Source organism: Temnothorax nylanderi, unplaced genomic scaffold (assembly GCF_030848795.1).
Source record: "Temnothorax nylanderi isolate EJ_2023f unplaced genomic scaffold, tnyl_v1.0 TNYL_tig0421_pilon, whole genome shotgun sequence".
Classification (NCBI taxonomy): domain Eukaryota; kingdom Metazoa; phylum Arthropoda; class Insecta; order Hymenoptera; family Formicidae; genus Temnothorax; species Temnothorax nylanderi.
The window spans coordinates 10,043-154,221 of record NW_027249483.1 but is presented as its reverse complement, the minus strand read 5'-3'; the positions used below and the strand labels follow the sequence as shown (position 1 = coordinate 154,221).

General features: G+C 36.4%; 9 protein-coding genes, 2 long non-coding RNA genes and 1 pseudogene across 15 annotated transcripts; 4 read left to right on the top strand and 8 right to left on the bottom strand.

The window, feature by feature from the left end:
• Positions 1-4,108: 4,108 nt before the first annotated feature.
• Positions 4,109-5,234, bottom strand: LOC139782524 (uncharacterized). Its single transcript, XR_011720911.1, has 2 exons — positions 5,147-5,234; positions 4,109-4,922 (listed from the first exon to the last, which is right to left on the bottom strand). It is a non-coding gene; the product is annotated as an uncharacterized lncRNA (long non-coding RNA).
• A 3,399-nt stretch (positions 5,235-8,633) lies between these two features.
• On the bottom strand, positions 8,634-13,750 carry LOC139782523 (uncharacterized). Its single transcript, XM_071721551.1, has 9 exons — positions 13,382-13,750; positions 12,674-12,793; positions 11,792-11,909; positions 11,409-11,670; positions 11,199-11,315; positions 11,016-11,106; positions 10,712-10,857; positions 8,964-9,096; positions 8,634-8,891 (listed from the first exon to the last, which is right to left on the bottom strand). The coding sequence occupies exons 1-9, from the start codon at positions 13,607-13,609 to the stop codon at positions 8,838-8,840; spliced, it is 1,269 nt and encodes a 422-aa protein (XP_071577652.1). The 5' UTR covers positions 13,610-13,750; the 3' UTR covers positions 8,634-8,837.
• An 18,581-nt stretch (positions 13,751-32,331) lies between these two features.
• LOC139782521 (uncharacterized) lies at positions 32,332-33,290 on the bottom strand. Its single transcript, XM_071721550.1, has 2 exons — positions 33,059-33,290; positions 32,332-32,723 (listed from the first exon to the last, which is right to left on the bottom strand). Exons 1-2 carry the CDS (start codon positions 33,288-33,290, stop codon positions 32,332-32,334), a joined length of 624 nt encoding a protein of 207 aa, XP_071577651.1.
• Positions 33,291-43,687: 10,397 nt separating this feature from the next.
• Positions 43,688-55,996, top strand: LOC139782534 (uncharacterized). Its single transcript, XR_011720913.1, has 3 exons — positions 43,688-45,105; positions 52,338-52,497; positions 52,568-55,996. It is a non-coding gene; the product is annotated as an uncharacterized lncRNA (long non-coding RNA).
• On the bottom strand, positions 46,350-47,409 carry LOC139782529 (uncharacterized). The gene has a single exon (XM_071721556.1). It carries the CDS (start codon positions 47,407-47,409, stop codon positions 46,384-46,386), a length of 1,026 nt encoding a protein of 341 aa, XP_071577657.1. The 3' UTR covers positions 46,350-46,383.
• Positions 47,213-49,466, bottom strand: LOC139782531 (uncharacterized). 3 transcript variants are annotated; one of them, XM_071721560.1, is made up of 6 exons: positions 49,328-49,466; positions 48,712-48,936; positions 48,208-48,241; positions 48,063-48,138; positions 47,678-47,916; positions 47,213-47,608 (listed from the first exon to the last, which is right to left on the bottom strand). In XM_071721560.1, exons 1-6 carry the CDS (start codon positions 49,373-49,375, stop codon positions 47,415-47,417), a joined length of 816 nt encoding a protein of 271 aa, XP_071577661.1. In that variant the 5' UTR covers positions 49,376-49,466; the 3' UTR covers positions 47,213-47,414. The 3 variants fall into 3 exon arrangements, with proteins under 3 accessions (XP_071577661.1, XP_071577660.1, XP_071577662.1); XM_071721559.1 differs by having other exon boundaries at positions 48,063-48,241; XM_071721561.1 differs by having other exon boundaries at positions 47,795-47,916; positions 48,063-48,241.
• Positions 55,997-66,732: 10,736 nt separating the features above from the next.
• Positions 66,733-82,872, top strand: LOC139782525 (fatty acid synthase-like). The gene is given in 22 exon segments (XM_071721552.1): positions 66,733-67,475; positions 67,561-67,716; positions 67,859-68,586; positions 68,987-69,237; positions 69,504-69,735; positions 70,172-70,590; positions 71,768-72,061; positions 72,331-72,538; positions 72,641-72,801; positions 73,143-73,460; positions 73,769-74,274; positions 74,510-74,814; positions 76,012-76,413; positions 76,907-77,931; positions 78,121-78,365; positions 78,571-79,267; positions 79,536-80,367; positions 80,721-81,199; positions 81,334-81,588; positions 81,685-81,927; positions 82,022-82,136; positions 82,139-82,872. Coding segments are annotated over 20 exon segments (7,191 nt in total). The 5' UTR covers positions 66,733-67,475; positions 67,561-67,716; positions 67,859-68,411; the 3' UTR covers positions 82,168-82,872.
• An 83-nt stretch (positions 82,873-82,955) lies between these two features.
• Positions 82,956-97,977, top strand: LOC139782520 (acyl-CoA synthetase short-chain family member 3, mitochondrial-like; annotated as a pseudogene).
• Positions 84,793-89,229, bottom strand: LOC139782533 (tubulin beta-1 chain-like). The gene is made up of 5 exons (XM_071721562.1): positions 88,604-89,229; positions 87,358-87,713; positions 86,897-87,270; positions 86,689-86,804; positions 84,793-85,669 (listed from the first exon to the last, which is right to left on the bottom strand). Exons 4-5 carry the CDS (start codon positions 86,784-86,786, stop codon positions 85,495-85,497), a joined length of 273 nt encoding a protein of 90 aa, XP_071577663.1. The 5' UTR covers positions 86,787-86,804; positions 86,897-87,270; positions 87,358-87,713; positions 88,604-89,229; the 3' UTR covers positions 84,793-85,494.
• Positions 97,978-98,510: 533 nt separating the features above from the next.
• On the bottom strand, positions 98,511-104,912 carry LOC139782530 (uncharacterized). 2 transcript variants are annotated; one of them, XM_071721557.1, is made up of 9 exons: positions 104,667-104,912; positions 104,234-104,305; positions 103,771-103,822; positions 100,860-101,080; positions 100,455-100,781; positions 100,097-100,314; positions 99,759-99,918; positions 99,553-99,667; positions 98,511-98,722 (listed from the first exon to the last, which is right to left on the bottom strand). In XM_071721557.1, the coding sequence occupies exons 4-9, from the start codon at positions 100,975-100,977 to the stop codon at positions 98,680-98,682; spliced, it is 981 nt and encodes a 326-aa protein (XP_071577658.1). In that variant the 5' UTR covers positions 100,978-101,080; positions 103,771-103,822; positions 104,234-104,305; positions 104,667-104,912; the 3' UTR covers positions 98,511-98,679. The 2 variants fall into 2 exon arrangements, with proteins under 2 accessions (XP_071577658.1, XP_071577659.1); XM_071721558.1 differs by lacking the exons at positions 103,771-103,822; positions 104,234-104,305.
• On the bottom strand, positions 101,583-103,760 carry LOC139782527 (uncharacterized). Its single transcript, XM_071721553.1, has one exon. It carries the CDS (start codon positions 103,743-103,745, stop codon positions 101,583-101,585), a length of 2,163 nt encoding a protein of 720 aa, XP_071577654.1. The 5' UTR covers positions 103,746-103,760.
• Positions 104,913-109,586: 4,674 nt separating the features above from the next.
• Positions 109,587-143,138, top strand: LOC139782528 (RISC-loading complex subunit TARBP2-like). 2 transcript variants are annotated; one of them, XM_071721555.1, is made up of 5 exons: positions 109,587-109,784; positions 110,532-110,696; positions 110,973-111,454; positions 141,221-141,668; positions 141,745-143,138. In XM_071721555.1, exons 4-5 carry the CDS (start codon positions 141,321-141,323, stop codon positions 142,423-142,425), a joined length of 1,029 nt encoding a protein of 342 aa, XP_071577656.1. In that variant the 5' UTR covers positions 109,587-109,784; positions 110,532-110,696; positions 110,973-111,454; positions 141,221-141,320; the 3' UTR covers positions 142,426-143,138. The 2 variants fall into 2 exon arrangements, with proteins under 2 accessions (XP_071577656.1, XP_071577655.1); XM_071721554.1 differs by having other exon boundaries at positions 110,532-110,747.
• Positions 143,139-144,179: the final 1,041 nt, after the last annotated feature.

Sequence of the window (144,179 nt, the reverse complement as noted above, 5' to 3'; positions counted from 1 at the left end):
TGTCGACACTTCTTAAAAGGAGAAATGGAAAAAGTAATAGGACAAAAAACAATAAAAGTAAGCAAAATGTAATGAATTGATAGTGAAAAATTAGGAAAAATTACTTGGAAGATCTTGAAGTGACAACCAATAGTTAAAAAGTCCTTGATTTTCAAGTTTACCGTCCCAAATTCATTTCTTCTTAGCCTCTGCGAAGGTCTTTAATACCTCAGAATCTTTATATTTTTCAAAAAATTCCAAATGCTTCTGTCGTTCTTCTTCCGAGGGCGTAAAATCATTAGTGGAGCTACTCATATTTTGTTTTGTTAATAACTTATCGTACTGTAAAGCATCTGCAGAAAATGGAAAAAGTCCACATGCTCGAAATCCATTAGCCATTATTTCGGGAATATTTAAAGTTCCTATGCTTCTCTCTAATAGTGGTCCAAAGTCTTCATTTCTTATACGTTTTTCATAATTTTCTGTGCGCCATTCTTGTACCATTCTCTTCCAAGCAGCTTTTAGTGGGCGGAAAAATGCTACGTCTAATGGTTGCAATAAATGGGTAGCATTTGGATATAATGCTACTATTGTATTGTATTGTATGCTTTATTTCATTTCCCCGCTGGGTTCGAAAGGCGTTTGTCAAAGGAACGATCCCAAACCTTTTACAATGTATCTCCATCTCACTTATACACATACATTACATAAACTGGCGTTTTTCAAGGACGTACCCAACCCTTTACAAACATACATCTTTCCTGACCCGACCTGACCATTACGGCCCTTTACACTCTTTTTCCTCCCTCCCCTCCTCGCCCTCTACTCTTTTCCCTTTCCTTCCTAGCTGTCCCCTTCCCCGCTCCCCCCATCCTATCTCATCCCTCATTCCTCCCTCTCCTCGCTCCGTCTCCACTCTCTGGCGTCATTCCGCTCCTTCCTCGCGTGACAGACCTCCTCTCTCCCCCCTCTGCCTAAATACCCCATACCTTCCTAACAGCTCCGCTCTCTCCTTATTCTCATCCTCCAACTCCACTATCAGCACCTCTCTCCCTCTCTCACTTCTTTCCCAGACCCTTCTAATTCTCGGCACTCTAGGTCCTCGCTGTAACTCATATTCATATCCCGGGAAAAAAAGATTATATATAATTATATATAATTATATATAAATATATATGATTATATATGAATTTTGTCTCTATATATAAAATTATATATGGGTCCATATATGATTATATATGGACATATATAATTCCAAATATAACTAGATATGAACAATAGATCATATATGCACTTATATATGGATCCATATAAGATTCATATGGAAGTATATATAACCCTATATGATTATTGAGACAGGATTTTTATTTCGACAAACCCTTTCACCCGACGCGGCTTGGGTCGGAGCCGTCGGGGCTCAAAATGCAATTAATTAATATGTTCAATATGTTGGGCGCCAGTTAGTTTTATGAGAACTAACAAACTCTGATTTATTCAATAAGATGGTTCGATTGGGTGACCCAGGAAACAGGAGATACCAAGAAGTGGAAATAATTGACGGAACTGAAGATTACTACTTACGTTTTGATAAGAATCAGTTTCCTTTATTGTTTTACCTGGCAATCACAACTCTCGGAGATCGACTCTCCGTGCGATCTTTTGACAACTTTCAACGGCGCTTTACAAAATTGACCCTCCGTGCGATCGCTTCTTGACAAATTGACGACGTCTTACAATACAATTTGACGACGTCTTAACAGGTTAGATTTAGACCTTCTCGCACGATGCTCACACAGAGAGTGCTCGATCGCGCTTTCGCCGGGAGCTTCCTGTGGTTCGGCCGGTTCGAGAGAGCGGGGAAAGTCGCCGCAAGGCCGACGCTCATTGGTCGCCGTACGATACATCGTTATCGATACAGCCGTCGAGGCCTGCTCGGCATTTCGGCTGTATGGAGCAATCCCATTGGGCCTGGCGCTAAGTTTAATTTTAATGCTAATTAAATATTATCTTATTCTAACGCGGATCCCGAGAGTTTAGACTGCGAGACGTTGAGTTCAGAATTTCCTGTTACATTATATAATATCATTATATATGTTCATATATAATTATATATAATCATATATGTATAATTATATATAATTATATATGATCATATAGAGACAAAATTCATATATAATCATATATATTTATGTATAATTATATATAATCTTTTTTTCCCGGGATATTCTCCTCTCTGCTACCCTTCCGTCTCTTCGCCTTCGTCTCCTTCTCCTGCCCCGCGGTGGCCGATCCACACCTCTCAGCTCACACCGCTCGACGCTCCGCTCAATCATTCACCTCTCAGCTCACACCGCTCGATGCTCCGCTCGATCATTCAATCGATCGAAGTCAGCTCGCTACTACCCTCACTTCTCACATCCGCCGTCTGTCGGTATATCACCTCACTCGCATGCCGACTCGATCGATCTTACGATCGATTTTCTACTTTCTTGCTAACCGGTACGCACTTCTCTATCGCTCGGTCCGCTCGATCATTCAATCGATCGATCGCGCCAACTCGCTACTACCCTCGCTTCTCACATCCGCCGTCCGTCGGTATATCCCCTCTCTCGCATGCCGGCTCGATCGATCTTACGATCGATTCCTCGTTCCCGCTAGCTCGAGTATCCGTTCCTTCTGCACTCAATTCCTCAACTCACTCTGTACCCCTCCTACCTTCCCCCTCGCCGCGTCCTCCTTCTAATTCCTCTCCGTTATCCTAACCTCATTTTCAACTCTCCTCTTCTCCCTCGATTTCTGGCCGCTTCACCTCGATTCTATTCTCACCCCCAATCCCACCGCCTCCTCTCAACCTCCTTCACACCCTCCGCCAATCCTGCACCTCCACCCTTTCACACAGCTCTGTTTTCGACCCTATTTCTACCTCTCCAAACTTTCCACCTGCTCCCCCGCCGAGGGCTAACGGGGGAATCCTCGATATAATGCTACTAATTCAATGCCATTTTCAGCACAAAACTGTGCTAATGGCATTGTTAAATGACCGTCAACATACAAAATAATAGGCATGGAAATCTTGTTACGTAAAAGCCAGGAATGAAATACATTAACAATATATTCATAAAATGTTTGAGCTGTCATCCACCCACTATCAGATTTTCCAATGGCCCAACCATCTGGCATACTTTGAGAGATACTGTACGGAATTCGCTCGTAAGGAAATACAACCATAGGAGGAGGCAATTGACCGTTAGCATTTACCATGAAAAGTACTGTCAAGCATTCTTTGTCACCATTTCGTGTAAAAGTGTAAACGGTTTTTGTACCTTTTTTTACTAAAACACGTTCTCCTTTTGGACTAAGAAAGAATGCTGATTCATCACAGTTAAAAACTCGAGATTTGTCAATATTAATAAGTCCAAGTTTATCTATATGTTGCTTCACTTCTGCAAACCATTCTCGTATTGCTGTCTCTGTTATGGATGCTCGACTATGAGTCAGATTTTGTGAAATTCTTGATGTAATTTCTGGATGTCGTTTTAGAAAAGATTCGTACCAATGACGTCCGGGCCGTCCATCTTTGAATGGTGTATCTCGTGCCAACTTTTTTATCAATAATTGCACGTTAGTAAGAAGTTGACTTTTCGTAACAGGAAAACCTCGCTGACTGCAATACATCATCCATTTCACAATTTCAGCTTCCTCATTATTAGTTAAAACTGGTGCTGGGCCCACATTTTTTCCAATCGGCAGTTTGCCAGTGTATTTATATAACAGTGTAGTTCTTGGTATACCATGGTGACCATACTGACATGTGTAATTGTTTTCCCAGAACGAACAATTGCAAGAGCTTTTTGAAGTTTATCATCTGAATACTTTTTCCTCAGTCTTTGAGTTGCCATATCTAACTGTAAATAAATAAGACGCTTAAATAAATTATATATATATATATATATATACATATATATATACACACACACACACAGAGAGAGAGAGAGAGAGAGAGAGAGAGAGAGAGAGAGAGAGAGAGAGAGAGAGAGAGAGAGAGAGAGAGAGAGAGAGAGAGAGAGAGGAGAGAGAGAGAGAGAGAGGAGAGAGAGAGAGAGAGAGAGAGAGAGAGAGAGAGAGAGAGAGAGAGAGAGAGAGAGAGAGAGAGAGATAGATTAAATTTATTATGCCCAAGAAAAACTATAGGGCAAATATTAACAATACAAAAAGAAAGCAAAATGTGCATGCTCTCTCTTACACAAATCGGTTAAGTGTAGAGCACAACCAGTAGCTTATTATAACAGTATACGCTGTAAAAGGACTAGAACTAACGCAACTTAAAAATAGGAACAACGTAAGTAGAATAAAACTAAAACTAATACTAAGAATAATAAGACGCTGCACAACTTACAAGCCGATAACAGGGAAAACGCCATCAAAAGCCCCGCACCAGCAATCGATATCATGCAACCTCACCCGCCAACAAATACGCCCTGAGAAGACTCTTGAAGGAGACAATTGAGGAAGCAGAGGTAATATTGCCTGGAAGAGAATGCCAAAAGTAAATAGATGAAAGATGAAAAGAGTTTCTATAGGTGGTAGTTCTATGGGAAGGAATATGAAAGGTTTGGGATGCATCAAGACGACGATCAGATCTCCTCAATAGCGGATCAAGCAAAGCGAAATTGTCACGCAGATACGAGGGAGAGTGCATGCGAAGAATGCGAAACATTTGACAGCCAAGAAAGTATAACCTCCTGTTTTCGACTGTAAGCCACCCCAATTGTCGCCTGAACGGAGCAATATGTTCGTCACGCTTGAGATCAAATATAAAGCGAATGCAACAATTCACAAGTCTCTGTAATATGGTGTTCAATTCTCCAGTCAAACCGTGATAGACTAGGCAGCAGTAGTCAATGTGCGGCATAATTAAAGCTAATACCAGCCTTATCCTTAACCTAGTGGACAAGGAGTTTTTGTTAAACTTAAGCTTGTACAAAGAATAATGCACTTTTTGAGAGACATGCAAGATATGTTTTTTCCAAGATAGGTTAGTCGTAAAAATTACGCCCAAATTCTTAGCTTCGTTAACAAAGGGTAAAGGCGTATGGTTTACAATAATAGAAGGTAGACAATGGAGGTCAATATCATTGACATAAGCCTGACTACCAAAAATAAGTACCTTTGATTTTGCAGGATTGAGCTTAAGACCATTCAACGTAGCATAATCAAAAATAGCATTCGCATCCCTTGAAATCAACTCAAGACCATGAAGAATGTCGGCGCGAGTACATTGTAGATATATTTGTACATCATCAGCGAATATCATATGATAAACAAAAGACAGGAATCCACCTATATCATTGATATAAAGAGCAAATAAAAGTGGGCCAAGTACAGAGCCCTGAGGGACACCAGTCGACGTGAAAAGCCGCTCAGAAAAGTTACCCTCATTATCGAACACAGCTTGAGAGCGGCCAGTCAGGTAAGAAAAAATCCACGCGAGAACCTCATCAGAAAAAACCGATTTCTTTCAGTTTGATAAGCAAACGAAGATGTGGGACCGTGTCAAACGCTTTACTAAAGTCGAACAGAATCATGATTGTAATGAGTCTTTTATCAATTCCCATTCTAATGTCATCACAGACACGTAAAAGAGCAGATTGCGTATTGAAACCGGAACGATACGCAGACTGTCTGGGATTAAGCAGGTTATGTTCATTCAAATAGTCAGTGATTTGTGAGGCCACCATGCGTTCAAGAATTTTTGACATTTCAGGAAGGTTAGCAATAGGTCGCGTATCAGACGGTGACAGTGGAGTGCGAATCTTTGAGAGTGGGCGAATCAACGTACGTTTCCATGATGAAGGAAATATGGAAGCTTCAAGTGAACGATTAAAAAGAGGAATGAGCCACTGAGAAATAACGGGCAAGCAATGCGAAGAACATAAAGCGGGATGCCATCATAGCCAGACGCGTAGGAGTGAAGAGGTCCATTAAAGATGAGCTTATAAACCGAGTCAAGCTGTATAGTAGAGAAAACAAATTCAGGACGTTGAGAAGTACAAGAAACTGAGGTGATGGCAGAGATAAAGTCGGCATATGTGCAAGGCAATAACGTACCAGACACAGAGAGAGAGAGAGAGAGAGAGAGAGAGAGAGAGAGAGAGAGAGAGAGAGAGAGAGAGAGAGAGAGAGAGAGAGAGAGAGAGAGAGAGGGAGAGAGAGGGAGAGAGAGGGAGAGAGGGAGAGAGGGAGAGAGGGAGAGAGGGAGAGAGGGAGAGAGGGAGAGAGGGAGAGAGGGAGAGAGGGAGAGAGGGAGAGAGGGAGAGAGGGAGAGAGGGAGAGAGGGAGAGAGGGAGAGAGGGAGAGAGGGAGAGAGGGAGAGAGGGAGAGAGGGAGAGAGGGAGAGAGGGGAGAGAGGGAGAGAGGGAGAGAGGGAGAGAGGGGAGAGAGGGAGGAGAGAGGGAGAGAGGGAGAGAGGGAGAGAGGGAGAGAGGGAGAGAGGGAGAGAGGGAGAGAGAGGAGAGAGGGAGAGAGGGAGAGAGGGAGAGAGGGAGAGAGGGAGAGAGGGAGAGAGGGAGAGAGGGAGAGAGGGAGAGAGGGAGAGAGGGAGAGAGGGAGAGAGGGAGAGAGGGAGAGAGGGAGAGAGGGAGAGAGGGAGAGAGGGAGAGAGGGAGAGAGGGAGAGAGGGAGAGAGGGAGAGGGAGAGAGGGAGAGAGGGAGAGAGGGAGAGAGGGAGAGAGGGAGAGAGGGAGAGAGGGAGAGAGAGAGAGAGGGAGAGAGAGAATATTATATATATATATATATATATATATATAATAGTATTTTTGAAGTACTGTATAGTACGGAGAGCATGTTATAGTTTTTTGAAAAACACGAGGATCATGCCTAAATCACCGGCATCACCAGGTAGTCACGCTTTAAGGAGCCTTCCCCTCTCGTGACTGTTCTCTTTCCAGAACAGTAATAGTTATTCGGATATCAAAAATTGGTACAGAATTATATGAGTGTCTCTATTACTGACTTAAACAAGTCAACTTGTAGGTTAAGAACTCATATTTATACTATTTTCTAAATTGTACAGAGGTAAATTATGATATTATGACTACTTTTTAACTTCATAATGAATAAGATTCTTAAACTATATGTTCTCTTTAGAAATATATACGTTTATATCATTTTATATCTATTTATTTCGAGGTTATCAGTAATAGAGACAAATACATATTCTAATACCGATTAATGACATATACGAATTAACTACGAAAATTTCAAACCTTGATATTTTTATGCTTAGAAATATTTTTAACTTTCTCTCGACTTCACAAAACAATTCACTTACTTCAAATTATTGAAAGCACAACTGTATACATCCAGCAAACAGACATCTCGAATCGGCTGTCACTTTCTAAGATGACGGAGATCAACTGCGTTCAGACTGTCGCCGTCAGAGTACGCTTGTAATTATGATGTTGTGGGCACTACTCTAATACTGTTCGTACTGGATGCGAGGTTGTAATCAGAGATTGCGTATATATTTTAATAAACTGTATTCTTACGAACTGCCTCGTGTATATCGAAGTGAAGACAAAAGAAAAACTGAACTGTATAGAATGAATATAAAACAAAGAAAAGACTTGTGTGTCGACACTAGCGTTACAGAGATTTTTTAACGTTTTTGGGGTTGGCTACATTGTCTGGTTCCTACAATGTTTTAACATTCCTTACGGCTTTTAATTTTATTCGAAATGTATTGTAACCAAATATAAATAAAATTTAGAGTCTGAATACATGTTTAGAATAAATATTAAATCCGTATTAGCTGATTTATTAACCCTTTTAGGTCACACTTCCCGAGAATCCCGTACCGGTCACACTGGGTGAAATACACCCCAGCGTGTTTGCACGTGTATAAAAAATTGTAGGTGACCTTAAAAAAAAAATATCCTGTTGTAGTTTAAGTCTTCCTTAAAAAAACTGTATAGGCTTGATTTGCAAAAAATTAATTTAACATATGTAAAAAAATTGTTGAAAAAAAAGTCGGAAAAGTGACTTTTCACAAAAACTAATGTAACTTTTTCAATTTTTAAGATATTTTAATTTTTCAAAAGGTTTTTTTATCCTCAGATGACGCACTTTTCACTGATTATTGCAGTTTATGCCGGCCGTTCCAAAAAGTATATTGATTTTGAGGTATGAAGGTGCGATTTTTTGCGGAAAAAAATGCCGAGAGAGAACTAACGGGCCGAAAAATATACCACCGACGGGGATCGATACTTGAAGGTCCCAACTACCTGTAGATGGCGGCACAAGGCCCATTTCCATTGGTTTACTGGGTCGTTTTCGAAGTCAAAAAAACGCTGGGGTGTATTTTACCCAGTGTGACCTAAAAGGGTTAAAAGGAAAACGAGTGCGATTGTCATAAATTGGGACACTGTCAATAATTGGGACATTTACCTTATTATTTTATAAATTAATAAAGTTTGTACATTGGCTTAATAACCAAATTTATACATAACCAATGTATCGAAATATCGAAGAAGGATTTTTCATTGACTCAATAAAGTTTTCCGTTATTATAATAAATCCATGGCAGATTTTTCAATGTACATATTTATTGTTACAATGAATTGTAGTAATAGTTTAATATTCAAATTATTCTTTTATAAACTCTAAATCATTATGATAATAAAATAACTCATTGGACCAATTTTAATAAATTTTTTATTACTACAATGAATGCTTTTATTGCATTCATGTACAGTTTTGGTTCAGTGTATGACATGTAAGTTGCACTAGTTTCCTCATTATTTTACTATTAGTTGATTACTAATATTACTACCACTACTATTAGTTGATTTGTTTTTTGGTCAATTCCGCACAGCATGAAGAACGGTAAAAAACGATAATGCAGTATTCAACAACTGTAATAAGACATGACTTTGCTATTTTTCTTTAAAATATATGTTTAGTTATTTTGAAAGGTTATATCATACCGTAGCAGCACCTTCTAATGATCCCACAAATAATCCAGCAATATTCATAGTGAACGCCTTGGTACCTCTTTGCAAGAGGAACAGTATCATATTTTGTATTTGCAACGGAGCTACGTACCACTGAACGTTGTACCTACATGATGATTAATTAATAATTGAGAAATATAAATAAAATCTGTGTCTGCAAACAGTTTTATTATACCTCTCTTAAGGGGATGCTGTAGTGGCAGTAATTACCGACATTTTTTTGAACACACTAAACTTTGAATTGGCTTTACGGAATTGAAAAAACTTTTTTACAGAATTAAAGCACGCACAAAAACGGAGTGCGCTGCAGTCGATTTTACATCAAAAACGAAAAAAAAATAGAAAAATTATAGTTTTGTTATCGATTTCTGCGGTCGACGCGTGACAACATTTGCTGCACATAAAAATTTAGACTTTGTACGTATAAAATAAGCATACAGCGCACTCGGGATTACAAAAAAGAACAATGTTGTGCTTTCAGAAATGAGCCTAGAAGCTTTAGTATAAGAGAAAAATTTGTCTGAAAATCTCATATGTATGTATGCGTGCGGAGTAGTATTGCGTGTAGCGAGAGATGGCGCAGCAATCGAACAAGGACAGATGTCATTTCGTTAGACAAAGACAGATATAGAGAAAACAGGATTAGAAATGTTGAAATTATCGACATCGAGGAAGTTCGGCCTTCACTCCAGCATCCCCTTAAACTACGAGTAGGGGAGACCGGGGCCTAACCGTCAGTTTTTTTTCGGTGCCGATTTTTAACAAGAAAATAAATAATTTTAGTTAAAAATGGTATACCACTGTAAAGAGTGAACCTTTAGCTACAAAATTTATATAGGAAATTTTTATCTATGTCGCTTTGTTTAACCGGTATAGAGCAAAAACGACAACGGTGGAAAAATTGAAATCTCATAAATGTCGGGGTTTAACCGTCACACTACATTTTCAATACATATACGTACATCTAATCCTGAAAAATGATAGGATACTTCTTAATAATTGTTTTTTAAGAGAAAAATATATAAATTTATTTAAAATTTTTATGCGAAACATTGTTAAAAAATAGTTACGAGGGTTCCTCTTTCCGCAGAAGTCACTCGCCCGACTTGTTTCACTCCTCAACGTCCGATGGCTCTATTCGGTGTCTGAACGGTTTTAATTCCCGTCTCATTCATATTCCATATGCAGTGAGCCTGGAAATGCCCGGAAATGCCTTCGAAATGCACCCGGACTGCTTACTGACGGATTAACCCCAAACACAAGTTTCAGGTTTGATTGCCCACGAAATATTAGACATCAACGATAATGAAAAAACTACACTGGATTCGTGTTCAGCATGCATTACTCTTTATAATCACGTACCTTGAGATTTGGAGAGCAAATATTATTGCAGATATTACAAAATTTCCACGCGCAGAAAATGTAACTTTCACCTTCCAAAAACACGTTTGCCCTCGTAAAAATCATAACACGGCAGGTAGCCTGCCGAAACTCCGTTGGTCACATGGGTACCATAAGCAGCGTTTACAATGTTAATAGCGAGTTCGCACAATATACAGGTTCCGAGATATTTGATTTGACGGTTCAACCCCGGCGACGGTTAGGCCCCGGTCTCCCCTATATTAAATGTATTTTTTATTACAGTGATCCATATAACGAATATGTCCATATTTGTTGTACGGATATATAATATAATTTTATCGCATAAAATAATCCCTTACACGGTGACAAAAACGTTATTATTATGATCCATAATTTCTTGCGCATAATAGTTGCCTACAAACATGTAAGTCAAGAGATACATCATAAATATTAATCGTAATGAAAGTTCTTCAATATCAAATTCAAAGGATGTCATCTGAAAAATCTAAAACATGGATATTGTAATAATTGTCATAAAAATTAAATTAATATTATAAAAAAAAAACACTTAATTAGAATTGTCTGAATGAAAATTTAGTAGTAACTAATCTTATTACTATTATTTATAAGTATATATCATAAAACAAAGGCTGCAGTATTTACCAGAAAACCATTAAGACTTTCACACATTACACCGGTTATTATCAAAAGGGCGAACATTATTTTAAATCTAGATATTGTCGAGTTAGAAAATCTTCAAATAAAAATATTATTATATGCGCGTATTTTATATACTAATTATTATATATATATATATATAATTCATATTGCTTATTAAATACCAACTTCATAGCTTTGCGATGCATATCCACAGCACAAATTAATCTCTTGTATATCAAATATTCGTTTTGCAAGCTGTTTTCTCGTAGAGTTTCGAGTGTCATTATACGTGCGATACGATAACTGCAAATGATTCTTTTGGCGTCATTAAATGGCCTTTCTATTTTTTCAATTTAATAGATTTTTTTATATTTGTTTTTATATTTATTCCCTTACCAGGTAATTCGAAACATTCCACATGCATGTTGTAAGTAAACTATGAACGTTGTTCCTGTCGCTAGCACTGCAATTGACCCAATAAAAAAGGCCGCATTTGTATGGAAAAATATCAAGTAGAAGTATCTTTTATCGACAAAGTATTCTGTCACAAGCAGCGGCGAAATACGTGCGCGAGTTTCATTTATAGACAGTAAGGTGTAAAAAACGCGCGACCAAATTGGGTATAAAATTAAAACAATTTCGTTAAATATAACAAGCACTGAAAAATGTTTAAGGATCAATTATTTCGATAAGAAGTTTATTATAAACTCGCCGCGCGTTTAGTTTTTTAAATACAATATTCCAAATCGTTCAAAGTAAATCTAAAGCAGTTGTCTTACCTGTAAACACAATCGTGTAACGTTTTGCATAGATAGCATACTGTTTTATGATATTGATTTCATTTTCGTCAGTTAACTCGTTATAAGTATGCTGCAGTTGCTCCAGCAAACACTTTATCTGTCAATATTGCATACTATTTCTCTTAATTATATTTAAAAAAATGTCTTGTTTGTATTCTATAAAAAGACCCATGTTTCGGAAATATTTCCGAAGAATTAATCTTTTTATATAATACAACTTGTTTCCGAAAAATAATACACATATGAATACAATATACATATAATATACCGCATGACACTCGAGAAATTATTGAAGCTGAATAGCTAATATTTATGTAATTAATCAACAAAATGAAATAAATTAAACATATTACACTGTAGAAGAATTTCATAATTATTATCTGCATATTATGTGAAAAGAATATCTGTTTATATACATGTAAAAATAAAATTTATAAAACAAATAAAAATTTGGTTAATTGCATAACTCAATAATGTAACATGTGTATTTAGGAAATATCGACATGGATACTTTCATGAAAGAAATATCTCCAGGATTTTTTAAAAGGACAGTTTCAGTTATTAATGTTTGATAGCATATGTAAATTTTTAAAGTTTTGAAGAACGCCTCAATTATTGTGTCAGTTCAGTAGCCATCTCGAACTGATTATTGAGTTATGCCATGGACTGAATTGTTGACCCTTTTTTATAATATTAATTTTTACAATTGTATATATGACTTTTCTTTTACACTACATGCTGGTACAAAAAACTGGTCTCTTTCTGTAGCGTTTAATTTATTTTCTGCTTTCTGCTTATCATAAAATGAAATCGATTTAGTTTCACAAACTTCCCAATTGTCATCCAGCATGTTTTACTTACGACTTCAACGTTAATACTAAATGAACTATAGTTAATTGCAAAGGCAATGTAAAATGATGCAGATGCAAGAACATTGATGAGGAGATCTGGAGTACATGGTGATGTCAGAAATGTTGCAAACTGCAAAGACATTTTTTTATATAATTTTGCACTGAAATTATTATTTTCTTATGCAACTAGAGAAAGGCTCTAAGTCTTTAATTGTTTTGCTATGTATCATAATTTGACATGAGAAATCTATTTAACTGCAATATATTAAGCGAAATTAGAAATTAACTTGGGTAATTCGGGTAATTCGGGTAGCAGGTACCCGAATCAATACGGGTACCCGCTACCCGAATTACCCGAATTACCCAAGTACTCGCGGAACCGGTCCAGATCCGTATACAACGGGTAACGGGCGAAGGGGCGGGTACCCGGGTACCCGGGTATTCCGAGCTTTACTAAAAATAATGTTATATTTTTTATCTTGTTACTAGACATTACAGGCGCGCGCTACGCGCGCGCTATTTAACTTTAATATTTCACTGTTAACCACACAACTGTCAAAATATGCCATGACAGCCGCTCATGAAGTAAGCGCAACAAGATAACCAATTCGCATCGCGGAAAAGCGACAACAATATTTCGATAGATTCGAGTATCGATGACATGCCCTTTTTAGAAGAGGATTAAGAGTGGATTATATAATTAAAATTATTAACATACCTGACCTAAGATAAAGGTCGCCAAAACACTAAAAAGCAATGTTAACTGGAGTTGAACAAGTTTAGACCGTTGATAAGGCCACAGACCAACTATGAGTAACAGAAACCGATTGAGGCTAATATGTAAAGAGTCGATACGGATCATTTCTCCACGAGCATGCAGATGTGTGTGACACCGGAGAGGCCAGCTTATTTTTTCGCTTATTTTTTCTTCTATTATCAGTTGCATATTGTATTACTCCATTTTTCTTCATACTCTAGCTCAAATTCTAACGTAAATTATCTAATTTAACGAAAATGTAACAAAATATTACCATGAGATCGGAACACGCGCAATTTAACAATTTTATCTGTAAATATGTCGGTGATTAAGCGACATAAGATAATAGAACAGATGTTTATTTCTCATAGGTATATACTTATGAATTCTCTGACAAAAGATCGCGCAGGCGTATTTGCCAGTTTTCAGTAGCGCATTTATTCATTCGTTTCGTAGTGTGTGAACTCGTAAGTTTCACTTCGATCCTTTAGAAAAGTGGCAGACGGTCAGCTTTACATTTCGATATATCAACTATTGACTTAATATTTGTTAAATTTAATATACCACTGTTACCAATAAAATATATTTTTCTATATATTATTATAAACATATAAACTATTGTCATTTACGTACTGTCATATTTTCTTAGCTTTAATAATCCTTAATTCGGTTTTATCTATTTAATCTATCAATTCTCTACTTCTTTCAAGATAGTAGGTAACACTACATCCTTATAATTATAATTATAATCTCTATATATTTTTTACAATATCTTTAATTAATGTATCTTGCCGTCAATGCCTCGTAGAATAAAGAACAGTGAAATATGATAGTGCGGTGCTCAACGACTGTAATAATAGGTAAACTTTTTTTTACTTTCCTGAAATATATTACATTTAACATATAAAATAATGCATATGTTTCTTTTACCGTAGCTGCACCTTCTATTGATCCGACAAACAATCCAGCAATATCTATATTAAACGCCTTGTTACTCCTTTGCAATAGGAATAGTATCATTTTCTGTATTTGCAATGGAGCCGCATACCATTGAATGTTATACCTGTAGAATAACGTGAATTGATGGTTAAAAGAAAATGAAAAAATTGAGAATAATTTTTAGTACATTATATTTGTTCTTTAATTAAATAACAATGTTTATTATCGCAATACTCCGACGGAGATGTGTGATCCACAGATATCTATATATATTACCTAGACCGCTAATACAGATTTTGCGAGTAAAGCTACAAAAGGGGAGGCAGTTGAAGGCAAGCTGAAGAGTAGGGGAAGAGTAGAGGAAGGGTGGCCATCTTTGAAAGGACTAGTTAAGCTTTCCATCAAAGCATTTAGACGACACACATCGACACAGTGTCAGACGCAGTGCTTTCCAATAACGACACGCCACAGCACGGTCGAACACAGCTGTAGAGCATAGTCGAACACACAACCTGGTTCATGGCTGCCAAATTTCGAATGGTGATGTAGAACTGTTTCATTTTATACATGTGGTATTGTACCATAATAATTCTAGCAATAAGTAGAATCGTTTTTTTCGTTACTTACTGGAATAAGAACTACAACGCATTCCATCAAGCACCTAGACACAGTGTTTGACCGTGTCACACAGTGCCGCTCTGTGTCTCCTAGATGGAAAGCTCCCAATATCACACGCATTACAAAAAATTTATATGTTCCTTTCAAAGATGGCGGATGACTTCAGTGCAACCTGTACTAAACTATAGCAATCTAGCAGTGTAGGTAATATTAGTCTCTGGTGTGATCTTGTTATCTGAATATCTTCAGTACACGGCGACATATACATCGTTATTATAATCCGTAATTTCTTGCGCCAAATAGTTGCACATTATCATATATATGAATTGGATGGCTATGAATAATACGGGTAACAACAGTTCCGCAATATCATATTCAACTGATACCACTTGAAAAACCTAAAACACAAGTGCATTCAAGATTAAGAAAAAATACGAAATTAATAGGATGAAACAAATTAACAATTAATTAAAACTATTTATGAAAACCTAATAGTAATTAGAGTAAAACTTAAGATTAAGGGCGACCTCACCGATTTCAATGACCTTGATATATGTTGTCAAGGTCATTACCCCGAGTGACCTTCAGAAGGTTTTAGCCATCGCTCGTTATTCGTTAAAAAGTTATTAACAAAAAAAGTTTGGAAAATATAGCAGTTATTTTGAGTATTGAAAAGCATAAACGACTAATATATATGTGAAAATAGTACATGTATATACAAAGGAAAGTCTTTTAAAGCAGTAAATGGAAATTTTAAAGCTGTGGAAAGCCCATGCATGTACTTTGAAGGCACACTATGTGTCGAGTTTAATAACAGTGGAGCCCCCCGCAGGGGGCGGAACCTACTGCCTCTACGCATACACTTTCCACGCGAAATGAGGTGCCACATGGGTTTACAACTTTCCACGCGTGGAAAGCCCACGCAAGTATTTTAAAGGCACACTATGTGTCTACCCACTCGGCATGTAATATTTCAGAAACATTTCTGCAAAATTCCATTTGAAATATTACACCTTTCATCAATATTTCAGAAATATTTCACGACCGTTTCTGCAACATTTCTGCAATGTTTCAATCTGCACAATTATTTCAAATGCAACTTTGCTGAAAGATTTCGGCAATATTTCTGAAATATTTCTGAAATATATCTACGAAATATTGCAGAAACACTTCAGAGATATTTCAAATACATTTTACACTGAGAAAAATGTTTTGTATTAGCAAACAAAATTTTGTTACTGACGCAAAAACTATTTGTTGATATGTGAAAAATGAAATATTTTGTTACCGGAACAAAAAAATATATATTAAGCCATGTGCGTATAGCCGCCGCGCATTTGTCCGAAGAAATCCACTCTCTCAGCCGGTCACCCATCCAAGTAGTATACCGGCGCCTTGTTGCTTGACATCGATGATCGAACAGGGTAGTGGTGATCCTCTGACTCTGGCGCTTCTTTCTTTCTTATACTTGCTTATTTTGGTGAGCATAAAGCTATCGCATAAAAATAAACAATACAGATATACGAATAAATCTTTTTTGCCAGTCAGCGTCGAATATTATTTTATATTAAATATTATTAAATATTATATTTTATATTAAAAATGCCATATGACAAAATTTGGAATATTAAAAAATTCTTAATTAAAGAGAAAAAATGCAATAAAATGCAATATTATATAATAATAAATTTAATTTTTTATAAGTTCTAAAGTCTGTCAGCAATTTTTCGAAAATATTACAAATACAATGTTGTATGTGAAACATTCAAAAATATAACGCGTGCAATGTAAACGTAATAATAGTTTTATCATGTATCAGAAATGTTTCTAAACCATTACATCTGCAATATTGTAGAAATTCACTGCCTGCAATTCAATTTTTCATTATCTACGCAATCTTTCAGAAATTTTTCAGAAATATTTTAAATGCAATGTTGCGTTTGATATGTTACAGAAATATTATTCGTGCAATGCAAACGTAATATTACTTTTATAATGTTTCAGAAATATTTCTGAAATATTGCATCTGCTCCATTTTTTTGCAATATTACAGAAACTTACAAATATTGTAAACAACTTTCTGAAAGATTTCAGAAATATTGTTAATGCAATATTATAAAAAACATGATGCAGGTACATTTCTGAAATATTTCAGATGCTAGTTACAAATGAAATGTTAACGAAATATTTCTGCACCATTTCCGAATATTTCAATATTTCAGCAACATAACATGCCGAGTGGGTAGTTTAATAATAGTGGGGCCTTCCGCAGGGGGGCGGAACCTACTGCCTCCACGCATACACTTTCCACGCGAAACGAGTTGTCACATGGGTTCGTGGTGTGCTTTGCGAGCTCGTTTATATATATGTATACATAATTAAACATTATATATTCTCTATTAATTTTCTGAATACACATATTTTATATCGTTTAGTAATACATAAAATGGGTCTCCAATTTTTTTTATTGTATATTGCCACAAATATTTACACAGATGATCGACTAACTTATCTTGTTTAATACCACTTCTACTTAAACGAGCTTGTAAAGCACGCCACGAATCCATGTGACAACTCGTCTCGCGTGGAAAGTGTATGCGTGAACTATTACGACATATATGTATATTAGTCATTTATGTTTTTAATACTCAAAATAACTGCTATATGTTCCAAACCTTTTTTTGTTAATAACTTTTTAACGAATAACGAGCGACGGCTAAAACCTTCTGAAGGTCACTCGGGGTCATGACCTTGACAACATATATCAAGGTCATTGAAATCGGTGAGGTCGCCCTTAATTTTAAGTTTTACCGTAGTTAGTTCTGCTGCTGTTATTCATATTTAAAAACGGTGGCTATGTGGTCTAGTGATAAAACGCCAGACTCATAACCACAAAGAACCAGGTTTGAGTCCACCTAATTACAGAAATTTTAATATTCCAAACTTCCGCACGAAAAATTCTCGTGCGAAGAAGCTAGACTTCGGAAGAGACGTTAAGTCATTGGTTCACACATAGCAACTGACAACTACTATGTGTACCTCTCCTCCCACTTGTCATGAAAATCTCTCTATTTGACGTTCGTAATCGGCGTTAAAAGAAGGTTTCTGGACAAGGTTAACAGCCTACCCGCGGTAAAATAAAATAAATGCTCACAGTACCAGTAATGACCTCGGCTTGTTGATGGAACAAGCTCAAGCTTATTCAATTTATTCAAAGAAGAAGAAAAAGAAGAAGAAGAAAGATATTTAAAAACAGAAGTCAGTACTTACCCTGAAAAAATTGAAACTTTCGCAAATCACGCCGACTACTATCAAAAGGAAAAACATTACTTGAAATTTAGATATAAAACAGTCGAAGAATCTTTAATAGAAAAAGAGTATTTTATGTGCGTACATTACATGTACTATGACAATTATTACAAATTGCATAAATACCAACATCATAGCTTTGCGATGCATATCCACGGCACAAATTATTCCCTTATAAATCAAATTCTTATTCTGCAGGCTTCTCTTTTGATGAGTTTCGAGTACCATTGCTCGTGTCATACGATAACTGCATACGATTATTTTATCATAATTATGTAGCCTCTTTAATTTTTCGATCTTCCAAATCTTCCATATATATATATATATATATATACTAGCTGGTTACCCGGGCTTCGCCCCGGAGGACATGTGTAATAAGACACGCAAATAATCTCTCTCTCTCTCTTTCTCTCTCTCTCTCTCTCTCTCTCTCTCTCTCTCTCTCTCTCTCTCTCTCTCTCTCTCTCTCTCTCTCTCTCTCTCTCTCTCTCTCTCTCTCTCCCCCTCCCTCCCACCCTCCTTTCCAGCCGCCACGAATTGAAGTGACTGTTGACATATAATATGTGAAACCAGCAACTTATCCTACATAAAAAAATAAATTGTTATCGAAAAATAATACACATCGTGGCAATTAAACCCATCCTCGAAAAATTAATAAAATTTTTGAACCGGTTTTAACTAAATTGATAAATCGGTAGATTAATGTAAAAGCATTCCCCGCAAAATTCTACCCCTGTTTCATATATAATTATTTTCAGATTCGGTCAATTATTTCCCGAAAAATAAAAAAAAATTAGAAAAATCGGTTTCCAGAAAATCGGTAACGAAAAACTATACACATTATGGCACTCCCCGGAAAATTCTACCCCTATTTCATATATATACCACTTTAAAATTTGGTCCACTAACGAATGAGTAGTTAAGCAAACATACATACACACCAATCCACAAAAATACTATAAATTGAAAAATATTACTTTTTTATCGACTGAAGTTCAATTCCGTCGTATACAATTCCTTGAGATTCATTCAATTATTTCCTAAAAAATCGGAAAAATTTCGTAACCGATTTCCAAAAAGATACCGGTTCCCAAAAAGATCGGTAACGAAAAACTATACAGTTTATAGCACTCCCCGGGAAATTCTACCCCTGTTTTATATACAATTCTTTAAGATTCGATCAATTATTTCCCGAAAAATTCGAAAAACTTTTAATATAATATATCCACTGCAAGTAAATACTTTTTCTATTAGGTTATATTTGAGTTTCGTTATTTTTGCTTATTATAATAATTATTACTTGTTCATTTTTGGCATTTTATTATTAAAACTTTTAAGTCAAAGTTCAAAAACGTATTCGGGACGATTGTAACAACTGTGATTCAAAGTAATTTTTATTTGTACTAGTCCTTAAAGACATTGTGTTCCTATCATTTAAAAATATAAGAACAAAAAATGTTTATAATTAAATGAACAAAGTTAATGTTTTCTATAATTGATATAACGAAATTATGTTTTAATAGAATAAGATTTTATTTTACTTCTTTTGTATAAGAATATGAATATTTTAGTTTGTTTTTGTTAATATAAAAAAAATTATTTTTCATTGAATAAACATTTTTTATTTTGATTATTTAAAACTGTTACTATCGATCTCTTATAGTGTTGCAACCGACCCGTAGTCGGGGGCGATTGTAACATTTTCCCTCGTTTATGTTTTTGATTAATAATTCTTATTTGGTTTATCACAAGATTTAAATAGGAGGATTTCCATAAAGTGAAATGATCACATTAACTTAGGGTATCAAGAATTTTTCTTTTACTGTAATAGTTCTTCCACAATCAAGTTCTAAAGTCAAATTGTTACTTTTGACCCCGCTCTACCCTATTATATGTAGAGCTTTTAGCTATACATGACCGCGATTATATTTTTTATAGATTTAAAAAATGAAAAAATCCGAATATTTTTATTAGATATATTTTCAAAATATGCGTTGCATATATCTCTTATAAATAATCTGTCGCATAGATTCCTAAGATAATTTGAATGTTTTTAACAAGAAAATGTATGTTTTGAATGATTATAATTTAAAAAAATAACTTGAATTTGGCAAGTCATATAGAATAATAAAACTTTTAAATTGTGATGGTCTTAAATGTTGACGATGTATCCTTTTTTATAGATATATAAGAAATTAAGAAATCTTATATTTAATAAGAATGTGGCCTTGAAATATGTATTTAAGATATATCGAATGAAAAACTTATCGAATATATGCTAAGCCTAATTTTAACTTTTTTAATTTCAAAATATATTCTTTCATTGATGGTAATTAAAAAATAAATTAAATTTAACCAATCGTACAATACTATTATGAATTCTTTTAATTGTTATAAATTACATTGTTATAAATTACAGTACTGCATTTTTTGATACATATAAAACAACGAGATATATAAAGTACGAGATATTTTGTATTTTATATCAAAATATGTCAGATTAAGATACAAAATATCTCGTAAACCATTAAATTTTTGACTATTTTACCCTTATAACTTTTTATGCAGAATGTTATAAGCAATCTATTTGCATAAAACAATTAGAATTTTTTTATTAAAAAAAATTAAGTTGACCTTGAAATAACCTTATGATCTTCATCCAAGATGAAATAAAAAAACACACACACACACACATCATCGAATGTCCCCCTCGAAACCATAAAATTTTCCACCCTGTATTCGACAAAAATTAGATTTATGGTCCAGTCAAATTAGGCTCAAAACACATGGTTGAGGTCAAAATATTTGAAAAGATTTTAAATAAACAAAAAATTGAAATAATCATTTCGTATTGGCCCTAACAATACATAAACAAAAGTTGTGCGAGCTAGGACTCGCGCCTCAAAAGATTTAAACAAAAATATAGTATATTGTGCACCAAGGGGCGAAAGTAGCGTTTTTCATACATACAAATTTCTTACTTCTAAGGGCTATCGCACACAAAATTGCATAGGCTGCATAAACATAGCATGAGACCGTTAAACCAATGAGCATCTAGCACAAAGGCACCATTAATTTACATAAGATGCTTATTGGCCCAGGCGGTCTTATGATATGCAGCTGTCTTTTTGTGTGCGATAGTCTTAACTTAAACTTTAAGTAAGACCAAACTTTGGATAATTGCTTTTTTTTAAATAAAGCAATATTTTGGGTGATAAAACATTTTTTATACTCAACGTTTGCTACAAGGACTCATGAATGTAATATTTTCCTAGGACATGTCCTCGAATTATACTTTAAACATACTATTCGGCAATTAAAGTTAGGTGTCCCGAAATAATACGTTCAAATTTTACGTAGTTTATATATCGTGAGTTTACTTCGAGGTCATCTTTATATGATGTCCTCGAAGTAAGCTTGTAACCGGACGGTACGTATTTGGGTCATGAAACGCTCTGGTTTGTCCTCTTTATCATCGGTCGCCACTCGGTTTGTCCTCTACCCACCGAGAAGGTAAGTATTACGATAACGTGGTAAGCTAATTTGTTTAAACAAACGGAATTTCAGCTTTTCTCCATGGATGCCTCATCTCCATCGCCCGGCCTCGGATCCTAGCTGCCTATCGCCCGCCAAGGTCAACCAAGGACGAAGGTAGATGACCACCGTTCGAGGTGCCAATTATCTACTTAATTACACTTAATTTTCAGAATCACGGTATCGCTGCCCAGTCTCCATCGCCCAATCGTGGATCATCACCCCTAATCGCCGGCCTCAGTCAACGTGGGTTCAAGATGGCTGACCGCGGTAAGTATAAGTGTCGTGGTTGATTAACTGAACTAATACTGCTTTTTTTCAGGATTTCGCGACGGTTGCCTCTTCTCTGACTCCCACTGATAAAGCAACGATGATTATCTCCGATCCAGATCACCGCCTATGGAAGATGGCTGACACGTCCGCGTATCTTTTGTTCGGAAGGTTGTATCGCGACGGCGACTGGTCCCCCGGGTGTACCAGGTCCCCCAGGTGTGGCAGCGCAGGTCTTTTCCCGTGGGTGACGCTTGTTCCGCTATCTCGCCCCCTAGCGGTCGGATCGCGACGCGGTCTCGTTCTGCTCGTGTTTTACGCTCCCGCGGTACGGCCCATGTGGTTCTCGAGTCGCTTACCCCGTTCGCTTCGGTCGCTAGTGACCGCGGTATTTTATCTCGCCTCTTAGTGGTCGGATTGCTATGCCGCTTGGTCTTGCTTGTTACCCGCGTTGCCCCGGTGCGGCACAGCTGTCTGTCTCGTCGGATAACCCGCCCGATCAGGCATTTACCGTCCGCGGTTCCGTATCTTCCGCCGGGGCTTAATTGACTCGGCGTTTTCCGCGAGCTCGCATTCGCGGTGCTCTCAGTGAAGGTTGTGTGTGGCTCGGGGCCGTCCTACTCTGCGCTTGGTTCCGATCCACGCGCATTAAAATCAAAAGAACTATATTCGGCCGAGCCGCGCAATATACGCCAAAATGATACCAAGAAAAGTATGGCCCGGTAAGAAGACTTCAAGCTACTTGCGCCGTCGCTTGGCAACTTTAACGCGTTACTTAATGCTAACTTACAATCTATGGCGTGGCACGGGCCTCTTCCTTGCAGGGGCCCCCACGTTTCTCCGCCTGGGATGTGTAGTCGTCGTCTGCGTCCCCTCAGGTGGCCTACATGTCGCATACGGCTGCATACTCCCCGTCAGCCTCGACTCGCGAGTCCCTTCGTGTTCGGGGCTTTGCTCCTTCATGCGGCCGCAGGCGTCGTGGAGGATTATGTTTAGCCTTGGACTCCTGTCCCACACCCAGTTCCATTCTTCTCCGTCATCCGAGGAGATTTCTACTACACTATCTCGTTCCTCCTGGTCCTCGTCGGTTGACGTCTGTAGATAGCGATCGACGATCGCGCGCCATGGCTCTCCCTCGTTTATCTCGGGCGGCTCGCCCGTTGGCTGTCCGTCCGGGGCCTCCGATCCCGTCCCCGCGTCATCGGATTCCATCCATCGTCTCATGATGCGTCGCCAGGGCTCTTCGTCGTCGCCCGTGTCCTCCTCTCGCGCATCTTCCCGTGCGTCAGTCTCCTCCGGTGTGGTTGTATCGCGTATCTCAATCATCTCCTCGGGGCACGTACGTTCGCTCTCCCCCTGGTCCCGTTCGGTTTCTTCTGCAGGTGATCCTCTTTGGTCATCCTCCGTGATATCCCATTCGTCATCCGCCTCCGAGCCGAGTCGGCTTTCTCGCCCGTCCCCGCTTGCTATTGTTCCGGGGCCACCTCCGAGGCCCCCCCGTTCGTCCTCGACTTCTGACTCGTATTCCTCGGCGCTTCCGGCCTCCGTGTCGGGACGTCCGTCTTCGTCGCCGGGTTCGGCCATCTCCTCATCCGTCAGATTGGGTTCCTCGTCGCTGATCTCGGTCTCGAGGTCGTCAGGCTGGTCCTCGCCTTCCTCAGTGTGTTCCTCGCGGTCGGACGGCTCCCCGTCATTCTCCTGGTCTGTCCCTGGGTCGTCGTCCCACCTTGCATCTTCGTCAGATCGGTCTTCCCCCTCCGGGATCTCGTCTGCGTCCTCCCGCAATAATGCCCTCCGGTTGGGCTTAATTTGTCTAGCGTTGAATATCCCTTTGGTGTGGCCTTCTAGACTTTCCAGGAGGTACGCGTTGGGTCTGATTATCCGTTGCACCCGGTACGGGCCGTCATACACGAGGTGAATCTTTCGGGTTAATCGCCTGTTCGCGTCCGAGCGCCGGTGCAGCTTAACCCATACTTCTTGTCCCACCTGATATGCTGCGGTGCCATGTTTCTCCGCCTGTCTTTTCCGCTTTGCGGCAGCCTCCTTCAGTTTTTCTCGGGCCGCGTCTACTTTGGTTATCCACGGCTCTTCTTCCGTCACTAATGGTTGTAACCGCGGGTCGATTTCCAGTCGTCCCATCTCCCCGTCATTCAGCTCACGCGGTGGGAATCCCGTCGATGCGTGCGTTGTGTTATTGATTACCGCTTCGGCCCTTGGTATGATCCGGTGCCACGTGTATTGGCGGTTACTCGCGTAGGTCCTTATGATCCGCCCCAGTTCTCGCATCACCCGCTCCACCGGGTTAGATTGCGGGTTATATGGGGATGTCCGTCGTACTTCAAATCCTTTGTCTCGGGCGAATCCGCGCCATCGGTCGGTGAGAAATTGTCCCCCGTTGTCGGTAAGTATCACCTCCGGTATCCCGATCTCCGCGAAGAAACCGTCCTCCAGTGCTTCGGTGATGGTATCAAGTCTTTGATCCTTCATCGGATATAGTTTGATATATTTGGAAAACTGGTCCATCACTACTAGCACATACTTTTCGCCGCGCGCGGTCCTCGGCAACGGCCCGAATATGTCCAGTGACAATGTTTCCCCCGGGGCGTCCGGGAGGTCGTAGTACTCGTTTCCCACGGTTGGCCGAGTGTAATATTTGGTTGCCTGACACACATCGCATGAGGCTACCACATCCCTGGCGATCCGGGCGAAGTTTGGCCCGTGGAAGTGTCCTTTCAGGAACTCTAACACTTTGTCGGTGCCGAAGTGGATGAGCAGTTTATGCGCCTTTTGAGTGATTTCCCATACGGCTCTCTGGGGCAGCGCGATTCGGTCCCCTTGCGGGGACCGATCTGATCCTTATCAACCCTTCTCTCACGTACACGTTCTGTGGGTCTTCGTGCATTGCTTCTTGTAGTGATTCCTCGTGATCCTGTGCGTCTCGTATAATGTCGATCCAGGGAGCGGTCTCTGCTCCCTCCCGCACGTCGTTGATCACCGCGATGCGCTTGTCCTCGGCCATTCTATCCCCGGTGGCTCCTCTTCTAGAGAGCGCGTCGGCGATGGTGTTGTCCTTTCCTGGCAGGTGCTGGATCTCCAGATCAAATTCTTGTAGGAACGCGAACCATCTGGCAATCCTGCCATTGTTCTGGACACATGTGCTCAGGAACTTGAGCGCCTGGTGGTCCGTGTATACCTTGACGTGTCGGCCCAACAACAGCGTGTGCCATTTTCTTAGCGCCCACACCAACGCCAAGCATTCAAGTTCGGTCACCGTATAATTGAGTTCTGCCCCTTTTAGGCTTCGACTTACATAACCCACGGTCTGCTTCTCCTCCGATCCTGCGACGTATTGGAACAACCGTGCTCCTAGCCCCGACCTCGCCGCGTCCACGTAGATGCCGAATCGCCAACCCGGCTTTATTAGGTATAGGTCGGGCGCCTCCTTGAATGCAAGCTTGATCTTGTTGAACGTTTCCTGCTGCTCCCTCGTCCACTCAAATTTTCGTCCCTTTTTCAGTAGCTCCTCGAGCGGCCGGGTCATACGCGCCATGTTTTTGATAAAGCGCCTGTCCCAGTTTACCAAGCCCAAGAAGGATTGTATTTGCCTTTTGTTTCTCGGTCGCTCGAAGTCCGCGATCGCATTGCGAGTCTTGGTATTTATCTCTGCCTTCACTTCGTTGAACGTGTGCCCGAGGAACTTGATCTCCTCGCGTAGGAATTCGCACTTGTCCCGATTCAGCTTAAACCCGGCTGCTTCCATTTTCCCCAACACCAGATCAATGTGTGCGAGGTGTTCCTCGAGGGTGTCTGACGCGATGAGTACGTCGTCCAAGTATTGAATCACGAAATCCATGTGAGCCAGGGCTCCATCCATGGCTCGCGTAAACGACGCCCCGGCCGTCTTAAGGCCGAATGGCATACGCTTGAAGACATAGGTCTGCCCGTCGAACAGGAAACCGGTATATTGTTGGGATTTCTCGTCCAAAGGTATCTGCCAAAAGGCGTGCGTCACGTCCAGCGTAGTGAAATATTTTTTTCGCCCAATTCGTCGAAACACCTCCTCTATAGTCGGGGGTTGCGCATGGTCGTTTGCCATATGCTTATTGACCTCTCGGGCGTCGAGGCATAGACGGATGTCTCCGTTCTTCTTGATAACTACGACCAGCGGATTTACGTACTGCGTCGCTCGCTTTGCGATGATACCTTTCGCCTCCAATTCTTGCAAATATTCCCGCACTCGCTCCTTGTGTACCTCGGGAATGGGGTACGTTTTTTTCTTGTATGGCTTCGCCGCGTTCATCTCTATTGTGTGTTTATAGTGCCGCACTCGGCCTATTCGTCCGTCAAACATCTTGGCGTGCTTCGCGATGATTTCGCGCAACTGGCCCTGGGCTTCCTCCACGGTGATCGCGCTCATAGTCTTGTCCAACTCAATGGGCTCCCGGAATTGTATTTTGACATTCTTATCGCATTCCATCCGCATACGGATTTCATTTGGAAATCGATGCCCAAGACGATGTCGTATGCCAACGTCTCGACTATGCAATACTCATGTGTGAATTCTTCCCTCTGGTAACGACCCGTGATGCGGGCCTTGCTCGTCACGGCGGTACCCTTCTCCGCGAACGCCCCCCTCAAGCGAAATCGTTTGATGGGTACTATTTCCATCTCCTCGCCGGAGTCCATCAGTCGCCCGTAGCAGTCTCTTGTAATCGCAGTAATCTGCGATCCTGTATCGACCAAGGCTCTTACCTTGCAATTCCCAAATTCCAGTGTTATCATAGGCACGTCCGGGCAGGACACCTCTGTTTTTTGGGCTTGCTCCATGTCTTGGTCGAGCTCCTCGATAATTTCTCGGGTTCGGATGATACTCAGCGGTCTTTCATCATCTTCGTTATCCCGCGTCGCTCGCGCTACGACGCAGCATCTTCTTCCGCCTTGCGTGCCCATGGGGCATTCGTTTGTTACGCTCGCGTGCTTCCTCTTTACTCCTTGGCCAACGCGGTCATACGCCGCCCGGTCACGCATTCTTTGTTCTCTTCGCGTCTCACGCGTAGGTTCACTTGCGATCGCACAACACTGCTTAATTCGGTCCTTGTCGCGCGTACGTCGCGTCACCTTGGCTTTGGCCTGGCTGTCGTCGCTATCTGGTTCCTCCACGATATCGACCCTCGCGCGTGTCCGCCCAACGGGCGCGTCCGTCTTACGCCAGCTGGCAGACTTTGTTTGCGGCGAGTTATTTCCCGTCGCGTCGCGTCTGGCGTAATTGTTTTGACGTCCTACCTCCCGCGTATTCGGATTACGGTTCGTCGGTCGTTGGTTGCTGGAATCCATGCGGCTCGTTTGCGGTCCATTACCCGGTTGTCGCGCTCCCGCGCGCAATTTTCTCGTCTCACGCTCGTTCTCCAACGTGTCCAACATTTCAATCATTTCTCCTACCGTACGTGTTACCGACGGTCTCAACTCTCTCGCTATCTCTTGGTCGAAGTGCTCACGGAGAGTCTGCACTAGTTCTTCGTCCGTCATCGGCGGTCTCAGGGTTTTCGCCTGTCGCGCCATATTTAACGCATACTCGGTCATCGACGTGGCTTTCGGCTTGTACTTGCCGAAGTAGATCTGTTGTCGGAACTGCATCTGCGCCTGGCAACCCCAAAAATACTGACGGAATTTCTCCTTTACGTCGTGTATGTTCTCCGCGTACTGCGGCTCGAACCACTGACTAGCTGCTCCCCGCATGCTCCTGCCGAAGTAGTGTAGCTGCTCCTCTTCGGACACTCCCTCGTAGTTCGCTAACTTTTCGAACTTCTCCAAGAATCTTACCGGATTCTGTGGATCCGTCTTTTCTTTGTATGAGAGGTCTTCGAATAGGCTTTTGATCCATCCTCCCCTCGGTAGTCTGGCTTGGATCGGCAGTATATCGAGTCGCTCGCCCATGGGCCGGTCCCCGTCGCTGTACGCCCGTGAGCCCGTTTTGTTCGGGGGGTTTTCCCCTCGCGGACCACAATCCGTATTTAGTGATGCGGCAGAGTCCCGTCTGTTTAGCTGACTCATCCTTTGCATTTCCTCCAATTGTGCCGTAAGTTTTTCGACCTGCGCCCTTAGTCTGAGCTCGTTCTCAGTAGGCTGGTCCATGGTGTTCTTCTCGCTGCTAAGGTTGATCGCCTGTAGCTGATGCTCTTCGACCGTCGGCTGATCGCTGAATTCCGGTCGTCCTTCTCCGTTCTGCTTGTCGGCGTCTTGTTCGTCGACGTTTTCCTCGGGTGGTCTCCGAGATCTGGTATGAATTCGCGGGGGAGTTCTTCCCACCGTCGACATGCGGGCGTCTGTCGCACCGCTCTTCTTTCCTCGTCCGCCTCTGGCCTTCGGCCCTATTTTGCCGAAGTGTTTGGCGTGATTCGCGGGATTCGAACTCGCCTGTTAACGCCCATGCAGTATCGGTACGCGTTGTTATAGGCCGCGTGCGCGTTGCGTTGCGACCTCGCGTCCTTCGTAGCACGTTGTGATGACGTTGCAGGACTGTCTCTCTGTTTCCTGTCCACGCTGTTTGTTTAACTTTGCGTCCTTTGTGCTTTGGTGGCCCTCCGACTGTTCGCGCACTTGCACGCCCGTACGCGTTTTGCGCGATTCTGTATTGCCGCCTCGACACTAATTTGCCGCGCGACTTCACGCACTTTGCGCACGTTGTTTCGACGTGCTGGCACCTCTTCGTCGCCTCGCCTTGTCGCACTTGTCGAACGCTTTTTCGTGACGTGCCGGGTTCACCCCGGTGCACTACCACTACTGGTTTTGCAATTATTTGCACTTGCACCACAACACCGCAGTGTCCCACGTCGCCGTTGACTATCTTGTATATCACTCGACGTACGCGTCTCTTCTTCGTCGCTGCTCGGTCCCCGCTGATTGTTCAGGGAGATCCGTGACTGCTTCTCTCTCGTATACGTATACGTGTCCTGTCACGGTCGCCATATTTTTTCTGGGAAGAGAGATTTTAACCCCGCCACGGCATTGAGGTATCTCCCACCCTGGCTATTCCGCTTCTTCACGATGGAAAGCCGCAGATTCTTTCACGTGCAGTACGCGTGACGATGAGATTCGAACGATCAGTGCCCTCTATACTGTAACCGGACGGTACGTATTTGGGTCATGAAACGCTCTGGTTTGTCCTCTTTATCATCGGTCGCCACTCGGTTTGTCCTCTACCCACCGAGAAGGTAAGTATTACGATAACGTGGTAAGCTAATTTGTTTAAACAATTGGAATTCAGCTTTTCTCCATGGATGCCTCATTTCCATCGCCCGGCCTCGGATCCTAGCTGCTTTTCGCCCGCCAAGGTCAACCAAGGACGAAGGTAGATGACCACCGTTCGAGGTGCCAATTATCTACTTAATTACACTTAATTTTCAGAATCACGGTATCGCTGCCCAGTCTCCATCGCCCAATCGTGGATCATCACCCCTAATCGCCGGCCTCAGTCAACGTGGGTTCAAGATGGCTGACCGCGGTAAGTATAAGTGTCGTGATTGATTAACTGAACTAATACTGCTTTTTTTCAGGATTTCGCGACGGTTGCCTCTTCTCTGACTCCCACTGATGAAGCAACGATGATTATCTCCGATCCAGATCACCGCCTATGGAAGATGGCTGACACGTCCGCGTATCTTTTGTTCGGAAGGTTGTATCGCGACGGCGACTGGTCCCCCGGGTGTACCAGGTCCCCCAGGTGTGGCAGCGCAGGTCTTTTCCCGTGGGTGACGCTTGTTCCGCTATCTCGCTCCCTAGCGGTCGGATCGCGACGCGGTCTCGTTCTGCTCGTGTTTTACGCTCCCGCGGTACGGCCCATGTGGTTCTCGAGTCGCTTACCCCGTTCGCTTCGGTCGCTAGTGACCGCGGTATTTTATCTCGCCTCCTAGTGGTCGGATCGCTATGCCGCTTGGTCTTGCTTGTTACCCGCGTTGCCCCGGTGTGGCATAGCTGTCTGTCTCGTCGGATAACCCGCCCGATCAGGCATTTACCGTCCGCGGTTCCGTATCTTCCGCCGGGGCTTAATTGACTCGGCGTTTTCCGCGAGCTCGCATTCGCGGTGCTCTCAGTGAAGGTTGTGTGTGGCTCTGGGCCGTCCTACTCTGCGCTTGGTTCCGATTCACGCGCATTAAAATCAAAAGAACTACATTCGGCCGAGCCGCGCAATATACGACAAAATGATACCAAGAAAAGTATGGCCCGGTAAGAAGACTTCAAGCTACTTGCGCCGTCGCTTGGCAACTTTAACGCGTTACTTAATGCTAACTTACAATCTATGGCGTGGCACGGGCCTCTTCCTTGCAGGGGCCCCCACGTTTCTCCGCCTGGGATGTGTAGTCGTCGTCTGCGTCCTCTCAGGTGGCCTACATGTCGCATACGGCTGCAAGCTTACGATATATAAACTACGTAAAATTTGAACGTATTATTTCGGGACATCTTTTATATGATGACCTCGAAGTAAGCTTACGATAAATAAACTACGTAAAATTTGAACGTATTATTTCGGGACACCTAACTTTAACTGACGAATAGTCTGTTTAAAGTATAATTCGAGGACATGTCCTAGGAAAATACATTACACTCACGAGTACGTAACTCGTAGTAAACGTTGAGTATAAAAAATATCTTAACATCCAAAATATTGCTTTATTTTAAACGTATTATTTCGGGATATCTAATTTTAATTGCCGAATAGTCTGTTTAAAATATAATTCGAGGACATGTCCTATCTACTATCTAGCGAAACCACTGCCAAGGGAACGGGCTTGGAAAAATTAGCGGGGAAAGAAGAACCTGTTGAGCTTGACTCTAGTCTGGCACTGTAAGGAGACATGAGAGGTGTAGCATAAGTGGGAGATGGCAACATCGCCGGTGAAATACCACTACTTTCATCGTTTCCTTACTTACTCGGTTAGGCGGAGCGCGTGCCCCGAGGACTTCGTGCCCCGGCGGTCACGGTGTTCTAGAGCCAAGCGTGTCAGAGTGGCGTGAGGCCTCGTGGCCGATCGCCGTTAATACTCCCGCGTGATCCGATTGGAGGACACTGCTAGGCGGGGAGTTTGACTGGGGCGGTACGTACGTTACATTCATGAGTCCTCATAGTAAACGTTGAGTATAAAAAATGTTTTAACACCCAAAATATTGCTTTATTTTAAAAAAGAACACTTGTCCAAAGTTCGGGGGATTATCTAACATGGTTTGCAATTAAAAAAATAGGGTGTCCCAAAAATTACGTTTGACATATATATATATATATAGATATTTATTGTTCCCCTTGGGGTTACAATCTTTACAAACAAACTTAACACTAACTTAACTTCTATCTTAACCTATTCGCTCGCACGCCTCTCGCTCGCACGCTTCTCGCCCCCCCTCTCTCTCTCTCTCTCTCTCTCTCCCCCCATCGCATGGACTTCCGTTTCCGTTTACAAACTCCTTTCCAGTCACTCATACTCTCACTTGCCTCTCTCTCTTGCACTCTCCACTCACTCTCCTCCCTCACCACACCCCCTTTCTTCCTCTCTCATCCATTCCTCCCCCTCTCCATCCTCCCCTAATATCATCATATATGCTTCCTGCTAGATTCCACCTCCTCCTTTAGTCAACCCTCTACATTTCTCCCATACGTGTTCCCACGTTTCCATTTCCGTACCACATAACCTACACATTCTTTCGCCCTTATCTTGCCAATACCTACCCTCCCTCATCTTATTGCCTAGTCTAAATCGCACTACCCTTCTCCATCTACTCTCCCCCTAACCCTTTAACAAATACTCCGGTATGCCGTCCCCTTTATTAATCCATACCATTTATTGTACCTAGCACTCCTTATCTTCTCCCATCTCTCCACCTTCTGCAATTCTTTGTCTCTTTCTTCCAACTTATCATAGCTTATTACTCCTTCCACCCTTATCGGTTCCCGCAAATCCACATCTCTAATTTCGAAGAACTGCCTTCTCTCCTCCTTCTATCTCGACGATTTCCTTCCCTTTGCTATATTGTCTCTCATCTCCCATAAACATCTCTGTGCCAAGACACTTCCCCTTCCACCCCATCAATCTTTCTTCAAAGCCACATGCTCTTCTCCCTGCTCTACTCCTTAATTTCTCCCTTTGCACTTTTTCCCTCACTAAATATCCCGGCGTCCTCCCATCTACTCCTAACACTCATCTCAGGAACCTTTCATGCATTCTCTCCACCTCCCCTCTCTCCTTCCACCCCTAGATCTCCACTCCATAGCTCGCCACCGTCCATACTAACTTATCAAACAACCCTATCCTTCTCTTCCAGTTTTTTCCAAACCTTCTCTTTCCGATACCCCATATCTGCCCCATTATTGCCGCTGCCTTCCTCACTCTTTCTCTAACTTGCGCTTCCTGCCCTCCATTTCTCTGCTGTGTGTACCCAAGATATTTCATCTCCTTCACTTGTTCTATCTTTTTTTCTTTCCATCTCCAATTCATTATACTTATCCTTCCCTTCCACTCCCTAAATCTCAAAATCTTAGTTTTCCCTGTATTCAAAGTTAATCCTTTCCTGTCCAAGTAACCTTCCAACCTTTCTATCATACTTTTCATACTCCCTTTATTTTCTGCCAGTAGCACAACATCATCTGCATATATCAATGAATATATTCTGTTATCCCCCAGTTTCACACCTCCCCATTTCACCCCCCTATCTTCTCTTTCAAATCAGTCATTACTAATCATTATTAAACAAATCTGCACTCAACGGACATCCTTGCCTCACCCCCCTTGCCGTCCAAAACCCTCCTCCCGTTTCACCTCCCACTCTCACTCTACTCCTAGTTTCTCTCAGTATCTCTTCAACCCTCTTCTACCCCTCCTTCATTCCTCTCTCTCTCTCTCATCGCTCTTGTCAATACTCCCCTATCCACCGAATCAAACGCCGCCTTCAAATCCACAAACATCGCCACCAATTTTTCACCTCTTTTCTTTATCTGCCTGTTCACTAGGAAATTTAAAACAAAAATATTATCTATCGTTCCCATCCCCTTCCTGAATCCCGTCTGGTTCGGCGGCAAAATTCCTTTGTTCTCTACGTCCTCTTTTAATCTTTCTGCTAATACCGACGCATATATTTTGTACAATGTAGGCATTATCGTAACCCCTCTGTAGTCCTCAACTCTTTCGCCATGCCCCTTTTTCACTATCGGCATCACTACTCCCTCACTCCATCCTTCCGGCCATCCTTCTCCCTTCCATATCCTATTACATACTCTCCACATCCATTCTTCTATTCCCCTCCCCATACTTCCAAACCTCATTTGGGACTCCATCTACTCCCATTGCCTTCCCATCTTTTAATTTTCCTATCACTCTCCTAATCTCTTCTATCCTTATCTCCGCTTCTTCCACTGTCCTGCCTCTACCCCTCTTTCCCCACACTACCCTATTCTCAACTCCACATAGCAATTGCTTAAAATATTCCTCCCATTCTAACATTTTAATATCTCTATTCATCCTCTTCCACTTCTTTCTCTCCCTATTCACTATTTTCCATACTTGCCCCTCCGTTCTCGCCTCCTCTGCTTCTTTTTCCCATCTCTCATTCTCTTCATTCTTTTTTTTTCCGCGTAACTCATTGTATTCTCTCCTCTCTTTTGTATATTCCTGGCTTTCCCCTGCCCTCTTCTTCCAATCTCTTAGAGCCCTTCTAGCTTTCCTCTTCTTTTCCATACACTACCTATCCCACCATCCCTTTCTTTCTCTGTTTTCTCCCCCTCTTTTACCTTCTATCTTTATCAGCGCCTCTCTTATTTTTTTACCTAATTCCTCTACTACCTCCTGTATTTCACCTTCCCTTAGTTCTATCCTTTCTAACTCGACCTTAAACTCTTCTCTCCCTTCGTCGTCCCATATTCCCTTACACCCTTTCATTCTCTCGCTTTGTTTCCCCGTCCTATCGCTCCCTCCCTTTTTTAGCCACAATACCACTGGATGATGGTCTGATTCTATCCTGTCCTCTATCTCCATACGATCCACCTCCTCTGCCACTTCTTCCTCAACCAGCACATAGTCTATCACCGACCCTTCTTCCCCCGGTATACGTCCAGACCCCTTTCTCGTCTCCCTTTATTCCTCTATTTAAAATAAACCACCCTCTCTCTTTGATATGTTGTACCAACATTCTTCCTTCCTTATTCACCTTCTTGTCCTTAGATTTTCTTCCAAACTCCCATTCATCCCCCGCCTCCATGCTCTCCCTTCCCCCTTCCTCTCCTGTCCTTGCATTGAAATCCCCCCCGATTATCGTCTTCACTCTGTCTTCTTTCCTCTCTAACCATTTCGTTATCTCCTCCAATTTCCTTCCCACATTCCCATTCACATATACCCCCACTATTCTTAACCTACCTTTGCCATATTTTACTTCCCCCGCTATCACACCCTCTACCTCTTTTCTTTCCCCTATCTCTTTAACTACTAAACCTTTCCTCATGCCCAAAATCATTCCTCCTATCGTTCTCCCTTTCCTATTTCTCCTCTTCGCCGCTTGCTGTCTCCACACATATCCTTCCGGCAACCTATCTTTTATCTTTTCCTATCCCTTTTCTTCCACCCACGTTTCCATCAGAACCATCACATCCCACCTTTCCAAACTTTTCCAGAAGTCCTTATCTTTATTACCTAATCCCGCTACATTCCAAAACACTACACTTAGTTTTTCATCGACCTTTTCCCCTCTTTCCCCTTTTTCTCCGCCCCCCATAGGCTCCCCCCGGCAATCCTTGTTACAGATATAGCTTGACATTTTATTGGTCGGTTAAAATTGATTCTGATTGGTAGATTATTTGGTTTCTTTTTATAATCACTAGATGGCATTAGAAGTAAAGTCATGCATACGCGTTTTTTCATTTCACTGTTTCTTTGTCGCCCATGACGGTTACTGTTATAATAAAGACTCACGACACAATTAAGCATTATAATAATCCAGTGTACTTTATTTCTTGCGCACCTGAACGCCTGTACAAAATTAAAGTTTCATCAGGTTATGGGCCTAGAATAAAAGGTGTCGCAGATAAAGGTTAAAAGGTCTCCTTTTTGGAATTTTCTGCTCGAGAGAAAGTACGGAGAAGGTGTGTCGCGAAGCAGTACGGAAAAATGGCGGACGTAACAAAGATCACAATTGCAAAACTGAATGGTGAGAACTATTTTACCTGGAAGTATAAAATAGAGCTACTGTTAATCAAGGAAAATCTGTGGAGCGTCCTCAATGAAGTAAAACCGGAATTAACTGCCAACGGCTCGAATAGAAATGACATAGTAAACTGGCAAAGACGGGATGACCAGGCTCGTTCGATGATAGGTTTGTTAGTAGAAGATAGCCAATTAAGCCTTATTCGGACAAAGACAACAGCAAGCGCTACATGGTTAGCATTGAAGGAATATCATGAAAAGGATTCGTTGGGCAATAAAGTCAGTCTTATGCGGAAAATCTGCAGCTCCAAAATGGATGAAGGAGATAGTATGGAAAATCATATTTCTGGACTAACAAATTTATTTCAAAGGTTAGTAGATCTCGGCGAGGAACAATTGTCAGAAAGATGGACGGTGGCAATGATCTTGAGCAGTCTACCCAGGAGCTACGATTCGTTGGTTACGGCGCTTGAAGCAAGATCGGAAGCTGATTTAACGATGTCGTTGGTAAAGTCAAAATTAATTGATGAACAATATCGTCGTAAGGAAATCGATAGCAGTAACAGCACTCAAAACGGTTCAGTTTTGAAAACAACTCAAGGTAAATTGTCTTGTTTTTTCTGTAAAAAGAATGGTCACATAAAAAAGGATTGCCATAAATATAAGTCATGGAAAGAAAAGAAAGACAAAGAAGAAAAGACAGTTGCAGCGAAAACGGTAGTTAGCGATAAAGCAAATAAAGTCGAGCACAATAATGAATTTATGTTTATGGTTTCATCACACGGCTTTGGAGATTGGATCATAGATTCGGGTGCGACGAGCCACGTTACAAGCGACAAAAATTGTTTAACCTTATTTGAACATACGGACAGCAGCAGTCTGAATGTGGCAAACGGCGAGAAGGTGTGTGTGCGAGGTAAGGGCACATGCAAAATCAAACTTATAAACTCGGATGGCGAGATAACATGCGCAACTATAACTAGCACTATAACTAGCGCAACTAACTGATGTATTGTACGCACCTCAGATCAACGGAAGTCTGTTATCGGTGAAAAGGTTAGTTGACAAAGGCTTTACAGTTAACTTTTCAAGCAAATTTTGCGAAATCAAGGATGGCGAAAGACAGATAGCAATCGCCGAAGCAAACGGAAATTTGTATAAATTGTGTCGTCCACATGAAGTTTATGCAATCAAGCATTCCACCGAACATAAATCAAATTGCATACACCACTGGCATCGAGTCTTTGGCCATCGGGATCCAGATGCAATAAAGGAAATGTATTCAAAAGGCATGGTCAACGAGCTGAAGATTTGCCATTGTGGAATCAAAGTCCAATGCAAAGTGTGTCTTCAAGCAAAAATGACACGCTTGCTATTTCCAAAGCGATCATCAAGCAAGTCAACGTCTGTACTCGATTTAATTCATTCGGATGTCTGCGGGCCCATGCAGACTACCTCACCGGGCGGCAAACGATACGTACTCACATTCATTGATGACTTCTCTAGATATACAGTTATTTATTTTCTTCGAGAAAAATCAGAGGTGGAAGTAAAAATTAAGGAGTACGTAGAAATGGTAAAGAATAAATTTTCTAAGCGGCCAAAAGTTATAAGATCGGATCGACGAGGAGAGTACACCAGTAAAGGAGTTGCTGAATATTTAAAGAGTCAAGGTATTCAGATACAGTACACAGCGCCATACACACCTCAGCAAAATGGTGTTGCTGAAAGAAAGAACCGTTCCCTTATCGAGATGGCAAGATGTATGCTCTTGGATGCAGATTTACCCTATACATTCTGGGCGGAGGCAGTAAACACGGCGAATTATCTTCAAAACCGTTTACCTACCAGAGCCATTGAAACAACACCATATCAAAAGTGGAATGGAGAAAAAGCAAAGGTAAAACATATTCAGATATTCGGCTTAAAATGTTTTGTTCATGTTCCAGAGCAAAGGCGACGAAAGTTGGACGATGTAGCAAAACCGATGATTTTCATTGGTTACGATGAAAACTCTAAAGCATACCGGTGCTATGATCCGATTCAAAGAAAAATAATTGTAAGCCGTGATGTTCGTTTTACAAATTCGAGAATGAACGACCAAGGAAGTGAAGTAGAAGTAGATTCATCAGTTTCGAGTCAAAGAAAGGAACTTGGTACTACGGATAAAACGGACAATGATAAAGTTGAAGATGGTTTGGACCAATCATCTGAGTCAACGGTCACTCAAGAAAGTAATTCAGATACGGAGTTTCAATCATTCATTGATAGTACGCATGACAGCAGTGAAGATGAAAAAGGTCAAGGCGAAAGTAATGCAGCTCAAGCAAATGAAGAGGATCATCTTCAGGAGGAGGCACCGCAATCTACAAGAAGAGTTTCAAAGCGATCAACTAAGGGTATACCACCACAACGGCTAATGCAAGATACGGTGAAAGCTATAACTGATGAAATAAGTGATCCTAAAACACTATCTCAGACTTTATCGAGCAAAAACAAAGCACGGTGGATTCAAGCGATGGAAGAAGAGATGGATTCACTAAAGAAGAACGAAACATGGAAACTATGTGAATTGCCAGAAGGTCGAATAGCAATTGGATGCAAGTGGATCTACAAGGTAAAAACAGATGCTAAAGGAAATACAATTCGTTTCAAGGCACGTTTGGTTGCACAGGGGTTTTCCCAAAAATATGGCACTGATTACGACCAGGTCTTTGCTCCAGTTGCAAGGCAAGCGACGTTTAGAACATTATTAGCAGTTGCTTCGAAGAAGGGGTACACTGTACGACACCTCGACTTCAAGACAGCATTTTTAAATGGAAAACTGAAAGAGAAGATATACATGAGTCAGCCACCAGGATTCGTGAATAATGGAAAGGAAAAATTAGTTTGTTTGTTGCTGAAAAGTTTGTACGGCCTGAAACAAGCAGCAAGATCTTGGTATGATGAACTCAAGAAGACTTTAACTAGAGCTAATTTTACACAAAGCAACGCTGATCCATGTCTTTATGTCAAGAAGGATGAGAATGATGAATGGTGTTTTCTTATTGTTCACGTTGACGACATAATTATTGCAGCAAGATCAAACAAGACTATAGACAGAATGAAGACTGATATCAGTTTGTTTTTTGAAATCCAGGATCTAGGTGAAGCAAAACATTATCTTGGTATTGAAATTGCCAAAGATGAATACGGAATATATCACCTATGTCAATATACTTACATTCGAAGGGTGATAGCTGAATTTGGTCTTCAAGATGCAAAAGTCTCAAGCGTCCCAATGAACGTTGGATATCTAAAGGCGAGTGAAACTTCGGACAGAGATTTATTACTATCGAATAAGGATTACCAGAAACTCGTTGGATGTTTACTGTACATTTCAGTAAACACACGACCGGACATTTCAGCAAGTATATCCATTTTAGCACAAAAGGTTAGTCAACCGCACCAAGAAGATTGGAATGAATTGAAGAGAGTCCTGAAATACTTAAAAGGAACAATGCACATGAAATTGATACTCGGAAATAGCAATGATACAAATAAATTATTGTACGGATACTCAGATGCAAACTGGGCAGAGAACAGAGCAGATAGAAAGTCTAACAGTGGCTATGTTTTTTTCGTCAACGGTGGTCTAGTCAGCTGGGGATGCCGCAAACAAAGTGTGGTTGCGCTATCAACTATGGAGGCGGAGTTTATTGCACTGTCGGAGGCGTGTAGAGAAGCATCTTGGTTGAGGCGACTGCTGAAGGACATGCACCAGGTTGTAGAGGGTCCGTCAAGAATATATGAAGACAATCAGAGTTGTCTTAAATTTATTGAGACTGAGAGGCTATATCAAATCTGAGTAAACACATTGATACAAAGGTGGAGTTCGTCAAGGACTATGTGGATCAAGAAATTATACTCTGCGAGTACTGTCCGACCGAGGAGATGATTGCAGACATGATGACGAAGCCTTTGAACACTCGAGGATTGGAAAAACTAAGAGCGATGGTCAATTTAACTCAATAAAATGAGGAGGAGTGTTACAGATATAGCTTGACATTTTATTGGTCGGTTAAAATTGATTCTGATTGGTAGATTATTTGGTTCCTTTTTATAATCACTAGATGGCATTAGAAGTAAAGTCATGCATACGCGTTTTTTCATTTCACTGTTTCTTTGTCGCCCATGACGGTTACTGTTATAATAAAGACTCACGACACAATTAAGCATTATAATAATCCAGTGTACTTTATTTCTTGCGCACCTGAACGCCTGTACAAAATTAAAGTTTCATCAATCCTCTCATCCCCTGACCCTCTCTCTCTCTACACTCCTTCTCTCCACACTCTCTATTCCCCCTCCATACGCCTACCCACTTCATCTTTACCTTTCCTCTCCTCTTTTCGCTTTACTGCCTCCCAATTCCTCCCTTTACTGTCCCTTAACTCTTCTCTTTCCTCATCCCACAGCCACCATACTCCTTCTATCCAAACCTTTCCTTGCCCTATCCGTGCCCTTCCACCCTTTGCTTCCACTTGCCATGCCACCTGTTTTAGCTTCCACCTTACTGTCCTTTCCTCCCACGTCAAGTCATCCTCTATCCAAATATTCTTACCCCTCAGCTTCCGTTTGCTTTGCATAATTTTTCTTTTTTCCTCCCCAGTACCTACTCTTACAATCACCATATTTCCCCTGTCTGCCCTATCTGCCTCTATTCTCCTAATATCTTCTACCTTAACCTCTACTTCTATCATCTTCAACACTTCCTCAACTCCTTCCTTTATTTTCCCTGTTCCCTCCTTTATACCTTTTATTACAATATTCTTTTTCTTCTCCTCCCTTTCCTTCATCTCATATCTCCGCTCTAGCCTTCTCATTCTATCCGTCCACTCCGTCTTCTCCCACCCAATTCCCCTATTCCTTTCTTCTCTACTTCTCTCCTCTCCCCGTCTGATTCTACTCCCCTCTCTCATATCCGCCTGATTCTCTCCAACTCCCGCTCCAACCCTTCTATCCTTTTCTCCATCTCCACCTTCTCCTTCATCCATTTCACTTTATGTACTCTTTATCACTCTTCCCTATCGGCGATCTCTCCACTTTCTTACTTCTCTTGAAAATTTCCTTCTCCCCTCTTTCGTCCTCCGCCTTACCCGTCTCTACGGTTTCTTTTTTCCTCTTAATATACTCCTCTAAGTTGCCTGTACTACCACGTCTCTCGCTCTTTGTCTTAATAGAGCTCTAAAAAAGTAGGATTCTTGTCCGCCATTTTCTATCCAACCATATGTGAAAACATAACCTTTCAAGGAATTTTTTCGTAAATGTCAATACGCTTTTCGGTCTCGTATTTTCTGCTTCCAAAATGACTGGCTGCGTTGCAATTAATTGCAGTAATAGAAGCGAAAAAGGGTTTCGACTTTTTCCAATTCCAACAAATGTGGCGCGACGAAAAAAGTGGCTTTAAAATCTTTGCCGTGAACAGTGGATATCAACCAAGTCAAGTTGTGTCTGTGAAGTACGTCCAACGCTGTAAAAGCAAAGCATTATTTGTGCCTCATTAAATTGAAAATTAATTGTTTTCCTTATTACAAATACACTTTGAGGATTCACAGTTCGAAAGTAGACGTGCCGACGGTTGGAGGAAATTGAAGCCAAATCCGGTTTCTACTTTATTTTATGTTCCTAATCCACCACCCAGGATTGATTCACCTCCAAGGAAGTCGCTATACAAAGTAAATAAATTTCTTGCAAACTTTGCATAATTAATTTATTTTACTGAATTTTTTTGTTCGAATTTTGTCAAATGTTCAGAATGTGATAATCGTAGATCTCGAGCTATACCGACTTTGGAATCGAGCTTGTGCTTTTCATCAAACTTTCTTCTTTTCTCTTATATATTATAAATTCTTGAATATATGCAACATATTTGATAGCATATCAATGGTTTTTAGAAGCTACGAAATGAAGTTACTGCCACGTATAAACCCTTTGAAACTGCTTGTTACTTTGTAATAAATATTATAAATAGTCTATAAATATGTATTGTATAAAATAAAGAATTGTTTTTAAAAACCAATTCCTCTGGAGACATTGTGAGCATGAGTTTTTATTAATCAATGTACATTATTATTATTATGCAGTTACAGTGTTATTTTTGGAGTAACAATCTTTTGGAAAATGAAATTCATTTCATACAGTTCAAAATTATTTTATTTGATACAGTTTGTACAAAGTATAATTAAATAAATTATTTGACATTGTACTGTTGTAAATATTCAGCAACTTTCGGATAATGAGAGAACATTTTAAAAATAGGATGTAACCGTTTCAGCTGACTCTTCAGGTAGAGATTTTTGGCCAACAAGCTTTCAATTTTTTCATCTGTGTAATACTCTTGAAGCTTAGGGTCCTAAAATGAGTGGAAGTATATTAAATATAATAAATAGAATATTAAATTAGTAAACGAAAGACCTATCTTTCAACTAGCGCCTTCCCTGCCTATGCTATCTACTTCTCTAACCTCAATCTTTGAATATCACTCCACCTTTTCTACCTCTATCTCCCCTCTGTCTACGGTCCCTCCACTCACACACTCTTCCTTTCACTCTCTCTCTCCTCCTCGCAAGCCACTCTCTCTCCCTCACTCCACTTCTCACAATCACACTCCGCTTTCGCACTACAAAAATCGCTTTCTCACGCCTAGCCGACCGGAAACGGAAGTTATATATATATATATACATATACATATATATACATATATATATATATATATATGTGTGTGTGTGCGTCTGCGTCTGCGTGTGCGTGTGCGTGTGTGTGTGTGTGTGTGTGTGTGTGTGTGTGTGTGTGTGTGTGTGTGTGTGTGTGTGTGTGTGTGTGTGTGTGTGTGTGTGTGTGCGTGCGTGTGCGTGTGCGTCTGCGCGTGTGTGTGTGTGTGTGTGTGTGTAATCTATATATATATATATTACATATTATATTATATTATTTATATATATATATATATATATTATAAATGTTTTTATATATAAAAAAATTTTTACCGGGTAGTCAGTTTGGTTCCTGGTTCTCTTATAACCAGTCGTCTACAGTATTTTTATATTTGGAGTTATATGGCATTGGTAGAATTTATACCTCTCATTGAGAGGCATATAATTATATATAATATAATATATATTTTATATAATATAATATTAATATAATATTATATATAATATAATATATAATATAATATATATAAATATATATATATATTGCTTTAAAAAATAATTGTTGCGCAACTACTTTTAAAAAATAAAACTCAAGTGGTACGTATCTTTGTATTCCCATTCAAGGGTCTTCTCATTCCAACCCAAGCTTTAATTCTTTTTAACAAAATTATAATATTACAAAGAATTATTTTAATCACAAAGAATTAAAGAGATAACAGTACAAAATAAAAATATTTAATTAAAATAAAATAAATAAATTTTTCTTGTAAAAAAACTTGGCGCTGCTAGACCTTAAAATTTAATAAAGTACTAAAATTTTGATTAAATAAGAAAGCAAAACATAATTTAGGGAAGTATGCAGTGGGAGTAAAAAAGCAGCGCCAAGTTTTTTTACAAGAAAAATTTATTTATTTTATTTTAATTAAATATCTTTATTTTGTACTGTTATCTCTTTAATTCTTTGTGATTAAAATGATTCTTTGTAATATTATAATTTTGTTAAAAAGAATTAAAGCTTGGGTTGGAATGAGAAGACCCTTAAATGGGAATACAAAGATACGTACCACTTGAGTTTTATTTTTTAAAAGTAGTTGCGCAATAATTATTTTTCAAAGCAATATATAAATATATATATTCTCTTTGCAATTGGCGCAATTTAAAGATTTCACATCTTTTTTGAAATTCATATCACTTGGGTTGAGTTAGGTAACGCAATTTTGTGAATTATTTTGTTAGGGAGAAATAAAGCTATTACCATTTAGTACATATCACTTGGATTGAGTTAGGTAACGCAATTTTGTGAATTATTTTGTTAGGGAGAAATAAAGCTACTACTATTTAGGAGTTTTTGCTTTACAACATACATTGCGCGTGTACTTGGTGCCTTTTTTTACCTTTTTTTGAAAAAGGTAATTTTGTACTGATATCATGCATTTTGTAGTAATAAGTACGGCAAAAAATTTCCATTTTTTATTTTTTAATTAAACACAAATTAGCAATAACAACAAATTAAATTTTTATTGAATTAGCAAATTAGTAATTAATCAGAGAAAAATAGAAAAATTTCTATAGTTACGTGAAAATTAGTACTTAGGCGAAAATAAAATAATTTTTTTCACAAATTGATAATTAGTAGAAATAAATTCTTTATTATTAAAATAATTAATAGCTTGTCAAAAATATATATTACTATAATTTGAAAATGAATAATTAGTGGAAAATTATTAATTTGTTTTAATATAAATAATTTAATTATTGTAGTTAAACGTGGTTAAAAAAACAATTATGTTAATGTTATATCTATATATATAAAGACAAATGTCCTGACTGACTGACTCATCAACGCCCAGCCCAAACCCCTGAACCTAGAAACATGAAGTTTGGAGAGTGTATTCCTCTCATGACGTAAGCACCCACTAAGAAGGGATTTTTAGAAATTCGACTCCTAACGGGGTGAAAAGGGTTAAAATCTATTTACACGGATTCGTTAATATCTCTTAGGCCCGATGAGATATCTACTACTCATTCGTTAGTGGACCGAATTTTTACCAAAAGTATATGAAATAGGGGTAGAATTTCCCGGGGAGTGTCATGATGTGTACAGTTTTTTGTTACCGATTTTCTGGAAACCGGTTTTTTTAATTTTTCTAATTTTTCGAGAAATAATTGACCGAATCTTAAAGAATTGTATATAAAACAGGGGTAGAATTTCCCGGGGAGTGTCGAGTGCCATAAAGTGTATAATTTGTCGTTACCGATTTTTTTGGAAACCGGTATCAGAAGTTTTTCGAATTTTTCGGGAAATAATTGATCAAATTTTAAAGAATTGTAAATAAAACAGGGGTAGAATTTCCCGGGGAGTGCTATAAACTGTATAGTTTTTTGTTACCGATCTTTTTGGGAACCGGTATGTTTTTGGAAATCGGTTACGAAATTTTTCCAATTTTTTAGGAAATAATTGAGTGAATCTCAAAGAATTGTATACGACGGAATTGACATCAGTCGATAAAAAAGTAATGTTTTTCAATTTATAGCATTTTAGAAAGAGAGAGATTGATTGATTGATTGATTGATTGATTGATTGACGGCGGCGAGGCTCGTGGGCCGTCGAGCGCAAGGGAGCGCAGGAGGACACGCGCGCGGCGCGTGACGCAGCGGCGGGCGGACCCGTAGAAGCAGGGCCCCGGGACGCCGGGGCAGACTGAATCTCACCTGCCCTCCTCCCCTACAGACCGGACTCCGGGATGGATGGCCACCATTCCCGGACCGAGAGGGAGAAACACGAAGGAAATAACGTCCCGTCCGCTGCCGGGAAGGATCCCGGAAAATCGCCGCGCGAGCGATGGGCCTATTAAGCGCCCCGCGGGAGTCGTGATTGACAGACCTGCGCAAGGATACATCGCGAGCCTGCGAGCTCACCCCTAATTGGTCCGCGTCGTCGCGACGAGGGGCCGCGTACGCCCCGGGTGGGGCGCGCTATCGATTCCGCCATCGAGCGAATTTCGGCGAGCACTCCTGGATCGTCAGCACTCCTCGCTCGACAGTAGACGTGTCGGAAAATTGAGCCGCGATTCTAACCTTCTGGCGTTGATCTCTTGGCCCTTGGGGCGGTGACAGCGGATCCTCGGGAGAAAGCTGACCTACGGTGAGGTTGCCTCGCGTAATATTCATGGTGTAAAGCCACGACACCGCTCTCCGGGTCGCGCTCTCGCTCGGGAATAATCTCGGTAATTAGCGTATTCGCCGACAAGGCGTTGACTTAGCGATCGACAGCGAAAGCAAGGGGCACCAGAATGGTCTCGTGGCCATGGGATCGCGACCGGAAATTGCGAGCTCCTGGAGATCGTGGTAGGCGCGTTAATGACGACTTTCGATATCGCGAATACGCCATTTCTCGCGATCTTCGTGTCCGCGACCGCGTGTTTCATTGTGCGTCGTAATTCGCCCGGTCGGGACTCAGATTTCATACGCGATATTATTTGCGTTAGAATGTCGTTCGCGCCGACTTATCATTTGCGTTATACTGTGCTCGCGTCGACTCATTAATTGCGTTGGAATGTTGTTCGTGTCGACATATTATTTGCGTAGAATGTTGTTCGCGTCAACTTATTAATGGCGTTAGAATGTCGCTCGCGTTCATTGATTATTTGCGTTCGAATGTTGCTCGCGTCGACTATTTGCATTAGAATATTGCTCGCGTCGGCTATTTGCATTAGAAAATTGCTCGCGTCGACTATTTGCTTTAGGATGTTACTTGCGTTGGCTTATTATTGCGTTCCATTATTACTCGCGGCAATTCCGTACCTTTCCTCGCGTTAGTTCTAGTATTTCGCGTTATGCCGAGCCGAGCGCCTCGGCGCATCATTCTTTGCGTTAGAAAATTACTGGCGATAACGTATGTTGCGTTCGTTCGTAATTGCGTTGGGACGTTGCTTGCGCTACGATTATTACTTGCGTTAGACTAAGATTAAGATAATTTGGCGAAAGAATCCCTGCGCGACTTTGGACGTTGCGTTCACGCGCTCCGCACGCAGAAAATTATTCTCGAAAATATAAGTATACACGAACAAAGTAAATACCATACTAATCTTGCATGGCTGGGATATAGTCATAATATGCAAAAGATTTCAAGAAAGTATAGGAAATTTAGAGAGCAAAGAATAAAACTATACGCAGAAGTAAATATTTCCATCAAGTATGGTACTTTTTCGAGAGCGCGTTTTACTATATGTAGAACGCACGTAAAAGAAAAATTACCATACTAAATATGTCTTCTCTCTATACTATGCTGCAATATGTATAATTGCCTTAATGGTAATAAAAATACTGAGGATAATTAAATCTTATATATATAAATACTGATATATGTATATATATATAAATACACACTTTTCAGTGATAATTTCATTTATTTGGTATTTCTTTAAAACCATTTTTTAACAATATAATTTTCGCTTTCACTAAGCCTAACGCAATGCGTTACAACAGAATCAAATAAATTGTTCTTAGTTAAATAAACCCACTCAAAACAAGTATTATCATAAATTTTGTAGGATTGTACATGTTCATCTAGATAGCACTGTAACATCCTTTTAGTTAAAATAATAAAGTCATTTTGTTTTTCATTAATAATAATAGTGTGCACAAAATAAAAATCTACTCCTTCGTTGAATGTAACGATAACAGCTTTTTTGTTAATAACATTATTGTTGTAACATATCCACTTAGCAACTGATATGTTAAATTCTACTTGAAAAGATGTAATACAATTATTTACAAAAGGTATTTCGCGTACATTTTTTTGGGCAACTGGTCCAAGAGTTAACAAATGGCAAGATGAAATATATTGCAACCTGTAGTTTAAAAGCAGTTGGTGTTTTATAGCTATTGTTCTTGAAATATTTACTCGACTATTTGTAGCTTGGGATGTTTTTTTCCCTTCTCTATGTTTACCTTCATATCGCATACAATTAGTTTTCCATAATACACCGACAAGCTTCATTATTCGAGCATAATGAATTAAAAAGTGATGTTTCGGTTTTATCTTGCCTGGGAATTTGTTATTTAATAAAGTTAAATATTCATTAATAATAGTGTCTAATAAATGATACGTTTCACAATGAACTCTTGAACTAGTTGTAATGTCGATTATTTGCTTTAAAAGAATAACAAGCTGCCAACATTCGTCTTCCCGTGGAATAAAAGAGCCGATAATTAAACAGAAATGCCTTAATAATAACAACATTTCGGCAGAACTTATTATGATTGCTTTATTTTTCAAGTTTTGTTCTGTGAGTTCCACAGGTTTATTAATATTATGTTTGTGACTGTACCGAAATGATCTTATTCTAGTATTAACGTCTATTAAAGCTAAGTATTTCTTATCAATAAAATAATTTAGAAATAACGCCAAATCGTATCTGCATACACCTTCTAAAATGTCATGCATAACATCTACACATAAATTTTACCAGTTACCAGTTGTTGTCCTTTGTTTAATCGAAGACAAGGAAACTTATTAAAATATTCAAGTACATTTAGTTTGTCTTGCATTAATAACTTGTTCCTAGCTCTATATGTATTATTCCAATATTCATACACTTGCTCCCACGGTTCTGTATGCTGGAATAACCATTGCAGTTTGTCTTCTGTAAGTATAAAAATTATATATAGTCACGTGTAAAATGGCCAATGTCATATTAATATTAGGATAGTACCATCTATTTCAGTCTGTGCATATGTCTCTTGTATGGGTTTGGAAATTGATCGCTGAAGGAGTATTCCTTGTTTTCTTAAATCTCCTTTTATATAATTATAATGTTCCCAGAGCTTACCACTTGCCTGTATACGAACACCATTCTTACATGTAAACGGCGTATAATATGTGTTACAAGACTCTCCTTTAAATATTTTAACAATGTCTCCTGCTAATTTTTGAAACCGAAAAGTTGTTATACTGTAAGTAAAAAAATAATTGTGAAATAGCTCAGGGAAACTTTATCTTTTGAAGAAACAAAATATATTTAACACACATATATACATATATATATATATATATATATTTATATTATTGTATAAAAAGTATTGATATAAGATACTCACACAAAATTAATTAACTTCTCTGTTACTGAGATTCTTGACAATATTCTATCTTTCTCTGCTTTGATAATGAGTCGTACTAAGCGAGAACGCAGTACAGAATTAAGGGTCTCATTGTTATTATAGTATGCAGATAATATAATTTTACCTTCGCTGGTTTCTTGCAAGTATTTCTTCAAATTCTGTAATTAATATAAATTAATATTATTACAATATAACATTATATAGTAATTCTGCATACACACAGAAAAATATCCATTGTATAACCAAGAAAAACAAATTACTTGGTTTGTTTATTTGTTTTAAGCAATAATTTTCTTAAACAAAGAATCGTTTATTAATTTGAATATAACAACAGCTTTTGTGATATACGAGATATAAAAAATTTGCAAGCATATAATATGGTCATCGTAAGTGTCACATTTATTTAAAATAAAGTTTATTACGTATATCAAGGTATTGTTTTAAATATTGTTATATATATTTGAATATATGTTGAAATTAAAAAAATATTCTTCGTTGAACAAGACTTACTTAAAACAAATATACGAACCATGTACTTTGCTTTTTTTGCTGCACAATGAATATTTTTCTGTGTGTACATATATATTGATGTATTTGTGTGTGTGTGTGTGTGTATAAATGTACGTACCGACTCATCACTGTTCTCATTACTAATTTGTATATTATTTTCGGTCAAGGGATCACTACTATCACTATTTAATATACTTGCATCCTCTAATAGTATGCATGTTGCGGATTGAAGTCGTTGGGATAGACTATCGTTGCAAAGGTATGAAGATGAAAGCTTCGATGGAGAAATAAAGCCTTGTGCACTACAAGATGCAGCAGTGTCTAAATTGACTATTTCTGGTAGCTGTAAATAAAAATTATATGTATTTTACTTATTTCAAAATAACAAGAAACTATACATAAATAATAGAAAAAATATAAATAATATCGCAGCGTGATATTCTTACACAGCACTAGCCTCCAAGGAACGTTCTACGTCATAAGGACATTCCAAGGGCGTTTGGAGGTTAGTGCTATGTAAATTCTTGTAATCTTAAAATTACTTCAATTATACTGCGTTCGGCAATGCAAATCCGAGGCGTCGAATGTGATTTTAACCTCGGCAATCGTTCGGCAATTCACATCTCGGTTCTTAGATTGGTTGTGATTCAAGCTTTCTGTGGATACTAGCTCGCATCTAAGATTTGCAATGCCGAACGCAGCAAGTATTGGATGAGAGATGAGACTTTTCTTACCTCGTAGTTATCGCTGGTGCTGGTATCGCTATAAGACGTATAAGACATCGTGCTTCTCACTTCACACTTCACGCGAGATCACGCGAGATTGACGATCGCGCGCAGTCCGCGTGTCCGCGCCGTCCGTGGTTACTGTCGCATTTCTATGACGAACATAGACTATTGCCAGATACGCAACGAATAGTTCTATACAGTTCACAGTAGGTACCACCCTAGATTATATTTTTTCTTATACTGTCTTAAGAAACAACGCGCTTAAGAAGCAACGCGTTAAGAAACAACAAGCTATAACGTCGAATATACACATATTAGTATGGGACTTTTTTTACTTTTCTCATATTTCCTTGTTAGTATGGCAAATTTATTTACCTTTAGGTTACAAGATATATCTGATCAAACTATTACTTTTCTATTGTCATATATTAATTTCCGGTTGAATACGCGTATATCCTACCGATACGTAGCAAATCTAGTAAATTTTGTTATGAGTATTCTACATTATTCGAGAAAAATTTTCTGCGTGCGAGCGTGACGCACCATCATTTCGCGATACTTCACGTTCGATCCTACTTCCTAGTGGCACTATTATTTCGCGTCTACTCCGATTATTTCATATTCGGTCGTATCTTTTGCCGATGTTCTATATTAGTTGTAAGTTTAGTTTTCTACTATTATTCTCTTATTTGGTAACCGCGCCCTCCGCGCGTTTACTGTAAAATATCGTAATGCTTCGTTCATTTCTTCATTTATTGTTTGTTGGAATCTTGTCGTCGGCGTTATCATTTATTTGCTTGATTTCTACGGTTGAGTAATGGAAGCCGAACTGGTACTTATTATTTCACCTGAGAGTTACCTCAGAATAAACGTTGTTATTTATTGTTAACTACCGGAGTTCGTGATTTATGGGTCACCCCGCCGAATATCGCGCTGCCCTTCATCAACCCCGCCCATAACCGTTAGGTCGAGCTGGCCGATTCCTCGCACACCGAAATTATCGCGTTTGGCGTCTCTCTTTGGTTTTTCGCGATCTTAGCGTACGTTAGTGGACGCGAAATTACGTGTCAGGCGCCCAACAATAAAATTCCGGTTATTGTATCGTCGGATGTGCGAGAGAACCGTCGGAGAGGCCTACCATCCTTCTCTCCCTCACCCTTTTGATCCGTCGTGCGCCTCGGGCGCGAAAAAGACGTGACAATATATATATGGGGCATTCCACGCCAATTCGCAAGGAGTCAAACTTCGACCTTTCTATTTTTGATGGCTGCTCGTTTTTTAACAGGTCTTTGTGAGTACTATACCCATGTAAGAACGTTTCTATAATAAATGTAGCGTTTCTGAAATAGAGCCTGCGCAAAATAAGAACTGCAAAATTTTCAATAAATTTTTTCGCCTATTAGACAACGTCTAAGAAAAAAATTCATTGAACATAAAATAAGCTATATAGATCATAGTTTAAAAAAAAATTACTCCAAATTTTTATAATAATAATTTTAAACCAGTAAAGTAAAAAAATGAATTTGAATATCTGGAAAATCCCATTTTCTATTTCTTTAAAATTTATAGAGAATATTCTAGGGAGTATTAGAAAAATTTTAAGCCGGTCCGAAGTTGCGCAGAAAACTTGGGAATTTTTTATAGATTTTTTTGTGAGGCAGTAGTAATATTTGTTGTTGACCTCGTGGTGGTAAATGTTCAAGAAATTTTTAAAATTTTTGAATTGCGGTGCTTCGTCAGAAAAATAAATTATTTTCGAGACGTTTGGTACGAAAAACTTCATGAATTCGTTCACAAATCGCGAAAACGCCCAAACAGTGATGGCGTCGTGATCCAAACAATCCGAGATGATTGTAAGACTTTTGTGGCTCAGGATTCCATTGGATTTGTAATATAAAACTACAAGATAGACAGTCGCCTGATTATTGTTCCAATGAAATCCTGGGGCCGCGTCCTGAATGATGAATACATAGTTTTCGGCGAAGTCACAAATTGCCATACATTCATCATTTGCTAAATTATCTTTGAGGAATCTCTGATAACTAAATTGTTGCTTAGTTATGAAAGAATGTTGCAGAAGAGATCTTGCTTCATTGCAGAAAACTTCTACAAATTCCTCAGCGCTGCAAGTCTTTGTTATTAGAGTGCAGCGCGGCTTCGTTATCCAAGACTCGTACGTAACGGATTCGACATTATTTTCGCTGAATAATCCTGTTATCATTCTTTTTAAATCCGCATCTCCAGGACATTGAAATGACAAATAGGATTGAAATCGCGGCATATCAATAGCTGTAAAACATCCTCGTACGTCTCGAACTGGACACTTTGCTGGCGTGAAAGAACTTGTAATTTGCAACCTAAAAAAGAAAAAATCTTATTGTAAAATTAAATTAAAAAGTAGACTAATTAATTAATTTGTTCCGGCTGTAGTACTTGATTATAAATTTTTTTAATATTCTCTACACACTATCGTAAAAAAACAATAAACCGATTGATAAAAAAAATTGTAGAAAGATCACCAATAAATCAATAAATTGATCGGAACAATACATAGCGGATTGTTCGATTGTGTGTCGCTTCAATCGAGAGTGTAATGAATATTACAATTCTTTAGGCCTGAAAAAAGTGAACAATTGATTATGCACGACAGTGTTTTATGAGTAACGTGAGTTTAATAAATCTGTTATCTGTTAATTGTTTATAGATCTATGTGTATATATAATATTCATATTTTTAAATTAACAATGAGAATTTCACCATAATATGGCTGTTTTCCACAAGAATTATTTTTTAAATCAATCACTACAATAAAAAAAATTTCCGGCACAAATTAATCATTTGCGTGATAAAAAACATGAATTGAATCACCTGTCATCATTAATTTAAAGTTCTGGTGGCTCGAACAGACGCACACAGTATCCCTCCACTTCCTGCCAGAACGCAGTTCTGTAAATGATGAGAATCCGATAGACATATCGGGGTGGATCTCTTTGAATCGTTGATATAATTCTCTTAGATTCCCAAGAAGAAGTCGCTTTTGGTGCTGAACTCGAACACCCTCATTATTACGACGAGACAAGAACTCTTTTTTACCGGGCCGGAGAGAACTCACGTCATCATCATGGTAAAAATTGACCACTTCCCGCACTAGCTCGGCTGGCAAGCACCTGCCTAAAGTGAGATGATAAATTTTATTTTATTCACTTTTATTAAATTCACCTCTTATTATATTCATTTTCTTTTTAGGTCCATGGATAATACTTCTCCATGTGTTGCGAGATTTTTTGCTACCTTTGCCATATGTCGAACCAATTGTCTGCGCCATGTGCGAAATACTCCAAGTCTTTGGTAGCATTGTCATCAATTCAATTTTCCGTTCATATAAAGTCCCCGAGGCATGGAAAGCTTCTTTTATTTGGGCGATCATCAGAGCTAAGTCGTGAATAGCTATTTCAGCTTCACCAAACTTGACACCAAACATTTGCTTCAAGCTTTGTGATACTCGTTGTATCTTGGTGGCCATCCAAGAGCTCGATCCCACATTCTCCCGACAACGTCTTTTTGGAATCAGAGAGTTTCCAATCAATTTTAGTCCCTGATTGATCATTGGTAATTGTATCGAGATACTGAGATCTGAATCTTCTCGTTTCAAACATCTAATTGTGCTGAACGATGATATCGGCGTAATCATATTAGAGTTTGATGTCATTTCGTCTCGATCATCGACTTAAAATAAATGAAACAAATAATGAAGTAAACTAAATAGTTAGTAAATAATTTATTTCCAAATATTCTTTGTTAAAAAATAATGTTAATAATGAAAAGAAAGCATATAAGAATAATTCTCGAGAGCTTACCAGAAAACCTTGATGAATCATTCGACGATATAATTTTTTTCCCACAATTACCACATAGTAAATAATCGCTGCGTAACGCTGGAATTTTTTTTATCATTGTAGGTGAAGGACATCGTAAGGCTTTTTTTTAAATAGTGCTTTAAATTGAAGGGGTTGCAACACCGATCAATTTTTCCGCTAATTCGATTCGCAGGAATCATAACGCACTATACATATATATATTTTTTTTTTCTAAATTCAATAATTCAAATAAAATTTAATTCAGTAAAAACTGAATAATTCCCTTTGACATCTGGTACATTGTACGTTAATTTTAATTGTATGTAAAATTATCAAGCGACTTTAAATGCGTGAATAATTCCCTGATCTTTGACATCTGGTACATTGTACGTTAATTTTAATTGTATGTAAAATTATCAAGCGACTTTAAATGCACAAATATGTAGAACGACTGTCTGCGTGACTATACGTATATTATTGAAATCTAAAGTCTAAAATAACCTCTAAAATTAGAATAAGAAAAAACCGAATACTGACGGTTCCATCGGCAGGTAAGCTATGATCTCGATACGTTTCAAATTTTCCTATCGTTATTTTTTCCTTCATGTTTGCCTACTGCATCAACTTGCCGACAAATGCGGACTCAGTTGCCACAGTTCTGATAGCAACACATACTATGTTGTCGGCAACATGCTAGCAACAATGCAGACATGTTGCTATCTGGGTAACAATTATATTGTTGAGTAGGAAATTATATATAAGATACAAAAGACAGAAGTAGAAACAGTACAAATGACAGAAGCGGAAATGATACAAAGAATGGAGAGGCGAAATCACGCCATTATTAGGCTACGTTGGCAAAGACTATTATGACATACAAAGAAATCCTGCCCGAGAAAAAAGAATTAGATCTGCCGAGATATGACCAGATCTGGTTCATCCCCAGCAAACACAATGCAACATGTAACGTACAGGTTAGTTGTAATTTCCTACTCAATAATATAATTGTTGAGTATAACTTATATTTCTGTGATTGTCTTTTGTGTTTTAGATATAAGAGGTAAATTGATGAAAATGCTTTTATAACTTACATTTTTTTGTTCATAAAAAAATACTTGTCTTCTGCAAATTATATCTTTATCATAATTTATTTTTATATAATTATCTATATCAAAGATATTTAATTGAATATCTTTAATTTGCTATACAGGGTGGACAAAAAGCGTTACAGATGTTTATCTCCAAAAATACTCTTTGTAGAGAAAAATGTTTCATACAAAAGTTGTAGGGTTTTAAGTAACGCATTACATAGCAATGTCAGTATGACCTTGAAAAGTGTGGTCAAGGTCCCGTAAAAATTATCATGAACTTTTTAAACGGAAACCTCCATTTTTTATTGCATATTCATATAGCTTACCTCGAGAGCTTTTCAAAACACTATAACAAAACATTTTTTTATTAAGTACTTTTTGAGTTATGGAGTTTAAAAGTTACAGTACTGACGGCATTAGCCAAGGGTGTGTGTGTGTGTGTGTGTGTGTGTGTGTGTGTGTGCGTGCGTGCGTGCGTGCGTGCGTGTGTGCGTGTGTGTGTGTGTGTGTGTGTGTGTGTGTGTGTGTGTGTGTGTGTGTGTGTGTCAGCAGAATAAAACAAAATTAATAGTAATTATTTAGTAATTGTAATTTAGTAATAGTAATTTATAATTTGCATACTTAAAAACTGTGAGGAAGTAATGTTCAAATTTATAATTTGCATACTTAAAAATTATGAGGAAGCAATGTGCAAGTTTCTACTTGTCCACTTAAAAACTATGAGGAAGCAATGTGCAGGTTTCTACACGGAGAGAATTTTCTCTTAAAATTTACCCTGAAATCATGGTAGTTGTAAGACAACATGTACCACCAAGAATTTTATGCGAGCTATTCTGATTAATATCTATCATAATAAAAAATATTAATATTTATTACATTAAAATATAAAGTATGTTTGATTAATTTTACTCAGATATATCTAGGAAATATCAATAATTTTTCAAAATTTACCAATCTGCTTGGTAATTTTTATCACGTTGTTTGTAAAATGTCTTTTGTATTTTTAAAATTCCTTGGTTGCCAAGTTGTCCCAAGTTTGTAGTGAATTTAAGGGTAAAATATAACAAAAAATTCTCTCCGTGTACTTGCACACTTAAAAACTATGAGAAAGCAATGTGCAAGTTTCTACTTGCACACTTAATTTTTATTTATTATGATAGGAGAAGAATCAAATTAATTCAACTTTAATAAATAATTGGCAATAATTTTGATAATTCTGTTCACTAGTTGCAAAAATGATAACTATGTATGCTTTGACACGTAAATTAAAAAATTGCTAACAAAAGTTGTTAATTGTGTTTTTACTTCTAAGTGTATTGCTTATTTGCGGCTCCATTTATTAAAACACTGCAATTATTTTAAAACATGCTGCTTGATATTAAAACCTTTAATACAATTTTGCTTTTGACTTGGAATTCTTATACGCAGCGACTCGGCTTGTTTCAATGGAAACAAACTATATAATAAAAACTAAAGAAAATCTTCTCTTTTTGATAAGGAGAGACATATGAAAGAAGACAAATGTTTATGTCTTACTTTAAAACTTAAGAACACTTTAAAATTTCCAGATGCAATGGAAATAATAAAGAGGATAACTCTTAAGAGTTATCCTCTATAATTGTAAATCTTATAACTTTAACCTTATAACTTTAAACGTTAAAGTTAACCACATGAGATAAATCTTCTTAAAAGTTTACTTCTATGTAACTTTAGACTTAAGATCGAGAATCATAGGAAAACTTTAAAGTTTAATGTTTTCTTACGATTAAGATTTATTGAAATTACTTTAAAGCTACTTTTCTATTCTTTTAGAGTACCTGTATGCTATTTTAAATTCAGTTTTTAAAACCTTTTATTTTCTAAGATTATTTCAAAGTCAGTTTTAAAATACTTTAAAATTTTTTAGATCACTTTAGATTAATTTTTTACACACTTTATATTACTAAAAATTTCTGAAGTAAACTTTTATATTTTAAAGATTACTTTTAAAAACCTTAACTTTATTTAAACTATTTAAAGTAAATTTTCCCAAGGGTGTGCCCCGTTAAAACTGATTTTAACTCATCAGAACGGGTATTAACTGAAAATTTTTTAGGGAAAAAAAAATACCGGTATTGTCAAATACATTTGAATATTTCCAGAATTAACCAGTTAATACTAGTATTGACGAAAGGCTTTTGATAAAACCAGTTTTGACTAGTTAAATCGGGTATTGACGGAATTCGGGTTCTAACGGTAACATATAGGTACATATATAAAAGTATTATATGTACTCAACCTCATTTAAACTCATATTATTATTTCGAATTTATAATATAAAATCTCATCATACTTTATTAATTTTTGTAACGTAAACGGTCACCCAGGGTGAGTTCTATACCCTAGCAAGTTTTAATAGGTCAGTAGCCCATGAATGTACAGATCCTAAAGTTTTCCTATTATGCGGATTGGGTCTCGGAACCTTTAACTGAAAGGTAGATATGGACTCTCGAAAAAAATTACCATAACGGGAGTTTCATTTTTTTCGACACTAGGTGTAAAAATCACTCCAAGGCATATGAAACTGTTTGGAATGGATTTCGGAAATTATTCGGTTTTCCCTAGAAAATAAACGTTTTTTTCCTTATCTAGGAAAAAAAACCGTGCGACACTAGTAAATAAAAAACTCAAAAGGCGATGTGGTAAACATTTGTATCTCAGGCGTCTCGGACGAAGGAAAAGGTATCAGTAGAGGTCCGATTCCCACAGAAGAATTGATTTGCGAACAAAAGCAGATTGCGTAACGGATCAAATATAAATGTATGCGATACGATTTTATCGTTAACTCTTGGATGTATGAAAACGGGGGATTTTGAGATCTTTTCTTTCCTCTTAGGTAAATTCTAAGAAAGATCCGGCGCTGTCTTTTATCGATATTTGATTTGAAAATTTATCCTATTAGGAGGCCACGCATCTAAGGGTTAAAGTTTAACTGTACGATGCATTTAGGCATTCGCAGACGAGTCGATCGCGTGTTACGCGTTTTTAATCAGTCCTATACATTTCAAAACTTTTTTTTTCCGATTTACATGGTGGGCAGAGAGAGATATATTTCAAGCGGCCGGTGATTGCAATAAAGCTAGCTTTATTTTTCCTTTAACGTAACAGGGTCCACGATCAATATCGATCACCGATTGGCACAGAAACTTTCACTTTGTATTTCTCGTGAATTCCGTGACACGTTAATGTCGAAATCTGATTATTATCGAACATTCCTGCAAGATAGTAAAAATGTCCACCGTGTAGTAAGCCAATATAAATGTGTATAAATTTAAACATGCGGTACTATGACTTCTTTTTTTTTTAATAGCGTATTAGCATACTTAGGAGAAATAGAGTACGATATAATTGCGATTATTATTTATTGATCGATTTAGTATTTATTTTCTACGTTTCGGAAGGTAAACAGTAAATGTATCTTCTGTACTTGAAATTCCGCAGAGGAACACATATTGCATATCGTATGAAAATGTAAAACGTGAATGCGCGCGCGATATAGTAATACTATTGAACTACGCTTAGCTGGCGAGTCGCGAAGGGGAATGAGACGTCGTCATTTTCACGTGCAGCCACGCATGGATTAGATGGATTAGACTCCGAACTGAATTTGACGTCGCTTTTGACTGCAGCGGGGGACGAATAACATAACGACTGCATATTTGTGTTTGTACAATTGTGTTATCGCTCACGGCTCTTCACGAGCACGCTAGTTAATCGGTGATACGCGCTATAAGAGAGGGAGGCAGAGATGAGATGCGCGGGATACCCGCGTTTGAGACAAATTATATACATGGCGCGATAGTGTAACAGAGGAATTCGCTGAACGCGACATTATAACACGGAAAAAAAGATTAGCTACTATAGCTAAAATAGTCGTAATATACGGATAATTAACATTTTTTGCAACGAGAGTAACATTTTTTGCAGCGAGAACAAAAGGTTTTGCTACTATTGCTAAACTATAGCTCTCGCTGCAAAAAATATAGCTCTTGCTGCAAAAAATATTAGTTATCCATATTTTACGACTAAATTTAGCTAAATTTTTTTCCGTGAATGTAACAAACACGTTGCTCTGTGTAGTATATGTAAAAAAAACTTTTATATTAATAAAAACATCAATTTATAATAAAGTAAAATTATGAAATTAATAACCTAACCTAACTGGCTGCGTATATATATATATATATAAATGATCGACTGAAACCTTCCGTTTTCATCATTTCCTGCAACTGTCCTCAAGCTGTAGACATTCGATCGTGGTGAAATTAAATGAGAGAAGGTACCGCGGACAATTCGAACGTTCGTAGAAAGTACTTCGTCAATCGCAGTACGTAATAGTAATACAATTGTTTCTGAAATTATCGCAATATACTTTTGCGATAATCTCAGATTGTTCTTAGATTCTTTCTGTGCTGTTACGGTATTTCTATCCTACTATTTAACCTTTTCGATACGGAGCGACCGGGACGCGAACGGCTCTCCAGTGGCCGAAGCGCCGATCTGCCGATATACCGATTCGGCCGGAGAAAGCTATAGGCACTCGACGTTCAACGCCTTCAATTATTATATGTAATAAAACTTAATAACAAAAACATTAAAAAAATTTATCAACAGAAACATTTCAAGTTAACATTTCAAGTTGTTCGGCCGCAGTGAGCAACATGTGGACGGTGTCTATAGTCACTGCTCGGCCGCCGCAAGCGTTATATTAATGGACAGTGATTATAGACACTCTCCGTACCGAAAGGGTTAAATGTTTTGTCATTATACTTCTTGCGCTATCTTAAAAATAAAAATGCATACATTATACAACAGCCTCTGTCTTACATTCATAAACCTAAGAGTTTGCAGCATCAATTCTATCTTAGTATATTGCGAACATTGTAAAATGACTCTTATGGAACGGTTTTGTGCCACTTGCAGTCGATTCAGTTGCGTTTTATCCATGCCCACTAACATCGTTGCACAATATTCAAAATGAGAAACTGTGATTGACTTATACGCAATACATCCAGTGTACGCCGATATATCGTTCCCTATTCTATTCAGAAAACTTATTTTTCCCCTATTTTTTTTTAACATATAATCACAGTGAGAGAGAGAGAGAGAGAGAGAGAGAGAGAGAGAGAGAGAGAGAGAGAGAGAGAGAGAGAGAGAGAGTAGCAAATTAAAGTTAATATTACCATTATTATCAACAAAATTATATAAGTTTGATGACTAAGCATGAATAGCCCAAAACGGGCGAAGTTCTTTTCATTAATTATGTCAATGTAGCCATCTGACGTCATAATCCCATTTGGATAAAATTTCCTATTCTCATACGAAACATTCCCAGACCATAATATTTCCTCCAACATGCTTTACAGTTTTCTGAATATGACGATTTTGAAGCTCTTTTCCGTATTTTCTGCAGACTGTAATCCGTTTTATTTGTCTAAATAATTTGCTAACTGTCCATAGAATCTTTTTCTACAAGTTTAACGACATATTCGCATATTTCAAGATAAATTGCAAACGTATTTCCTTATTGCATAGCGATAATTAAAGGTCGTTTATATACGAGCCGATTAAATTTGCTTCACTGATAAGTCTACGACCTATGACATACAGTGCCGTTAAAAATATCCGAGATAGAACAGCAAGTCACGATAAATTCAAAATAGACAGCAAAATAAAATTTTTTAGGTAACTTTGTCATCATTTTGATTTCATTGAGACTTTTTGTTCTACCTATTTTAAAGGCAAATAAATTCCATTACGTGATCTACAACTAAATACTGTAAAAAAACAAAACAACAATATATAGAAAATAGGGGTCATAAATGACTCATTTTTGGGGTTTTTACTAGAGCTCCTTATTTCACGTGTACACGGATACACGCATTACACGTGTAATTAGCATTTACGTGTATAAACACGTGTATTGTGTACCCTTGTGTATTACACGGATACCCGGGTTACACGTGTTTTAAAAACACGAATAAATAAATTAGTAAATAAATCAATAAATCAATAAATAAATATTAAAATTAATGAATAAATAAGTAAGAAAGTTCAAATTTTACACTAATTTTACATGCCATAACATTTACTAGATATTTAACAAAGAAAATAAGATTATTCTAAATTAGTAAAGTTAATTACCATTGAATCAAGAAAAATTTAAAATTTTAAAATTTGTATTTTATAATAACAATATAGATTTAAAATTAAAAAAATAAAAATTTTCTAAATTGCAAATAGATATAAATTTCCGTTTATTAGCCATTCAATAGGGGAGACCGGGGCTCGTTGGCACAAGGGGCAAGTTGGCAATGTGTTCCGTTTATGTATTTATAGCGAAAGAAACAATGAAAAAGTTATCACAAAATATCACTTTTATGACATAGGTACTTTCCCAAAGTTTTATTTAAATTAAACAAGTATTACAATAAAAAAAGAGAAAACTCTGATTCAAGAGGTGACAAGTAAATTTTCAAAATATCGTATTAATGTTCTTCAGCTTGAGAAGTAAATCAAAGTGACGTATTATTAGTTAAAAGAAAAATTTCTGTTACTATATGACATGTTATTTTGAGGAACAACAGTAATTTATTGTAATAAAATGACAGAAATCAAACGTATGTAGAGATGGGGTATGTTGGCTCATATCAAGGCACGCTTAGCTTGACTTGTTGTTGCCCATTGGTGGAATAATAAGAGCGTATCTTCAAAAGTAACAAAATTTTTTATTGAAAAATATATTTTTAACCCTCCACCCCTGTATACATTTTTTTTAGACTTTCCTAGTTCACACGTGATCTGTCACGTCTGACGTTATTTTTCCTACTTTAAAGTAGGGGAGACCGGGGCTAAACCGCCAACGGGGTTGAACCGCCAAATCAAATATCTCGGAACCTGTATATTGTGCGAACTCGCTATTAACATTGTAAACGCTGCTTATGGTACCCATGTGACCAACGGAGTTTCGACAGGTTACCTGCCGTGTTATGATTTTTACGGAGGCAAACGTGTTTTCGTGGTGAAAAGTGAAATTTTCTGCGCGTGGAAATTTTGTAATACCTGCAATAATATTTGCTCTCCAAATCTCGAGGTACGTGATTATAAATGCATGCTGAATATAAAGAGTAATGCATGCTGAACACGAATCCAGTGTAGATATCTAATATTTCATGGGCGATCAAACCTGAAACTGATTTATCCCGGGGGGGGGGGGGGGTGGCGGTTCAACCCCGGCATTTTTTAGATTTCAATTTTTCCACCGTTGTCGTTTTTGCTCTATACCGGTTAAACAAAGCAACATAGATAAAAATTTCCTATATAAATTTTGTAGCTAAAGGTTCACTCTTTACAGTGGTATACAACATTTAACTAAAATTATTTATTTTGTTGTTAAAAATCGGCACCGAAAAAAAACTGGCGGTTTAGCCCCGGTCTCCCCTATGTATTTTTAAAAATCTGAAAAAATTCACAAAACATCTGTCTACATTGTATAGTTTATAGTCATTTTGAGAAACATTGTTTACTTAATATTTTATTTGTAATGAACTTTGAATAAGAATAAAGGAAAGAGATGGATTTCTTTAAAAAGTAATTTTTTTGTGCAGTATAAAAAAATTCTCTTAAGGTTTACTTCAGAGGCAAGTGTTTAAGAAAAAAATAGTGCAGATTGATATCTTCAAAAAAGTTGAATTATTTAGGAGGATCAAAATAGTACTTTTTTAGGTAGGAAAAATCATTGATAAATAAAAAATTAAAGATAAAATTATATAATATAGCATATATGACATTTTTAAATAATTTATTACAAATTTATGTAATATAATATGGTAACGTATACGGTAACGTACGGTATTAGTAATAATAAATTGACTAATAAGAAAACAACTAAAATACAATAATAAATATGCATTATTTAAATATAAATTAAATATTTCCATGAATACCCTACAAATGCCGGCCTATAATGACCCGGTCGAACCACCGCGGCAGGTAAACTCATTGTTTGCTTTATCAGTGCACAAATCACAAAGTGCTTTGTCTCCTTCTCGATGAGCATATTTCCATACCCAACTTTTCTTCATATTAATAAAAAAATAGTGATTAACTGTCGTAAAAGTAATTTACTAGCTACACCAACTAAGGCGAAGAAATGTTTTCTGACGTACTGAAAACTGTCGAGCAAATCACATTGCGATGGATAAAACGGAGATTACCGCTAACGAGAAAGGAATAATGAAATAAACAAACAGAGCGTTCAAAAACATCATCCGAGTGCCTTCAGCAGCCCAGACTGACATTTTGCTAAGACATAGGATTAATTGGTCGCGCGTATTTTATAAATATAAATATGTTAAAGTACGTTCGAGTGCGTGACACACGAACGCAAACGTACACGCGGGTAATTTAAAATACACGGGTACGTGCGTACCCGCGGTGACCCGTGTCAGGTGTAACGTGTAGAACGACTACACGTGTCACGCTACCCGTGTAATTTAAAACACGTTTCTGATCGGGAGCTCTAGTTCAGACGAATAAAATCTATTCTATCATCGTATTCAGCGACCCAAAGAACACAAGATTACATATATAACTTACGTTACACTTTTTAGACAGAAATCGGTATATTTTACCTACCGTACTTCTCTATGACATTTGAAAGTTTAACGATCTTGCAAAGTTATATTTATCTATTACCACTGACTCATGACCGCTATGATCTTTTACTGTTAATACTGTTCTTTTGTCTGTTTGAGAGAAACGCTCTTGACAAAGTGACTTACATATATCATTCTCATATTCGTGCAAACTTATACGAAAGGATAGACGTGCCTGTAATGGTGAGTTAGAAAAATTAAATATACTGCAATAATATACACTTTCGCAACATACATCTCGAAGTACCTATATATAATCTAAAGTTTGCACACACACATACAAGGATAGATAGATAGATAGATAGATAGATAGATAGATGGGGAAGAGAAGAAAGAAAGAGAACATATTATACGTAGTAATATTTAAATACATGCCTTGCGTTTGCTTCATTAATATCTCATTATCAATATTAACATATACACTAACAAAGTAGTTCCTACAATTATTACAAAAAATAAGTGATAAATTGTTCGTACTATTATCATAATATGCACTGCGCGTAACTTAATTATATTTTCCGTATTAAAACAGTTTAATAATTCAAATAAGAAATTACGTGTTTAACAAATCACATAAAGAGAATGCCTCAAAAATAAATTTAAAAAAATGGCGTACATAATTCGTATATAGTTTAACTAAAAATTTGGTTATGGCATTAATAACTCATTTCATTCAAATGTATCATACTTATCACATAGGCTGCGTTCGTCTTGACGCTTTTAGCGTTGAGAGCATCGTTCTATCCTCATTTGATATTCGATGTGCAACGAAGATAGAATGACAGAATGCTTACAGCGCTGAAAGCGTCAAAACGAACCCAGCCATAATATAACAGTTATCATTTCTTTGTATCTTATTATTCTAAATAATATCATTAATATATGATCTAGATTTTATTTAAATATTTCATTAAAGGACGATCTTTTAACTTAACAAAATATCAATTCTTGTATGTGTTATCTACGAATATTTTATTGTATTGCGTTCAAATTTAAAGTAAACATCATGGGGGAAACAACAAACAGCGATGCTTGTGGATTGAAGATTTTCCTTTACAAATAAGATACTTGAGGCATATTACACTTTCGGAAGTCGCAACAAGTATGTATATTATAATGTTAATTTAATTAAGACATATAATATTTGATGTCTCAGTCACTATTACTACGTTTACGCGAATGTTACTTCTGTAGTAACTTACGATAATTCCTTTGCGTAAACGGGATTTTCCTTCGCGTAAACGGGATTTTGTAGTAACTTACGATAATTTACTCCGCGTAAACGAGTGAATTATCGTAAGTTACTACAGAAGTAACGCTCACGTAAACGTAGTATATGTAATAATTATAGCTCTACAAAATGAAATAAAATTCATGCATGTTTAAAAAGTTGACGATTGACGTAGCTGCCTGCCCTTGTTTAACCGAAGAAACATTCAATCTTGCCGGAGTAGGTACCCGGGAAAAAAAACCCTTATAATGTCTTATATGTTCATATAAGAAGCGGTCTTATATGCTCATATATATGAATTTTGGCCGCATAAGCTCTTATATGGTCATATATGATTATATAAGATTATATAAGGACATATAAAAAATATCTCTTATAGTGTGTTATATGCTCATATAAGAAGCTATCTTATCATATATGAATTTTGGCCTGATAAGAGTTTATATGGTCATATATGATTATATAAGATTATATATAAGGACATATATATTTAAACAAGTTTTAGAAAATTGTTATATATTTTCTAATGTTATTTTTTAAGCGTGCCACTTTATTATAAGAGTGGACTTCACAATATAACTGATATAAAAATTGTGTCACTCCGAGACAGCGTCGCGCAAGAATAGCGCGAGACAGTGTCGTGTCCTTTTGATGCCGTTCTTATAACACTGTTTGTCAAATATTAAATACGAGAAACAGATCACATCGAATGCCATCTCTATCGGATACTTTGAGATGCAATATTCTGATCATATATGTATATAAGTAATATGAATTATACGAAATCTCTGCAACATATACATCGGTAACATGTAAAAAATTTGTGAAAGAATTGGAGCTGTTTTCGAGATTTTATATCTGTATCAACCCAAGGAGCGCAAATATATTTTATAAAACCTGTCATTTATAAATCAAATGCTCAATTTGCATTAATTACGCATTTGAATGAGCGCATTTTGAACACGCAATTAATATAGTTTGGAAGACAATGTAATTGTACGCGCATTAAAAGTACGTTATACATGCATTGGCGCTCCTTGGGAAGTTTATTTAGGCAACTGATTTATGAATTTTTAATGGTATTTTTTTACATATGATTTCAAATTATGTTTTTTTTCTTTCACAGATATTTTATCTTACAAAAAGAAATTATTTTATCCTGTTCCTGTTATAAAGATTTTTCCAAGAAGTTTCCTGTGGCTGTTTTTCCGTTCTTTTTTATTTAAAGGTAAATAAAAAGACATTTACAGCAGACTTTCTTTAACAGCAGATATTTCACATTTGTGAATTGTCTGCTGTAAAGATATACTATAAAGAAGATATTTTAAAAATCTATTTTTGACAGATTTGACTATGTGGATAATTAATTCTTCATTAATTAATGCAAAGACAGCACATAAAACTAAAAGATGACGAAAAGACGTCTTTTTATAGTCGTATTGCTTTCTCTGTTAAACATAAATTAGAATTTTTAAATGGAGCAGAGGTTTTAGAAGAATATAATCATATATATTTTCATATATAATCATATAATGTTGTTCAAGATTATATTTCCATTTTTTATATGATTATATATAAACTAATATAAATAAATAAGAGATATTTTTTTCACATATATATAATCAGATGCTTATATATGACCATATAATATTATATATAAATATTTAAGATTATATTTCCATCAAGACATTTACAGTAGACTTTCTTTAACAGCAGATATTTCATATTTATGAATTGCCTGCTGTAAAGATGTACTATACCCACTCAGCATGTAATATTTTATAAACATTTCTGCAAATTTCCTTTTGAAATATTACACATTTCATCAATATTTCAGAAATATTTCATGATCGTTTCTACATCATTTCGGCAATGTTTCAATGTCTGCAATTATTTCAAATGCAACTTTGCTGAAAGATTTATTTTATATTAAATATATTATTAAATATTTTATATTTTATATTAAAAATCCCATATGACAAAATTTGGAATATCAGAAAATTCTTAATAAAAAAGAAAAATTGCAATAAAAGGCAATAATTATATAATAATAAATTTAATTTTTTATAAGTTCTAAAGTCTGTCAGCAACTTTTCGGAAATATTACAAATGCAATGTTGTATGGGAAACATTCAAAAATATAACGCGATATTGTAGAACTTCACTGCCTGCAATTCAATTTTTCATTACCTACACAATCTTTCAGAAATTTTTCAGAAATATTTTAAATGCAATGTTGCATTTGTAATATTTCCGAAAAGTTGCTGACAGACTTTAGAACTTATAAAAAGTTAAATTTATTATTCGACTTCAAAAAATGATGTTTTAGGATAATAAAAAAGTGTGCAGGTAGAAAATTGCACATTGCTTCCTCATAGCTTTTAAGTGTGCAAGTAGAAACTTGCACATTGCTTCCTCATATAGATCTATAGTTTCCTAGCTTTGAGGTCCACGCGCTAGCTTTGAGGCCCGCGCGAAGCGCGGGCCGAAACGCTAGTATTCTTATAAAATTCAAATGCAGGTGGATAAATGTTAACTTTAGCTGTTAAATATATTTATAATATTTAATATTTATTTATAAATTTAAATCTATTAAATAAAATTGGAAGATATACTGCGATCTCTTAAGTGTAAGTTTGTTGAAAAGAGTTTGACTTATATACTGCTCGTAAGCAACTGCTCGGAGTATTTCCTATAACGGTATAAATCTATTTTCTACGGTAGAAAAGAGTAAAGAGACACATTGTATCTTCTTCAGTTCATATAATTGTGTCCACTATTCTATGCAATTTGAATTGTCTCAATACAAAATAAATATTTGAGATATGTTCAATTGGCAAATCGAGCAGCTAAATTAAACAGTACGAAAAGCTGTAATTCTAAATGTGGCATTCTATTTTGCTACATAAAAATATTTAAAACATAATATTTTTTTCAATATAATTGAAGCTAATAAAACGCATTTCTTGTGAAAGGTTTCGCCGATGCTGGCGACCAGATGAGAGAATTGTTTGAAGACGAATATTTCCAGCAAAATATAGCGGAGATAATGTCAGCCATAACTCCGCTCTACAAGAATCTTTTTACTTACGTGCGATTAAAACTGATTGAAAGATACGGTGACAGAATACGGGAGGATGGACCTTTACCGGCGTATGTTTTAGGGGACATGTGGGCTCAAAATTGGGAAAATCTCTATGAATTAGTGCAACCATTTCCCGCAAGCAGAAAACTCGATGTAACTTTGGATAAGATGATTCAGGGTATAACTCCAATGAGGTATATTCCTGATTGTACAATATAGTTATGTGTAAATTTATAAAATAGAAATAATTTTTTAAAAAGATCTTTTTGTTAATGTAAGAAGGATGTTCCAAATAGCGGAAGAATTCTTCACTTCGCTTGGAATGAAACCGATGCCACCGGAATTCTGAAAATTCTCCATATTTGAAAAACCCATTGATAGAGAAATTAAGTGCACTCCTAGTGCATGGAATTTTTGTAATAAAATTTATTACAGGTGACTTTATTTATTATTGTTACATGGCAAAAAAAAAATGATTTTTAATCTTTATTTAATTTTCCACAATATATTCTCTTCTATATTATATCTAATGGCAAAGTTCTCCCCCAAATTGTGTTTTTTAATAATATAATTGCAGAATAAAACAGTGTACCAGAGTTACAATGGAAGATCTACTGTCTACACAATATGAAATGGCGCATTTGCATATATATTCAAGTGACAACGTTGGGCTATTCGACAACGTCGTAACAATTCGACCATGGGTTTTCGTCGTTTCTACATTGATTTAACCTTTGATACTTTTACATTAAGCATCTCATTTTTATTCAACTAGACACCACATTGCAGACGCGCACTTTCGGCCGCTGAGTCTCGAGCGGCAGTGGGGGAATAGGAGGCGTCGCCTCGGAATCGGCCCGAAATGTACAAATAAATCCGTTTCCGCTGTCTCGTCTTTCAGTTGCGAGTCGTTACCGAAACAGTTAATGAACTCGTTAAGTTCTCTATAATAAAATACGTTATAAATACAAATAGTTTCTATACAGTGAAAATTAATAACAAAATTAATTATAAATATCTGAAATAATTGAAAAATCTCACAATTGATGAGATAATATTTCGACAACTAACTTCAGCAACATTGTTTTTTTTCTTCGTATTGACGGAATTAGAAGGTAATCCTGAGAACGATGTCTGCGGCGAAATCAACCAAGAAGAATTGCAAAGCACCTGAACCTGGCGAAGAAATCGTTATCTCTGGTATTGCCGGTAGATTTCCGGAATCCAAAAATGTGGAAGAGTTCAAAAACAATTTATTAAATAAGGTAGACATGATCACGGATGATGATCGCCGGTGGAAATTAGGTGATTAATAGATCAGAATAAATAAAAAAGTTTTAATTGCCATAAATATAAATAAACATATTGTTATTAGCATTAATATATACCAAATGTTAAATCTCTTACGCAGATAAGTATGTTTTACATACTTTTCCTATAAAATAATATCAAATAATATATGTATGTATAAATTTACATATAATTTTATGTTAATTGTCCTATCTAAAACATATGTAAAACGTAGAGATACATATAAATCTTAGATTAATCTATATATATATAATACATATAATAATTATATATATATATATATATATATATATATATATATTACAGTTAAATGTGTCTATTTTTATTCTACTTACGTAATTAAAACTCTTAGGATGGACATGATGATTTATTATGTTTTTATTAATGCCAACAGAACATCCAGATATTCCTCAGCGTACAGGAAAGATTAACGATATTGGCAAATTCGACGCCCTGTTCTTCGGGGTCCACTTCAAACAGGCTCACACGATGGATCCGATGTGCAGAATGTTACTGGAGCATGCTTACGAAGCCGTCGTTGATGCGGGAATTAATCCAAAGCAATTGCGTGGGTCGCGAACCGGCGTTTTTGTGGGCGCGTGTTTCTCAGAAGCTGAAAAGACCTGGTTTTACGAAAAATTACAGGTACGTTAGTATCATGTCAGTATTAATGCGCGTCAGTATATTACGTAACAATAGATAGACGAGTTAAAAAGAATAGGGATTCACTTTGTCAATCTAAATTTGGATGCAAAAGGAATTTCAAAGGTCAGAAATTTCACATTTCTGCAAAATTTATAATTACTCGCCTGCTTATTGCTAAAAATAGGATAGAAAAATGTAGGAGGCGAAGATGTTAGCAATTAAAGTAAAAAATTATTTTCTATTCTTAATTTTCTTGTGATGATTAGGTAAATGGCTTAGGACTTATCGGGTGCAGCAGAGCTATGCTGGCAAATAGAATTTGCGACTGGTTAGGAGTGACCGGACCATCTTACACTCTGGATTCCGCCTGTAGCTCGAGCTTGGTCGCGTTGGAGCACGCTTATCGGTGCTTGCAAGACGGCCAATGCGACTCCGCTATCGTGGGCGGATCGAATCTGTGCCTTCATCCCTACGTATCATTGCAATTTTCTCGTCTCGGTACGATTCCTTGATTACGTTGCAACGTAAAAAAAAGAGAACTCACGTTTCCTTGTAAATATTGATTGTAAGCAGAATCCTAAATAAAAAGAAAATTATACTATTATTAATTAGGTAATTACGTGCAAACGGTTTTGCATTAAAAATGCAATACGACTCTTTTTATTAGTTCTAATGTAAATAATGTAAGTAATATGTAAAGTATCAATAGTAAGAAGCATACATTACTGATATTTATAATATAAATCATACATATATAGGATGTGATCCCATAAAAAATTAATAATATAACAATTATAATAATAAGTCAAAAAGATAAAGTAAAATTTTTTTAATAAAAAGTTTTGTTCTCAAGATAATCAATGAATACCGTACAAAGAATTGAGAATATAATAGGTGATTATTTTCGTGTATTTTATGGTAATGATGATTGCAGGGGTTTTGTCGCCTGATGGTCGCAGCAAAGCGTTCGATGCCGACGCGGATGGCTTTGTTCGCAGTGAGGCGATTTCCGTCATATATCTGCAGAAGGCGAAGAACGCGAAACGGATCTACGCCACGGTGGTCTACGGCAAAACAAACTGCGACGGTTACAAGGAGCAGAGCATCACGTTCCCGTCGAGCCTGATGCAGGGCAACTTGCTGAAAGAGTGCTACGAGGATTGCGGCTTATCGCCGAACAATCTGTCCTATCTAGAATGTCACGGTACCGGCACTAAAGTCGGCGATCCCGAGGAGTTCAACGCGATTGAGAAAGTCATCTGCAAAGAGAGAACTGCGCCTTTGTTGATCGGCTCTGTTAAGTCGAATATGGGTCATTCCGAGCCCGCTAGCGGTCTGTGTCAAGTTATCAAGGTAACTCTTTTTTTTATTTTAGAAATATCGCGTTTACAATGTTTAACAATGTTAACAATCCTTTTGCAAATCTCTAGAAACGAGAAGGGTAAAGTTAATTAAATATTTTTCGATTTTTCGACAAAGGAATACTATATACATATATTGATTTACATTTTTAGACGATAAACTATTTTAGTTGTGGATAATTCTTTTAGAGTTAGCAAAAAAAGTAGCTATATAAATCCCAATTTTAATTTAGCGATTAGCTTTCTGTTCTATTTCTTAAGTAATGTAGATAATTCTTTTGAATCCAAATTCACAGATTTGGATAAATTCAAGTTTTTGGAATTAGCACAGGGGTTTTGTTCGACCAAACTGGCAATTTTATTATTAAAAAGACGCTACGTTAAAAGGACCGAATTTTGCGGTTGAAACGTAGCGTCTTTTTAATAATAAAATTGCAAGTTTGGTCGAACAAAACCCCTGTGCTAATTGTTAATTATTTGCTGGCGACTCAACTTCTCAGTTTTGTTTTCAAGTTTTTGGATATTAAGATTCGAATTATTCGAACTTTTCAGATATTAATACTTCGATAATAAGATAAGTTGACGAATTAATTATTCAGGTACTCGAATTCTAGCAAATTGGCATTATATTTATAATTCCCACTAAAATCCTTTAATTCTTCCGGATTAAAACTAGCTAAAATTGTTACAAACAACCGTCCAACGTCTATATCACGTTGTTGCGTACCAGTTCTTGTTCAAGTAGTTAAGCTAGTAAGGCAGGAACTACAAATGTATATACTGTAATAGCTTTGTTCTCGTACGATTACTGAAGTCAAGCAACGTTGGGCACGGTTAGTACTTGGATATGACGTTGGCATCTAATTTTTTTTTACATTCCTTTCATTACAGCAAGAAATCTCTATATACTCTTATGAATTTAACTTTGTCAAAATCCTCTTAAAATGAAAAAAATTTTATTACTTATTTAAAATTTTCTAGAATCTTAATATCTAGTTGGATTTATCCGAATAGTAACAAATATAAATTGTATTTAGCCCTAATTTTTTAAATCTTAATTAAAATTGTTGCCAATATTGCAAGTATTCGAATATTTGACTGAAAGAAATAAACAGGAAATAGCGCTTAGGTTTATGGTATATTAATTCATTAAGCAACATTTACCATAGGTAATAATAGCAATGGAAACCGGAATAATTCCACCTAATTTACATTACAACCGACCACGAGAAGGTTTGAAAGCTCTCGAAGATGGCAGGATCAAGGTCATCACCGAGCAGACACCATGGGATGGTGGTTACGTGGGTATTAATTCCTTCGGTTTTGGAGGTGCCAATGCCCACATCGTATTGAAATCTTATTCGAAAAAGAAGATCAACAATGGAGCACCATCTGATGATTTACCGAGACTCGTAACAGTATCTGGACGTACGGAGGACTCTATTAAAGTATTCTTAAACGATGTAAGTAAAAACTGATGAAGAATCAAGACGTTGAGAGAAAGATCATATAAAAATTAATTAATATAAAACATAGAAAATGAATGAAATATATCAGTCATAGATTAATAATGGAAAATTGAAAAATTTATATCTTTAAATATATACTTACACGAAGTTCGACAGATTTCTTTAAAGAAAAATCGACATAGAGCGAAATGTTCACCGAGACATTCCCTATCGATTGGATTTGTTATAGATTCATGGAAAAATTTATTTTTATCTTTTCGTAGATCGAGAGACATCCGGTAGATATTGAATATATCCGCCTGCTGCACGACATTCACTCTGAGGATATCCAAGGGCATCTGTATCGAGGCTACACAATAGTCGGCTCGAAAAAAACAGAGCATATCCCAAAGGAAACAGAAAATTATTTGGGAGCTACGAGACCAATTTGGTTCGTATTTTCCGGTATGGGATCGCAGTGGCCTGGCATGGGTGCGTATCGTGTTAAATCCTTTTTGATTTCTAAAAATGAAAATGATATATTTTATCCTGATACCTTTTTGTTTATTTGACTTGTTGAATTGTTCTAAATAGGTACCGATCTGTTGAGATTCCCCGTCTTTGCCGAAGCTGTTAGAAAATGCGACGCCGTCTTACGACCGCGCGGTGTAGATATCATTGATATACTGACAAATAAAGACAAATCTACTTTTGACAATATTTTGCATTCGTTTGTGGGTATCGCGGCAGTACAGGTGAGCAGTATATTATCATGCGACACACATTCCCGATATCATTGGCATAATAAAAATAAAATTTTTTAAAAATTAAAAATGTCAGAACTTAAAATAATTAACAAAAGTTAAATTAATTTAATAATAAATTATACAATAAAATATATTAATATTCTTATATCAAAAATTATATATATTTAATTTTTTTTAAATTAAGACTAGAATGACTAGATATTACTTTAGTTAGCATTATTTTAATTAAGAATTTATAATGAAGATTTTAAGCGTGTAATATCATTAATTAAATTTGAGAGGTTTCTTATTATTTTTCATCGTATTCTTATATAATATGAATTTTATAGATTGGTCTGGTCGATCTCCTCACATTGGTAGGCATCGTGCCGGATAATATTATTGGTCACTCCGTCGGAGAGCTCGGTTGCGCTTACGCAGACGGATGCTTCACCGCCGAACAAATGATCTTATCAGCGTACTCGAGAGGTTTAGCGTCCATCGAAACTAAAGTAATTTTCGGTTCGATGGCGGCTGTTGGTCTTGGCTACGAGGACATCAAAGATATGTGCCCACCCGATATCGAAGTGGCTTGTCATAATGCTGCTGACAGTAGCACCATTAGTGGGCCCGCTGAATCAATAAAAGAATTTGTCGCCCAATTGCAGGTTCTATTATTGTCTAACTTACTGCTTTAAAAAAAATTCTAATCTGTATTGATAAAAAATATAGATGTATGCAAATTTATTTTTATTATTTTAAACGGATTTAAATGTGATATTTTAACAATGCAAAACGCGACGCTAAAACAATTTCCAACGCGTTAATTAAAATCTAACAATATACGCGACATTTGTGTACGTATATGACATTTTCCTTGTGGTTTTATTTACGTTTTCGAATTATAAATATTTCCCAGCAGTATTTTCAATACTTTCCATATTTGTTCCAACTAAGTTTACGTACATTTAACCAGGCTAAGCAAATCTTCGCGAAGGAAGTGCCATGCAGCAACATACCCTATCACAGTCGTTACATCGCGCCCGCCGGGCCAAAACTTCTGGCTTATCTGAACGAGGTGATTCCTCAACCGAAGCCACGCAGCCGAAAATGGGTGAGCTCGTCTGTACCGCGCAATAAATGGTCCACCGCGTCTGCCAAGTTGTCGTCCGCCGAATACCACACCAACAATCTTCTGAGTCCTGTACTATTCGAGGAAACGGCGCGCATGATCCCGAAGGATGTCGTGACCATCGAAATCGCACCCCACGGTCGTCTGCAAGCTATCCTGAGACGATCTCTCGGCCCGGGAGTCACGAATATCGCGCTCACCCAGCGCGGTCACAGAGACAACGTCGAGGTTTTCCTGCAAGCAATCGGCAAACTCTACAATACAGGATTACAACCGGATATTGCGAGTCTCTATCCGCCCATCGAGTATCCAGTTAGCTGCGGTACGCCAATGATCTCACCTTCTGTTAGGTAGGTTTGCAGAAATCATCTAAATTATTCAAAATGTTTGGTTATCTGAAATAAAACAAGAATTCTTTTCATCTAATGTATTAAAATGTAACTGTCCTTCGTCATTACTCTTACGAAGTTCCAGTTAACAAGAAAAATTAAGGAAAATTGCACGAAAATTATTTTGAGAATCCTATTAAGTTTTATTGAGAGATTAACATAATAAACTGAAATAAATGATTTAATTTCCTTCAAGATGGGAACACACTGACGACTGGTACGTAACGTCGTATAAGACGCAAAAGAAGATCACTTCCGGTGAGAGAGTCGTTTCTTTGTCGGTAGCTGACGAGATTTATGAATATATGACCGGTCATGTTATCGATGGGAAGAATTTAATACCCGCTATAGGATACCTTGCTATGGTTTGGGAAAGTATTGGTATGTTGCATGGGCAAAGGCACACAGAGCTATCGGTCATCTTCGAAGATGTCAACTTCATCCGTGCTACCCATCTACCGAAAGAAGGCGAAATTAACTTAACAGTGATGGTTCAAAAAGGTATTCTCAATGTTTCTATTCATACAAAACAACAGAGTACTATCGTGATTAACAATCATTGCCATTTTATTGACATGCCTTAACTTACATATCAATTGCATTTAACAATTTATAGTTCCAATGCAAAGTCATGGCAACAATCGCATTTATTTATATCTTATATGGGATGCATAATATTTTTCACAACACCTCCACGGAAAGTCCGACTTTCCATGCCTGTAGAGAGGGGCGAAAGTGGCCAATTTCACGCCAGGGAGGAAAGTTGTTACTTTCCTCCCTGTTTAGCGGGTGGAAAGTGAGCACTTTCCTCCCTAGGGCGGAAAGTAACGACTTTCCTCCCTGTTTAGCGGGCGGAAAGTAAAGTAACGGGCAAATCTTAAAACATATATAGGAAGCTTTCCAGCAAGTGACAAGTCGACACAAGTGTCGTTTTGTCTTTGTTACTCATTCCTAAAAAAAAAAGATAAAACGACGTTTGTGTCGACTTGTGTCATTTGCTGGAAAGCTGCCATAAATGGAAGGGGAATTGAGCATCGTGCGAGAGAGAAACGTACATTGTGCGAGAGAGAAAGGTAGTGGATCTCAATCGCCCGGAATCCGCATGCGCATATAGCGTCGCGTAAAAATTATATTTCTTACATTTTTTTGGAAATTTTATTGTCATTTTAATATTGTGTTATGTGGGGGGCTTTGCCCCCCGCACCCCCTCACCAGGGGTTTCGCCCCTGGACCCCACCGGACGCTTTACTCCTGGACCCCATCAGGGCTTCGCCCAAGGACCCCGCATCACTCTCTTTTTCTCTTTCTATTTAACTACACGCGCGTACAAACTGTACGAATGGAATATCAAATGCATACACTCTAAAGGCATTCAAAAGTCGAACATTTCCGTAAAGAGGTGTTGTGAAAAATATCGTGTGCACCTCGCCTTTCGGCTCGGGCGGCAATCACACGAGTCTGAAAAAGCTTTCGACCCGAGGTGCACAATATACTATTTAATCTTAAAAGATTTAATCTTTTTGGTTGCTGCTCGAAATGTTCATGTAATCGAAAAATCCAAATTTCAAGATTGAATTTTAAATTGTTCGAACTGTGCAAGCCTGAAGTTTGTATATTCAAACATTTGTATATTCAAACATCTGTTCTCATTATTTATATTATATTTTAATTAATTGATCGCGATAATTATTTCTGCAGGTACTGGAAGATTCGAGATAACGGAAAATAGTACTGCAGTTGTGACTGGATTGATTCGAGTCATGAAGAACCCTGCGCAAGAAAAGATACCTGTTGCGCTTTTGCCAGAAGATGACGACGAGGAAGAAGTTATGAACACTAAGGATATTTATAAAGAGCTAAGATTGCGGGGATATCAATATTCAGGCATTTTCCGTTCCTTAAAAAGCGCATCTATATCAGGGAAGAAGGGACACATTGCTTGGGTGGGTAATTGGGTAACGTTCCTCGACAACATGCTACAGATGATGATTCTTGGAACAAAAATGAAAAAGTTATACGTACCTACGAGAATACAGAAGATCGTGATTGACACCAAACTTCACCAGCAGGAAGTCCAAAATCTAGATTCAGAAGACAAACGTAAGTTTATACATTTCGTTTTTCAACTTGGTAAATATTTCGCGAGGTTTGTTCTTGCATAAGAAGATTAACTACATTTCTTAATTCAAATCATAGCGTGAAATAGCAGTAAATTTTTAATCGTTGTCATTATAATTTATATGACTTTTGTTCATTTTTCCGTATAGATCAAAATAATTTTTTGCACCTCTTAAAAAAATTTAAATTAGAAATATTTTGTAAAATATTTTTCAATAACGTGCTGAACTTTTAATTTCCCACACTTTTTATACATATATATTTAAAAAAGTCATATACTATAAGCAATATCAATTCGCAATCTTAATGAGAAACATTATGTATAATATTATATAATCGATAATTATTTAATTGTTTAAATAAGTAAAAATTATAAATTGTTTTCTCTATTACTCTTATCATAATTCTTACATTAATAAATCTGATATGACCATTATAATTACACATATATAAATACTGCAATTTTTCGTTGCAGAATTCCTCGTACACGTGTACGAAGAATGGGAAACCATATTATCAGGGGGAGTCGAAATCCGTGGTGTCAAGGCTACGGCTATACCTCGCCGACTGCCAGCTAGCGACCCAATCCTCGAAGAATATAAATTCGTGGCTCATCGCGATAAAGCGCAAACATCCCTGAAGGAAGCGATCAGATTGTCCACGCAGATCGTACTCGAATATCATCAAGCTATTCATGTGAAGACCATCGAGTTGATCGACGACTCCGACAATGTGACAGCGGATAAATTAGTATCACCGATGATTATTGAGATTTTGAGTGACTTGCCTTTAATTCAGCCGAAGGTATATCTGTCAGCACCATCTAATCATTTTGATGAATCATTACTCTCGAATGTGATCTCCATGGACGTTAATAATGTGTCTAAAGAAGAGAATATTATGCTTGCCATCGGTATCGGGCTACTATCAAGAGATAAGAAAACACAATTGGAGCAGATCCTACTGAAACTGAAAAACGGCGGTTTTGTATTGACACGAGAAAGATCGTTCAAAGCCGAAAATCTTTCGACATCTTCGAAGCACGGCTTACAATTAGACGTGATTCTAGAGAAGAATATTGGCGAAGAGACTATTATACTTTTAAAGAAGAAGAAACAGCTGATCAGAAAAACGGAAATCATTCACGTTAACAACGATGAGTTCACTTGGCTCGAGAAATTGAATTCGTTAATGAATGCGGAAAATGAGACCGCCGACATGAGGATAATACTCGTCAGCGAGGGAGACTTGGAAAGCGGTTTGCTAGGCTTCGTGAATTGCTTGAGAAAGGAACCAGGCGGAGAAATAATCAGAAGCATATTGATACAAGATACCAAAGCTCCTAAATTTTCCCTACAAAATTCATTATACTTGGAACAGCTTCAGCTGGATTTGCCGATCAACGTATTGAGAACGGGAAAGATATGGGGTTCCTACAGACATCAACCGCTACCGAGTCTACAGCCAAAGCTTGTCCGTCATGCGTATGTCGAACAAATGGTATGTAGTAATACGTAAGAAAACATATCGTATTCTGAAACATCGTGCATAGATGTATGTACACACATATATTTATACATTATTGTTACTTTTACATACGCAGTTATATAATATTATATATTATAGTATTGTATTATATATAATATAATTACTCCACTTTTGTATAATATATATCTTTGAAATATATAGATACCTGGTGACTTAAGCTCGCTTCGTTGGGTCCAGGGCTCTATACAGCCTGATATTAATCAAAAGGATCTGGTCTATGTAGTGTACTCGCCTCTCAACTTTAGAGATATCATGATGAGCACAGGAAAACTCGCTATGAATAATAACACATTGCGTACGCACCGATTCGACGAAAGCACAGTTGGCTTGGAGTATGCTGGTATCGATACCGCTGGTCGTCGCGTGATGGGACTTTTCTTCCAAAAGTAATAATTTTATTAAAAATATATTTGTATACTTTACATTTGTAAAATCATACATTGAAGTATCGTTTTTATTATACTTTCATCATTTAGAAAAAGGACATACTACACAATGAAAGTATTAAGTTCCGGCATATTTTCAAAAGTTTATTAACAAGAGCTTGAAATTTTCGATTTTTGTACGATCAATAAATTTATACTTTTTCAGATGTATAACGAATGTCGTCAAAGCCGATAGAAGCTTGTGCTGGTACGTGCCTGACAATTGGTCATTGGAAGACGCGGCCACCGTGCCATGCGTATACGTAACATGCTATATCGCGCTGTATCAGCGTGGCAAGATGAAGAAGGGCGACAAAGTGCTCATTCATTCTGGCACTGGTGGCATCGGTCAGGCGGCGATACATCTTGCCCTCAATGAAGGCTGCAACGTGTTCACCACTGTAGGAACGCCTGAAAAACGCAAGTTCATTCGCGAGATGTTTCCGTCGATCCCAGATGATCATATTGGCAATTCGCGCGACACCAGCTTCGAGCAAATAATACTTCAGCAGACGAATGGCGACGGGGTAGACATCGTATTAAACTCGTTGGCCGAGGAGAAGCTCCAGGCATCGGTTCGCTGTCTGGCGCAGGGCGGTCGTTTCCTGGAGATCGGCAAGTTTGATCTCGCTGCAAATAATCCCTTGGGAATGATGATCTTCTTGAACGAAGTCAGTTTCCACGGAATTCTACTCGACAATCTGCTTCTTTCTGCATCAGACGAAGAAAAGACAAAGCTGCATGGTATACTAAACGAGGGCCTGAAAAATGGAGCTATCAAACCGCTCGTTAGAAAAGTCTTTAAAAAGGATGAATTGGAAACGGCCTTCAGATATATGGCAGCTGGAAAACATATAGGCAAGGTAAAAAGAAATGCAGTTAACGGCAATCTATTGTAATATTATATTCAAATCTGTTAGGAATTGCTAAAGTATTGCTAACATTTTGTTTACTGGGAATAGTAACTATACACGACCAACTGCTGTCAGCTGTTCTATTGCAATGTTATAGTCACCTAACGATGCTCCCAAGCTTTGAAAAGAGCATTAAATTTATTACTAGAGTAAATCAAATTCTGCGAGAAACTAAAAGAAAATTAACAATTAAGACTATGTTACATATCTTTTATAGGTGCTTCTGAAAATTTGCGATGAGAAGAAGGTCCTTGAAAACAAACCTATTGTCGCTGATCCTCGATACTACTGCGATAGTAATAAAACTTACCTCATCCTGGGTGGACTAGGTGGTTTCGGATTGGAACTGGCCGACTGGCTAGTACGCCGAGGCGCTAAAAATTTGGTGTTGACATCAAGAACGGGAATAAAGAACGGTTATCAACGCTTGAAGGTCGAGCTATGGAAATCTTACGGCGTGAACGTGCTTATCATCACGGGGGCAGACGCTTCAAGTCGCATCGAGTGCGAGTTTATACTGAATTCCGCACAGAAACAGGCCCCGGTGGACGCAATCTTCAATCTCGCCGTGGTGCTGAAGGACGCCATTTGCGCGAATCAAACGCCGGAGTTATTCGAGGAGAGTTTCAGGGCGAAAGCTTGGGCTACGAAGATGCTGAACGAGCTATCCAGAAGTTTGTGCCCGCAACTTCGGCAGTTCGTAGTTTTCTCCTCGGTTTCTTGCGGCAGAGGGAACGCTGGACAGACGAATTACGGCATGGCTAACTCCGTGATGGAGAGAATTTGCGAGCGCAGAGCGGCAAACGGTCTACCGGGGCTGGCTATTCAATGGGGCGCGATAGGTGAAGTTGGCCTCGTCGCCGAGTGGCAGGACCATAAAGAGCTCGCCATTGGCGGTACTTTACAGCAAAAGGTATCGTCCTGCCTTGAGAAGTTGGAGAACTTCTTGTTGCAGGATCGCCCGGTGGTGTCTAGCATGGTGGTAGTTGAAAAGCGTGTAGGTGCTTATGGAGCCTCCAATATTATGGAGGTCGTGGCGAATATAATGGGTAAGATTGTTGTCATTTTAGGATAGTCTTTTCTAAAACAAAATCAAAAGAGAGGAATCTATAAATTATATGCATTAACGCAAGGGATAAAAATATTAATTCCATGTTTTCAAATTACAAACCGTTTAAGTATATTTCTAGTAGAATCAATATTTTTCTGGAATAAAAATCAAATATGTTATAATTTATATTATTTATTTCTACTATTCCCACTAGATAGATGTAGATTTTAATAATTAATGCAGAAAATTTTTTCAAATAAAATTGCTGATATATTATGTCGTATTGTTCAAGAATATACATCACCACCGATAATACACCAAGTTTAATTACATATCTCGATACTTTTGCAGGTCTGAAAGATTTGAAGACTGTGGCTCAGAATACGTCGTTGGCCAAACTCGGCATGGACTCGATGATGGCCGTGGAGATTAAGCAAGCACTGGAACGTGAGTACGATGTCTTCCTCACCGCGGAGGACATCCGCAATCTGAACTTTGCCAAACTGGCGGAGATGCGCGATAAGGGGTTGGAACGAGTGAAAGCACAGACTCAACAGACCGATGAACAGAAAGCCGAGGTATCTGGCATTCAACTGTTGATATTTTTGGGTAACGAAGCGTTGTCTGCCGAGACCCATATGGATTTACAAACTAGGATGAATCCGCTCAAGATCAAAGTGTTCCTCTTGCCGGGTATACAGGGTTGCGGACAGATATTTAATCCACTGGCGTCGAAGATCGAACCTATCGCAACAGCCCTGCAATATGGATTAACACAAACTGGGCGTAACTATACGTCTATACGGGAATACGCCGACATGCTTTTATCAGTACGTATACACAGAAGAGCATGAATAATAAATAAAATTATATATTTATTCGATATTTCCTTTAACGAATGCTTTTGTTGAATCGAAAAGTGCTCGTCCATGCGGGATGACATACGTTTTATTGAAATTTCCAGTATATCTTACCAAAGGCGAAAGAGCAAAGAGGTTTTGCTATAGTCGCATATTCGTTCGGCTCGTTAATTGCCCTCGAATTAGTGAAACGATTGGAAAAACGAGGTTTGAGTGGTCGATTGGTGCTAATTGACGGTGCTCCTGACATGCTGAAAATGTCTCTAGAGCAATGTCTTCCATCCGCTACAGAGGAAGAACTTCAAAATAATATCTTGCTTACTATCATGGATACCATGCAATCAACTTTAAGCGAAAAGGTAGATTTTACTGGCTGCTAAAATACTTCTCGATCGTATTCGAGCATATTCTTGTTGTCAATATCCCGTTTATTACTAATTTCTTTTTTTTAATAGCTACTTTTGGATCTCGAGAAATGTAAGACCTGGGAAGAGAAGTTAGATCTTTTCCTTTCGTACCTTCCTGATAAAACTTTGATCGAAACTAGAAAGACTTTGTGCAAAACTATTTATACGCACATTCTCGCTCTTCGAAATTACGACTCGTCATCCTTGGAACGAATACGATCGCCTATAACACTCTTGAAACCCACAACACAACTTGTCGACATGAATGAAGAAGATTATGGCTTACACAAGGTATTACGCTTCCTCCGTGTACTTTTCACAAACGTGTTCGATGTTTAATTTCTCGTAATCGATACCTAATAACACAGCATAAAAAACTTTTCAGATCACGCGAGACAAGGTGGACGTGCATTACATTGAAGGCAACCATGTCACGATATTGGACAGCGATAAGGTCATAGCGGCGATTAATGGAGAACCATTGCAGGATCCTAAAGCATTTAGCTTTTAGCGGAAGACCGGCCGTTCTAATTTTAATTTTCCCGGGAAAAAAAGATTATATATAATTATATATAAATATATATGATTATATATGAATTTTGTCTCTATATGATCATATATAATTATATATGATTATATATAATTATATATGAACATATATAATTATATTATATAATCATATAGGGTTATATATACTTCCATATGAATCTTATATGGATCCATATATGAGTGCATATATGATCTATTGTTCATATCTAGTTATATTTGGAATTATATATGTCCATATATAATCATATATGGACCCATATATAATTTTATATATAGAGACAAAATTCATATATAATCATATATAATCATATATATTTATATATATTTATATATAATTATATATAATCTTTTTTTCCCGGGTTGGTTTAACTTACCTAGCTGTCATCTTTTCCTAGTTCTAAAGAATTAGAAAAAGATTCGAATATTTTTATGTTTGAATTTAAACCAACGTGAAAAATTTCAAAATGAGAAAGAAATCTTATATGTGCAGTTATGTTTATTGTGCAAAAATTATTTTACTATGTATGCAGTTAAAATTATAAATTATAATAAAATATGATAATTTGTAGATAACAGTTGATAAAAGTAGATAAAAGTTGACTAATTATCACTAGTTCTTTCGCAAAATATAAAACGTATGTGTAATATTTTTTAATAAAAATCCTGTATTTTTCATGATAATATCAATTAACCAAAGTTTTACAATACATTATCCTACATGTTTTCCTGTTATCAACAATAATTTTTGCAATAACATTTTTTTATGGAAGATGAATAGTATTATGAAACGTACTACAAAATCCCTTCAAATGGAAAATTATAAGATATATAATACAAATTCGTTGTGTTGCAACGCAGTATTAATGCGGAGCTCACGGGGACAATGTTTCTTGTTTGTCAAGATAGGTACCATTTTCGATAAAGTTCCTTGCATATTTCGTTGTAACGTAATTAATGATAATTTCCGAGAAGTCAAGTTTCGTCAAAGGTCGGAGGCAGCCGTCAGTCGTGCTTTGTGCTTGTGACGAAGAGGTAAGCCATCGCCGTCTTAATTACTGTGTTCTTGCAGATTATATTATAAACCCGCATTGGAACGAATGCTCTGCGTATGAAGAAGCATATAAGAAGTCATTGGAGTATCCGGGAGAGTTTTGGGGCGAGGTTGCCGGCTGTATTGACTGGAGTAAACCTTGGGATAAGGTTCTGGACAATTCCAACGAGCCGTTCACGACATGGTATCTCGAAAAGAATCATGAAAAGAATCGTAACTCTAATCGTAATTCTGTCAAAATTAATCAATTTTTTTTATTCCCACTGCAATGAATAAAGGCTTTCAAAAAGTTCCAATTCTGATTAAAATTTTGTTTGCATAAATAGTTAATTTTTCCTCTTTTTGCGATAAGGCTCGTTTAAAATACCCGTCTTTAAAGAGTTAAAGAGTTATCGAAAATCGGATTTTTTCTCAGAGAAAAATCTATTCCAGATTGAAGAATGTAGCTTCGAAATCATGCGTTACGCGAAACGATATTTAAGTATAGTTATTAGACGCTTTACGCCACAGAGAGCTTTGCGGAGAGAAACAGTTAATAGAATGAAATCTCTCTATATAATGGCCTCGTGGGAGCACTCGTGACTGCGAAAAGGGCTACGGAAAGCTCGCTTATCTTTCACGCAGGTTTGTCGGCGGTGAACTGAACGCTTGTTACAACGCGGTGGACCGCCACGTGCGCGCAGGGTACGGGGAGAACACCGCCCTCATCCACGACAGCCCTCAAACGTCGTTAATACGCAAAGTGACGTACAACGAGCTCTTGGAAAAGACGTCCGTGTTGGCGGGCGCGTTGGCGGATCTGGTTGTGCGCAAAGGGGACAGGGTGATTATATACATGCCGCTGATCCCCGAGACTATAATTGCGATTCTCGCCACTGCCAGGCTCGGGGCGATTCACTCGGTGGTCTTTGGAGGTAATTAATAACAAAAAGTGACAATGGTCGCGGCTGTTACGTTCAAGTTTCATTTTACTACTATACCACGTGATTATTTTTCACATGGATCGCAAAAAGTAGAATTGATAGTAAAATGTATGCAAAGTGTGTAAAAACTGACTACGATTAAAATTCCCATATTTATACGTTATCTTTCCTATATACCCAGCAAACACAGTTATGTAACCATTATATTGCCGCAATAAAACGAAATGTAACGTGTAATGTAACCTGGAGGTTTTAGTTATGTATATGTTAATTGTAATTTCCCACTCACGTGACATTGTGTGGACATAACAGCAATATAACGCATTATATTGAAATTATATAAATGTATATAACTGCAATATATATACAACCGAAATACTGTTATCTAGTATTATCTATATATCTAGTATTGAAATAGCCATAATGGTCGAAGTTATTTGTATCTATAACTGTAAAGTTAAAATTTATATCTTTAATGCAGATACATCTCTGAAATAATTACATGTAGATCTATATAAATGTATTGGCAATGAGAGAGATGCATCTATACAATAGATATAAATTATAACTCTACAGTTAAGATACAAATAACGAATTTTTAATGTTCTAAAGAAAAATAAATATGAAAACATATATTTTTTATTGCATAAATGTTTTATTGATGCACACATTCTTTAAGCTTTTCTTTTTTCTTGAAGCTTTTTTTACAGGTTTAAACTGTAGATATCGTTTATATCAATTTAAGAATTTGTTTTATCCTTTGTATAACAGATTAGTATACTTAATCGAACATAAAATCAAGTAAAAAATATCATATTTATAATCATCAAAATCATATTTCAAAAAATCAAATTTTATCGGTGAAAAATTAAAATAAGCAAATCAGTATAATAACTCTATGGAGATATAAAATAAAAATACAATTTTACAAAATGCGATTAGAAAAAAGTTCTTGGAAACATTTCAAACTTATTCTGTAGAAATTTTCACCTATTTGTACGTAGCGGCCGCTCTCGGCGGTTGTACAGTGGATGATGATAGAGGCGCGCGAGAATCAATAATCAAAAGTAATCTTGTAGAAAGACACATTCAAAAATAAGAAATCAATTTTCGAATTATCGCACTAGGTGCAATATTGACGAGCAGCAATGAAAAACGCGCGCGCGCTCCGCAAAAGTTCGAAACAGAAGTCCGTTAAAAAAAAATACAAAAAAGAGAGATAACGAGTTAAGAAGCATGGGTGAAGGGTGTGTTGCGTTATCGCTCGGTCGAAAGAAAGAGAGAGATAATAAGGAGAGTGTCGCTTCCGTCGCGGGATATATATATTTTTTTTTCTTAGTTCTCGTCGACCTCAGCTTCCTGCTCCTCGTCGAATTCTGCGTCCTCGTCCGCGGTAGCCTCCTGGTACTGCTGGTACTCGGACACCAAGTCATTTATGTTCGATTCGGCCTCACTGAATTCCATCTCGTCCATGTCCTCGCCGGTGTACCAGTGAAGGAAAGCTTTTCTCCTGAACATGACAGTATAAATAGTAATACCTATAATATTCCAATGAGAAGCATTTCTAGTATAGAATAACCTGTATGATGTTCAGGATGAATTCGATTCTTGAATGAGTAATCTGTACGTAATGTATTATTAGTTTCAGGAAAAGTTACTTTATTTTTTACAAAATCACCCTCTTGTATACATTTGGAACACGAAAAGTATCCTGCATGACCTTTTGTAAATGTAACAAATGCTCTAGCCGGAGCATCACATAGTATAGCATTAATTGCAACAATGTATTTTTTATTTGAAACAGTAATTCCATTTTGAGAAAAGAGAATGAATTCATTGACAAAGTCAGTTAGAAATTCGTTTGCGTCTTGAGGTTTACGCGTGCCGTGATACACACCAATTACAAAAGGCAACGTATAAACGTCAATTCCTTCAATGGCTGCCATTATGGGCCAAAACTGGCTACCAGAACTCTTAGACATGGGTAAACCATCTATATTTATGTTTATTTTAATTTCATTTCCCTTTATGAAATTAGAATATATACGTATAGATCGTTCGAGACTACAAAAAAGACCAAAGTGCTTATAGCACCCATTAGTGTTTAAAGATGTAATAGTTGCATATGCGTTTCGTGGAGTTGCAAGTAAAACCCTAACATCTTTAGGCAAATTTACGTGACCATGTTTTCTGAGAACTTGTAGCAGTTTGTTAGCAGTAGTATGTGGAACGTTATTTTGAATTATTAAAGTTTGTAAATCTACTCGCAAACTCGTTTCATTATTTTCAAACTTCTCATTTATATGATCTTGTTCATCAATTTCATCGTTAAATTGTTTATTGCTTTCTGTATCAGAAAGTAATAAACTACTTTCTGTATCAGAAAGTAATAAACTGGGTGGCTCCGACTGTACTACATGAATTTCATTGTTACTTATAACGCAATATTGTTCAGTATTATTATACTGAACAATATTACGTTCCGCTTCTTGCACTCGATCATTATTAGGCGCTACATTCGATACATACCTTTCTGCTAGTTGTCCATTACTATTATCTCTATTTATTTCTATATTTATTAATTGATTTCTTCGTCTTTTTGTTAAATGTTGAATATCCTTAGGCATGATGCACTTTTTTAATACCTGTAAAAATAGTGATCATCGTTAAATAAGCAATTAGTCGAAAACGTATAAAAATCACTGAGTTCGCGCATTGGCAAAAATCTTAATCTTACCAAATTTTCGCGTCACTGCTGTTGTCGTCGCGGCCTTGGTAGTTATTGTTGTCTTTGTGACAGTGGTTTCACCGCTGATGCTCGAGATCGCCGCTTTGGTTGATCCGTCCAGTTGCTTGGGGCGAGTTGCGGTACTCGTAGCGGTAAAGTATCAGTTTTGCCCAAACTGATGATCGGTCTGACTGTTGACCGAGTAGCGACCGTAGCTCTGAACCGACTTCGAGATCAGATATTTCTCAACGGTACTCTTTGTGTTCTGATAGCCGCCGCCGCGGTGGACATTCGTCGACGCCTCGGACGTTGGCGAGATTGACGTGAAGCGCTCGTTGGAGGCCGATGATTGGGTACTGGTCGTTGTGTACGGCGAGTAATACCTAAATTTCGAAAGAAGAATTAGTACTGATAGCGATTAAATAAAGATTTGTCGAAACATGAGAAATTATCAAAAATCTTAATCTTACCTCGCGTCACTGCTGTTGTCGTCGCGGCCTTGGTAGTTATTGTTGTCTTTGTGACAAAGGTTTCACCGCTGATGCTCGAGATCGCCGCTTTGGTTGATCCGTCCAGTTGCTTGGGACGAGTTGCGGTAAAGTATCAGTCTTGCCCGAACTGATGATCGGTCTGACTGTTGACCGAGTAGCGACCGTAGCTCTGTACCGACTTCGAGATCAGATATTTCTCAACGGTACTCTTTGTGTTCTGATAACCGCCGCCGCGGTGGACATTCGTCGACGCCTCGGACGTCGGCGAGATTGACGTGAAGCGCTCGTTGGAGGCCGATGATTGGGTACTGGTTGTTGTGGACGGCGAGTGATACCTGAATTTCGAAAGAAGAATTAGTACTGATAGCGATTAAATAAAGATTTGTCGAAACATGAGAAATCATCGAGCTATCGCAATTTCGCAGAATTTCAAACAAAGCGTGGAAATTGTATAGATATAATATATATTCGATTTTTAATTCCTTCAATCTATCTATTTATTATTTCTGAAGATACACTTTTAATAAATTGTCCAGCAAGGATTTAGGTCAAAAATTCCGTTATAGCTAAAGAAATCCTAATATCTATCAAAAAATTTTAATATTCTATATCTGTAGTGTCAAAGATTTGCGGGGTAAAAAAAACATTTAAATTCATGGATATTTTAAAGCATTTAAATATTGTAAGATCTTGTGATTCAATATAACGACAGTTCTTTATTTTATAAATATACATATAGTCCAGAAACATTCCCTCGTTACTTTACCGCAAGGCTTTCGACCGATCTATCTCTCTATATTCATATATCTCGCACGCACCTATGATTCTCTCTCTCTCTCTCTCTCTCTCTCTCTCTCTCTCTCTCTCTCTCTCTCTCTCTCTCTCTCTCTCTCTCTCTCTCCAAATTACGTTATGTACTTCTCGCTCAGCGATTCAAATCTCTCTGCCGTTTGTCCATGCCTTCCTGCGCAAAAGCTTTCCCCTACTCCATTTAACCTTCCGGACGTCCTGTTTATTTATTTTCGTGCTAACGCTATCCAACCGACTCATGCCTATCTCTATTTGAAAATTATTTACTTATATCTTTTCAAAAATCTTCCAATATTTAGGCGATCAAATATCCACGAAACCAAAAATACATAAAAATGTTAGTGGGAGAAAAAAATCGATATCGAAATATCTCAGTCCTTATAATTTGCTCGAGAAAAGCAAGACGCACACTTACCAGTCTCTGACGAAAAGGACGACGAAGAGGACGTCGACGCCAGGAGACGTTCTGTGGAAGAGACGATATAGCGCGGCGTCTCGGTACTGGATAGCCTGCCGTCGTGCACGGGTGACGATCCGGCCGGGTGACGATCCGGCCAAGTATCGATCACTGGAGAACTCGTATTAAATATTTGATCCGCGGATCCGCGAGCGCACGACCGTCCCAGCCGGGTGACGATCCGGCCAGGTATCGATCACTGGAGAACTCGGCGTCGGCGTATTAATTTGATCCGCAGATCCGCGAGCGCGCGACCGTCTCGGCCGGGTGACGATCCGGCCAGGTATCGATCACTGGAGAACTCGGCGTATTAATTAATTTAATCCGCAGATCCGCGAGCGCGCGACCGTCTCGGCCGGGTGACGATCCGACCAGGTATCGATCACTGGAGAACTCGGCGTCGGCGTATTAAATTGATCCGCAGATCCGCGAGCGCGCGACCGTCTCGGCCGGGTGACGATCCGGCCAGGTATCGATCACTGGAGAACTCGGCGTCGGCGTATTAATTTGATCCGCGGATCCGCGAGCGCGCGACCGTCCCGGCCGAAATGTGATGGAATAATATTTCCTAACCTAACCTCTGTCACCATGCATGGCAATGGGCGCGTTCAACAGATACCAACTGTTGAGTTCGTGTTGTTAACACTTTGCGTTGATTGGTTGATTCTAAAAGTAAGAGCCAATCACGTTCTCACAAATAAAATAATAATAGATATTTATTTATTATTATTTATATAGATATAAAATATATAAATAAAACCGTGGCGTCTTAGAATAATTGTGTATACAATTATAAAATAAACCAAAATATATGTATATTAATAACTTAAAACATACTTAAGATGAATTAATAAAAGCGAGTCAATGACGGTCATAGTCCGAATTCTATTATTTTAAGACTGTCTTAAGTATGTTTTATGTTATTGTTAATATACATATTTCGGCTTATTTTATAATTGTACGTACAATATATTATTTTAAGACGCCGCGGTCTTGTTTATATAACTTATATTTATAAAAGTAATAAATTCTATAAATATCAATATATTACACGCTTTGTCAGTATATATTTTTGAATGTGTTATGTTGACGTTATATTGTTGTTATTGTAGTGTAACCAATAAATAACAGAGCGATATAATTATTACAAAACACAGTTATATTACTGCTACAAAAAAAATTACATAGCTGCTATATGTATATTACATTACTATAGTTACATTACATGTTACTTCTGTGTTATATAATGGTTATAGTTTGTGTTTACTGGGTATATATCTTGCATATATTTCTTATCCGTTTCTTTATTTTTAAGACTTTTAACCCTTAAATGCCACCCGGGGTCCAGCGGACCCCAGACCCTTTACAATGATATTGTTGCGCTGCGCTCAGCTATTTCTTAAGCACTCGCGTTCGCGCCGCGCACTCCCGGATTCGCGAAAGAAAGAAGCACTCTTTTAAAAAGGATGAACTCAGGTTTATTCAGGAAATACAAAGAAGGTTTGGAGAACAAGTCCGAACGGTTCGAATCTCCAGATAAATCTGACAGGCGATAATAAATCAATCAATCCATATGTCCCGTTGTCAAGGGACGCTCTTCGGCTTGAAGCTACTCGTGAGCGAAGTTCAGGCTTCTCGTGAGCGAAGTTCAGCGCGCAACGGTTGTCTCAGCACGGGCGCAACAATATATTTTCAAATGTTCCCGCCAAAAATGGAGCTTATATTTATTTATTTATTATTTTTTATTTTTTTGATTTTGGAGCCAATATTTTAACTGTTGGCGATCTTAATTTTTTATACTATGTTGAAATTGAAATTTTAACAATATAAGCATTTTATTCTCTTTTCTAAGCCTTGAACAACATTGAAAATAATTTTCATAACTAAATATCAAAAAATCAATAAGTAAGGAGACATTTTTCATGCTGGGGTCTTTTAGACCCCATGTGTCATTTACGAGATTCTTGAGAGGTGTGGCATTTAAGGGTTAATCTTAAAAATATCTGTTTTTACATAAGAAGGATAAGTCTATATCCGTCAGATGTGTTTTAAACTGTCAAGTCACGTCAACAGCCTTATAGAGGTCTAAGTTGCATAGCAAGATATTTCGATTATTAAACAATTATTAATTCAGTTACCAATGCAATGCGATTATACTTGTAAATACGCGTTTCAGGCTTCGCAGCGAACGAATTGGCATCTAGAATAGATCATGCTGAGCCGAAGGTTATTATCGCCGCGAGTTGCGGCCTCGAACCGCGTCCAAAGTGGTTAAGTACGTATCTTTATTTAAAATATCCCTTTATACGAGATATCTTGACAGATTTAAATTGCGCTTTTAAAAAGCAGCAGCTCACAGTAGACTCCTAAAGAATTTTCTAAGAGAAATGTTAGATACATATCGGATCATTGATATTAATATTTAAAAAAACTATCTTTATTGCTTATCCCCGCAGGGTTTGCAAGTCGTTTTTATAAGGAACGTTACCCAAACCTTTACACTACTACCCTTTCTCCTCTCACTTTAACCCTTTTGGACCAACGGCTTAACGTCTCTTTCCGAAAGACGGAGCCCAGTTTGCTCCGCACAAGAGCCTATCTTGCACGGAGGGGCGCAGCTTCGGAAAAACATTCCATGTTTACATGGCTCTAGTGGACACGAACCTGGTTCCTCAGATTACGAGTCTGGCGCTCTACCACTAGACCACACTGCCGCCATATTAATATTTAATAGAAATGTTAATATTTAGTACGCATTAAGTAACATAATTTCCTTCTCAAACAATGCATTGTCCCTTAAACTGTGCACAATCTGTCGAACATCTTTCAAACGTTTCTGTTTAGAATTCTTAGATCTTCGACACTTCATTCAGTCTTTATATTCTTCCTTTAATTCGCACAACTCGAAATGCAGGTATACTACTATGCTAAACGGTGCCATGGACATGATCATTGTACCGAAGCCGAAGTGCATCGTGTTTCAGAGAAGAAACGTGTGGGAGGCTCCGTTACTCGAGTCACAGCTCGACTGGGACGAACTCTTGAAGCGGTCGAAATCGCATCCGTGCGTAATGGTCGAGGCTAACGATCCATTGTATATATTGTACACGTCAGGAACCACAGGTGCGTCTTAAGATACATATTATACTCAGCTAATAGATAAAGAAACCCAGAAACGTCTCTGGGAGATGAAATAACGAAATTTTATATCGTATAATTTCCTTCCTTTGATTTCCTATACTTTTAAAATTATCCCATCATATTCCCTCGAAATGTTCTGTCGCCACTCTTCATGTTTATAATGTGTTACCTGTCTTTGATCAAACACCAAAATCACGCTCCTGTTACGCGATCACGAAAACTTTTTTTTATTTGATATTAGGGCAACCGAAGGGGATTATGAGGCCGATCGGTGGTCACTTGGCAACACTCTGCTGGACCATGAAGACGGTTTACGGGATGAACAAAAGCTCCGTTTGGTGGGTGGCCTCCGACATGGGATGGGTTGTCGGGCATTCCTACATTTGCTATGGCCCTCTCGTCTACGGCGCGACTAGCGTCATGTACGAAGGAAAACCCGACAGAACACCGGATGCTAGTCAATATTTCAGGTTTGAATATTTTTCAACGAAAGCAATGTTGCTTGGAAAAGTTTGAGAAAGTTAATAAATATTCGACGATTTTTTAATCGCATTTTCTCTTTCGAGTAATAATAATACACACACGTATACATATGTGCATATCGAAACTGGCGATACTAGCACCGCCCTGGTGTCGAAAAAGTGAAAGTGACGCGACTCCAGCCAATGAAATGATGGCATGGCATGAGGCATGAGAGACGGTCGACGTAGACGACGACGACGACGTATCTTAAAAATAAATTTTCACATTTGGACTTTGCGTCGCAATATTTCCGCTCGTAGGGCACGTAGCGGAAATATTATAAGAGAAATCCCCCCCTAATTCGACCCCAAGCTATCGATTAAGCCTACTTAGAACTTGATCCGTTCACTCGTTATCGAGATCTCAACATCTCGAGTACTCGCAACTCGTCGCGTCGCGTAAAAGAGTCACGGTCGATCTCGCTCCGCGTGTACTTGGCGCGAGACACTACCGTGTCTCTTGATAATTCTTCAAAATATTTTCTCAGCGATTCCTTCGTACGCAAAAGAGATACTAGCACGTGTCTGACTTATTTTCGTTTTTACTACTTTCGTGGACTATCCTATATTCGAACGACATCACGTTATCCCTATGTAACATTGATAACAATTATAATGCATCGATAATCTACTTTAAGGAAGTCTTCTCTTTCTTTCCAGAATCATCGAGCAACATAGCGTAAACGCGTTATTCTGCGTACCCACTGCTCTACGCGTTATAAGACGAGCGGATCCGGAAATACTATTAGGAAAAAAGTATTCGTTAAAATCGTAAGTTTGAAAACAATTCACTAACTGGTCCTCTGATCATGATATCTGATTATTTCGAATTGCAACACGATACAATTCGTATGCATCAGTGACTAAAAAAGCATAAACAGTCAATCTCTTATACTATATGATTTTACACACAAAGTAGCACATATATGTTATTCATATCATATCGATAGTTTTTTTTGTAATTGAAAAATAACAGTTCGAGAAAGTTAATAAATATTCGACGATTTTTTAATCGCATTTTCTCTTTCGAGTAATAATAATAATTCTTCAAAATATTTTCTCAGCGATTTCTTCGTACGCAAAAGAGATACTAGCACGTGTCTGACTTATTTCGTTTTTACTACTTTTGTGGACTATCCTATATTCGTACGATGTCACGTTATCCCTATATAACGTTGATAATTATAATGCATCGATAATTTACTTTAAGGAAGTCTTCTCTTTCTTTGAACTCCCATAAAAAAAAAATCGAAAAGACGAACGGATTTCTCACGGACAGTTTTCTTTCAGCTTAAAAACGATATTCGTGGCCGGTGAATTTTGTGATTACGAAACGAAAGCCTGGGCCGAAAAAGCTTTTAAAGTACCGATCTTGAACAACTGGTGGCAATCAGAGACTGGACATCCCATTACAGCGCTGTGCTTAGGATACGGTCATTACGCCAGTTTGCCCAAGTTCAGTACGGGACTTCCTATACCCGGATACGACAGTGAGTCTCCTTGATCGTTTGCAGAAATGCTTCCGCCGACTTTTCTTTACTTTGACGCTATATACCTTCGATCATCTCTTTGTCCAAACAATTTCGCTAATAAACTTCTCGATCGTCTCTGTGCAAAATCACTTATAAATTCATCATCGACAGTACAAATCCTGCGCGAGGATGGGAGCAAAGCGCCGCAACACGAACTCGGACGTATCGCGATAAAGCTACCGCTGCCAAAGGGTCGCATGTCGACCCTTTATCGGACGTCCGAGAGGTTCAAGCAAGTATACTTCTCGACATTTCCGGTAAGTAAATGCACGACACGTTACCACGTGCTAACGCCTTATGCTAACGGAGCAACATATATTTCACATCCTCCCATTGCCCCTTAAAAATCTTTCGCGATCGCTTGAAAGCCTAAGTCACAGTCTATAATAGGTGTTTTAAGCTCTAAACTCTAAGAAATTGGCCAATCACAGTTGATTATTATCTTCAAATTCGACTGTGATTCATCAATTTCTTGGCTTTATAGGGCTTAAAATACCTACTGTAGACCGGAACTAAATCAATGCCGAAGAGATCTTTGCCAAAGAAAGAGACCGACTCCAAATTTGCCGGAGGATAAAATCGTTAAAGCTTACTGGGGATTACCTATATTTAATTCGATGCTTTTGCAGAGTTACTACGACACGATGGACGCGGGATACATCGATGAGTTCGGCTACGTTTACGTCACGGCGAGGGACGATGACATTATAAACGTAGCCGGCCACAGAATATCCACGGCTGCGTTAGAGGATATTATTTTAGCTCATACCGACGTGGTGGACGCCGCGGTTGTCGGTGTACCCGACAACCGATCATACGAAGGGTGAAGTGCCGCTGTGCCTTTATGTTAGACGAGAAGGTACGCTCGTAATTTCAAAAGAGGTATCTTGAAAGAAGCGGTTGTTATCTTTAACATCGATGTCCGGCAAGTTTTCTACAGTGTACATAAATTTCAATATAACTCAATATTAAGGGAGTGATTTCAACCAAACTCCAATTATAAAATAATTGCATATGCATTATTTTCTTTAATACAGACATTAATTCTTATTTCTTGTTTATAATATTTCTTGTCTGAAATAATTAATTTTTTATTATTTTACTGCAAGCAGTTCTATCGGTTGAATTAATCGTCGATTAAGGAGAATCGGAAATGTTAAAAATTGCATCAAATTTAAAATACAAGCTCTTTTATAATGTCAGCGTATATATAAGTTTGTTTAGATTCTTTTCACCGTTTAATTTTTGAGAATATTTATAACAAAGTTCAAGATTTTTTTAAAGTTCAACCTCATTAAGTTGATTAAAATTTGAAACAGAAACATTATATAATAATTTAAATATTCCAATTAACTTATCAAATAACATCTGTAGGGGAGACCGGGGCTAAAAAGTCTACGGGGTAAATACGTCTAATCAAATATCTCGAAACCTGTATATTGTGCGAACTCGCTATTAACACTGTAAACGCTGCTTATGGTACCCATGTGACCAACGGAGTTTCGGCAGGTTACCTGCCGTGTTATGATTTTTACGAGGGCAAACGTGTTTTCGGAAGGTGAAAGTGAAATTTTCTGCGCGTGGAAATTTTGTAATATCTGCAATAATATTTGCTCTCCAAATCTCGAAGTACGTGATTATAAAGAGTAATGCATGCTGAACACGAATCCAGTGTAGTTTTTTCATTATCGTTGATGTCTAATATTTCATGGGCGATCAAACCTGAAACTTGTGTTTGGGGCTAATCAGTCTACAAGCACCCGGGGCTAATCGGGCTAATCTCATCACTGTGGCGCGTCGGGCGCACGACTTCAGCTCACGGCGATTTCAGGTTAGGTTTCCCTCGAGCGTGATTCTGTCTTCCCTTGCACGTGCGTCAGTTTGTGTAAGAGGGAAATGGTACGCACGTATCGTCGCAAAACGGGTGTTTTGGCCGACCGAAAAGATGGCGGACCGTTGTTTTCGAGATCGCTCGCGCTCACGGCACGTCGGCGAGGTACGGCGAGGCACGGCACGGCTCTGAAATCCCGCGATTTCCGTGCGAGAGTTGACATGCCGCGCGCGCGGTAGATCGTCCCGACTCCCGACCGCGGTAAATTGTTGTTGTTGGTCCTTGTGTCAGTGACAATCGCGCGTGCGACCGCATCGTCCAGCGTTCGCCGCATCGTCTCGGCGTCATTGTCGCCGCCGTTGTAGTGGTGGTGGTGTCGGTGGTGGTCATCGTCGTCGTCGTCGTCGTCGTCGTCGTCGTCATCGTCGTCGTCGTCGTGGTGGTCGTCGTCGTGGTGGTCGTGGCCGTTGTCGTCGTGGTGGTCGTGGCCGTCGTCGTCGTGGTGGTCGTGGCCGTCGTCGTCGTGGTGGTCGTGGCCGTCGTCGTCGTCGTCGTCGGCGCGTCGAGGAATCGGCGCGAGGACGCCGTCGAGTCGGTAAAATGGTCGCGCTCCACCGCGAGCTTTTCCAACCCCCCTGTCGCTATTTATCGCTCCCCCGCGAGAAACGCGGCTTGGTTATGTTGCTCGAGGGTCCGCGCTGATCCTATGGCACCGGAACGCCGTCACGCGTGTTCCCCGTGGTTGCCCGCGTTGACAATGTGACGTGCCGTTGGGGAGTTTACGATTTGGTTAACCTCTGTATTCACGTGCCTAAATTGTTTTATGGAATAGGTAAAACAATTATTTTTTAATAATGTTTCGCATAAAAATTTTAAATAAATTTTTATATTTTTCTCTTAAAAAACAATTATTCAAATGTATCCTATCATTTTTCAGGATTAGATGTACGTATATGTATTGAAAATGCAGTGTGACCGATTAGCCCCCGGGGGGGGACCGATTAGCCCCGGCATTTTTGAGATTTCAATTTTTCCACCGTTGTCGTTTTTGCTCTATACCGGTTAAACAAAGCGACGTAGATAAAAATTTCCTTAATAAATTTTGTAGCTAAAGGTTCACTCTTTACAGTGGTATACCACATTTAACTTCAATTATTTATTTTGTTGATAAAAATCGGCACCGAAAAAAACCAGACTGTTTAGCCCCGGTCTCCCCTACTTTAATACGGAATAAATTATTAATTTTTTTATTGTTTAACATACGGAAGGAAAGATTTGAGATTAGAGACGACGAATTTTACATGTAATTCTGTTATTTGAATTAAAAATTAATTAAGTTAGATAGGAGTTTGATCGAAGTTTTAAATTAGTTGAAATTGAAATCAAAGCTCTAAATTAATAACTGTTATATGCTATATATAGCAGTTTGAGTTATATGTTAATTATTAATATACATATGATAATTCGAATATTAGTTTGCAGCCGCAAGAACTAGAAACGATTGCGATTTAATTGCAGTTCCTTGTACTCTAATCTTTCTTAACGAATTAATAAGAATACGAAATATATAATTGCGATTGAATTTAGAAGAATTAACAAGGTACTCTTCTTTTAGACGCGATAAGTAACGAGGAGGAGATAAATCAAGAGCTGGTCGCACGGGTGCGGAACATGATGGGACCGATCGCGTCTTTTCGCGCTGCCGCTGCCATTACCGCGCTACCCAAAACGCGCTCGGGGAAGATAATCCGTAAATCGATCGCTACATTAGCGCGGTCGAAGCAAGTCAAGGTAGGAACGAGTAAGCGCGATAAAAATCTTCGGTCAAATCTCTTGTATCTCGCGATCCAAACGAGACCGTCGCCGATAATCGAACGTGAGTCGTTCCCCATTTCATCTCCTTTCGGAGACTCTGGGTACACATATATGTACCATCAATTTAAATTCAGAGGACTTAAGTTTACAAGAAAATCAAAACTATTTTAATTTTTATTTTGTGAACATCCTTCTTGCATTTTTTAAATATTTTGTTGGCACAAAAGTAAATATTGATTTATAAAATATCCCGAGTAGAAATTTCAGTTACTGTCTGAACAGGTCCGGATCAGGTGTGCCATAATACATAATCTGGCCCTGGTAAAGTCACCTGACATGGTCCTGACAAGATGTGTAACGCATTGCATGTTCAGGACCGGATTTCATTTACCTAATAAGGACCATGTCAGCCGAATTCATGAGGACCCTTTTAGGCATAATATTCAGGACATTATCAGGATAAAGAAAAAGCTGTTTTTAAAAAAGTTTTAGAAGATTTTGGTAAATTTGGAAGTAAACGAGTCCTCAGGATACGCAATAATTCATCAAGTCGTGTGTGAGGTATAGTAGGATTTCCAGACAATGCCCAAGTTCGTAGCTCTGTGATCTCATCAAATTCATCGTTATATTCATAGAATTCATCCTCATTATCTATACTGGCTTCTAATAAATCTATATTTTCATCTGTGTTACTGTGTTCATCCATTTCATCTGTGTTACTATGTTCATCCATTTCATCTCCCTGATAGCACAGAAAAGTTTCTGCAACATTGTAGGAACATAACATTGAAACATTGAAACTGTTACAGTTATGTTGCGTAATGTCTCTGAAACGTCTCTGCAAGATTGCAGCAACGTCAAAATGTCCGCTTCGGTCCGCAAGAAACGTTTATGAAATATTACAGAAATGTTTCTTGAACATTTCGGTGAGGTTGGTGCAATATCCTCTTTGGTTTCACTTGCAACATTGCAGAAATGTAAAAAAAAACGTATATATGCGGGAATAAATATTGTTAATAAAAAAACATAATTTATTAAATCACAATAGTTTTATTTTTTTTATTTGTAGAAATAGGTTAGTATTGTATAATATTTCAACAGATTATACATTTATATATTTATTATATTTATTATATTTATTATAATAATATATTATTTATTATATTATTTATTATATAGTATTAATATTAAAATTTATATTGCATCATCATCAGCGTCCGCTGTCTTCTGATGTTTACTGAAAATGAAAATAATAGTGTGATAAAAATAACGAAAGAGCATGTTATTTATTTAAGAGGACTTAGTAATAAAAAATTTAAACAAATGAGAAAAAAGTTAAATTAATTTTGTACTTCAAAAATTTATATATATAATAAAGAATTTCAGTATTTTTTTTATTTTTTCACATATATTCTATATACTATTTCTAAATCGAAAATTGGTCATTATGTAATTATTTAATATGTATTATGATCAAAGTTATAATTTTTTTCATTTTGTGTACAAGTCGACTCCGCTTTCAACGAAAGTTCAGGCAATGAATAGTTTGTTCGACCAATAATAAGAATACCATCATCAAATATATGTTATCTATATAATGTATTGTTTTATATGAATATGTTATTAAAATTCCTTTTCGCGCTTAACGCATTCCTTTTCACGCTTAACGCGCATGATGCATCTACTCTTATCTAACATTCGGTGAACAACAAGGATAAATATGCTTCATACACAACATGCGTGAAACGGAATGCATCTTAAGTATTATAAAAAGGCTTCGTTGTTACTTGAATATAATATCCAAAATACTATAAAAGATGTAAGAGATGATTAGTTCATTATTTCATCGTTCCAAAAGCTTTCGGTCGATTCGAACAAAAAATCAAACAATTTAAGTAACTGGAATTCTAATATATTAAAGGCAATTTTTTGTATTTTGTTTTACATTATATGTATAAGATAATTTAATAATAAAATGTAACATATTAGGAAAATTGTAGAAAATTAATATTTTATTGTCCAGTACCTTTTAAAAATCTATTAATTATACAATTTTTAAAAACTTACGTTTTTCTTTGTTCAAGACTGCGCTCGTGTCTTAAAGTGCCTTGCACAAGCCACTTGGAGATATAATGTGTGATATCTTTCTCTGTCACTTTGTCATCCGTAATACGCACAGCTCCTAAAACATTGATTAATATTTATATTTATAGTACTGTTTTGAAATTAAAGTAAAATACTAAAAATTAGTCGCACAACATTTCAAAACTTACGTATAATACACTTCGCGAGCAGCAAATCTTTGAACCCCATTTTTTTTAGCTTTCCAGCCCAACTATATTGTACAGCTATCTCATTTGTGATCGTTCTTTTTAAAATGTTTATAATCAATTCTCGGCTATCACGTCCGCCGATTCTATTCAACGAAATGGCCTATAAAAATTAATTTATTACAATTAGGAACATATACATATATTACACATCGACTGATCTTTTTCGCAAGCTCGTATCTCAATTTTACGAAATTTCTGGTTTTTCTGCTTAAACGCTTCGGGGTTGCCAGAATTAATGATGTATTTTAAAGTTTATGTATGTGAAAAAAAATATTTACCATTTGTTCAAAAAAGTCTTGGTTTTCAAGATCCTTCTCCATATTTTGAACTTCCTCATTGGTTTTTAATGGTAGAGCTATAAATTCCTGCAAAACTGCCATTTCATTATTTTTTAGGGTACCATTTTGGTTTTCTTCTAGTTTGCTGAGCCGATCATCTATTGACTTTAATTTCTCAAATATTTGATTTAGTCGTCTGAATATTTCAGGCAGCACATCTACAAAAAAATAGAATACAGACTTTCGGACACACATATAATAATTGTTATCGTAATACAAAAATAAGTAATTTTGTTTTTATTAATTTAATGCAAGTATATCAAATATATAATTTTGAAATATAATATTTTATACTAACCGTTGCCTTTGCCTGGAGTGACTGAGGCTTCTTTTGCAATATTTTTTTTCGAATTAGGATAGAATTCCTCGCTTTGCATTTTTTCCTTGGTAGGTTTATTGACAATAAACGATTTTGGCAATGATGGTGGTACTGGAAGTGACTTTTCCTTAGTCACTTGTTGATTTTCAGAAATACTATTATTGTTTTGATCGCTGTCGTCAGAAGTTGAAGACGTCTTTTTTTGGCGTGGTATACGTTTCTGATGTGAAATGTCGATGTCGGAAATATCCAAGTCGGAATATTCTTGGGCAAGTTTTACTTTGTCAATCCCTGATGCGTACGTACCTGAAAATTAATAGAGAAAACGACATAAAATCTCAATATTAAATAACATACATTAAAATTGTAAAATAATTTACTCACCTGAGGTCCCAAAAACGCGCAGAATTTTATGAGCAGTCCAAGTACAATCAGGACTGGCTTCTTCCATGATTGCTTTCCGAATTTTTTTTTCGTTCGTGTAAGGCGGCCAGTGACACATTGTTTTATTATCAAATAACCACGATGATGGCACCAACTGCAGTCCGTCATCAAAAAGCGCTATTGTAAATCACGACATTTTCAATCTCCTGTAAATATCCTACCTATGAAAGCAGTTAAAATAAATAATTAAAATAAATCTAGCTTTACAAAACAATATTAAGTTAGTATCAGACTATGCATTGGAGATTGAGGATTGAGAATTAAAGGTTGAAATTTGACCAATTGTATTTGATCAAAATGTATGTCATATAGAGGTGTGCGAATAGTTCGAATTCGAATCGAATCGAATCACAGTAGATTATACTATATGACATACTATATGACATACATTAATACATTTATTACTACGCAAGACAAGATAGAATGGGTAGAAATTTGTTACATTTGTTAATTATGTAATATAAATTGTAACAGTAATATATATCTATATATAATATACAAATACATTTTAATATTAAATTCGCTATCCAAACATCCTTAACTCATTACATAAAAAATCAGGACACGAGAAACAATTATAACAATTAAAGTTAAATTACGTTTTAAAATAAGTTTGAACATAAATTCAAAAGTCAAAATTCCATAAAACGAATAAAATATATTTTATGTATGTATGATAGGAAAAACAACGCTTAAGTTATCTTTGTAAGGCATTTTCCACATCTTAGCTTGAATTTTTTCACACGGCCATTCACGTACGCGATCTTCTTCAATCACAATTTGAATATTAAAAGTATTTGATTCGCAAGGTAGCAAGTACAAATTTTTAATGTGTTTTAATTTTTTACCAATAATTAATTTTGTGGTATCTTTACATTCTACTAAGTTTAAAACTGAAACTACGTTTCCATTTTCTAAAAGTACACAATTATTTCGTTGATTATCGCAGTGGATCGAGTATGAATTACAAAGAAGCATTTTGAATTGAGAAGCAACATTATATCCATCAATTAGAGGTCCGTTTTTATGAGATTTCTTGAATCGCATGTGATCATAAAAGTTAACAGGATTTGAGGCTTTTAAACCCAACATTTCTATTTCGGCGTACCGTTTTACTAGTTGCTGAAGAGGTTTATCTGGTTTACGAATCAATGTTTTAATATATGTCATATGATTTTCAAATGGAAACGCACTGAACTCATCTACGGGTCCATACTTTCTAACGTCTGCACAAATATGTAATAAATTGTGAATATTATGAGAAATATATTGTTCACCATAAATTTGACTGAATGTATTGACAAAATACTCTAGTAAACTTTGTGCATAGTCTATATTACCTGTATGTCTTGAAAGAATTGGGCTTACAAGAATTGTCATCGCAACGTGTAAACTTAAAAAGTTTAAATAAACATTTTTTCTTAAAATATTTTTTAGCACAACCGGACCAGTATATAAAAGGAACTGTCGAAATTCGGTGGCTTTCCAGAATCTAAAATCTTTTAAAGATCTCGGTCTTCGATTATACTCAGAAGGCACTGTATTTCGTAAATTAATTAACGCTTCTGATATTATTTGTTTCATGTGATTCGAAAGTTTCACCGAACTTGGTCCATCATGCCAAAGTAAAATTATTTTCTTGACAACTCCTAACCACACTAGATGCATACAATCTAGTGGTACGCCTGTTACAGGTTTAAAATTAGGAATGTTATTTAATATTGTTTCTCCTGTCTGATAATCGTTATATTTATGATTTATAAAATCTTCGTCAGTTCTTAAAACAAAATCGGTATTTACTGAGGGAAAACATATTCGTCCATTAATGTACTTTCTTTGAATAGTGCATTTCGTACAACTGTTGTAACCATTATGACTTTTAGTATTTAAAATAAAAGACTTAGCTGGAGCATCACATATGAAACCATGTATCTTAATTTCAATCTTTTGTCCGTCATGAATTAATTGATTATTTATTAAAAAAGTTGCTTCATCAACAAACTTTTGCAGGAAAACATTATTATTTGCAGGTTTTGCTTCGCCATAGTATGCTCCAACAATATATACCAATTTCGTTACAGAATTTGAACACAATATAGGCCACAAAGAAGCATTACTAGACTTCGCAATTGGCAGTCCATCAATATTTATAAAAACCCTAAGAATATTAGTCGGACCAACTTGTTGTACATAGTCCCGCAGCATTTTCTTAAGAGCTTTTTCAAAACCAAAATGATAGTATTGCATTTCTACAGGAATGCATTCGATATTTCTGGGAGTATTTAGCAAAGTCCGCGGATCTTTGGGAAATGGTAAACCTGTATGTTTCCGTAAAATAACCAACAAATTAGCTAGAGTCTTGTGCGATACACGGTCATTTATATACCAATAACACAAATCTGTTTTAAATTTATCATAATTTTCTAAATTTTGATTGTCAATTTCATCCGCAAATTCACTTTCTAACTCGAACTCTTCAATTTCATTTTCTGACTGTGAATCCTCAACTTCACGAGGTGATCCTACATTATCGAATTCGCCAGCTGAATCTATATTATTAACGATATCAGATTTAACAAAATTATTGCATAAATTGTCATCGTCGCTATCATCCGAATCAGTACTTGATTTTGGAATCGTATTGGTACTATCATTTTGATTTTGAGATATTAATTCTGGACTGTTCTCATCAGCGGAAGATATATGATAAGAACAACCCGGTGTTGGCTCAGATATGGCATCTAAATCTATAGCTGTATTTTTTGCAACTAGTCTTCGAATATGCCGTTGAGAATAACACGAAAATCTTTTCCGTTTTTTATCCATTGGGAAAATGTGATATTATACTCACTGCAAATTATTCTTCGGATCTTTTTACCGTAAACGAATATAATAATACAAACCTGTAATATAATATAACATAATTATTATTCTTCCTTTTTAAGACATTGAAACAATAAAAACTTAAGAGTACTATTAGTAAACTGAAAAAAATTAGAAAAATAAATAATTTTGTATTTTCATATGTTTTAGTTTAATTAATTTTAAAATAAGAAGTTAAATTATTTTGTACAACTTTAAAAATTTGTATATAAAGAAGAATTTTAATACTGAGCATTCTCATATTCAATAAGATATAGTTCTAAATAAAAAATTAGTCCTTCATATGTGTGTTACAATTAAAATTATCATTTTTTAATTTTGGACGAGTTAACTCCACTTTAAGAAAAACTTTAATAGCATGATCACAAATATATTGTATACTTATGCAACATATAACACAATATATTTATTATAATAAAAATTGCACATACTTCTGTTGAGTACTTCCTGTTGAATACCTTCTGTTGAATACGTCCACTGGATGCCGAATTTCTATGTGAGCCCTGTACACGTATGAACGAAAGGAAAAAAAGTCAGTTTAAGGCAGTAAATCGTTGATATATTGAACTGCAGTCTTTTTGTTAAAGCAGAGATATAGTTATATACCAACTATATTCTCTGCTTTAACAACATACATTTATGCAAATATGAAAAGTGCGCATGTGGCCATGGGACATGTTTATGTCGCTAAATTTCGTCGGTATGACGGTTATCTTAACCTGAATTTTAACGATTGATATCTCGCTTTGCGGGGCAGCTAGAGCGACGCTTTTTTCTGCCAAATTCTTTCGTTTTATGCAAAAATACACAATATTGTCAAGTTTCAGGAAAATAGTTGAGGAGTGAGCTCTCCTTTTGTATTACCAATTTCAGATAACCTCTTCCGGACAAAAAATATATGTGTGTATTTTCTTCGTAATCGACTGATTTACAACTTTTCTATTGAAAATAACAAGCCATCGATATTTCATGTGACTTTGTTATCGTATTTTTATATGTTAATTATTAGTATTGTCACCGACGAGATACTATTAAAGACCGACAATCCTGGGTAAATTTTCGTGACTGCCCGGGGGCCCGGTGGTAATTGAAGAATACTGACATTATCGACTGTTTTGGCTATTCGACTATTCCGAAAGAAGGAGTTTTACCTTATATAATCACTGTTTTATCATCAGAAATGTACAAATCTTTTATCATCGACGAGATGGTAATAGCTAAAAGTGCATGAAAGATAAAACAGAAATTAGCATATGAGTTGCCATAAATAAGAAAATATTTTATAATTTTTTCAATATTTGTATCTTTTTATTAATATTTTATAATTTGTTTGAAATAATAAACATATTATAAAATATTTTCTTATATATGGTAACACTCTTATAAATATATGTATATGTATACAATACACATTTCATATGTGTGTATGTGTGTGTGTGTGTGTGTGTGTGTGTGTGTGTGTGTGTGTGTGTGTTAATAAATAAATCATTTCCTTTTATATGTATATAACAGTATATTGTAAAGTATTTTTATATAATTGTCAATTAAATAAAAAATATAAATCTTAAAAAATTATAAAATATTTTCTTATTTATGATAACACTAGTTTTCCGCGAATTAGAATAGAAAACGCTAAAAGTTATTACTTAGTAACATTCTAATCAGTATATCAGATTCCCGATTGCGAATGTATCTTATTAATTCTTAATGCTGGCTCATATCACAGTACGCTTGCACGGTGCGCGAGTCTTTATATGTCGCTTCTCCGAAGTGCAGCGTATACGTATAAGAATATTTTATGAATCATTAACAAACAAAGATAAACGAGTGTTTTTATGAATATATATAGAATAGAATCATTTATTTACTTCAGTTTACAATGCCAAAAGAAGGAAACAATTGCTTTTATGAAACATGTATATCAATTGCTAATTTAGTGTTAAATTATTTTATTATTTTATTATTATATACACAAGGTATTGCAAGGCATAAAAACAGTGATTGCCACTTTTTCCATAAGATTCGATATATACATATGTATGTATGTACGTATATATGTATATGTAGTTTTAACAACTATTTAAAACTTACCAATAAATCCTATCACGCAGATATATTGTATATCATATATTTGTCAGATATTCATATCATATATTTATGCGATTAATATTTAATTGTATCATCACTCTAAGTACTAGTTCTTCTCCGATTACAGAAGTTAAGCAATATGTAAGATATGTTTACAATTTGGACGAATGTCCACTTGGAAAAACTATGTAACATTTACAAAGAAAAGAAGATTTCGTTACTCTTTCCTCGCTACACTTATGCTTCTTTCATATATTCCGCCAATGCTTGCTGTATGTTTTTATTTTTATCATCAGGATTACAATAATGTCATTAATATGGTTTTACGTCACTTTACGGATTATATAATTATGACAAAATTACCCACGCTGATTCCTTCAGTGTAGCGCGCGTGCGGCCCAGAACATCTAAGGGCATCACAGACCTGTTATTGCTCAATCTCGTGCGGCTAGAAGCCGCCTGTCCCTCTAAGAAGATTTGTTTGTACGTTGGTAGTAAAAACCCGCCGGCCGGATTATATAATTATGCCTGTGTGAAAGATAAAGAATGATTAATAATTAACATGCTTAATAAATAGCGATTGTGTGATGATCTAGCCTAGTGGAAAAATCCGACGCAAAATTACGAAATTTATAAATAATATACCTTTTGCAAGAAACATAATATATTCAAGTAGATATAAATAAAAATGACGTATATTTTTTGTCATAATTATATAATCCGTAAAGTGACGTAAAACCATATTAATGACATTATTGTAATCCTGATGATAAAAATAAAAACATACAGCAAGCATTGGCGGAATATATGAAAGAAGCATAAGTGTAGCGAGGAAAGAGTAACGAAATCTTCTTTTCTTTGTAAATGTTACATAGTTTTTCCAAGTGGACATTCGTCCAAATTGTAAACATATCTTACATATTGCTTAACTTCTGTAATCGGAGAAGAACTAGTACTTAGAGTGATGATACAATTAAATATTAATCGCATAAATATATGATATGAATATCTGACAAATATATGATATACAATATATCTGCGTGATAGGATTTATTGGTAAGTTTTAAATAGTTGTTAAAACTACATATACATATATACGTACATACATACATATGTATATATCGAATCTTATGGAAAAAGTGGCAATCACTGTTTTTATGCCTTGCAATACCTTGTGTATATAATAATAAAATAATAAAATAATTTAACACTAAATTAGCAATTGATATACATGTTTCATAAAAGCAATTGTTTCCTTCTTTTGGCATTGTAAACTGAAGTAAATAAATGATTCTATTCTATATATATTCATAAAAACACTCGTTTATCTTTGTTTGTTAATGATTCATAAAATATTCTTATACGTATACGCTGCACTTCGGAGAAGCGACATATAAAGACTCGCGCACCGTGCAAGCGTACTGTGATATGAGCCAGCATTAAGAATTAATAAGATACATTCGCAATCGGGAATCTGATATACTGATTAGAATGTTACTAAGTAATAACTTTTAGCGTTTTCTATTCTAATTCGCGGAAAACTAGTGTTATCATAAATAAGAAAATATTTTATAATTTTTTTAAGATTTATATTTTTTATTTAATTGACAATTATATAAAAATACTTTACAATATACTGTTATATACATATAAAAGGAAATGATTTATTTATTAACACACACACACACACACACACACACACACACACACACACACACACACACACACACATACACACATATGAAATGTGTATTGTATACATATACATATATTTATAAGAGTGTTACCATATATAAGAAAATATTTTATAATATGTTTATTATTTCAAACAAATTATAAAATATTAATAAAAAGATACAAATATTGAAAAAATTATAAAATATTTTCTTATTTATGGCAACTCATATGCTAATTTCTGTTTTATCTTTCATGCACTTTTAGCTATTACCATCTCGTCGATGATAAAAGATTTGTACATTTCTGATGATAAAACAGTGATTATATAAGGTAAAACTCCTTCTTTCGGAATAGTCGAATAGCCAAAACAGTCGATAATGTCAGTATTCTTCAATTACCACCGGGCCCCCGGGCAGTCACGAAAATTTACCCAGGATTGTCGGTCTTTAATAGTATCTCGTCGGTGACATTACTTACAGTATTCGATAACAATCAAATCGTGTCCATCTGGTATTAGCATTAGCTATCAGAAAAAGTTTTCGTAGTACTATCTTTATTTCAAAACGCCCTCGATTGAATAAGTAATGTCGTTCTTTCTTTTTTTGCTAATAAATTTACATACGCTTCTTTATTCTTCATAATCTTTACTTTACAGAAAGTTAATGTTAAATTAATTGTATCGGCCATGAGTAATGTAACGTGTCGAGTGTATTAGTTATTAGAAAAAATTTCGTACCAATAATTTCATTTTAAAACGCCCTCGATCGAACTGATGACGTCCTTTTTTTTTCTTGCTAATAAATCTGCAAGACAAGAGTGCGCGTGCGAAATGCGCGGCAATATAGGCTCGTTTATAAAAAATTTTGTGAGCAAAATAAATATTTAGTTAGGGAGTAAGCAACGGAGAATGTTTTATAATTTTTAAGTATCTTGGCGGCGACGATTCATCGTTTTTTATGGATGCACGTACCGCGCTGCGGGAACGATCGCGAAGAAATTTTTATATATACAATTTAACAAATAATACAATATTTAACATTAATTTTCTGTAAAGTAGAGGTTATGAGGAATAAAGAAGCACACGTACGAATAAATTTGAAACATTTACGACGAATTACGCGAACGAGTGCCTGTTCCTTAACGAAAGACGGAATGTATTCGTGGACACACATTTGAACTTGTTCGCACTCTCGATATTCATACACGTTTATTGAAGCAAACTCGCGCTCTCGTTCGCGTTCGTTCGCGATAAGTGAGAACGTCAAATACGCGACTCTCTTCGGTAATTATATAGAATACGGGCCTGAACGCGAATATAGAATCTCTTCAATCATTCAATTAATTATTAATTCCCGAGCGAGGGATTCAATACTCATTTGAAGCGTTTTTTCTACGCAATCTACGCGATTCACTCACTCGAATTTAAGTAGAAATCGAAACGGACGGATGAGGCAAGAGACGCGAATTTCGAGGTTATCGTCTCACTGCGACACGCGAGACAACGATTCTATTACGAATATTACGATTCGGATGTATCTCGCTTCGAATAATTTGTTTCTCATATATAATTCACTTACCGATCACGGAGGCACTGCAGAAAACCCGCCAAATCACAGCCGAGAGGATGATACGTACGGCGGCGTCCAGCACGGCATTCGGCGTTCATTTCGTCCAGCGACGGCATCCCACTCGTTTCAGTCGACACAAGAAGCAACGGAATATTCGGCGTATGTTCACTTTGCAACACTCCCTAACCGGATTTCTTTTCGTTCATGAGAAAGGAATTACACGAGCGACAACGACAACGTCTCGCACCGATGTTGAACGCGTCACGTATTACTTGCGCGCGCCGCTGCCGCCGCGTAGTCGGGCGAGACATCGAACGCGATTGGTTCGCGAGTCGAGCACCCGGATCCGGCCAATCACGTTCGGCCGCTCTGAGCCGCCTGCGTAGGCGGCCGCGGCGGCGCGACGTCGCGGCCAGTCGCGGCATAGTGCCGGGCATACCGAGACCGGGGGGCGACCGTTGAACTTGAAAGCAGCGTCAGTCGTCACAGTTCACAGTACTACAGTACTGCTTATACTGTGGCAGCGTACACGTTCAAAGTCGCCGCGCGGCCGATTGTTTTTGCCGGCGAGCGGCCTTGCCAATTGTTTTATCAACGCTCGGAGTAAGCCGAAGTCACTCAGCTATCATTCTCCCTGAATATCACACAGGTATGTATTATTCGGAACGCGGTCGTTCCTGCGATTGGCACTCGCTCCTCGTTTCGCGAGCCGCGGAAATAATCGACGCGCTCGACAATTTGCAAGTGTATCGTGTATCAAGTGTTTGTCGGAATGAACAAGTAATGTGAGCGGATCGCTCGCTCGAGGCGGAGACGTCGAGGCGAAGGTACGCATAGGCAATTGTGAATTGTGATTTGCAGTTTTGTTATGATATTCGCGGGCGATACTTAATCGTGGCGCTCGTCCCGGCATATTTCTGGACTCGAATGTATAGGTAGCATTCATTTATCTATCGATCCGTGTCGCGCTTTGAACGCTATGCCGGAATTGTCGTGCGATTTATCTCCGATTCTCACCGTAAAGAAAAAGAGGGCTGAGGGAGTCGTATCGAGTGATTCGAGTAACAGAACACCGTAATACATCGCCCGTTCGTGAATGCTTTAATCGTTTAATTATAATAATCTCGTATTTTTCGCGTCGCGTAAGTTATTAACGGCCGGCAGTCACGATTCTTCGTCGTGCATATTAATAATGCTTTACTTTCGCGAGATTTACGAGTTCGATACGTACTGCGCGTGCGATATTTAATTTCAATAGCGTATCTTTAATTAACCAACTGCGTGTCTTTATTAACCGTCCGCTCGACTCGCGTAGTATCACCGCGCGAGAAATCACCGTCATGCAAAGTGATCGAATGTTAACTTCCTATTGAAATTTGACATTTGCGTTTTACAGAGTCGCGAGTGCATTCGAGAAAATAGTTCCGAAATTCAGGAGTTATATCTTCAAGAGCATTATATCGTCAGCTACAATTAACTGAAGTGCAACCGTGCGAGTGCAATGAATAAATTCGAGAAAATGAAGAAACTTGAGGGATATCAGACGTTACAATCCGATACGGTTATTATTATTATTATACTTACTAGCTGTTAGCTGCTGCGCATCGTACCTGTAAGTTATTAAATTATTTTATAGTAATTTTTTTAATAATAATTTTTCTTAATGATGGTTTATTTTTATAATAATTCTTTAATTATTTTAATTAACTTATTTAATGAAAAAGAAGATAATTATTATTAATTAATTCAATTTTATTCTAATTCTTCGTAGCCTATCTATCCATATTTATATATCGATAACTTGATTTTATATTACCTGCTTTTTTATATTACACAGTAAAGTACTTCCTTCCCACGGGTACGACCTTAGCGAGGTGGGAGGGCTCAGTACCCCGAGGATGTTACCCAAGCAAAACTCGATCTTGTTCTGTTTGGATAAAAATCCAAAGACGGGGAAGCTAACGTACCCTCGTCCGTCGATTTAATTGAATAAACGAATCGTAGCCGGTTCGTCGCGTTTGCTTCGGGAGTGCCGTTCAAGTAATCGGACTAAAGGACTTTTTCAAAGTCCATTTGAAGAATATTACGGCGACGGAATATCTTCAAATGGGCTTTATAAACGGGAGTGCCGATACAGTGCATCGCGCGAAAGACTTTTATTCATAATTAGTCCGCGCGCGATTGTAGTTTATTATCCGCGAGTGTTTCTCGCGAGTGTCCTGTGCGGTGAGAGGAGGAGGAGGAGGAGGAGGAGAGACCTGATGTCCTGAGAGAAGGAGATCCGAGAGAGACATCGGGCACCGGCGGAGCAACCTTGGGGTGAGTATTATCTCTTTATCTGCATAAAATTAATTTCTTTACATTCGACAATATTATATATAAACAAAAATTTGGTTCTCCCATGGGCTCCCCGCTGTCACCCCGTAAACGAGTGAATTATCGTAAGTTACTACAGAAGTAACGCTCGCGTAAACGTAGTGTATGAGACACTTGTATACTAAATTACGACAATAAATTATTATATATACGCAATATTACATTTCATAGATCCGTTGCCTTAAAATGGACTGGAACAGATTAGGATTTAATACTTAATCTTGGATGATTTATATAAATTGATTTAATACGTAATATTTGTGACTGAATAACAAATACTTTGTTTTATCTCCCACACATCTTCCTTTTCTCAAAGATCTTTCAGGATTAAATATTATATAAATTGGTGCAAAAATGCAATATATATGCTTAAAGATATTTTTAGCATATATTACGATCGAAAATAAAGGAGTGCCTTGTAATATTTTAATTATTTAGTATATAATTTAACATATAATCTATGTAATCTCGTTTACAAAATCGTGTGTGTTCTTGATCACTAATTGAAATCATTTGTTCCTATAACGCACCAATTTTAGCCTAAACTTTTACAGTCTATCCATATGTATTGGTAACTGGTTTTTATACCAGTTAAAATATGACGTGAGATCCAATAAATGTTATTTTATGAAACAGAAAAATTTTTTGTAGCAATTATTTTAAAATTGATCAATTTTGTGTAAATTTAAATACTTGATTTTGAGGAAATAATATTTATTTTTAATACACTATAAAGTAATTTTGGAAGTATGACATACAATATGTAGTAACGAGATATAATTATCGAAATTTAAATTATGTTTGCTCGCAAGTGCATGAAATATTTATATTAACACAATATATTGTGCTAATGTGAATATTTGTACGGGAAGTTTATCATCCCTTTGGATCTCACGTCATTAATTTTTTACTTCTCACACTCTGGAGGTGAAACTCCGATATTCGAAACAAGAAATCGAAAATATAGGCCTTAGATTTTCTCAATTCGCGTTTATCAATTTTCTCTAATTTATTTCGCATTGTTAAAGTCTGCATGTTTGTATTACATGCATTTAAAGTAAAGTTCCATTTGCGAAAAGTAATTGAGTTTATTCGGATTACACGCGGTTCATTGAAGGTCTTTTGTCGAGATTCAGAGTTTCTGATTAATGTTCTCGTACTTATACACGGAGAGAATTTTCTCTTAAAATTTACCCTGAAATCATGGTAGTTGTGGGACAACATGTACCACCAAGAATTTTATGCGAGTTATTCTGATTAATATTTACCAGAATAAAAAATATTAATATCTATTATATTAAAATATAAAATATGTTTGATTAATTTTACTATAATATATCTAGGAAATTTCAATAATTTTTCAAAATTTACCAATCTGCTTGGTAATTTTTATCACGTTGTTTGTAAAATGTCTTTTGTATATTTTAAAAATTCCTTAGTGTTGCCAAGTTGTCCCAAGTTTGTAGTGAATTTAAGGGTAAAATATAACAAAAAATTCTCTCCGTGTAGTAAAATTCCTATTATTCGCGAAAAGTATCGAATTTATTCGAATTATATATACGCGGTTGATTAAAAGTCTTTTTCGAGATTAAGAGCCTCTGATTAATGTTCTTTTTATTTTTAATCGAAGATGTAATCACGTGTGTAAATTATAGTATATATATATATGACAATAAATAAATTTTGGACATTAGTTATTCCGTAATTAATTAGTTTAATTGCTATGGCCCTTCGCGACGCGGTCGTGTTTCGCGCATCGTGGGAAAGAGCGTAAAACCATTACGCTCATTTGCCGGCTATGACCAGTTGGTAATAGAAGGAATACTTCTCCTTCCTGTCAACACAAGGTAGGTTGGTGTCCAACACCACCAATATAATGTATATATAATAGGTAATATAATATTTCTTGCAAAAATGTGCATGTGTAATTGGATACGAAAAGGTAACGTTTCCAGTAATCAGTAATCACAATTAACTGCGAATAAAAAAATCTCTTAAACGCCTTTTAAAGTTTTATACACACTTCCCTAATCGTAATCGCGGGTAATCGCGGTCGCGGCTAATTAATATTAATAAATTAAACAAAGTAATAAATACGGGTAGGCAGGAATATTAGGTAATTAGCGTTAAGTAAATAGAAATATGGTTAGGTAGGAATAGAGAAACATATAGGAATATGAATATTATAGGTAGGGAATACATAGAGATAAAAGTCCGGGTAGGTATAGGACATAGAAATACGGAGGGATTATAATTCGTAATGTAATTATATAGAAAATCTGAAGCAAAGGATTACAGTTAACATCAAAATTTATCAATTATATCTGTATTAAGTTTAATTTGTACCAAATTTACTTTAAACTCATAGACGCACTTTTTACATTGATCTTGAAATCAGCATGACAATTTTTCGCGAAATTTCATATACTCTAAATTCCAAGTTACGTACAATATATTGTTTCGAAAAATATCTGAGAATAATATTTATAAACGTCTCTTATACTGAATATTTATTGAAACAAGTAGGAAATTGATATATATGTCACCATTATAGTCCATTAATGCGTCAGACGATTTTTAAAATAATTTAACTGTTTCGTGATTTTGGACAAGCGTGCATCTGTTCCTCGTTTAAAAATTAATTTTGTCGCATCACTATCCACAATTCTGTTTACAGCTTCATATACCTAAAACAAATTATTCTAATGTTTACCAGCAATAAATAATAATGAATTATTATACTATTGGAATCTAATAAAATACAATTATATACATAGTAATTAAAATATTATGTTACCTATATATACCATATACAAAGATAAATATCTAGAAAAATAAGAAAAGACGTAGATATAAAATCTGGTGTTCATAAAATTTACCTCTCTATGTCGTTCTTGTTGATTATCAAACTTAAAATTAGACATAATTATTAATATTAATTTATTAATATTATTTTAGATTAATAATGAATAAGTTTACCAAAACCAAAGAGCCATGTCAACAACAGTTTTGAATTGTGTACTGACCTATCGAAAATTAAGGTGCAGAAGTCGGAGATTCTGATCTCATTGGACGCGGTATCATTGTTTACGAATGTTCCTTCTGAGTTGGTAGTGGAGGGTTTAAAAAAGAGGTGGAAGTTTATAAAAACCAAAACAAGTTTATCTCGTACTGAATTTATTACTGCAGTCAAATTTGTACTGACTTCCACTTTTTTTACATTTAACGGTGTCACCTACAAGCAGACATTTGGATCTCCAATGGGCTCCCCTTTATCTCCAACGGTGGCGGACATTGTTATGGAGGATCTGGAGGAAAGGGTTTTGGGCGCATTGGACATCCATTTATCTTTTTATAGGCGTTATGTGGATGACTTAAATTTACAATAGAGTACGAAGATAATGGCCGACTTAGCTTTCTGGATTTGATGTTGATTGTAAGGGGTGACACGATTATAACGGATTGGTTCCATAAAGAAACTTTTTCTGGCAGACTATTGTCCTTCTTTTCGAATCATCCTATTCAACACAAAATAGAAACAATCTATAGCTTGGTGGATAGAGCAATTATGTTGTCACATCCCAGCTTTTACAATAAAAATTTAATTTTTGTCATTAACGTATTGCTTGGAAACGGGTATCCCATCGATGTAATATTCTCGCATATTAATAAAAGACTGAGGAAACTTCAGTCTGTAAAGAACAATAATAAAGGTAATGATTCGGAATGTGCAAAACAAGGGAAAAGTTTTATTGTTGTACCATATTTGAAACATACTTCCGAAATCATCGTCTCAGCAGTTGATAAATCAGAAAATTCAGTGGGATACCGTATTCTAAACAAACTCAGTGGCATCATCAAGGTCCAGAAGGATAAGAACGCCCATTTCTCCAATAATGACGTAATTTACAAAATCTGTTGTAAAAATTGTGATGCCTCTTACGTCGGTTAGACGAAGAGGCAATTACAAACCAGATTAAAAGAACACAAAAGCAATATAAGATTGGATGAGTCCAAGCATTCGGTTGTCTCTGAGCACACCACAAAATTTAATCATTCATTTGACTGGGATAATGCACGCATCTTAGAAATCGAGCATAATTACAAAAAGAGATTGACCGCAGAAATGATCCATATTAAAGAGCAACCTAATGGTATAAATTTAAATAAGGACACGGAATTACTAAACGATGCCTATTTTGATATTTTGAATCGGTTATCATAAGTGGTCTTTTGTAATAACAATGATTATTTGGTTGCTGTGCCCTTGCGATGCGAGTATTGTCTCAGTCGTCTGTTATCCTTTGCGACGAGCACACGCTTTTGTGAAACGATGGAAGGAATTCACCCTCGTTCTTTGTTTCATCGACCGCTTATGTGAGTCCGTTTATGAGTCTAAAGTTAACAATCAAATTATCGTTTGTCTTACGAAATTTCTAACTTTTGATATAGTTGCCACTAAGATGGTCTGGCGACAAAGATCTTACAATTGTACGGGTTTAATGGACGCATATGGGTCATGCAACGATCGAGGGAAACGACCGATTCTGCATGTAACTTGACGAATACTCGACGATATACTTCCGACTTCGCTATGACTAATCGACTATATGCTGGGATGAGACCTGATTAATGTAAATTGTAGCGGTGGATCGAATCTGACTCGTTGATTATAAAGTAATGCGAAATATTGTAATGCGTTACTCTTTATAGTTTTTTTAATGTTCTGAAGAAGGCCAAGTAAGGCTCGAAACGTAAACACGACTGTATACTGTTATTGAATTTATTAAATATATTCCTAACATCTGATATCTGCTCGAATTTGGCCGTTTTTAAATTATTTAGCTGTTGCTTTGTCGGGCGAAACTTTATTGTTATTAATAATAAATAATAAATTTATTATTAAATAAATAAGTTTTATAATGAAGTACTATTAAAGTGGTATAATTTCTGGATTAATGATAAAATTTACCTTATCGAGTTGCTCCTCAGATTGCAGGTGATTAATAATATTAATTAATGCGACAGACATACTGATTTCTCTATTAAATAAAAAGGATTCGACAAGTTTCTAATCAGTATATACAATAGAGATATCATAAAAAATATTTTTTTTATCAAAGAACTCTTATTACCTGGGCTTTATTCTCTCAAAATTTTTAAATATATATTCCAATACTTCGTTATTCTTTACATTTTTTGCAACAGTGAGTAGAAAACTGTTCACAAGGTGTTTGCGATGCAATATTACATTCTTGCAGTCTGGCATTTTTAAATCGCAGTTCTTCAATTTGTTGACTATTATGTTTAAGTAATCGATGATGATATAAGAAGACGCAGAGCAAGGCAGATATTCTAATAGTTTATTATCCGCTTTGGTCATCCATGTATCAAATACATCCCGTCTAATATTATAATTATTCGCCAAACCATTACAATATGCCCATTCTTCCCACCCTGGTAAAAGTCTACACAATACCGAGAAAGAATAACAAAATGTAGAAAATCAGTTTTTCATAGTTTCATAGTTTGATCGAATTTATTATATTAAATAAAAAATATGATTATATTATTCAAAATGTTATACCTTTCAGTGTTATTCAAATGTCGCTTTAATTTAGAAATGGCAGCAGCCTTGCAAGTGGAATCACCAAAAAGACATGGCCATTTCGCAGCTTCTTGCCTCAAGCATTTAATAAGATCATTAGGTTTTTCATTACGTTTCTCGGTATATGTTATATTCTTAAGAAGCTTATGCAAGATGTCCCGCATGTGTGCCTAAAAATCATGAAATAATTAATTTGCGAAAAATGTCTAATAACAAAGATCGAACATGATGTTGTATCTAATTATGTAACATATATGTATATGCATAAATAAATTGTGCAAAAGCTTTATGTATGTTTATGTAAAATATGTTAGAAATAAATATGTAAAATTACTTCATGATAAAAATTTTAGTAACATTATATGTAAGAAATATAAACATTAGTAACATTATGTAAGAAATATAAACAATGCCTATTGTTCAAATAAACATTTTTTTCACATTTATATTTTCTTAAAGCGGAGATAAAAACAGTGTATAATTAAATTTTTCTAGTTATTTACTTATATTTCATTCTTTGAGAAATTTTATGTAAATTATATGTGGATATACATAAAATTGGTTTTTATTTGTAACACATAGAAATATAGTGTAATGAGTAAAAATTTATTTTTACAATGTTTTTATATTTGTTATTAATTATTATGTACCTTTAGGTATGCACTTTCTTCGAATAGAAAGAAACCAGACATATATTCAAAAGCTTTGAACATAGGATACCATGCTATAAAGTCTGTCTCTCGTTCTAGATATTTCATTAATTCCAAAAAAGTGGACAAGGGAAGTTGACGATTCATCAGAAAATAAAATGCATCATCGATAAGTTGAGCACGATTAAGCACATGTATTTTTGTATATTCGTCAGTATTTAAATAATGAATAATACGATCTCAATATATAGCATCGTAATTGACACGATAATAACCTATGAATTTGTGAAACAATGAACATTAAATAAGTTTTGGTTATTAATTACATATAACGCAATTTAATAAAAAAAGTTTACAGATATCAGTAATGTTCAAAGTAAATATAATATTACAAGAATTTGCTCGTATTTTAATTAGAAATGCATATATTGTAAGTTACATTAACTGAAACACTAGGTTACTATCATTATCTTCAGAGATAATGTAAAAAATAGTGCTTTAATAACTTTAAGCTAAATTTGTTCATACAAGAAAATAACACGGAAAAGAATTAAGAAAGTAAATTTAATAAATATATTTACCTGCTTGTTGTATATTGACTATCACCCAACCACTTGAATTCGTAGGAAGATAAATGTCATCAGTATTTATCCATAATGGAGTAACTATATCATTTAAAACCGTATAAGAACTCGTGTTAATGAAGTTGGGATTATCTTGTGTAGTAAATGTTACAGGTATTGCCACCATATGATCCAGTGCATTTTTATTGGTTTTCACTACTCGTAAACTATTATATTGCTGTTCCACGTGTAATATAGGATAATGCTTTAGTGTTATCCAAGAACTCATCATATTTTTTACATCAAGTTTATATATATTATTTGAATTATTTGAAGCAATTTGCATGGCGGTCCAAAAATCATCCAAATTTGACGAGCTAAAAAGATGGACAATACCCATCATATAATCATAAGATAAAATAATATATAAATAAAAATGTAAATAACACACTAGATAAAAAAACCGAAAAACATTATTGGAAAAGTGGATATAAGAAAGTGAGAAACAAAAGGAAAATAAAAAAGGAAGTAAGACAACAAGAGAGACAAACTTTATTACATAACAATAGCTAAGAAGAAAATATAGATTATATAATATCGGAAACAAGTAGGGGAGACCGGGGCAAACTCGACACAATTTTTTCAAAGGCAATTTTCAATAATTAATTAAAATTTTCAAGCGTTCCTTCAGGTACAAAATTGTTTAAGGAAATTTTGCTGTACGTCACTTAGTTTTGCCCCTAGGAAAGGAAAAGTGACGCGAAGACAAATTTTCAAATTGAAAAATGCCGTGGTAAACTCGACACTTTGCCTGATCGACACAATTTGATCTGGAACTTATTTTTTATTGTCTGAAACTAAATATACATTTGTTTATCGTGTATTTAGAAAGTACAAAAATTTGGAATTAAGTAAAACAATTATTGGAAATAATGAGAACAAAAATTGTTGAACATTCAATTATTTTCATCTAAACTCATGTCTGAAAAACAATTTATGCAAGTAAATTCGCGATTACACGTGCGCACACATTTGTCATGGGCCATATAGCTGCATCACAAACATAGTTTATTATTGGGAGCCAATAAAACAGCGTGTCGACTTTGCCCCGAACGTCGTTTTTTACTTTTGTTACTCCAAAAATATAAAAATTTTGAAAATATGCAAAAACTATTATCGGATTCGTATAAAGCATCGAATTTCCCATCAAAATCACTTACCGGTAGATTCGCAAGAGTAAAGCTCGATGAAAGAGTAGACATTTACGAGAGATCAGAAAAATTACTTTTTACTATCAAAAACGCTTATGTCGCGTTAAAAATTACACTATAACTCAGAATGTTACCAAATTCCGTTGATAATACTGGCACATAAAGACGCATTTACAGTATATAGGAAAGGCAAGTTTCTACGATATATTTAAATTGGCAAAAAGCCTAGTGTCTAGTTTGACCCGGTGTCGAGTTTGCCCCGGTCTCCCCTAAATAGATCGAAGAATTAAGGCATAAAATTACGCATGAAATAATGCATGAAATTGAAAATAATAAACAGAATATTTACAAAAGTAGAGATAAAAATAAAAAGAAAAATAATAATGTATTGCAATATATAAAAAGAAATTTGAACATATTTATGAAAAAATAGTGGCAAAATAGACTAAGAAATTTCTGTGAAAGCAACTCAAGATAGAAGCAGAAACGATAAAAAATTGACTATCACCCAACCACTTGAATTCGAAGGAAGAAAAAAAAAGAAGAATGTTACTAATGAATAATAAATAAAATAATAACGAAAGATTTTGAAATAAAGAAAGGAATAGAATAATATAATAGGATAAAATAAAAGAACATATTTATGAAATTTCCAATATAACACCTATATAAAAGTATGTCTATAAGAAATAATTATTACGTTACTTACTGTTTATGTTCTCGAATATAAAGAAATAGGTCGATACCGTTCCAAAAAACATCATTACCCAATGCATGTTGCAACATACGTAATATAACAGGTGCTATGATGATACATGTTGTAAAAAATGTTGGATTAAATATATTTTAAATAAATTTTTTATATAGCGGAGTCCATAAATTCGAGAAAATAGCTAAATTCTTAGGTAAAATAAATTACAAAAGTTCAAATTATAAGAATATATACATTTTTTAAAATTTGTATAGCAAAATTAGTTTTTAAGAGTGTAGAGACAAAAACCGTGGCCGGTTTTTATATGGCGGGATGCCCTCAGCGATATCGGGCTGATTTTCACACATAATCTTATGACTTAACATTAAATTACACATAAAAAACACAAAAAATAAAAAATATCCCTTCTTTTACACTTGAGTTACAATGAGTTAGTCCTTTGATTTTTCTTTTTTATTTAATTTTTTTATTTTTTGATTTAATTTTGATTTTACAATACTTTTAAAATTGTAAGTGGCATTCACTTTCTTCAAAAAAGGATATTTTTGATTTTCTTTTATGTTTTTAATCATGTTGTACCGCCACGATTATCTCGAGTAAAATATATATTATACATGAGTAGTGATGTTGGATGTAAAATATGATGATGGTATCTCTACAGAGTGTTAAAAAAAATCACGTTTTGAAAATTGAAATATTTTTTTGGACACCCTATAGATGTCGGAATTAAATTAAACTATACTTGTTTGAACCCTCCTACTACCCATATTTTTTTGCAAGGTCCTAGCTTTTTCCGTTCCAGAGAAAAAAAAACTTTTTGATTTTTTAACGTTATAACTCCAGAAGCACGTTGGCGTTGTTCTAGAAGCTGGTATGAATGGTAATTTAGTGTTGAGTCATGAGGTAATTCATGTGTGAAAATCAGCCCGATATCGCTGGGGGCATCCCGCCATATGAAAACCGGCCACGGTCTTTGTTTAAAACTACTATACTCTTTTCATTTTTTTAAATGTTAGTTGAAAAATTTATAGACAATTGTCTAATTACACTTGCAAAGTTCTCAGGCTCACATACGGTAGTGTTGGCTTCCGACATAAGAGGCTCCATAATGGAAGGAATGTCCAAACGGAGAGATTCATGTCGGATCTGAACTACGAATAGATCCAATATCCGGAAATCTGGATAAATCTAAAAATGAAAATTTGGGTAGGATTGATTGATGGATGGATAGTCAATCAGAGAAGATACTTGCATTTTATATCCCACAAATGTAAATATAAGCTTTAAGTTTTAAAATGTCTTTTTTAGATACTTATATTTGATTTCTTTCTACAATATTATCGTAATCACAAAATTTTCGAATCTTTTTCGAAAAAAATTGTAATTTTTTTTTAATGATATAATATACAAGGCATTCGATTTAATCTGTCCAGGCCGATATCTCGGAAACTACTAAAGCTAAAAAAATCCAAAAAAGCACTTCAATGGCATTACTTCGAGATGATTTTTCCATGCGATAGAACCGTACACTTCCGTACTGGATTTCGAAAAAGGAAGGGGGGGGGGGTCAAACTTTTCAAATAGAAACCTATACAAGAATAACACAAATCGATAGGGTTTGAAAAGACGAATCCAATAATTTATATTTTTATATGCTTATCGTGAAAATTATGACCGGAGTGAATTTTTGAAAATAGCCTACGAAGGGTATTGATTATCAAAAATTCACTCCGGTCACGAAATATGTGGTCGAACTTTGGTATACCATATCTCTTTCCAAGGATAAAAAGAAATGTCATATAAACATAGGTCCGGAAATTCTTCCTTTCCGAGATATGAATACACTTTTTGTTTATGATGGAGTATTGTAGGAATGTTTGAAGCTTACTTAAAGAAATTGCTAAAAATGATTTCCTTCTGCAACAATACATGCTTCGCATCGACGTTTCAGAGACTGTCGAAGACGTTAAAAAATTCCTGGTGTATTCCGAATTTTGTCACATGTGGCAATAATCCGGTTTTTGAGTGTTTCCAGGCTATCAATAGTATTATTATCATAAATTAAACTTTTAAGATGTCCCCACAAATGAAAATCCAAAGGAGTTAAGTCAGGGGAGCGTGCAGGCCAGGCAATTGGTCCTCCTCTGTCAATCCACCGATTGGTGTAATTGTTATTATTTGATCAATCTGCAACTGTTAACCGTAACGCCAACAGCAACCGAGCCCACAACCCGTAGTGTGATTACGGCTTTAATGCGCTGTTGCAGATACCACTGACAAAGATTACTCGTGATTGATAATCCGCTGGCAGAAGTTCTTGTATTCGCTGTACGTGATAAGGGTATAACAGATTTTCTCGTAAAACTTTTCGTACAGTTTTGCGAAAAACATTTTGCATTTGTAATGCAATCTGTCTCGTGCTTAGTTCTAGATTTTTTTCGACGTGTCTAAGTACCTGGTCTTCAACTCCAGGTGTTCGACCATATCTGTTTCGTCCTCGATTAATTGTAGTAGGCGCGAAAGATCCAGTTTCTCTAATTGTAAGCCAACGATGCACCGAAGTAAATGTACTTTTAGCAGGACATTGTCTCTGAGGAAAGGTCTGCCGATAGAGACGCAGAGCTTCTGCGGTTTTCCCGTTAGCTCGTCCATACGCGTGAAGTGAATGTCTGTCCACTTGATATTAGAATAAGCCATCCTGATAACACTGTCTTAACTATGAAACGTTTAGATTTAGACTGATTTACTACGGCATGCGCTCGGAAAGAAAGAATTTCCGGACCTATGTTTATATGATCCTTTTTCATCCTTCGGAAGAGTAGAATACGGTATTAAAGTTCGACTACCTATTTCGGTGTCACCCTGTATATTGTTATAAATGCGAATAACAATGTTTGCCAAAGTAATTCTTTATATACTTTTAACGTTTTAACATTTTGAAGAGACTGAATAATGAGCGTTCTAATTTTAAATAAGCATATAAAAATGTTTGTAACATTTGAAGGATTTGTTTTAAGGAAAAATGTTTTATATAGACATATGTTATCTACATGTAGATTAGAAAAGTAATTGGTTCTACATAGGTTACCATTACAAATTTTCAAGTTATCCCCAGTTTACCTTTTAGGAAAGGATAAATAAAGATTAATTTTAACATATGTAGATTTAAAGGCCCCTGGAATCTGTCAAATTTCAGACTAAAATGATTAAAAATGATCGCGTAATTCTCGGGATATTAAAGTTTCAGGCAGAACATAAAACTCATAATGACATCATGATGACATTTTTATAACTTTATTCATCATTTAAAAATTATATTAACACCACTTCATCAACGTCACTTTGATGTCATTATCACCACTTGTTTCAGGGTATTAAGCTTTACGTGGGTATAATATTAAGCAGTAAGAATAAAAACAATTATGTAAGTAAAACAGTACGAAATAATTAAGAAATTTACCTTGTTGAGGGCATTTACTACATATAGCGTAAGAATTCCCTCTTTCAACCACAAACAATGGGACCATGAGTCTGGGGAATTGCTCATCAGATTATCAAAGCATTGATCTGCTACTGTACGTGCAACTGATTGGGCTATATCCACTTTGTGAATAATAGGAACTAATATGTCATTATAGATTAGAGAGCTGTTTCTCTAAAAATAATTTTTAAATATAATTATAAAAACATCTTATTTTATATTTGTATATATATATATATATAAACGTACACTAAGTACATAAATAACATTTAAAAGTATAAACATTATTAAATAAAAAATTAACTGTTTAAAAGAGTAGATATGAAATCAATTTAATTAACCAAGTATTAGTATTGTAAGATAAACTTAAAATAAAAACAATTTTGAAGATACTACGTATGTCTAATTTATACTATAAGTTTTATAGTATTTTAGTCTATTTTTTGCAACTGTATTCCACGCAAGTTCTAATTGGAGGGGTAAAAACCATAGTGGTGTAAGTCAAATTTTTAAAAATATTGACTCGTGTTTATAGATGTAATTTATATATTGTATAGATTGCATCTATGCACTCGAGTCAATATCTTAAAAAAATTTAACTTACACCACTATGGCTTTTACACCTCCAATTGTAAGTCATATAAAGAAATTTTATAATCCGAAAAAATATAAAAAAGTAGTCGCGTTTAATCAAGTCAAAGAATGATTATACTACAATTACTATAATTTTATCGATTTATTTTTAAAATTTTTGAGTTAATTATAATAGTTAATTAGCTCTATATTAAATTACTACTTTAGAGGCCAGTTTTACCAACGTCGGTTAACTGTAACCTTCGGAAAATATGTAATATTATTACCAGCTTTCATTCTATTTGTATAATGAAATTATAATCGAAATTGAAGTTTGCATGCCTTTTTGTGGCTTTGAGTTCCTATAAATTCGGCTGTACTATATATAACAATTTCAATTTTGTGTTTATCAAAAAACGTTAAAACGATGAATGTGAACGTTTCTTTTCCATGTACGAGAAGTGATATATATATGATATAAATGTATGTTATTGTATAAATATATTAAAATAAAATCGCACGTTTCCACCTAGTCTAGCTATACCCAGTTACACTGCGCTATTTTCGATCTTTTAAATTTTTAACACGCATAGGTTAGTTTGTATTACGGAGAAGATATATCTGCATAATCTTCTTCGTACGATACATCTCTTGATAAGCCTCCCATATATTTTCTATAATCATCCCGCAATTATTGGGAAATTGTTATTTTCTAATTATTTAGGAAATAGGCGGCGCACAGCTGCATCTATGCGATGCATATGCGCAAATCACTCCTCGACATACTTATTTATTATTATTTATTTACATATTATTTAATTATTTAATTATATACTATTTATATTAACTTATATTAATATTATTTAATTATATACCATTTGAAGAAGAATAAATATTTAACAATTAAATTATTTAAGGTTCAAAGTAAATTAAAAACACCGGGAATAATTTGGGTTAATAAACCAAACGAGGTGTTATTGCTAAATATATATTGTCATCTAAATAAATATCAATAATGTAATGTCAAACGTTTCGAGTTGTAATGAGGTCAGCTTCAGTGCGTGGACAAGGAGCAAACGATAATTTAAAACATAAATCGCTATTAATTATATAAGTTATTAATTGTATAAGTTAATTATATAAGAATGCAATTTGGGATATGTGTGTGACGCTAACAATTTCCTTATCGATGTGATAAAGGCAATTTTGTTTTAGCGAATCGCTAATTGAGTCTCGAGAAGTAGAGTTTGGAACTGTGGTTTCAATCTTTAAGACTGACAAATTGTATTGTAATTTTTCAAGAAACTGGAAACAAAAACGACCACTTGCGGATCGAAGTGGAATTTCGTATGTGTACCTTGTGGATGTTCTTAGAGAGAAGTTTTTTTTTTACCTATAAATAATGTTCTTTTTTACCCAAAAATATTCATGAGATATACGCACGAAATTCATTTCTGTGCGGAATTGGCTATTTTGGTTTTCAATTTTTTGAAAAATTACGATACAATAATTTGACATGGCAGTTTTAGGGAATAAGGACATAGTTCCAATCCAAACTTTACTTCTCGAGATTCAATTAGTGGTTCAGTAAAAGGAAATAACTTTTATCATATTGATAAAAAAATTGTAAATGTTGGATATGTATATTCCAAATTAAGTTCGTATTTGTATAATTATTAATGATTTATGTTTCGATTTATCGTCTGTTCTTTGTCTGAGCACTAAAGGTGACCCCATTACAGGTCATAACGTTTGACACTATATTATTGATAATAATTTAGGCAAAAAAATATATATTTAAAGGGTGCGTTCTACTTGACACTCGCTCGTAAGCATCATTCTTTTTTTGTTTAACATTTGATAAACAATAAGGATGAAATCATTCTAAGAGTGTTGCGAGCGCGAAGTGGAACGCACTCTTAGAAATAACAAATGGCTTGGTTCACTAGCCCAAGACGTCTTATAGGCCGGTATTCATAATCAGATCTTATTTCAAGACCGTTTTAAGTAATATCTTAAGGACGTTCTCTTGTTATAATCCCTCTCAAAAGTTCCGCGCGCCGGGCGAGAGAGACTGCTGTACGCAGTGCCTCTCTGGAGAGGGAAACTTTTTGCTATGGTTGTACGCGCACACATAGCGACGCTCTATCTGTATACGCGACACTAGCTTACGTCGGAGAGAGCATGCGCAGTGTTGCCGTCGTTGTCGCCGTCGTGTTGACTCGCGTCATATGCGAGCGAGAAATTGCAGACTTTGCACAGTTATTTTTCGAAAACGAGTACCGCATGCCCTAATGTTCGAAGTTGTATAATATTTCTTATATATTAATGCATCATATATTAGTTTTTAAAAAACATCCTAAGAAAACTTTTTTCACAATCAAACAAAATGTCCGTTTTGTAGAGACCACTCATATGGATCCTATGTTAAATATTGAAACTTTGAGGTCGAATATCTCAAAATTTAACCCCGCAACGAATGTTGCACTTTCAGCCACGTATAGAGGACCTTTAAATTGACGTATGGTGTAAATTTCAAGGACATTCTAAGAAAAGTGATTTTTGAGAGAACGTCCTTAAGATGCTAATACGGCTTTGTGATTGGTTAATGGTTAATGACATCTTAAGATTGTACTTAAGATGGTCTTAAATATAAGAACCGACTATGAATACCGGCCTTAGACGTCTTATGTTTCGCTTTTGGACAAGTGTGCTGTATGGGTAGTATATGAATATAGCTTCGAATAGAGTTTTCAAGATCACGTAAAGATTACCTTGAAATTTTAAGTAAAAATTCCCATTTTTTCCTTGCATATTCATGTAGCTTACTTCGAGAGCTTTTCAAAATACTATAAAAAAGTGTTTTTTTGGTAAGTACTTTTCGAATTATGAAGCTTGAAAGTTACAGTACCGCCGGCATTAGCAAATGTACTGTGTGGAGGTTGCACGGTCGGATTTACACCTCTTTGTGTCCACCTCGTCGTGTGGAATTGTGTGAGAATATCATGCAAAGAATTGACATAAATCCTTAATTTGCGATAAAAACAAGTTTTTTGGATGTTAAGCGACATTTCAGCTGAATGGTAATGTCAATCGTCATAATTACGGATTTTGGACGAAAATCCTCATTAAATGGTTGAATCTCATTCGCAACATCCGGAAAAATTGTATGGGCTGGACTTTTTAGTGATAGAGTGATTAGTCCTTTCTTCATTGACGGCAATTTAATTTCTGAAAAATATAGTAATGTATCATACTTCAACGCGATATTGTATTAGTAGGGGAGACCGGGGTTCGTTGGCACCGTTTTCACAATTTCGGCATTTGAGTTTTCATACAACTAATTATCATGATTAAACATTACTAATATGATAGAGAGAACCTTTCTCTACATTTTCATGCCAGGAACGCTCCTGTATACTGTATAGTTTCTTTGTAATAAGTGAACATGCTGCATTGTAGCCAACTTGCCCCGATAGTAGGGTAAGTTAATGAATTTTATAATTAATATATTAATAATGAACTGTTCCCTATTCCCCGTTCCCTGTTCCTTATTCCTTTTATTGTGCGCAGCCCCTTATACGTAGAATAATAAGAATCGATTATTGTAAATTCAAATTATTATTAGTAATAATTAATAAGAAATTAATTAGTACAGATACGTTTACGTTTTGTTAGATGCGTGGCGAGGCATTGGAAGGTGTGAATAACAACGACTATACATGAGCGACATTCGTGCGTAGCCGCTGTTATTTATAAAGCGCTCCTCTTAATATTTCTCCACATGAGTAACAACGTGAACGTTGGGCTGCTCCTATTCGTCAAATCGTACGGACGCATCCTGATTCGCGTATCTGTGTTAAGTAATTTCTCATTAATTATTAAGAAACTTACAAAATAATGAACAACTTTTCGATCCAGTTTTACCCGTTCTACCTGCCCACGAACAATGGCCCGCATATTACATGATACTATATATTAAAATATTTTTGAAATACATAGGTACCTCTCTTTCTTTGTTCCTTCTCTCTCTCTCTCTCTCTCTCTCTCTCTCTCTCTCTCTCTCTCTCTCTCTCTCTCTCTCTCTCTCTCTCTCTCTCTCTCTCTCTCTCTCTCTCTCTCTCTCTCTCTCTCTCTCTCTCTCTCTCTCTCTCTCTCTCTCTCTCTCCCTCTCTCTCTCGCTCGCTCTGGAGGTCTTTTTTTTTCTTTCTTTCCTCTTCCTCTCTCTTTCCTCTTTCTCTCTTATTTGTCTTCTTTAATATTAAGGAAAAAGTATCTAATCTGTAATCGAAACCAAATATACATACATACATGCATATTTACATAATGCATACATGTATACATAAGTATAATATATGTTAAAATATTTCGGAATATATATTTCTTTTTGTATCTCTTTCCGTTCTCTCTCTCTCTCTCTCTCTCTCTCTCTCTTGAAAAATTCTCTCTTGAAACTCTTTCCGTAACCTCGCACTGTTAGACGCGAAACAAATTTAACCTTTTGACACGCATTGACAAGCCGTTGACACTCAAGCGGGATAACTAACCAACATCATTAAATATCAATTTCACTCTTATGATAATTTCGAGATTCGATCTGCGTATAAGCGAGATCAGCGTCAAGGAATGTGAGCGTGTGAATGCAGTTGCATTGACCAGAGCGGTATGAACTAATTTTGAAAGACGAACTGGCTTTGTGTATGTGTTCATGTGACTGAAATCTGAACTTTTTGCTGAGATGTCGCCGAAAAAATTCACTTTTTGACATGTGAGATTTCGAGATCTCAGTATTGACTGCACCAATCTTAATCAAACTGGTCGCAATCGAAAGCTCGTATCAACGTTATATTAGAAAACTATCCTCAGATTTTGGATCGCAGTTTTCTTTCTTGAGATATTTTATTCGGAAAATCGATCGGCCCGAAAACTCCGGATAAGCTACTTGGTAGCGTCGTCTGCTAACTCTCTTTTTATGTACTTGGCGTCGCGACACTACCGCATCGCTTGATTTTCGTGGTTTTATATTACTCACTTGTCGACAGACACTTAATTGAGTCGTGGGATACTATCAAATATTTTCTTAATAATATAGTTATGAGCGAAAAAACAAAATCTGGGGAATATTTATTTTCTCTAATGAATAATATTGACACACACATAAAGCTTACTTTTTCTATTTTTAAATAAGTGGATGAAATTTGGAACATTTCCTGGAGCAATTTTTTAAAAATAATTTGTTTTATTTATTCTTTGGCACAGAGACTTCTAAGTGTCATCCTCAAAATTTAGTCACATAATTTACATAATACTAGCTCATATAATATAATAGAAAGATAGAATTAAAATAAGTTTTGTTTTAAATAATCTGGGAGTAGGTTTTTTGAGTATAAGAGTGTTTTCCGCAGAATATATGGAATAGGTCTCTTATGTATTTCGTGTGTGACACTTATATAGAAATTCCTCTGTGCCAAAGGAGGAATAGGACAAATTATTTTTAAAAAATCGCTTCAAGAACGTTCCAAACTTTAACCAGTTCCGTATTTACGTATATAGCACTTATTGTTAGTAGCGCGCCACGATCTTTTGCCTGCTTATGCACAGACTGTGGTCAATCTCTCGCTAAACGAAATATAGGGAGATCTCACATCATAAGTACCTCCCGACATGAAACATTAATACTTCAAAATTAAAGAAATTGTGTGACTCATGAAAAAATCAAGAAAATCCTAAATTAAAACATATTATTAGGTTTGTCTCAACAAGAGCTACAAGTTTTGTTAAAAAATTCCCGCGTATGTTTTTCTTTTGTCTACAGTCGCCAAAAGTCAATTGTGTCTGCCTAGATTCGCCTACACGATAACTTCTTGTACAGTCGCGTATAAACCTTCGCATAGTAATAGACAGCGATAATGCGATTTACTTCGGAGGAATATACACTGAGGGAAAAATATTGTAGAATCAACAAAACAATTTTGCTGATTTTTCAATTTATTGATCCAATTATTTATTTTATTGAATTAAGTACACGTCTATTATTTGAACAAAATGAAATAATTGAATTTTGAAAATGGTATCATACAAAATTATTTTTTTAAAGTTAATGATCAATTTTGTTAACTCAATAAAATAATTTTGTTGAACCAAGAACATTAACGTTTTTAAAAATAGTAAATTTATTCAAAGAAATATTTAGTTAATGTTATATTATGTATAATTGATAGTATAAAATATTTAGTTAAAAAGAACAAATCAATATAGTCAACAAATAAAATAGTCAAAAGAACCAAAAGAACAAAATATTTTGTACAAATATTTTGTTAAGCCAATCAAATCATCTGCTTGGCAACATACAATCTTCCGGTTTTATTAAATCAACAAAATTTTTTTTGAAAAAAAGAATTATTTCTCTCAGTGTACCGATATGATAGTGGCCTACGGGCTAGCAGGTGAAAATACGCGTGCCGCGGCTCGGATATATATATGCGGAACGATTTCCCGGGCGTGTACATCCAACACATTGTACTATTTTTCGTGTTGTGCAAAAATTGCATGAGACAGGGTGTCTTGTGCATAATACAAGAAGTATACCAGTGCGTCGTCGTGTTCAAGACGAAGAGAGAATACTCGACGCATTTTATGAAAATAACAGGACCGCGCGCGTCGTGCAGCATGCGAATTTCATCTCTCTCGATACGAGGTGCATCGCATTTTACGAGAGAATCAATTGCATCCGTACCACTACCATAGCGGGTGCAACAGCTTTTACCGCGAGATCTAGAATACCACGGATATATTTTTGTGAAAGTATTGTCATTATCAACTTTTTATATTCGCGATAATTTGAGTGTACAATAATTAAAAACTGTCGAGAAAAACATACGTATAGGATTCCTCGCGCAATGTCGACGGAATTTATCTTTTCCGGATATCATTCTGTGGACCGACGAAGCGACGTTTACACCAAACGGCATATTTAATCCCCGAAATTTTGTGTATTGGTCGCATGAAAACCCGCACGTCGTCCGTGAAGGCTGATTTCAATATTGTTGGTCCATAAACGTATGGACGGTAGTAATCGGGAATCAAGTGGTAAGTAAAAGTAGAAAGAAAGCAATTTTCTCTTGCTGTTTAAGTAAAGAAACATTTTTATTCATTATTTCCAGATCGGTCATATTTCCTCCCACCGCGTTTTGGCGATATTTATACTAATTTTGTGTGTGCATAAACAGTACACACATAAGTGAGGGAGGGACTACCGCACCTCCCCCGAAAGCAGGGGGGGTGGGGTGAACCTAGGTTCGCGTGGAAAGTGTATACGTGAATTATTTCGACATATTTATTAGTCATTTATACCTTCCAAATAGCTGCTATATTTTTCAAACTTTTTTTGTTTATAACTTTTTAATAAAGAGCGACCCCCGACTAAAATCACTTGCATGTTACTCGGGAGGGTGTCCTTGACAATATATGTCAAATTCAAGGTCATCGGAGGTGGGTCCCCTTAACGCCAGGTTTACCGGTATTTGTCTTAATTTTGATTTTATTTAGATTCTTTTCGCCAATGTTGAATATATTAACTCATGAGTTATAGCCAAAATAGAATAAACTAAACTTCAAAACTAATTCAAATATACGAAATTACTATATATGATTTTTATTCTCGTGTTCTCTGAACTGGTGAGTGTGTGACTTCACTTCTCTTCGTCTGGACAATGCAAAATAATTATAATATAAAAATAGGAGAAGTTAGGGCCATCCAGGTCAAAACGTACGGATTAATGTATTAAGAGGATGAATAAATCAGTTTACTGATGTTACGCACGATGATCTGCGTTTGACCTGGATGGCCCTGACTTCTCCTATTTTTATATTATAATTATTTTGCATTGTATTCTGCGCATGCCATCGTGTACTGACTTAACACACTGGAATATCCTTGTTCAGATTTTTTTAAGTAAAATTATTTTTTATATTATATGTAGCTTTGTTAGAAAGCATTTACGGACATATGTTTATTAAACAATTTCAACGCTAAATGACACCTTTAATGCATGGATCTTGAGTCATGGGACATCCTGTATAGTAATGTATAGTGTAATAATAAAAAATCAAAACTTATTTAGACACATATACTTTATACATAATGGACAAATGTGCATTGATTTAGTCACATTTTCATATCTACTTTGCGTAATGTTGTCACGCATTTACGCATTTACGCATTTACAAATATAAACAGCATCCGCTAAACTTTGACATCTCATGCATATACTAATTTTAATTGTATGTAAAAGCAATGCCAAGTACACAGAAAGGTCGACTATGGCTACGGTCAACGTGACGCTACAAATGCTTCGAAGCATTCCTCTTCTCTTTTCTTTCAATGAAGAAAGAAAGAGAAGAAGAACGCTCCAAAGCATTTGTAGCGTCACGTTGACCGTAGCCCAAAACTCTATTCCACGAGAGAACATTAGTCTTCCGCGCATAGACGCGTGGGTAGAGCGACAAAGTGGGGAGAGGTTCTGAGTGCCGTATACGTAAATATGACACGCTCGGTCCCGGGGCTATTGTGCTAGTCTAGATCGATTGTTTGATACGCGTATCAAATAGTGTATTTAAGCTGATCAGGTAATGATTAAACTAATGTACTAGTAAACTAGTTATTTACTATTTAATATATGCGTATCAAATAATTAGTGTAAACTAGACCATTTTTATTCATTATTATTAACCTGGCCTTGTCTGTTTTTCTTGAAAAAAGACGACGTATTAATATATAATTTCTGGTGATGTTTTAGGAAGGGGCTTAATATCACTCGCTCGCCCTGGCACTGGTAAGCTATATATTAGGGCTCTGATTTTATTCCGTTTTTCGAATAAACGTTTAAACGTGAAACGTTTATCCGTTTACATTTTCTTCCAGAAAAACGTTTACGTTTAAACGTTTAGTAATCATCACTGAGAAAATTATACATTGTTATTTCGTGCGTGCGTGCATGCGTACGTACGAACGTGCGTGCATGCGCTCGCTCTCACTCGCGGATGTCGTCGATGATGCGAGCACGCGTGACAAAAACTTGTCGAACTGTGTCGTTCCCTCGTGCTTTTGTCTGCCCCTATTTGCTCCCCCCTCCCCCGCGTCAAAATTAGGACTCGCTATTATTTAAACAAAAACTCATTTACTCGTATATTTAGTAAGTACATTCATTTATGAGTAGAAGAGAGTGTTTTACAAAATTAACTATTATTTATATGCTTTATTTCATTTTAAGTCAAAATTGCATCCAAATCTGAACAAAAGAATACTTTTTTATACCGTTTTTGTTTAACAGTGCGTCATATTAACAACAATATGTAATAACAATAATCTAAAAACAATCACTAATTGTGATTCATTCTTGCTTTTATACCAGCATCCGAATGCGTATTCGTTTTGTTCCAAGTCCAAGAAGTGCAAGCAGCGCGAACAAATCTAATTACTTCTGATTTATTGAATAAAAATGACTAAAGTAACGATGAAAGTAACGAATTCGTTTCCGTTACTGTAAAAATGTGACGACGTCACCGGAAAGAAAGTAACGGTAACGATATTACAAATAATACATTACTTCCCAACTCTGACTATATTTGTAATAAATATTTTATTAATAAAGTACATTAAAAAATAAAACACTTAAGAAAGGGATAATAAACGTTTATAGAAAAACGTGAAAATATTCGGAAAAACGTTTTTAGTAAACGGATATGCTATAAATATACGTGTAAACGTTTAAACGTTTAAACGTTTATCAGGCCCTAGACTTAAAACACGTGTATTCGGAAAAACGTTTCCAATAAACGGATATGCTAATTATACGTATAAACGTGTTTCCGTTTAAACGTATAATAGCGAGCCCTACTATATATACATATATCACAAGCAGTACGGCGGTGTGAAAGGGGGGCTTTCTGGGCGTAACCTGCGCGGATCGGACGAGTTTTCGTCCGATCCGACTAATGTTCTCTCGTGAAATAGAATATAACTGCGTGACTATGTCGTAGCATAAATATCAAGGAGCTACCAAGTTTATCTAGAAATTTTACGTTAAACGAGAGCACAATTACAATAACTGTGGCCCCTTGATTTGGCGATGCCAACGAGCACACATCGCTCTTCAGACGGGGAATAGCTATGAATTCCATCAGAGACGTTTGAACGCGGTTCGCGTAGCACACAGTAAGTTATTCATATTTTCCATATCTTATAATGGTCCTAATAGTTACTGCATTCTGTAGTTCTGTCGGGCCACAGTTTGCTGCCTTTCGTCTCCTTCTTTGATTCCCACTGTCGAGTGCTGCGCGGATGAACGCGCACCTGACGTTCTTAAAATGCGAACTCTAATATCTGCGCTTGTGTTTCATATTTCTTCAGCTTTGTAGATTAGTGCGCTATCTACTGTGCCAGATTCGTGTCAGAATCTCGAATACCGTAGCATACTTTGCTGTATGGCAGACAAGTGCCGGCAGAACATATGAATTCGTCACATTTGCCAGATTCGGTGATCATCTTTTTATTGCCGTCGCAATTCTTCTCATCTGAATTGTCGCCGAAATCGTCGTCCTTGTCGCATACCCAAAGCTCCCGAATGCACTTCTTATTGTCGCAGGCAAAATATCCCTCGAAACAAAGATTGCAATCGTGCTCGTCATCGTGTCCCGGACACTCATCTACGCCGTTGCATCTTACTTTTTTCGGGAGACATAAATTAGTGTTCAAACAGTGATATTCATTCGCGGTGCAATTAACCATATGATTTAGTTTACTTGAGCAATGTCTCTCGTCGCTGCCATCGTGACAATCGTCGATACCGTCGCACTTCAGCGAAAGAGATATGCAATTATCATTGGCGCATTGGAAATACCCATCTTGACATCGCTTCGTTGATATTGAACTGATATTGACGATTGTGGCTTTACAGTGTGCTTCATCCAATGCGTCCATGCAATCGGACTGGCCGTCGCATACGAAACTGTTCGGAATGCAATTATCCTCGTTGCACATGAATCTGTCTGGAGCGCATGTGCGCGATTTGCAATAATTAAGTTGCTCATCGCTATAATCGCCACAATCGAAAACGCCATTGCATGCTTTGAAATCCAGTATACAAGTTCCATCGCGACATTGAAATTCATTTTTTCTGCACTTCGGTTTTTCGCAGTTCTTCTCGTCCGACTGATCGGCGCAATCAAAATGCGAGTTACAACGTTACGCTCTTACACAACAAGTTTTTCTTTAAGAAAATTGTGTTTTCTTTACATTAATTGATTCGTATTGTTTGCAAAAATAAAAAGTAAGGAATTTGAATTATAAATACTTAACAAAATATTATGTCACAATACTGTAACTTTCAAGCCTTATAACTCGAAAAGTACTTAATGAAAAAATACTTAATTATAGTGTTTTGGAAAGCCCTCGACATAAGCTATAAGAAGATGCAATAAAAAATAGGGAGTTTTATTTAAGAAACTGAAGGTGTCCTTGACCTGACCTTAACGATGCCACCCAAGGTCAAATCAATGACACCATCTTATGTACCCCTTGAAACCATACAACTTTTGTCTGAAACATTTTTTTTTAAATGTTGCGTTTACGAATAAATCGGGTGATACGGGTGGTCTGAGACACCCTGTATATATATATATATACATGACATTTTACAAAAATCGATTCCTAAACCGCGATCTCACATTAAAGATAGTTGGTCTTTTGTGAGGAGGATTGTGAATGCTAACATCGATACCGACGAAATCCTCATATAGCTTGATGTCACGGCTTTATTCACTAACATCCCGAAGGAGTTGGTTTGTGAAGGGGTGAGGAAACATAATAACACCATTAATCTTCAAAGAGACACAGAGAATATGACGGCGTCATATGACGGCGATATATTTTAGTATTCCTCGCGGCAACCTTTCTGACCCCTTGATTCTGCTCTCTTTGTCAGCGTTTAATCTCCTGAGTACTTTCACTCGCACGACACGGCACATCGGAGATTCTCTAACTGAATATGCATAATTATGGATTTCTGATATATAAGACACGTAAGAATCGATCGTCGCATTCTCTCTCCACATATTGGTTTTATATAAGTAATTTTCCTGCAGTTGTGCTTTGTGACCATGCTGGAACATTCCCATGAACACAAGGACGTCTTTGATTAACATATGACGAGTCAAATTGACAATTAGGTATTGCTCTCTATTTTAATGACTATTTTATATTTATTTATGGTTTTATACATCGCGATGTTCCTAAATTTCAGACCGCACTTGAGAAGGGCTCAAACCTAGAGCCGAAACGTAGTGCACATAATTATATTTTTGCCAAGTAGTCGAGAATAAAGAATTTATTTTGTTTTTAAAAATGTTTAAAAAATATTTCTTTGCTACTTGGGATGTTATCTAACTCTTTGGGACAACAGTGACGCCACAATATTTAATCAAAATGTCAAAGAAAAATTCAGAAAGTTAATAGAACAGCTTCCAGCAATATTGTTTTATCGTTTTATTATTACAGAGATAATCGTTTAAATATAATTATATTGAAATAAGCGCAGATCAGAAAATTGCGTTATGCGTGATTAAAGCCGTACGGTTTCTTGAGAATGTTGACCGGACAATTAAATAACTGGAATTATTAGTATATGTTAAAATAGTTCTTGGAATATTAAAGATATTAAAGATACTTTACTTATCCTGTTGAAATATTCATCATATTCACAATAATTTAAATCACTTATTTGCTTAAAGTAACTAAATCATAATGTATTTTTGTTTCTAGGAAAAGTACCAAGATTCTATGTCTTCAAATCCTTATTTACTTCTAGCACATGATTGTTACATTATTTATCAAATATTAAGAACTTTAAAACTTTATTAATTATGCCAAAAATTTATCAAGAAACTAATAAAATATTATAATTCGATACGACATCATCGTCGAAAATTTAGAAAGATATAGGGGAGACCGGGGCCTAACCGTCAGTTTTTTTTCGGTGCCGATTTTTAACAAAAAAATAAATAATTTTAGTTAAATGTGGTATACCACTGTAAAGAGTGAACCTTTAGCTACAAAATTGATATAGGAAATTTTTATCTACGTCGCTTTGTTTAACCGGTATAGAGCAAAAACGACAACGGTGGAAAAATTGAAATCTCAAAAATGCCGGGGTTTAACCGTCACACTGCATTTTCAATACATATACGTACATCTAATCCTGAAAAATGATAGGATACATCTTAATAATTGTATTTTAAGAGAAAAATATAAACATTTATTCAAAATTTTTATGCGAAACATTATTAAAAAATAGTTACGAGGGTTCCTCTTTCCGCAGAAGTCACTCGCCCGACTTGTTTCACTCCTCGACGTCCGATGACTCTATTCGGTGTCTGAACGGTTGTAATTCCCGTCTCATCCATATTCCATATGCAGTGAGCCTGGAAATGCCCGAGAATGCCTTGAAAATGCACCCGGACTGCTTACTGACGGATTAACACCAAACACAAGTTTCAGGTTTGATCGCCCACGAAATATTAGACATCAACGATAATGAAAAAACTACACTGGATTCGTGTTCAGCATGCATTACTCTTTATAATCACGTACCTTGAGATTTGGAGAGCAAATATTATTGCAGATATTACAAAATTTCCACGCGCAGAAAATGTAACTTTCACCTTTCGAAAACACGTTTGCCCTAGTAAAAATCATAACACGGCAGGTGACCTGCCGAAACTTCGTTGGTCACATGGGTACCATAAGCAGCGTTTACAATGTTAATAGCGAGTTCGCACAATATACAGGTTCCGAGATATTTGATTTGACGGTTCAACCCCGGCGACGGTTAGGCCCCGGTCTCCCCTACACAGAAAAAAAGGTTTTACTAAAATATGTAAAAATTTATAGTTAGCTATACATATGAAAATAATAATATTGGAACATCAAAATAATTATGTAGGTTACTCGAGCATAATAATGTTGCAAAAAGTTTCGATATATTTGCAACTAGTTTGTGTGTACATAATTAAAATTATTTACATGAACAAACATAATTATTTTTTTACTTACTTCCAGCTAAATTTTTAAGTACTTTAACAACCATTCCCTACATTACATGAACTTCTGTGTGTTTACATATAAGAAATACATAAGAAAATAGTTTTAAGAATAAAGAGGAAATTATGGCCACCGTTCTATAGCATAAATTTTTGTTGCTAAATTGAAGTATCCTTTATACTCGATCGTGTCCTTCGTAATATTGTTAACAAACTGCCCGCCTGCTCCATAATTGGAAAAACAGTGGAATTGATGATTCCTCATTGGCAGAGACTGAAAATCATATGAATATTTCATAAACTTTAACCTGTAAAATTTAGACCGTTATTACGGTTATAATTAAAATTTATTACTTTAATTTACTTTAACCCTTCGTCCACATACGTTTTTTTGGCACCTTTACGCCGCATACGTGGGTCGTTTTCGTCCTGACGTTTTTTTTAAGTGTTAAAGTGTTACAAAAAATCTGAAAAAATTCATGGAGGTAATTCAAACCTTCAATTTGAAGTATCAATTATAAAATTATTAGCAATTTAATTTTTTCACATAATTTTTATTTAAAAGTGGAGCAACTACAACTACAACTGGTAAAATCATGTTTTACTCAAAAAATCATAACTTTAAGACAAATAAAGATATCGAAATGAAAAAAAAAGGAAATTAAAGGGGAAAAGCGTATCTTTCATAAAAAAAATATTGCATGCAATTATTTTGAAATGAAGTGCTTAAGTGTTCGCCGCAAACCTCGTTTTTTCAAGAATTACGTGTCTCCTGTGACGGCCGGAGGGGGACTGGCGCCTTGAAACTCGGTAGGCGGGTTCTCGGGGAGCATAACTTTTTTTACGGATGCGCAATGGCGCCCTCTCTACCCGTTTTCAAAAGTTACAACTACATTTGATTTTCGCCCGGACGAAAACGACCCACGTATGCGGACGAAATGCGGCACTGTATGTCATAGGTCGTAGACTTATCAGTGAAGCAAATTTAATCGGCTCGTATATAAACGACCTTTAATTATCGCTATGCAATAAGGAAATACGTTTGCAATTTATCTTTAAATATGCGAATATGTCGTTAAACTTGTAGAAAAAGATTCTATGGACAGTTAGCAAATTATTTAGACAAATAAAACGGATTACAGTCTGCAGAAAATACGGAAAAGAGCTTCAAAATCGTCATATTCAGAAAACTGTAAAGCATGTTGGAGGAAATATTATGGTCTGGGAATGTTTCGTATGAGAATAGGAAATTTTATCCAAATGGGATTATGACGTCAGATGACTACATTGACATAATTAATGAAAAGAACTTCGCCCGTTTTGGGCTATTCATGCTTAGTCATCAAACTTATATAATTTTGTTGATAATAATGGTAATATTAACTTTAATTTGCTACTCTCTCTCTCTCTCTCTCTCTCTCTCTCTCTCTCTCTCTCTCTCTCACTGTGATTATATGTTAAAAAAAAATAGGGGAAAAATAAGTTTTCTGAATAGAATAGGGAACGATATATCGGCGTACACTGGATGTATTGCGTATAAGTCAATCACAGTTTCTCATTTTGAATATTGTGCAACGATGTTAGTGGGCATGGATAAAACGCAACTGAATCGACTGCAAGTGGCACAAAACCGTTCCATAAGAGTCATTTTACAATGTTCGCAATATACTAAGATAGAATTGATGCTGCAAACTCTTAGGTTTATGAATGTAAGACAGAGGCTGTTGTATAATGTATGCATTTTTATTTTTAAGATAGCGCAAGAAGTATAATGACAAAACATTTAACCCTTTCGGTACGGAGAGTGTCTATAATCACTGTCCATTAATATAACGCTTGCGGCGGCCAAGCAGTGACTTTAGTCACCGTCCACATGTTGCTCACTGCGGCCGAACAACTTGAAATGTTAACTTGAAATGTTTCTGTTGATAAATTTTTTAAATGTTTTTGTTATTAAGTTTTATTACATATAATAATTGAAGGCGTTGAACGTCGAGTGCCTATAGCTTTCTCCGGCCGAGTTGGTATATCGGCAGATCGGCGTTTCGGTCACTGGAGAGCCGTTCGCGTCCCGGTCGCTCCGTGTCGAAAAGGTTAAATAGTAGGATAGAAATACCGTAACAGCACAGAAAGAATCTAAGAACAATCTGAGATTATCGCAAAAGTATATTGCGATAATTTCAGAAACAATTGTATTACTATTACGTACTGCGATTGACGAAGTACTTTCTACGAACGTTCGAATTGTCCGCGGTACCTTCTCTCATTTAATTTCACCACGATCGAATGTCTACAGCTTGAGGACAGTTGCAGGAAATGATAAAAACGGAAGGTTTCAGTCGATCATTTATATATATATATACACAGCCAGTTAGGTTAGGTTATTAATTTCATAATTTTACTTTATTATAAATTGATGTTTTTATTAATATAAAAGTTTTTTTTACATATACTACACAGAGCAACGTGTTTGTTACATTTTATAATGTCGCGTTCAGCGAATTCCTCTGTTACACTATCGCGCCATGTATATAATTTCTCTCAAACGCGGGTATCTCGCGCATCTCATCCCTGCCTCCCTCTCTTATAGCGCGTATCGCCGATTAACTAGCGTGCTCGTGAAGAGTCGTGAGCGATAACACAATTGTACAAACACAAATATGCAGTCGTTATGTTATTCAAACTACAGTTATATGAGATTTACAATGCTACAAATGTTCTTTATGTTATTTAATATATTTGTGTGTTCTGTCTATATATGTGTGCTCAAGTTGTAAATTCAGAAAAAACTATAAACGTAACTGTTATTTTCAGAGTAGTCTTTTGTACGAAGCAGCGCAGTAAATACACATGGATAAGTAACTGCAACTTTTGCAACATATACTGTTGAAAGTTAGAGAATAATCCGATTAATATGAGTAAAACACCAGTTTCCATTCTCCAAGAGATGATGGTGAAACAGGGTATGATACCTGATTATGAATTGATACATGACGGTGGAGGTCGTCATGTGAATACTTTTACATATCGTGTTACGTGCGACGGACTCAGTGCAACTGGTACAGGTCGTTGTAAGAAAGATGCGAAACATGAAGCTGCTAAAGCTATGCTAACAGAGATTGCTGCACATAGAAACTATCCACAGTTGCCAGCTGCTACTACACCAACAATGTCTCCATCAAAGTCACCATTTCATTCCGCTCCACCACCACCAAAGATACCAGCAAATGTACCTTTTTTTAATGCTGTAGGTGAATTGCAGGTAATTATCTTAAATTTATATAATTAGTGTTATAATCACGTATTTCTGGGTTTATTTTTAAAAATTTTTTTTTTAGGAACTTTGTGCTGATAATCCTTTGCAAAAACCAGAATATATTCTTATCCGGGATATTGGACCACCACATGCCAGAATCTTTACTATTCGATGTAAAGTATCTAGCTTTGAAGAAGATGGAATAGCAACTACAAGAAAGCAAGCAAAGCATGATGCTGCAAAAAGAATGGTAGATAGAATAAAATGTCTTATGAATAATTCAAACGATTTCCATAAAGAGAAAAGTGATTCTTCAAACTCGTCCATTACAACTATTGACACGGAGATAATGAATAAAAATGAGGAAGAACGTCACCGCGCACTCGCCAAAACGGCAAGAAAGACTAATTTAGGTATTAAAATAGCTGAATATCATATTCAATGGAGAGATTCCTTGGAGGAGGATAAGCGCAATAAAATATTAGAACAATTGGAATCTATTTGTCCCAACGAATTTTTTGGCAATGAATTCATTACTAATGAATCCATAACGGAAAAGATATCTGAATTGGCGTCTGTACTGTCAGAGGTTGATGTAACAATTAATACGAAGGATATAATTACAGAGAGTCTTTACATGAAAGCAATAGAGCTTTATACTTGTCCTCTTCTCGTGCAGATTGGAACGGGAAGAAATGACGTGGAAGCTTCCCGGAAAGCATTATCCCAAGTGATAAAATCTCTAAAATTATTTTTAAAGTAGAATACAAAGTTGCTAAAATAAAATTAACAATATACAAATCATATTTTATATAATATTGATAATGTTGGTCGGTAAATCTCATTTAGTTCTTGAAGTTGCATTTTGTTGAAGTTGCATTTGGATTATATTATAAAGACGCGTACGTAAAAAAAACCGATCGTCTGAATATCGTACATAGCAACGGAATGATCTTCCCTTTTCTACGGTGGATTCCGGTGAGCTCACCACGCGGTCGATAGAGTTAATCCGATAATTCAGATAAGTCCATTATATAGATATGTAAGAACTTTGCGTTTATTACTAATATTTATTGTGTTGCTCAATACTGATTAAATAACAATACTGTATGAGTTATGAGATAATAACGTTTACACGTAGAGTCATATCTGTTACATTATATAATGTTCTCTGTAAGACTGATTTTATATCGATTGAATAATTAAACCGTTAAATTTAAATAGTACACTGCGTTTGTCGTTTAAATTTCAACAGGTTATGGGCCCAGAAACGTATAGAAATAATAAAGTCGATAAATAGTAAAATCTAAAAAAAAATAAAATCAGATACTGGCCCAGGAATGCGCAGAAATAATAAAGTTGTTACAGAGAAATTTTATAAAGATAAAATTAGATATTGAGCAATAACAATATGTAGAAAAGGGCATTAAAAGCAGAATAAAAAAATACAAGGTTATAAAGGACGTATAGAGAAATAGATTGCTTAAGGGGATCCTGCAGCCGTATGATTTACCGACATTATCGTTTTTCGATGGATCTTTTAATTGGCTTTATAGAATTGCAAAAATCTTTTACAGAATTAAAGTCCGCACAAAAATCTAGGGTAACAAACGCGATTTTATATCAAAACACCAAAAAATTAAAAATATTACTTATTTGGGCACATATAGCTGTCACCTGACGACAATATTTGCTTAAAACAAAAATTCTGCAGTTTATACATACGTCCCCCGCTGCGGTTAAAAACGACGTCAAATTCAGTTCGGAGTCTAATCCATGCGTGGCTGCACGTGAAAACGACGACGTCTCATTCCCCTTCGCGACTCGCCAGCTAAGCGTAGTTCAATAGTATTACTATATCGCGCGCGCATTCACGTTTTACATTTTCATACGATATGCAATATGTGTTCCTCTGCGGAATTTCAAGTACAGAAGATACATTTACTGTTTACCTTCCGAAACGTAGAAAATAAATACTAAATCGATCAATAAATAATAATCGCAATTATATCGTACTCTATTTCTCCTAAGTATGATAATACGCTATAAAAAAAAAGAAGTCATAGTACCGCATGTTTAAATTTATACACATTTATATTGGCTTACTACACGGTGGACATTTTTACTATCTTGCAGGAATGTTCGATAATAATCAGATTTCGACATTAACGTGTCACGGAATTCACGAGAAATACAAAGTGAAAGTTTCTGTGCCAATCGGTGATCGATATTGATCGTGGACGCTGTTACGTTAAAGGAAAAATAAAGCTAGCTTTATTGCAATCACCGGCCACTTGAAATATATCTCTCTCTGCCCACCATGTAAATCGGAAAAAAAAAGTTTTGAAATGTAGGAGGACTGATTAAAAACGCGTAACACGCGATCGACGCGTCTACGAATGCCTAAATGCATCGTACAGTTAAACTTTAACCCTTAGATGCGTGGCCTCCTAATAGGATAAATTTTCAAATCAAATATCGATTGTCACGTTCTGTCAAGATTAAGTTATTTGTACT

Excerpts from the sequence above, each read along its gene's own strand:
- LOC139782523 (XM_071721551.1), bottom strand. The coding sequence starts at position 13,609 with ATGCAACTGATAATAGAAGAAAAAATAAGCGAAAAAATAAGCTGGCCT. Across the intron at positions 10,858-11,015 it reads AAAGTCTTAATGGTTTTCTG|ATTTTTCAGATGACATCCTT; the intron begins GTAAATACTGCA and ends TCCATGTTTTAG. Across the intron at positions 8,892-8,963 it reads CATTAGAAGGTGCTGCTACG|TTGTTGAATACTGCATTATC; the intron begins GTATGATATAAC and ends GTCTTATTACAG.
- LOC139782521 (XM_071721550.1), bottom strand. The coding sequence starts at position 33,290 with ATGCCGATAGTGAAAAAGGGGCATGGCGAAAGAGTTGAGGACTACAGA. Across the intron at positions 32,724-33,058 it reads CAGGCAGATAAAGAAAAGAG|ATGATGTTGTGCTACTGGCA; the intron begins GTGAAAAATTGG and ends TGATATATGCAG.
- LOC139782529 (XM_071721556.1), bottom strand. The coding sequence starts at position 47,409 with ATGCATGACATTTTAGAAGGTGTATGCAGATACGATTTGGCGTTATTT.
- LOC139782531 (XM_071721559.1), bottom strand. The coding sequence starts at position 49,375 with ATGTCTTATACGTCTTATAGCGATACCAGCACCAGCGATAACTACGAG. Across the intron at positions 47,917-48,062 it reads GAGAAGTTAATTAATTTTGT|TATAACAACTTTTCGGTTTC; the intron begins GTGAGTATCTTA and ends TTTTACTTACAG. Across the intron at positions 47,609-47,677 it reads TGCACAGACTGAAATAGATG|AAGACAAACTGCAATGGTTA; the intron begins GTACTATCCTAA and ends TTATACTTACAG.
- LOC139782533 (XM_071721562.1), bottom strand. The coding sequence starts at position 86,786 with ATGCCTAAGGATATTCAACATTTAACAAAAAGACGAAGAAATCAATTA. Across the intron at positions 85,670-86,688 it reads AATGGACAACTAGCAGAAAG|GAGAAAAGCTTTCCTTCACT; the intron begins GTATGTATCGAA and ends TGTCATGTTCAG.
- LOC139782530 (XM_071721557.1), bottom strand. The coding sequence starts at position 100,977 with ATGTGTCACTGGCCGCCTTACACGAACGAAAAAAAAATTCGGAAAGCA. Across the intron at positions 99,668-99,758 it reads GCTCGCGAAGTGTATTATAC|GAGCTGTGCGTATTACGGAT; the intron begins GTAAGTTTTGAA and ends TCAATGTTTTAG. Across the intron at positions 98,723-99,552 it reads AGTCTTGAACAAAGAAAAAC|TAAACATCAGAAGACAGCGG; the intron begins GTAAGTTTTTAA and ends TTTCATTTTCAG.
- LOC139782527 (XM_071721553.1), bottom strand. The coding sequence starts at position 103,745 with ATGGATAAAAAACGGAAAAGATTTTCGTGTTATTCTCAACGGCATATT.
- LOC139782528 (XM_071721555.1), top strand. The coding sequence starts at position 141,321 with ATGAGTAAAACACCAGTTTCCATTCTCCAAGAGATGATGGTGAAACAG. Across the intron at positions 141,669-141,744 it reads ATGCTGTAGGTGAATTGCAG|GAACTTTGTGCTGATAATCC; the intron begins GTAATTATCTTA and ends TTTTTTTTTTAG.